Consider the following 132841-nt stretch of genomic DNA (forward strand, 5'->3'; position numbering starts at 1 on the left):
CTCCTGCGATCGCGCGTACCAATACAATACAACGAGACGAGAGAGAAGCACCCTCTGTTCTGGATGGAAAGGACACTTCGTACAAGGAAGATGCGAACCGGCTTGAGGCCTACATTAGGACTACAATACGCAAATGAGTGGATGTAGCGTTATTGTAGGCTTCACGGTGTCTAGGATTTCTCTTGATCGAGGTGAGTAGACTTTGCCGGAAACGCTATCATCCTACATGCATAGTAGGTGTGGGAAGCGCTGTGGATATCCGTCATGCTCATTCGCTGCGTCCACTGGTCATACTCCGCGAATATCAGGGTGCTGGATCGGCTCCAGGGTGGGAAGACAGAGGGCCAGGGCAATCGTCGCATACTCCTTGGAATTATTCTCGGAGCAAGGTCCACACATCCAAGGCTTGGATGCCACGCAACACACTAGACGGATTCCCATTTAGGGACCTATTCTGCGATTGTTAGACAGTACCAAGTCTCCGCAGCTTATAGACCAATGTATAACCTATGCTTCTACATCCCATTCCCTTGACACCCAAATAAGAAGACTTTCTCTCTCTACACATATAGTTATTCTGTTATCTTCTGAGCTCTAGAACTGTATAGTCATGGAGCCACTACCTGATGAGTTTATAGTACAGAACTCAAGCACTTTCTTCATCCATACGCTACCCTCGTCATGAATCTCCGCGACTGTGAGTGGCATAATACGGAAAGGATGTCTGCTGCCTTGTGCTATACATTGCGCCTTTTCCTCCCGAAAGGCGTTTCCATGAAGGGCTACCACACTCTCATCGACAGATATAACCAGTCAATGGATTGGCAGCAACAACTTCAGATCCTGTAGAGGTCGTGAAGACTCGCAACTCCTCTGTCTCGATGCCAGCATGATAGCAACACTTGATTCATCTCCGACCGCGTCAGCTATCATACTACGTTCAGAAACACGGGGATTAAGGTTTATGGGACCAATCATGCCTTTTACAATGGTCATTTGTTCTCTTGTCATTCATGCGTCAGACAAACAGTATCGAACAGCGGTAGCATTTGCGAAGCGGTCGTTGCGAGAGTCTTCGAAAGAACAATGTTTGGTTAGACATACGTTGGCGGACTTGGAAAAGCGATCCATTCGTCAAAAGACTTGAATTATCCAGTCGAAGATTTACCGAGGCAGCTAGTAGTGAGGCTGGACTCAACGTCGAGAGAGTTCGGTTACATTTTTACTACTTCGATCTCGCTTTCTAACACACGCTCATCATGAATGGCATGTAGCTGCCGCGTCTTGTGGTGTTGCAGGCTAGTGATCAAGTTTCATTGAAGCGTATGGCCTCGTGAGATATGTGGTAGACTTCATTTCATGATGTTGTTGGATGGTGTGAGAATATCGCGGTCTTCGCATCCTAAGTAGATTGGGTACATCATTTAGGTCCCAATAGTCATCTTATCACTGTGGCTAAGTGGGACACTCCGGCACCTACAACTAGTCCACCCACACGTCGTTCAAAAGCCACTGCTGTCCAGCCCATTGCTCTTTCACGACCGGCCAGATCAGATCTGGTGGCAGGACAAACCCGCCACCCGCCTGGTCTTGAGGACTCAGCTCCATCGTCCATGAGTGGTTTGCGCCATGCACAGCATAGTGGTGGTCTCTCGAGTTACCGGTTGAGAAGTAAAGGATCTGACATCCAGGACCGAACTCATACGTGCTGTTCTTCGTGCTAGCAGCCATGATAGCATTCGCCGTACCACCAGCAACCTCAAGCATGCGAGGAAGAGTTTCGGGCAGCGGGTCGCACGAGAAGCCATAAGGAGTGAGAATAAGCTGGCCGTACGAGTGGAAGTCGATGAATGACCGAATACCAGCGCCTGTCTGCGACAGTTGGGCTGAGAGACTGTCCATGGCTTGGTTCTCAGGCGTGTCACCTGGAGCTTCTCCGCGGTATGTTTGACCGCAAGGGTCAGGCGTCGACCCACCCTCTGGCGGCTCAGCGTCCCACTCGTATTTCCAGTTGCGGTTGCCGTCAGTACCAAGACAGGTAGTGTTGATATTTGGGCGTGGCTGGCGGTTCTTGCGCCATAGACGGTCGTTGGTTTGCGTGTACAAGAAGCCATCCGGGTTGTGGAAGGGAACTAGGTAGAAGTCGTAGTAGTCCAGGAAGGTGGTCACATTGGCATCGCCCTTCTTGTAACCGTCGATTAGTTGGTAGGCCAGGTACTCAATCACTATGACAGTCAGCTGTGTTTCACAGGAGTCGCGATGTACCTTCTTACCCATGGCCGATATCCACTCTCGGGCATGGACTGTCGCATGCCAAAGGATGACTGGCTTCTCTTCTTGCTTTCCATACCCTTTCTTCTCGTCTCCATAAAGATGGAATGCCCAGATGGTCCGGTTCTCGTAGCTCTTTCCGATTGAAAACTTTCCCGAGTTCTTGGGGAATGCCTTGACTAGATCGTCCCAGTATTGGAGATGGTCGGCATACGGATGATAGGTGTCAAACCAAGAGAGATCTGGCAACTCTCCACGCTTGTGCAGGCCCCTCTTGTATACGGCTTCCTTATCAGTCGCGCGTATGTAGTGGCCCAAGTCGGAATTGACGAGGCGAGCCTTCAGACTTAGCGCGTTGAAAGATTCGATTTCTTCTGGTGGAATAGCGATGGACAGGGTGTCGCGAATGGGATGAGTGTGGTATTGGGAGAAGCGCTTCCCGAGATCACGAGCCTCGTCAGCAGAAGACGGGGTGATGGAATAGACGTGGTAGCCATCGTAGCTGGCTTTAGCACTGCGCGTCACAGAGCTGTCGCGAGGCTGGAAGGGAGTCGCTGCAGCCAATTGAGCGGCGAGCAACACTTTCGTCCACTTCATGATGTACAAGATTCGAGTTCAGTGCTGACAAGAAGCCTCCGCGGTCAGTCCGAAGACATTATATACACATCCATCGATGCTGTCAGAACCTTATCGTGCGATGAAGGCCAAGCAAATGATGATGCAACGGTTCTAGTTCATCTCGTAGTCTGGCATAGAGATATCGCCATGACATCCGGCGCTTGGTTCCTAACGAGTATGCGGAGTGTCGTTCAACGGCAGCCAAGAAGACGCCGAGACGTTGAGGTACCTTGGATATCACCAGCTTCCTGATCTGGTCTCGCCGCCAAGGAGTGCGACATGGTACGTATCCGCCTTCCCCTCACTCCGGGTATACTGATTAAATTACGAACCATGCTCCGCGCGGTTCCTCAGTTTGCGGAGCGCTGCTATGGTACACAATTTGAAGGGACTGAGAGTAGACTCATGTTGTGCCTTGACAAACCAGTCTTACGAGGAGACTAAAAAAGATAAAGGGAGCACTTCTGGGCTTTGTGACGTCGCAGCTGCTTCGATATTGATTGATTTGAGGGTTTCGTTAAGATGCGCGTTCCTGGGTGGAGTAGCAGCAACGCTAAGCAAAAAGGACATCCGCCCACCACGTTCTTTCGTAGAAGCAACAGGCAGGCAGGTAAAAAGAAGCTGCCTATGCATCTCGTGCAAAAGCAAAAAAGAATGCTCTTGCGAGCTGCTGTGTGACCTAACCAGGGATCGCTTTTTTGGGCGTTAGCGACGGTATTCGAACGTGGGCTCTGGGAGCTACTTACAACCTGGAATCTCTTGATATCGAACGAATCGTAGTCAAGCGCCTTGCCATTGGGCCATTAGGCCAGTTGTACTGTTGATGGAGAGAAAGCCAAATTTTATATTCATAAACTCACGTTGACAGCCGGACTGTGCGATGAGCGCTAGAGCGCGGGGCTGCTCCCCATGTACAGCCAAACGTCACTAGCCCCACCATACCTCTCCTTCAATTCGACGCACGTATCTTAGGCACCTACCATGACAGCATCCATCATGGCCGTCACACACCAAAGAGGCCGCTCGCTGGCGCAAGGTAACAGCGCTATAACCTGAAAGCCGCCCTTCAAGCAGGAGCAACTTCCGCAATCCCCATGTGTGGCTTCCTTTCATCCAAGACATACATTCCTCAACCCCAACCACCAAGACCGACAATGTCTGCAAGCAACACTGAGATATACACCGCGCACTACGACAGTAACCAGTTTGTGGTCGGAGGCGGCGTCGCGATCTTTCACCTTGCGACGAGTCGTGTGGTGATATGCAGCTGCGTTCACCGAGGACGAAAGTATTACTTTCTACCCAAGGGACGACGCGACGCCGGTGAGGAGAGCGGCACAGGCGCAGAAAGAGAAGGATATGAAGAGGTACGCGACATGAACAGATGCTTGCAGCAGGATACCTACTAATCGCGCGACCAGTCGGGCTACCGTAACCGTCTTCTCCCTCTACCCACCGTGCATCGGCAACCACAAGCCCACCCACGCGTCCACGCCTCTCCACAGACCGCCGAACCAGTCTCTATGCAACTCATGCCTCTCGGTACGCGGCAATACATAATCTACTGGTATATCGCCGAGACGCTTCCTCCAAACCTCGAGACCCTGCTTGAGACGGAAGCCGGCGCAGTGTACAAACCGCCACCAGCATACCCTCAGAACCTCTCTTTACGCGACAGAATAAAACAAGAACCTGAGGGATACGAGCCAAGACACCATGAGAACACAGGGGTAGATGAACTGGAAGTCACATATGAGAGTCATCTCGTGAGTGTGGAGGAGGCAATGGAAACATTGGGGAAGGAAGGCAGTATGGGTCGCGTTATGGCGGAAGTGGTGAGGAAAGGCTGGGAGGGAATACAAAGGAGGTTCGAGATGGAGGACGCTGCTACGCACGAGAGCCCGGAGGCAGTTTGATGCGCACGAAAAGACGCGACGAAGGAATGAATCCAGGAAGATTCCTTCGGGTTGGAGAACTGCTATAGCGATAGTGTCACTCGTATCCACGGTCTTCGCCCGCAGTCAACTAGAGCTTAACAAGTGAAATGTCCAACACTACGAATTACGCGATCGAAAGTCCCTTCAGAATCATAAAATCACTCCCTATCACATCAACCCCATCCTCCAGCCACACCCACCACGTGTCTTCGCTACCGCAGCACCTCCCCCGTCCAACAAACCTCGCTTCAGCAGAGCAATCTACCTCACCCCACAACGTCATGCGCGTGTTATCAGCATTAAATGAAGCAACCCCGCCCCGCGCACGCGATAACCGTTTTCTCAAAGCGTGGTAGCGACGGAGCATTTTCTCGAGCCAGGTAGCAAGAAACCTGCTCGCGCCGGCTCTTCTTATATTGCATTGCCCCATCCGTGCGCGAGCACGGCGTATATTCGCATGCGGCGGGGACGCACAGATGGCGACGGGGTGTTTTCTTCATTTGCCGTGTGTCGCACATGAAGGATGTCTATGGGTTGTGATTTTAAGGACGATAATGGAGGGTCTACGTGATGTGCGGTGTGTAAGTAGGCAGAAACTCTGGGCCTCGACAGCATTCGTTGCGGGTGGAACTGGTCAAGCGACCAAGGCCCCTGCTATGTTCTTTCATCCTCGTGGGCAATCCTTCAATATTAGCCAAGCGTCATACGAACGTCAATGATCATGAGCATCTGACAAAGACGTTATAAATTTTCCGAGGCGCAGCAGTAGGGCTGTGGTTGAGTGGAAGCGTTATCTGCGCATGTGAAGGCTCGGGAGGTGCACGGATGGGGAATGCAGACGTTGGAGATGCAGGACGGCTCGTGTTGAAGGTCAGGTCTGGATCCTGAGGGAGCTGTGTGAGTCGATGGGGGTCTAGAGGCGGGGTTTGATGAAGAGCCGGTCGCTGAGGAGGTGTAGTGATAGAAGGGGTGTTATGATATTTTTCCAAGACGGGTAAGTCGGTTCTTCCAATCATACTTCTACCAGTTCTTTTGTGTACGAGATACGACTTTCGATTCTAGTACGGTATGACGAATTCCGGACGCATGCAGGAATCGTTTGCGATCGTTGGAAGTGTAGGAGTGGACAAGCCGCCGTTCGAGATGCATTTTTGGAAGACTGATTACGATTGGAATGTAGTGAATCTGGCTGCATGTCTATGAGGTCAATGCGAGGTGACAACATGAGGCGGGAGTAATTGCGAAAACGTCTACAGGGTCGATGCGTTGCTCCGGATCCTTCTGAGGAAGATGCAAAGGTACGTAACTGCCCGATACCGTGGTGATGTGCGTTGGTAGTAGGTTTTGGTGAAGTACCCGGTCACAGGTGGCTGCAGCTACACCAGCTCAAGATCGGGATCTATCACCCTTGCCAGCTGCAAGCTGGACTTGCTCGGATACCTCTCTGGCATTTTGGGCTACGTATCTCTGAGATGATGGCGTTTGTTGAGATCCAGTCAGTGGAGTTGACACTGCCCATACGTAAGCGACGCAGACGGACATACGTACCCCGTCAGCACGATGTACATCTACAAGCATCGCGACGCGGAAGTCTTGTCCAGACTTGAAGGACGATCGACATATCCGTCCGCTCAGCTGCAAGCCTTCCGTTCTTTTCATGCACGGTATTCAGCCGCGATCTGGTGTTCGCGCACCTTCGGATCTCCTCACACCGTCCGAATTGCAGTAGAGCTACAGCGACTGGAGGAGCGCTGTGCAGTGCAGCATGAAGGTGCGCCAGTATCGATGCCTATGGATGAACTACAGCGACTTGTTGAGTACAAATGAGGCGCTTTGAAACAACCGGGCCGTTGTATCTCCCAGCGCTCCCGTACACGGGAAGGCGCACTAGAAACGCATAGCGCGCGGGTCGCAAACGCCGAAGGCTTACGGTCGCTGAGGTATCATAAGAAGATACCGAATAAGAGTACGCGGAATTGATCCTATACGAGGGTTTCAGATAAGCGTTCGTGATGGGGGAGTTTGTTCGCTCGGCGGACGCGCGTCGTAGTCGTTGGGCTGCGGCGGGAGCAGGTTACTCACAGCCAGCCGTCGAGCGAAGGCGGATGGGAGATGTTGCTGATGCAGTATCGTCCCGTCGATATACGCATGTTGTGTGTAAGGGTGTGCGACAGGTGTCCAGATCGCAGCAAGGGGCATGAGATTCACGTTTTGACGAGAACGCTAATGTAAGCTGACCACCAGGACCAGGGTATGTCATGTCAGGAAAGAGCGATGAAAATCGAATCGTTGTTAACTTGTCATGAGTTCTGAGGTGGTAGAGATATGTACACCATCAGTCAAAATAGACGCCTTGAACACCAAACAAGCATCGCCGTGCTCGTGAAAGAACCGTTGTGGTGACGTGATAACATTGATAGTTAGCCCGAAGGCGCGCCCGACCACATGAATATTTTGTCTTCGTGCCTGCTCCACAGGATAAGATACAAGGAGTGTAAAAAGAGACCAGATCAAGCGACGATGCGGTAAAGAAAAGAAATGTAATGTATACAGCGAAGTAGTAGATGCAAGCATGTCCTCATTAGATCCAACATTGGTCCTTCCAAACATGATAGATTGCAAGGCTAGTGATCAATGGACGAAGGGTATACCCATGTGACGAGACCAGAGATGAATAGGGAGGATACGTTTACCACGAGAAAGACTCCTCGCGGAAGTCAACGTTCCACTGGGACTCGCGATTGCGGACGGAGCGACGGAGCTCATCCGCCAATCCACCAGTACCGCAGGTGCTGACACAGGCAGCACCAATACCCTCTTGCATCTCCTGGTCGACCAAGGCTTGGACGTTGGGACGTCCAGGGAACATTTGGACACTGGAAGAGGGCGAGTGGATCTCCTTGGTGCTGCGAGGGCGAGTGACGAAGAGCAGAATCTTCAGGATCTCGCGGCGGCGTGGCATGGACAAGATCTGTGTCATCCATGTACGGATCCATTCCAAGTGCTCAGGCGATTGGATGATCCAGACGAGTGTAAGTCGGCGGGTGGCAACAGTTCCGTTGGCGTAACCAGCGACGATATCACGAACGTGGGGGACTTGGTGAGTGATACCGATACCAGCAGCCCACAGCATGACAGTTCCATAAGAGCTTAGATCTTCACCGCCTGTCATATGATGTTAGCATGGGTTGTTTAGATTGGATTAATATAAGCGATAGTGAAAAGTCCGGGGAAAAACAAGCTTCGGTACTTACCATATGGGCCCTCGACATATGCCGAAGTGGAGAATCTGCCGGAAGCAGAGAGGTCGGCTTTCTTGAACAGCTTGTCGGTAAAACCAGTTCGTCGGCGAATAATGAAAGACATGCTAGTCTTGTGGTGCTCGAGGATGTCTTGGCGGTTCATGGGAAGACCCTTCTCATCGGCGACGGACGAGGCAATGGTGAGATCTTCCTCTTCCTCACTCCAAGCGACAGAGAAGGGATGGTTGGTCCAGAGTCCGACGGAAGGAATGTACAGGTAGGCGTGCTGGCCGGGGCGGAACCTCCATGGGCGAGCCATGCGGACGGTCACACGAAGGGCGTCTCCGGGGAGAACCTCAACATCGCAACCGGTACCACCGTTTCCAACGTTGCGCGTGACGAGGCGGACGAATCTCCAGGTTCGCTCCATGACCCAGAGTGCGAGTACGCCGTAGAGCATGAACTGCTGCGGGCGCTCCTTGAGATGGACCCATACGGCGCCGAGCGCGATGGCAGCACCGACAATGTGGCCGTGCAGGAAAACCTCGTAGAAGGAGTGACGCACTGGAGATGGAGACTGGATCAGGAGGAAGACGAATGCGACAGTTCCCTGTGGATGTTAGACGTTGTTGGTACTGGCTTGGTACACGACTTACGATGAAACCTGTCATGATGAACTCGCTTCCAGTGATGGAGGCTTGTACGGCACCCCAGCCCTCTGCAAATCTGTTAGCATCGTGACGTTATGTCTAACCGGGCAAACTTACTGGTGTGGACCTTGTTGGCGATCCAGCATACAGTGTGGGCAATAGCCTCGAGGATTACGATCCGTCCGAACCAACGGTGGATGAGGTTCATGGTGTCGAATGAGATACCGGTGAGCTTAATGATGGGGTTGTTGCGACCAGCAAGCAGGAACAAGGGGATCATGTTGATGACAGCCATGATACCGGAGCGGCTGAGAAGTTCACCGGCTCCGGCTGAGAAGCTGCTGTAGTCGATCTTCCATACACAGAAGCCAACGTTGACGGCGAAGTAGCCAACTAGGAAGAAGCTTTGCAGACGGCTGGGCAGGGTTCCAACACCAATGGCGGAAGAGAGCTTGAATTCGCGGTGGTGACGGGTGCGGAACAGAGGCGCATCGAGGCAGTGCTTCTTGAAAGCTGCGTAGGTCCTGTTGGGGATGGCGAAGTATCGTTGGGTTTCGTTGTTCAAGCACGTGACGGTGCGGATGTAACGGACAAAGAAGAGGATGACTTGGTACATGAAGAAGACGACAACAATGATCCACCAGATGTATCCGAGGTAGTGCTGGACGTCGAGGTTCTCAAGACCAGCGGTCGGGTCTTCCTCTTCATGACCCGCACGCTTGGAGAAACCACTCATAGTTTGGAGGAGAGACATTGTCGTTGATAGAGCGGTAGGTGACGGGTGGGAGTCCTAGGGGAGGGGGACGCGGTCTAGAAGGTGTGCTTTAAGGATCCAGGACGGTAGGGTTGAGAGAGTGGACTCTGTCTTGGCCAGCAAACGACAGACGGGGGTAGGTGGGAAGAAGCACAACGGCACTTGTTCCGAATCGGTGATGCGGGAGTAGGCTAGAGATTCACTCGGATCGTGGCGATGATGTGGTCGTGCGTCGTGACCGGCTTCACTATAGTAGATTGGGCGGGCTGGGTTCAGGCGCAGGAGGCCAGGGTGAACGGCAGGCGCAATGCAGGCTCAGTTGACGTCGCCGGCGGTATTGACAGAATCCAGATAATCCAGATTGGGCGAGTTAATCAACAGGGATAAAGCAAACAAGGCAGCTGATGGTATGTAGCCGTTATGCAGGAGGAATGGGCTGCGGTGATAGGGCCTCGAGGGAAAATCGCCAACCAGGGGATATATTGCAAAGAGCCGGCGGGGAGGCGACGACTAGCACGCGGAGCGACGAAGAGAAAGTAAGAGCCAAGGGGGACCGAGGCGATAAAAGAGTGACGTGTGGTGAGCGAGTGTGGAGGTAGAGGGAAGAAGAAGGCTACGCAAGAGCGGGCGTGTGGGTAGAAGGGGAGCAATGCGTGAGTTTGATTATCGCGGCCTCTGATGCAGGATTGGAGGGAGTGCCTGACGCCAGCGACCGGGGGGGTGCCTGTCGCGCTCCGCCTGGCCGCCGCAGCGCAGCCTGCTATTCGGGGACCGGGCGATGAAACGGGGGGTCCCACGCCACACGCGAGGCCCTAGGCGACAGGGCGTTTCATCGCTCCGAACAAATCCACGCACCCACCGCGACTTTCACCACACTTTGCGTCATCAGGCCTGGAAGCTTCAAAACAACACATGGCCGCGGGCTTGGTTTGCTGAACGACAAGCGGCACGCCAAACAGGGATCCACCACCCGCTGCTCCTGCAACACTCCCTTGGCACCCATTCACCCCGCTACGCCCCAGCCTGCAACGGCCCTTCATCATCTGTCCGCGACGACGAAGACCGTCTCCGCAACGCCTCGTCTTGGCCCACTTCGTCGCGCGGCACACCTCCCCGCTGGCTCGCCAATGCTGTAGTTCTATCAAGTGCCCTGACTTATGCCATTCCAGTGGAGACTGCTGCCATGGTCGGCCTCCGTCTCAGTACATACCAAGTACATGCCAACTAAACACACTGCAGTCAGCCAGCGTGCAGAATCGACCGCTGACTACCACTAGAACCGAGGCTCACTGGGGCGCTTGAGTGAGCATCACCTCAAACAATTCATGCCCGCTGGCATCATGCCGTGGCGCCCCATGCAATGCATGACTGGTTGTTTCATTTGTCCCGTCTTGCGGAAGCTCCAACCGTCTGTTTTGACCTCTGCCCGGTAGCCCAGTCCTTGGGAGCTGTCACTCCATATCGGGCCGCCCTGTCTCAGCAACCCTACACATGCTGAAGGACTCTAGATTCGCAGGCAATTTGACGCGAGCTCTGGGTTCGGGGAGTAATTGTTTCTCCACATGGTTTGGGGCAGCACCACGATCCACAAGTGCTGGGACTGCTCGTACTACGGATGCGATTCTAGATCCTTCACGCAATCACCGCCGTGTGCTACCTGGCTGTTGAGAATGAGTGCGCGTGCGGTAGCACCAGCCATATCAGCTGTTATCGCAACCTGCTGTCAACTACTTCTACAAATTACGCGTGCTCAACGCCCCCATCTTAGAGCGGCTGCTATGCTCCACGGCAAATTCACCGACGACGCCACAATGCGTTCAGAGTCCTCAACACGAACGGCTGGGACCTACGGACGTTCGTCCTGACACTTTAGCCTGTACCCGTCGTACGTCTTCGTACATCACCCAAGATGGCAAAAGCAAATCCCCTGCGTTTGATGGCTTCGAGGATGCCGTAGTTCGGAACACTCTATAGTACAGCCGCTGTAAAATACGAGTCAAAGACAGACGTGCATCCATACTCCGCTCGAGTCGCGGGACAGATCACATGTGACAGCTTCACGTTCCCTCTCGCCGCTGTCACCGCCAGGCAGACCCAGGCTTGTCACAGCGACCGCTGAGAAACTGTCAGATTGCCGTTGTTTCAAACAGATGACGAGGTCCATCTAGGCCCCACGATGTCGAAACGTCGTCAACGATCCCCAGGACGACGTTTCAAGGACAGGCACCTTTCATCTTCCTTCACTGAAAGGCAATCACTTCCTAACGTTACAATCACTCCGCAGCGTCTGACATGCGACACGACTACGCAAGCGCTGAGGTGGACCTAGCGTAAACGTTCGCAGCTATCGATAATCAGGCGATTCGGAGCAGGCGCTGTGTGTTTGGACTTCCGCACCCCTCATCGCGATCTGCCAGTCGTTGATGAATGAGCACAGCCTAGCAACCAGCTTGATGAGTTATTTCTTACCACTGCTAATGCAATGTTGAGCAGTGTTTTGACCACCCTAAGACTCAATGCGCAGTTCTTAATCTCCGCATTCGTTTTGCTCGCTGCTCACCATTTCGCTTACCGGCCAGTAGGATGACCTGCCCTGGTATGCACGAAATCCTTCCGATGCGGATCGGTTCCTGGATCGACGAGCACGCGAATCTGACTGACAGGAACCGCGCCGCATCTTTCGACGTCAGAAGCAAACATTGCCGCTAGAATACTCGGATAACGCTTATGCGGGTGTGGGCAGGTGTGGCTCCAGCGAGCGTCTGGTGTGGTGTTTACAGAGACAGAGGCATCCGCCACGTTGTAGGGGCAGGCTTATCGCGTCGGGGGCCAGCTGTCTCAGAACGCGAGTCTGACTGCACACCTGCTTCCGGCGCGTACTACATTCCTGGGCCTCTATATATGAGGCCCCGGAGACCCAACAGGATGACACGAAGATATAAGTAGTATACTCCGACCTGTGATTAGCATACAGTCAGGAGAATGAAGCTCGGATGCCTCACGCCCCGACGAAAGACAATCTACATGCGGGAGACATGTCTTCCACGCAGCCCCGAGGCTCGGAGACAAAGCATATCTTCAATTATGTTTTCGGCTCACCGGAGCTCTGCACGGGTGGCTACCTCCACTCCTTGTGACATCACATGTCTTCCACCCAGCTGTACAGCGAATTGTACGATGACAAGCATCTGTGATCCACGGTCGCCACTTTGCAAGGCTCGCTCACTAGGTGCGCGTATTGATGGGACACAGTGAGCATAGGAGTACATCGAGTCCGAACATCCGTTCTCCAGTGAATTCTCATCTGGAGTGCACAGCGCGCAGTCGCGTTGTGGTAGACGACCAGTTGCATGACTGTTGAACATGTGTGCGGAATTGGTGCTGCGCGAGTGAAAGCAGTGTTTGGACGCGGAGACAGCAGCGCGTCTGGGCCCTTAACGCCGACTGCCGATGTTGGTCAAACAAACAAACATCGACACGACAACATAGCATTGGCATAACGTATCACGATTATTCACCTGCGCGTATTGCTTCTATATGCATTAGACGACATATTTACTGTGATGTCGACCGACGACACGCTGCCTTGGACGACTTCACGATGCAACCGCCTGCTGCGCCCGCTCTCGTCCAAACTCGCGAAGCTGCGCAAAGAGCTTGAGCGACCGCGTACTGTCAGCGCCGAATCGCGCAATGCCTCCTCTGCTTTTGCGGTCAAAGGCTCTCCGCAAAAGACGACCAACTTCACCCGACCGGCGAACAAGCCCCGAGGCTTCGAGAAGGCTAGAGATCCAGACTGGCGGCCAGGCGCGAAGGTAGGGACGGGCAAGAAGACAACGTATGGTGGCCGTGGTCGAGGAAGAGCGCCGACATTGCAGAGAAATGGCTCTGGCACGGGCAGGGACAATGTCTCTCGGCCGGGCGAGATCGCGTTTACGCCTCTGATCTCGAGGATGGGCGGACAGTTGCACAGCAGCCCACAGATACCAATCTCGCCGCTGCGCAAATACTCCAAGATCAAAGGCCCCCTTCTGGCTCCGATGAATCCGCCCACGACACATGTACCTGGCGAGATCCGCAAGCTCACCCAGGGACTATCCGAAGCCTACGCGAACATCCTACAATCGACTACAACGGGCGGTGAAGCCAGATGGAAGGGCACAAGGTCGCTCATGGGTGCTTGCTTGAGAAGGCTGCCGGCCTACATCGAACTCGAAGAGCATTTCGCCAAACTGGACAAGCTGGAAGAAGACGGGGAGGAGGAGAGGGACATTGCGAATGAGATCTACGAACACCTCGAAACACAGTTCGAGCAAGAGCATGGCCAGGGTTGGCGGCCTTTCAAATGCGTTGTCCGGGCGCATGCCACGACATTGGTGTGTGATGCTGTGACAGATGAGGTACTTGGCTTGGACAACGTGCTGGTTCTCGTTACACATTGTCTGAACTCCTCCGCTTGGGATGAAGCTGAGAGGTTACTGTTAGCATATGCACCACTCCTGGAGTCTGTGTCTATACCCATCAACACTCGAGCGGACCTGTTTGACCCTCAAAAGTCGCCCTACCTGTATTCCGTGAAGAGCTTTGTCCACCACACAGGACGCTATCGCTTGCTCTACGATCTGCTAGAACACATGGTGGCGTTCGAACTTCTACCTCTCGAATGGCTCGCGACAGACTCCATGCGCCCGGTCTGGGACCGACTTGTTCGAACGATCACCGAGAACGACCGTCGGACGCTTGCAAGTGCTTCCCGGTTTTTCGAAACGGTCACCCTTGCAAGTATGGGATTACCGGATGCACGACTTCTAGAAGATGAAGTCACTGGATCTGTGTCGAGACGATTTGTGCCGTCATCTCGAGAGGAGCTTCGACGCGCGCTGGACACTACCTTTTCGAGTCTGCTAACTGTCTTGTGCAGCATTGCTTTGGTCAACAATAGTCGCGACGATCCCGCAGGGAAAGAGATCGTACGGAGAGTCGCATCGGTGTTAGATTCGGTTGTCTTCGCTTTGTCTGCCCGTGAAGACATCAGGGATGAGCTGAAGCTTCTTGCGCCGGAGTCGGATGATGTTCAGCTCATGGCTCAGCGCGCTCTCTGGATCATCTTCGCATCGTACCTGGTGCATCTTGGAGGCTCTGAGAATCCGGGCAAAGCTTCACTCGATTCCTCCACCTCTATTGGACTTGTCAATTGGGTGATCAACCAATATTCATCAAACATCATCAACCTTGCATCGATATTCGCAACTATTCCAGCCTTAATCTCTTCAACCGCACGCGGTACGGGGCGCATCTGGAAAGACGATGGTTTCGATCAACTACAACGGCTCGTCACAGCCCTGACATCGAGCTCTGGTTGCCGACTGCCCCATAAACTATGGACACTGAAGCGGCTCGCACTGGAATCAGCCAGAGACTTTGCCCATGGCACTGGCGATGCTGAGCACATGGCCTACGTACGCAACATCGAGAAGATGATGCACACGCAAGGCCGCCTAGTCATTATGCAATCACCACAGAAGAACGAGTCGCCCACGGTCGGTGGTGGCTTTAGATGGGAGGAGGGCATTGGTGAATGGGTTACTTGTACACCATTCGCAAAGCAGAACATCAAGCGCCAGACAAAAGAGCCAATTCGAGCATTGGAACTCTTGCCAACTCCAGCACAGTCTGAAGATGAGAAGACAGACGCATCTGATTTCGAGGATGGCCTTCCGAGTGGCATACCAGACACCCCAGTGTGGGAAGTCACGGCTCTCGACTACGACGACAACCAAATTCCACAGTCGTCACCTATAAAGAAGAGACCGCGGGTTTCCACATCGTCACTCGGAAAACGAACTCGCGCACCATCGCCAAAGGTCGTCATATCCATGAAGCGAATGCATATAACACCCCCCGATACCCCACCATTCAGGTACTACTCTGAGCTTCCTGAAGACAAGCACGTCGGTCCCAGGCGGTCTCGGCGTCCGAAACAGGAGTCCCATGCATCCGCTGCTCGACTGCGCACCCAACGTTCCAGAACATCACTTGAAAGCGGACTGCGCAATCTTAGAAGACCTGTCTATGCGGAGCCAGCACTTGAGGTCAGCGACACCGACACCCAGGCGTCCAGTTCCTCGCAGGACGATTCAGAGGACTCGTCGGTGTCGGTGGAGAGTATGCGTACCAAGACTGTTCAAACAAACACTCACCCATCTGAGCGCACTCGCGCACGTCATTCGCTTCCGACCGTTCTTGCCGTCCATGACGACGACGAAGAATCAGAGCGCGACGAGCTTGGCAGGACACCCGCTCGTCCTCGTCTCCCACTCCGCAAACGAACAAGCGCTCGCCAGTCCATTCAACCACGCACGCAGTGGATGAACTCATGCAAAAGCATAGTAGCAGACAGCGATGATGATAGTCAAGACGAGCTGAGTTTCTGTTAGGCACAGATCATGTACTCGTTGCACAGCTCAGACGCATGTCTACGTTCAGATGGAGTTTGTCAGGACCTTTTGCTTAGTCGGTGTTGAATTGCCTCTTTCTTGTATCGATACCCCTGGATCTTTATTTTGCGTTGTTTGGATAATAAGAAATATATATACATGCCATTATTGCGCTTCCCTTTGAATGTATGAAAAGGCGCGTTTGAAGTACTCACATATCGACGAATGCAGGAGACTGTGACGCACATGCGATGAGCACACAACTGAGATCTATGACCATCCCGTAGGGCTGCAGCAAGCCTATTGCTAGACTTACGGCTACGAAAACTGGCATGTTACGACATATATCAACGACTCGACAGTACACAGCCTGATTGACTACGCATGCTTCCTTCGTCTGCTCGCCGATTACAAGAGAAGACAGAAATATAATACTACTACTATTCCATACTCAGCTCCTCCACGAAGCTTGAGCATCCTTTACACAACGATATTTCTACCTACTGCCCACGTTGGCAGCGAATAGTGGGGCGAAGTTATGCACAAGAATGCGCTCAAACTTTCTCACCTTGGCGACATGCATGTTTCATATGTGAAAAACGGCGAGGGTCGAACAGCATAGGATGGGAAAGACAGGAAGAATGAAAAGGGCAGCAATACGTGAAAGGTTCAGGTCGTGCATGCGTGGGGGTGTGAAAGCATTGCTTTACCAAAGCGAGTACGTTTGATCCGTGGAGATGAACAGACACTCGCATGATGGCTTGCATGTCAAGCACTTGATCACAATATACATGCACGCACAAGTGGTCCCAGTTGATGTGCCTAAGCCATTTGTATTTTTTATTACTCATTGCTGCATCCCATATTCCAGTCCATGTATTGTGCTGTTCAAATGATGGTGTGGGTCGATGGCGTTTCAGTCGCTTGTCGTATGTGGATATGAAATCGTTACGTGTTAAGGACAGGTGTCGAATCGAAAATTGCCGTGCCACATGTCGATGGTGCTGGTGGTAGAGAGGGTGAGTTTCTATCATCTGTTAGTAAAGCGATCCAACGTGGGAGATGCAGCAGTCGCGCCACGCGGGCTGGCTGAGGGGCGAGGGCAAGGTGACGTACAGTTGCAGTTGCAAGCTCCGGGAGCGCAGCCGCAGTCGGCGCAGGTGCATCCAGAGTTTCCGCAGCCGCCCTTCATGTTGATGATTGTTTGGAGAGGTTGAAAGTGTTGGTTGTTTAGTTGAAAGAGTGGTGTCGTTCTGTTACTTTGATCGTTTGCTGGTGGGAGAGGAAGCAGGTGGAGGGGCAGAAGCGGGGCACGCCTTATATGTCCCTGACTTCCAAGGTTCGGTGACATACCATTTCCGGAAGGGTAAGATGCGACACCGATAGCCGCACTTACCAATAGATCATGCGCTACGGTTCGGGCTCTTTTCCAAGTTCGCTATTTAGGCGGGGCCGGCACGTTACTTGGCGAATCATGGGTAGAAAGTGCTGTAGGTAGTGACTGTGGTGGCGACTCGAGCGGTTGGATGAGGTATTGGCGCAGCACGTAACCTCATTTGAGCAAGTTACGTGGGGAGCTAGTGTGAGCTTGCCGGGTGGGGCGTGAGCGAGCACTTGTGCCACCGGATGCGAGCACGCTGTAGACACCCAGGGATGGATGATGTGACGTAGGAGGGTCATGAAGCAGAGGAATGTCGTTACGCTGTTGTTGCTTTTATGACAGAGCTCTTGTCCCGGCGCGGATGCTGAGTTCAGTCTTCGGTTCACCGGAGATCTGCAATGATGGGATAGCCGTACTGTGAGGATCCAACGTAAGCAGCCAGCAAGATCATTGATGACTGAATACACAGCCTTCAGGTCTGCCTACACGAGTGTAGCAGACAGACTGAGACCTTTGTCGATGTTCAGATCACCCCTCTTTTCCCTATGTTGGCAAGATCGATCACCTCCTCTTCTACTTCGCTCTCGGCAGCATGTTTTCCTTTGGCGTTCTTGTTGTTCTTCGTTCCACCTTTGCTGTTAGAGTTCCCTTTCTTCCCGTCCTTGATGCTACCCTCATCATCCGTATCATCTCCGAATAGGAAGCCTTTGCCCTTCATGCGTCTCTTCTCGTCAGATGAGAAGGTAGAATGGGCGGCACCGGAGGCGAAGTTGGAAGACGCTGAATCTTCACCAAGCATCCAAGAGAAATTGGAGGATGTAAGATGTGGCCGCGACGGTGGGGAGAGGGTCGAAGCAAGCTTGGACGGAGGTGATAATGTACGCACGGGTGGTGAGGTCGGACGGGAAACGGCAGGAGAAGGGTTCTTCGAAGCTGTTGTCGACGGGTTGTTCGACTGAGACGTCGTGCTCAAAGAGATGGGTGGTACGACTGGTGCCTGTTTCGGTGACACTGGGGATTGAGGAGGTGGAGAAGATAAGCTGATCGCAGCCTGTGCAGTAGATGCCTGTTCGGTTGCTTCGTCGATAGGAAGCGGTAGAGAAGAGTCTTCAAGATAAACTTGCACGAATTGCACTTTCGCGATAGCAAGGCTGAGTGCCTCCATAGCTTGTTTTCCTTTCTCGTCGCCTTCTCTCGCCTTTTGTGCTTCGTCGCGCTCTCTGTGGTACTCCCACAGGTCACCGACGGCAACTTCCAACATTTTAGCGAGACTCTTGTTCCTGCGATCCAGCTCTTCCATCTTCTTGAATGTGTTCACCGAGTGTACCCTTTCGAGACTTGGTCGTCCATTGGCGCCAGAGGTGCCTAGTTGGCCAGGCTTCCGAAACTCCCTCCCTCCGGAACGCGGTGTCGACTGGCCAGAGGTTGCTCCTGACTGATAAGCCTCAACGTTCTTCCTTACTTCACCCACTGCATCTCGCAGAGCCCTCCCCACACCCCACTGCGATCCGCGATCCAGTACATTCTTCGCCGCACCCTGTATCAAGGCCTCGAAACCAGCGCCCTGTTGTGTCACAAAGCTTCTTGGCGATCCGATGCTCTGTCGCGTTCGGCTCGAGACGAATGACGGAGACGGCGATGGTTCGCGGACAGGCGGTTTTGATACAGGCTCGATAATGGGCGCTTGCTTCCCATATCGTGTAATAATCTCTGCCCCGCCGAGTGGACTAAGGTGATCACGGAGATATAGCGCGTCTTTGATGAATGTGTACGGCGGTGCGGCGGGTTCAGGGTATCGCAAAAGGAGTGCAAAGGCTTCATTCGTATCAGCTGCCATCAGCTCCCACCGTATGCGCAGCAGCATGGCTAATGAGATCATATCGACAAGCTCTAGCGTGGAGTCTATGGCGAACAGGGCATCCCACACGTCGAAGACGGCGTCGAGTGAGAATTCCCGTCCGAAAAGAAGGCGTATCCAGCGTCTGGTACACATTAGGGAAGCTTGGCTCGAGTGCGCATAGTGACTTACAGGAGGAAAATCTGGGGCACAATCTCAAGCTTGACAAGATGGGTGTAGAGTTCTGGGTCCACCTTGGGTAGATTGCCCTCAAAGATCCTTGAGCTTCGCGCAAGCATTGGTGTGTCTTTGGTTATAGATCCAGTCTCGGCCGGCGCGTAGAAAGACTTGGCTGTCTGCATGATGATGGAGAAAAGCATATGCGTGTCGTGCTCAATGTATCCAGCGTCGAGCATCTCGGCCAGAGTGTGGTCCATTGCGCCAGTCTGCTGGCCGGCCACATCTATGGCATCTCTCTCAACGACCCACAGCAGCGGCGCAAGTATTTCGTGCATGCCTTGGCGATATCCTATGTCAGGATGCATCTTGCACCACACGAACAGTATGTCCAACATCATGGTCTGCGTCGCGGGCTGGCGAAAGTATACATTGTCGGGCATACATCGTTCGATATCCTGGAATATCTCGGCGCGAAGTTCTTCGTCGGCGCGGAGGGCTACCCATGGTGACTTTTAACGCTTAGTATTTGTCAATAAGCGACATGTCTCGATGGCGGCGGCCGGTCGTGGGTGCACACACCTCTGATAGTTCGCTCAATGGGTCTACGGAAGACTCGAATTCGTCGGGGTTATGTATGGCGCGGAGGTAGTGCGACCGCAGAGACTCGTATGTCTTGCGCGCATGGCTGAGATGGGTAGGCCATGACGAGCGGTCGAGCGTCTTGAAGACGAGGAATATCTGACTTTACTGTGAGCGATGGAGGGGAAGAGGGGTAGGTCGGACCGCACCTTCCAGCAGACGGAGCGGAGTCCTGCGGTGATCTGGGGTTCCTTGTGCGCAGATACGTGGATCTTGAGGTCAGTCAGGGAGTGGAAGTCGTCGAGCTGCCGCCAGTGCTTTCTATGCGATGTCAGCATTGGGACCATGGGCAAGGACAGGCATGACGCACTCGGCTTCAGATACGGATCGCATGGTGGAATATTACAAAGAGGGGTGTGAGTACTGTGTCGGCAACCCAAGCACCCTGTTGGTAGCTCGGCGCCGTGATGCAATCGCGCGCGGCGGGGCAACTCGAGCCGACGACGTCACGTGGCACATGAGACATCACCTGGGCACTTCCAACATTGGTTGCAACCATGGGAAACTCGGATGGAACGTCCCAAGCGCGTCAGCTAGGGTGCTGCTTGCAAACGCGTTGCTAGGTCGCGTCTATGGTCAGTGTCAGGGTCTGCTGCGAGTTTGGTCGGTTGCCAGAGGAAACAAGAATAGATCACGACGTCACAGTAAAACCATGATACGGATACGATAACGGTACAGTGTAGCATCGGACGATAGCGTCTAACACAGTCAATAGCTTCGTTCGTGGTAAGTTTCTGGATTTCTAAATGCATCGCACGCTACGTTCGCTAAGAACGGGATCGCATGTGGATAAGAGAACGATTTAGTTTACGATGCAGCATCTTCGGCTGAATGCCAATGGCGGCGCGGGAAGTCGCATACGCCGTGTGGCGTAGACTACTCGTACGAGGGATGCAACAGGAACGAGAACGAGCTCTGGCCTATCGAACCAAACTTGGCTCGTTGTTCTCAGCTGCCTCCGGGGCTGGGAATGTCGGCATCGACGGAGACCTTGGCAGCGACCAAGCGAACTCGCGATGATCGACAATGTTTTGACTTGGCACGGTTCACTCTTTCTTCGCTGGGGGTACAGCGTTCCGCTGGCCCTCAATGACGAGCCTGTCCATGAGGCCTGGGGCTAGAATGTCCTGGCGGAAGCGCTCCTGCTGCAGCAACTCCAGTGCACGCAGCGTGGGGCCGGGGTGACTGCGCCGACGGGGTCAGTAAGCAGGCGGTGTGAGGGGCGGCGAACATACTGCAAGAATCTTGTGTACTTTGGGTCTTTGAAGTACTGCAGGTAGCCGAGGTATGCGACGAACTCGGGCTTGTCGAGCGTCTTTTGCTGGGCCAGGTAGTTGAGATAGACGGGATTGGCAAGGCACTGGACAAACTAGGCGCGTGTTAATGAAGGTCAAACAGGGGCTAATGACGACGCAGTATAGGGGAATTGCGGACCTCGAGCTCGAGCTCAAAGCGCGAGTAGCCTCCCACGCCCGGGACATGTTGCGCCGTCTCGTGAGCCATGGCTGGAGTCTCGGACGTTTGACAGCTGACGGTGCAGAGTCGCGATGGGAGCGGCGCTTGCAGGTCACGCTGAGGCTGAAGAAAAGCAGTTCAGGGTCTTCCCCGCAATTGCCAGGTTGCGCAGAGTCGGCAGCTAATCCAGTTGGGTAGATGAGGCGGGCTAAGGATCACGCACTTGCACAAACAGGTGCAAGGACGGCAGGGTTGATGAGCTTGTCGTCGACGATGGCGGTGGGATGTATGCAGTGATGGAGATAGTTGTTGGCGCTGGCTACGGAGAGGCGGTGTTTTGGGATTCGTTGAGGCGGCCTCTACCAGACGTGTATCATGCTCTGCGTGCGCACTCTCTCTGCAGGCGGCCGACACAAACAGAGGGCGTCCAGCGCAGCCAAATGCAAAAGCGATGCACATCGAGGTCCAATGCCCCTGCGCTGCCGTGCACGTGCAGCTCGGGCCTTGACCCCACAGCATAGCGGATTGGCACCCTGAGTTGCCGTCTAGACAGTCTTTTCCGGGCCAAAGTGGCTGCCCAGGAGCGTTCTGGGAAGCTCGTGATCGGGCGCTCGAATCACAGACAGACGGCGCCACGGAACCACGCACCCACGGTTTTGCGGTTGCGGTAAACACGAGGCCCAGCCCAGCGCCCTCTAAAAGCCTAGCTAGGCCGCGCTTGCTCTCGACGGCCTACTGCTCCCTCTGCTCCCGCCTCCTGCCTCCTGTGCATTAATCACTGCCATTGCCATTGCCATTGCCATCACCTGCTTTTGCTTTCCTCCCTCACCGTCACCACTCCACCCACGCCCAGCCCCCGCGCATTGCTGTCCTGTATTCCATAGGCGTTGCATAGACTACTAACGGGCCTCAAACACCAGCCCATCAAACACGCGCCCCGCCCGCCTGTCGCCTGCCCGCCAACGGGGCCCGTCTATCCTCAGCGCGAAACACAGCAGCATCGGTACCGCCAGTCTTAGCAAATCCGCGCCCCTATTGCTGCTTCTGCCGTAGGCGAGGCGCGCAGGAACAGGATTGCCCGCCGTGCGTCACCAGCCAGCAGTTGCACAAAGCACGCCTGTCGTCTCCCGCGGCGCCAGTGTTTGATTGGGCCGCCCAGCAGGGTTGTGAGCAGCAGACGGCATCATGTTTGCAGAGCCGTCAATGCCAGGTAAGGCTGCTCCTGAATTTGCCTGTTTCACCGAGACTTGGGCTGTGACGAAATAGGACGCGCCGCTGATCATATTGCTTATCTACAGAAAGGCGACCCTCGCCAGGCCTGCAGCTCAACCTCTCCTCCAACAACCCCTTCCGCCGCGCTGCCTCTCCCGGTTTCCCCTCGCCCGCCAGTGCCAACCGCTCGAGCTCGGGCAGCAGACCAATGTCGCGCAATCCCTTTATATCTACCTTCGAGGCCGAGTTTAACAAGGAGGCATCCAGAGACCTCGTTGACATGTCGGCCACCATGAAGGACTCTCCCAAGAAATCAAACTTTGGCTTCGCCGCCGAAGAGCTCTTTGTACGTTCCTCCCCCTTGCAGGCCAATCGCCCGTGCCGTGACGGCTGCCAACGCCGTCACGTCGTGCAAGCCGCGCACGCTGCACGCTGTAGTAAAACGCGGTGCAGTCTCTAGCTACACCACCGCCATTGAGCCATCAACATGGACCGCTTCAGGCGCTTTGTGATGCAGTTCGCTGACTATCCTGCCCTCACCCAGGCCAACCTCACCATCGACGACACCGATAAGAAGCGAGCCCCCCCGCCACGACCTGCCCCTGCTCGCAGCGGCACCGATCCCCGTGCAGGTCACCGCCCCTCGCGCTCTGAAGAGGAGAGACAGCGCATGCGAGAAGCTTCTCGGGGAGGCTCTCGACCACGTGGACCTCCCAGCTCGTCTCGCCCTCCCCAGCTCAACAGCCCTGAACGCCGCGAGAACCGCCGTCCCCGACGCAACTCCGAATCCTCCATTATCGACCGAGGCTCGCTCGACCCGCGTGAAGAGCGCAGACGCAGGGAGCGCCGCAAGGAGCGCGAAGAGCGTGCTAGAGACGGCAAGGACAGCAAATCTGGCGGCAAGAAGGTCCGCAGGCCGCAGGGTCTTGATCTCATCGACAAACTCGATGTGACTGGCATCTACGGACCTAGCATGATCCACCACGATGGACCGTACGACGCTGTGCAACCCCACCGCAACCGTAAGAAGGACCAGCGCGCACCCATGCATGCTTTCCCCGTCGGTTCAGCCAACAACACTCTGGGTGGTTCTGGACCTCTGAACACAAAGATCGATCTGGACAGGATCCATGGCAGGGGTGCCGAGGGCTTCACCGACTTTGCCGGTGCCGAGACCGAGTGGAAGAAGCCAGCCCCAGTGGCCGCAGAGTTCAGCGCAAAGGGCCGAGAAGACATTGTACACGGCGAGCAGACCCATGGTCTTGGAACATCCACCTTCCTTGAGGGCGCCCCGGCTTCCCGCAAAGCGATCCAAGAAGAGTCCGATGCTCAGAGGCAGAAGCAACTAGCTGATGGCGGTCTCGGTCGCAAGAAGTCCATCGCCCAGCGATTCCGCGGTATCTCTCAGCCCCGTCGTTACGGTGACGGCCCACGCATCACTTCGCCCGAGGCACGCTACGGAGCTGCCACCAGCCCAAGCGGCCCTTACAGCGCCGGAGCCATCTCGCAGACCAAGGCCGCGGAGCAGAACCCTTTTTTCAGCGACGACTACGATAAGGCCTACGACGCCAAGGGCGCAGCCATCAAGACCAACGAGGGCGGAGCTTCACCACCTCGGGGCGCTGCGCTACAACGATCCATCACCACCGACAGCGTAGGATCCCCCACAGGCGAGGCCAAGCCCAGCAATGGGTTCCTCAACCGCGTCAAGTCTCTCAAGGGCGGACGTCGACGTCCCGCTTGAGAAGTCACAGGCATGGTTGAAATGATTCGACCACTTCACTCATCTCTCTCTGAGCGGCTTAAGTCCCTCTCGAAGGACATAAAGACACGATGTATATCGCGCCACGGCGACGACTGCAGCCAGCTTATTTCTCCTATCGTCACACACCTCCCTTCGGGACATACACTTTCCTTCCGTCTGGCGCTGGAGTCGTTGGGGCTTGAAAGCACGAGGTCTGGATACCACTCATGTGTAACAGAACTCAGGCACGCTTCAACAAGATCAAGAAGGCTCTCCCTTCTTCAAACCACCAGCTTCAATTTTTTCAATCGAGTCACTTTTTCCTTTCAATGCGCAGAAATTGGGCTACTTGCATAGCTCTTATAACACATCAAGTTTGCGATAGTTTGGGGATGCGAGGCGTAGAATCTGTAGCTAGGAATCAAAATTTGCAAACATCAAGAAACCATACCATTGGAACTCTACACATGTGATGCCGTTTATTTGCCCCCGTTGATCGCCATCTAGACCCGCTCGATGTTCAGGGGCATCCGACTGTTCCTGGCACCCGCTAGGATCGTCCTTGACGCGTTCCTGTCGCCCAAGAAACCCCCACTCGAGCTTACTGCCCAATCCTTGAGGAGCGGACCTCGACGCCGCAGCTGCGTTGCCCCTGGCACATGACCTGAGGATTTATCACCGATATCAATGCTCTCAGCCGCACGCCACGACGCCAGCACTAAGATCGGCGGCGCGGAAGTTTGGATCGCAAGCCACCACCGTATTTCTCCAGTAAGATCTTCGATGCCACGTTTCGGCGAGATATTTGCCTAGTGTCGGTTAGTCGATTGGATGGTGCGTTGTTGTGGAAGAGGTTAGCTGCGATACGTATCTGCGGGCTGATAGGCGTTGATTGATGCCTCAGGTTTGGGTTGAGCATGTAGTGCATACATAGGCTCAGGATTTTGTAGAGTTAGGACATGACGTGGATGCATCACTTAGTCATTTAGTACGTGAAGAAGGATGGAAGTGCAGGTGCTGCTCTTCTTTGATGAAGGCCTGGCGCGTCGAGACAGCGATGGGTCTAGTTCTAGGCAATGTTGAAGAGATTCCCGCATGCACGTGATCCTGGTAGTCACATTGTTTTCGTTGTCTGTCAACATGTCTCCAAGTTGATGAACAGTAGAATTGTACGTTTTCAACAAACGTTGCGCCTTCCTCTATTCCATCTCGCGCTAGCGCTTCCCTTTCCGAATGCGGTTTCGACAAGCCTGCACCATTACACTCACAGTACCGTGTCTCACCGTCGTACACTAAATGGCGATATGGCTGCCGCTCAACTAGCTATTGATAGGTTGAGTATATCAGCAAGACCCGCAGAGCCGTTGTTTGCATCCCAGTTGATTGGCGACCAAGACCTCGATGAGCTGCTCGAGAGCGTGTGCAATGTCAATCTCCAACACCAAAATGGGGTTGGAGGGAACGTACTACAAACTGAAGTTAAGAGCTTAGACGAATCTTTCGGTGGTGGCATACAGAGCGGAAGAGTTGTAGGAGTCAGTGGAGAAGCTGGGGCGGGTGGGAGTGAGGTGAGTATCCCAATTCTGGATATCGAGCAACAATACATCACGAAGGAGTTCTAAGACAAAAGAGCTACAAACTAACGCTTTTAGATGTGCTGCACCCTGCTTGCGAGCTCTCTTCTTCAATACGAGAACTCGACCGCTGCTGTTGTTGATACTACAGGCAACTTCGATGTACTGCGACTTTACACCATGATCGTCGCTCAACTGTCACGACGACCAGATATCCAAACGTCCTTACGTGTCTCACTAAACCAGGCGCTTGAAATTTCGACTGAGGATCTGGCAGCAAAGGTACTTGACCGTGTCAAGATTATGCGTGTTTTCGATTTCGTGGGTGTGAGAGAGGCCATTGGTGAGATCCGGGATGGGATCGAAAAGAAGAAGGATCTTGAACGTGCTTCAAGTCCTGAGGAGACGAAAGCGACTTTACCCATTGAGGAGTCTGCGCAGGAGAAGCCGCCCGTCGAGAAGGTGCCAGTGAAGCGAACTTATGTCGCGGATAGTGAAGACGAAGAAGACGACGAGGAGATGTTATTCGATTCAGACGTTACCGACACCACAGCAGCGCACCCTGTACAGAACCCAGAGCCAACGCGGATCGAGGCATCAGAAACTATAAATGCAGAGATTGTACCTGGACCAATGAAGATCATTTTGATCGACAACCTCGCTCAAGTCCTCAACCCTTTGTTGAAGAAAGACTATATGCAAGGTATCTACCATTAAACCCCAGCTCCAACATTGACTGACCACTCCCAGCAAACGCAGTAGCAGCCACCTTCCTCACAACGCTCTCAAATCTTACACAGGCCCACGCAATCCACACTCTTCTCGTGAACCCAGCTCTTCCTCCACGCGCTTCCTCACCAAAACGCCCTGTACCACAAAATCAGCTAGGCCCTCTGCCTCCGCAACAGCGACGAGAGCCCCCACTTCCATCTTCCATTTTTGCGAGTAACGATGTTGTACCGAATTTGGTGCATTTACTAGGACGGTACATGGATATGGAGGTGTTGGTGAGTCGGTTACCGAGACGGAAGATGGACGCGAAAGTGTACTACAGTGATTCTGGGGGGAAAGGGACGAAGCGAGGTATTGAGATGGTGAGCGTGCTGGAGATAGTGAGTGATCGGTGGGGAGGTAGGACTGGTGCGTGGGGTACTTTTCGTGAGAGCAAAGATGGCATCAAAGATATTTGAAGTGTGTTCAATTTCAAAATATGAATCTAGGTTGCTGACGCAGAGGCTTTTAGGGAGAAGTGGTCGTCACCAGTATTTCTTACCCATCCCTTCAGTGCTTTGCGTATGTCATCTTTGACTTTGATCCTCTCTTCCAGCCCTTCAGACTTTTTCAGGTCCGCATACGTCTTCATGCGAAGCGCCTCACTAGCCGCCACCGCTCCACCCAATACTCCTGCTAAACGAAGAGCTTCCATACATAGTCCCTTCCGACATATTTTACTTGCTCCCCGGGGGTCTAATTGTTTCCGACCCTGCAGGACACCGCCGATCAAAGTCTCCTGCCAGCCTGGCGTCCACACAGCGGAGAGATTACTAGGCACCGCTTTCTCGGCAGTAGATAATGCGCGGCGCGACCACGTGAACTCGCGGGTGGTTGGAAGGATATTGAACGGTTGGAAACGATAGCCGCCTTTCCACTCTGTGGTATGCTTAGGGCCGAGACTCTTGAGTCGACCTGAGGAGGAAAAGGCCCGCTCGCATGCTTGTGGTACGTATTGGGAGTCTGGCAGAACCAGAGTCTCCAAGTAAGCATTCCGAGGGCTGATTAGTAGAGATGATGTAGATGACAGCAAGGAGGTAGCTTGTTTGACTGCCAATTTGTCGGTGCAAGATTTGCTCAGCGTAGGCGGGGCATCAGGTCGCGAAGGCTTTGCACGGACAATGCCTAGAAGAGAGAAGTTCGACCGACCTCGAAGAGCCAAAGTGTCTACTTGGTCAACTGCATCAGATGCGGTAGATAGAGTTGGTGGTGCACTAGTCCACGGCGTTGCATCTTCCTGCGCAGCCATGGTGAGCTCCATACTGGCATCTCCACAGGGAGCTTCAGAGCAATACATGTGAATGGACACATCTTCTCGGATGGTGAACGGCTGGCGTAGACTTTCGGAATGTTCGTCAGGCGACAGCCTCCGAAGGAAGTCGGATGTTGGATAAGGCGGCGTCGAGATGAGCATGCATTCATCTAGAAGGTATCGGTTGAAGGCTCGGAGTGCTATGACTTCGGCGTGCCAGTCGTGGAGGATGTTGCCGTGTGCGAGGGGTAATTTGTTGGAGGGGAGACATTTCATGCCAGTTCTAAGAGAAGTTCAGCTGGTGTCATGACTTATTCACAGGTCGTATCGTAGTATGTTCGAGCATGCTGAGTTCAGAGCAATCCAGGAGCTCCGGTTCCTCAGTGGGGCGTTTTGCCCCTGCTGTCTGAAGTGTATGTGTGGTGTCACACCCGGTAGATAACTGGACTACACGATACCCGTTGAAGAGACAGTCTTCGGAGGTCGGCTGATGGAAATGGCTCACCCTAACGATACGCATGATAGAGCGCCACCTTGACTAGGTCATGAGCATAAGCAAGCATAGCTCCTTCCGGAAGCAAGTGAGCGATTACCTTTAGATAAGACGATTCCGGCGAGGGGTACCCATTCCCTTGCGCCATCGTGGCGGGGTCTCGGCTTCCGCTTTTCAGGTAGCTGAGCAAAGGCCCGGAGCACGCAGTCTGCGATGGCATCTGCGGCGGCGTCTGCAGCCATGGCAGTGAAGCGAGGTGGTGGGTGAAGGAGCGAGGGCGCGGTTGGGGCTCGGAGCATCCGGGGAGCCAGGCACGTCAGGGTCCATTGTTACCTTCGCAGTCGCAGAGCATCGCTCCTGCTACTCAGTCACAAAGAACCCTGTCACACGCTCAGCGCGAGTGAGACCCAGACTCCTTCACCTCCCCGTATCGCCTTGTTCCTCCTCTTCTCTTCTCAACATGCAAGCGTTTGGTGAGCAATGGCCGTGCGCCGCACCGTCGCATTCGCGACTCAGACACTCACAATCACAGTACCCAAGAACCGACGAGTAAGACTGAGCCAGCACCTCAAAGTTACACGGGCTGACATTTGCGCAGCCAAAATTTGATCTGCACCTACGAGTGAGCTATCCATACACAGGCATACGACCACACTCTGACGACAGCAGATAATCGACCTCAACAACGTACCACTCGTTTCTGGCACCTCATTCATAAAATGGCACCTCTCCCACTCGACGGCCGCCGAGCACCGCGGTCGCACAGATAGCTGCCAAGTCAAAGACCATAAAGTCGCCTACAACTACGACATCACCCTCCCCGTCCGTCTCACCGTCGACAAGAATGGCATGCTGCAGGAGTGTTATGTCGAGTTGGAAGTTGTGCAAGAATATGGCCGAGGCTCAGGAAGGGGCGAGCGCATCACGTTAGGAACGGTCAAGCTCAACCTGGCCGAGTACGTGGAGCAGAGCGAGATGGCGACCATCGCGGGCGAAGAGCCAGGCGTCACGAGGAGGTACCTCATGCAAGACAGCAAGATCAACAGCACGCTCAAGGTCGGAATTTATATGAAGCAGACGGAGGGCGACAAGAACTTTGTTGCGCCGGCCTTGAAGACTGCGCAGGTCTTCAGTGGCATCGCTGGTATCATGGCGGGAGAGCAGGCCGAACTTGAGGACCACGGAGGTAAGACACTCTGAACTATACACGGGACTCGTGCTAACGCCCACAGCTGCGCCCTCCCTGACGAGCAAATCCCGCGAAGCCGGCGAGCTCCAAGACATGTACAGACGCACCCTCGCCGCATACTGGTCCGCACAACCTGGCGAGCTCAAGGCAGACGAATGCATCGAAGACATATTCGCTGGCGGAGACGGATGGGGCGACCGCGAGAAACCATACTCCCAGCAGCCACGAGCTCAGCCCTTGCGATTCGCAGCAGGCGATAGCAGCAGCTCTGTGAGTGAGAGCGAGCACGGTCACATGCGCGGCGGCAGCAGCGCTCATCGTAAGTCGCATGAGACACTGCGCCCTGGAGATATGAAATCGAATCACTCGCCTAACGTGCGGGGCCGGGGAAGTTTGGAGCAGCAGGCATCGCAGATGAAGGCAGAGGCGTCGCGCAAGCGACATCGTCCACACCATGAGGTAGATGAGTTTGACCTGCGCGAAGATCTTTGCAGCTGGCGTCGTCCAACTTGAAGGTCAAAAGGTGCCACTGAAATGCAAATTCCTACATTTAATATTGAACTCTGAAGTAATGCTCGCGGGCGTCGCACTATGACGCGCCTCACACGTGAAAGCGCGATGGCAGAATTAGGGCGGTCACGAAAGTTGGAGCACGCATCGCACTTTCCGAGCCCGTCGCTGCCATCCTCATTGCACTTTTTCCCCGCTTCGTCCTCCTTCATGCTTGCGCCCCGGACCTCGAGTGCATTTGTATGCCTCCGATGTGAAGCGCAAATTGCCCGACGGCGACTGCCCGCTTTTCCTCGCCCACCATCCCGAGCCAGGTTTTCTGCGTCTGCACGCCGCCGCGGTGATGCTGAAGACGAGCAACCACCGCCTCTGAAGATCACAAAACAAGTGACGCCGATCAATCGCTTGAGGAAGAGGAAGGGAGAAAAGATCCTACGAGAAACTTCGCAAGATCTGGGCGTCAAGCGATTGGGCGACGATGCCGATATCTTGGTCCTGAGGGAAGTCGGGGAACCAGCACAAAGAGAAGCCACCACAACCACCGAAGCCTCCGAAGATGCCGAAGTAATCGAAATCTCCGAACCTCTCGAGGTCCCAGACATTCTTGCCTCAATCGAAGAAGAAGGGAAAGCGCTCGCGCCGGAAGAAATATACAAGCAGATCGAGACCTTGCGACCGAACAACGATGGCGACCCCAATGAGCCGCATCACGTCAAGCAGACTACATTTGTCAAGCTGAGAAAGACCCTCATGAAAGGCTTCACGCAACAGCAATTGATAATCTTCTACTCGGTCGCAAAGAATATACGGCAAGAGAAGGTCAATCAGGGAGTGATCGACAGCATCAAACGGAAGGACCAACTAGGAAACCAGAAGCAACCTGTGGAACGATCAGAATGGCAGCCAGGTACTACGCCGATAACTCAACGCCTGCCTGGCGTTGATCGTATTGTCAAGATCATGGGCTACCGCAAGAACGTCAGCAAGCAGCTGCTTGTTGATCGCATAATGAGGGATGTTTGGAATCTCGTACTCTTGGAAGAAATCGAATCCCCCGGAGAGCTAGAGCTTTCTCTGCAACCGTGGCAGGTGATGCTGCTTAAGGCTGGTGGTACGTACTATAGCATCCTTAATCGTGGATCTCGCTAACATGCCTGCAGACAAAGACACCCTTTTTGACAAGATTCGACGGACCCGACGAGTGAGGCTCGACATGTACAAACCGGATAACGCCCTCCGCATCACATCCGATAAGACGACAGCAGAGTACGCTGCCAATGATATCGAGGAAGCCTTCCAACACACTGAATTGAAGCGGATGAACCTGAACAACTATTTACGCCAGCTAGCAAATGGTCCTGTTGCGTTGGATTCAAAGTCCAATCTGGTAACTTTGTTTTATACACAGAAAGACTTTGATGTCGTCTCGGCTCTGACTCGCACGAGTATTGAGGCAGTCGGCAAGTCTATGGTATGCACAATCTCTGTAAATCGTTCATAACCGAGCTAATTCTTTTAGTTGGTAATCAGAGGCTTCGACGTGAGCTCCATAGAAGAGGCAAAAAGGACACTGGTCAGGTTTTTGCCTTTCAAGGATGCAGCTGAGCGTACCTTCGATACTCAGAAACTAGGAAGTGCCGAGAGTGCAGCGTTCTTGTCGCCGGTTCCTACCGAACACGATTCTTTCAAATACAAGTATCGCAAACGAGAGCTGGGACGTCTGTCAATGCCTATCATGCGGCTCACTGAGCCTGACACTGTCGAAGCTCAGGCTGCGAAACCCGCAAAAGCCCCCAAAACAACACTCCACGGTCTCGTGAACCGGACTCTAGGGACAATTCTGCGACCCGCTTCTGCTGTGCCATTGCCTAAACACGAGTTGAGCAATTGGATACCGAACCCAACATACGAGGTCTCCGCCGAATTTGGCCAGGCTCTATTCCCTCTCGAAGATGTGGACCCCAGCCGAGTAGTGGAAGCTGCTCTTTCTGATCCATCCAAGGCACCTTTTCTGTCAACATTCCCAGGACTGAATAGTGTTTTCACGTCGCCCAACTATTCTGTCGTTTCGCGCTTGCAAACACCATCTTTGCACTACGAATTCAGACCTGACCTGGAGCACGAGCCAGGACAAATATTGCCCAAACTCAGGATCCAAATGCGTACTGGTCGCAGTGGTGCCAGAGCCACTTTCCGCAAACTCGCACTGAGCTTCGATCATCGTATCCACGATGTTCTGCTCCCAGACAAGGCCGTAGATGTACGATTTCAACGCCGAGCAAACCTCAGCTTCAATAACAGGGACCACAATGACGAGAATGTACAGGCGTGGGTTGATGCCGTAACAGACAACATTGAGAGCGGTGGTCGCCTCACTGCGCCACCTCTCCGCATCCAGATCCCCAAGTGGACCATACCTGGATTCTCGAGCGAGGAAAAAGGCATGCGTACCGTCACGTATCACTTCTCTGGTATCCAGTTCCGGCAACCGGTGATTGGAGAACTATTCGGTGTAGCTGTTTCGTACAATACTGTACAGTCTGGCAAGCTCGGTGCCAAGGGCGGCGCGCTCACTGCGCATTACAGTGGCCATGGCGATACAGAGTTGCGCGACGAAAGTGCGATGAAAGCCTTTGTGGAGAGGTGTTTCAAGATGGCAGACTTGATCACTGATGCGAGTAAGCAGACACTTCCTCCGTCTCGCGTTGTCCGCCCACGCGATATGAACAGCGGACGGAAGGCGAAAAGAATGGGATTATCGGGCGATCGAGCTCAGGCTGTGGATGAGCAGAGCATTGAGTCGCCGAACGATCTTGTCGAGCGCGTTGGGGAATACCCGGATGTGAAGGACGATGTTGAGGCGAAAGAGAACGCGGTAGCTGTTGAGGATGTGGTGGAAGAGCAGCCAGTTGATGGAAACATGGAGTCACGATCTGACGACTTGGTTACCGAAAGCGAAGACAACGTTCGCACTTTGTAGTCACCAAATTCAACTCTTCAAAGCAACTCTCACCAAAAAACTGGCCATGTTCCTAACTTGTTAGCACTCATCTCATGGAGCGTCACGTCAAGAACATCACAGTGAGATATTTTCTTCGAGCAAATCATCAGTTCGTAAGAATTGATTAGGCCATAGTATGGCGATCTTAAGAAAACACGGATGCAACGAGTAATAATGTGTCCATGTTTCTACATGGGGTATCTACCGTGTATCTTGCATGAGTTGTAGCAGGCCTTCTGCGGCGTCGCTCTTAACACCGCCGACACTGCTAGCCAGACTGTAGTGTTGTTGCTTCATTCTTTGAAGCCTGTAGTGCGGGTTCTCTTCCTGCACGTTGATGCGCTCTGCATCGTGCTCACCCATTCGTGTTCTTGAGTCAGAGTGCGGAGGGTAGTAATTCCTGGGTCGCACAGGCGACGAGAGTTGATCGGGGGCTACTGAGTGGGGCAGTTGAGGCCCGGGTGGTGAAGACGTGAATGCATAGCCGGGCACCATGCGCGATGATGCGGGCATGTTGCCTTGGGGTATGGCGAATTGAACGGGTGCGGGACCGAGCTTGGAGATCGGGTGGAAGGGATCTAGGTTGGCCCTCACGAAGACTGGCCCTTGATCGCGTCGCGGAGAAGATACGGTGATGTTGGGTACGCGGGGATCGCCTAGAGATTCGCGCGAAGTTGTCATGGCGGTTGATCTTGACGCGTTGAGCGCGTCCGACGAGTAAGAGGCGCGAGCTTCGTAGGGTCCAATGATGTCCGCGTCGCGTTTGGTGACTTGATTTGTCTTGAGCTTATACAATCCAAACTTGAGACGCGTGCGCAACTGTTCGGCACGCGATTTCCTCTGTCCTTCCACGGGTGCTGGTGCGGGGGGAGCCGCCGGCATAGCTACACGTTCTCCATGTTCGCTCTTCTGGCTGGCACACAACTCATAGTTGAGAAGGTCGGAGAAGGACTGATTGCTCTTCTGAGACGCTTGGATCGGCTCTGGTTCGGGCGAGGGTGTTGGTGTAGCGCGCTCGGTGGGAGATCCAGGATCTGCGAGGCCAATGGGGTTATTCTCCTTCGATATGTCAGTGGTGTAAAGACGCGTCAGTATCGCGTGTGGCCTACCGTATGCTTCTGCACCGCATCAGTGGTTAGGCGCACGCCGGCGGTAGGAAGACTCTCATTGCGGGCGTGGGCCAGCATCTTCACACTATCAACGGCCTCAGCGCCGTCGACCTCTTCTATGCCCCTCTTCTTGCTGTTTGAGTTGGTCTGGGGAGTCATGAGGTTTTCCTTGCCGACAGGGTTGGTCGGGGTGTGCGTAGTAACCTGCTTCAGCGGGCTTTGGGCTCGAGCGACTTCAGACGGTCCATGAGGGGTAGAGGGCGTATTTATGGCCTTTGGGGTGAGATCCCCAAGCACGCGTCGCGAGGGTGTCTTGGAGGGGGTATACTGAGTGGCCATGTTTGGCCGCTGCGGTGTTGTGGCGCTCATGTTGTCTTTGCGACTTGAGGGATATTGCGACGCGTTGAGACGGGACGAATGACGCGCGTGGATGCGCTCTTGTGATGTGGGACGGAAGTGTAGCCACAAGATAGTACTGATTCTTTCTGTGTCGTGTTCAACGTTGGGAAAGACAAATCAAAACAGAATTGGAATGAGGGTGATGGTGTGGGAGCAGTCGCGTCGCGGTTGGGGAAGTCGCAGCAGAGGCGCTAGGCGACGCGATTGGGTGGCATGTCAGGGTCCAGCTTGGCGAGAAGGCGGGATGGCGCCTGAACTAGCACAGCACAAAGTTGGCATGACTGGGAGGTGTTCCAATTCTATTCCTCAATCATCTATCTACTATCGTTACACATTTGCGTTGAATTACGCGTCGAACGACACCTGTTGGGGCCCTCGAAGAACGCGTGGCGTGAAGGACATCCTCTCTGCACTTTCCCCGTTGCTGTTGCAGAGTCACCTCGACGAGTATTCTACGACAAGGACACGTGGATGATGGTTTGTTCACATCTTCTTAGCCATGGTTCTGTCACTTTGCCGTGAATAGACCACCACGACTCTAGTACGGCGCGTCTCAAGCTAGAGAACCCACGCGTTCGTCAAAGTTCCGAGGCACTTGCACAGATAAGATAGCACGATAAGATGCAGCCACAGTTTCTGTGCACGAACCTACGTGCATGCCGGCCGCACTTGCCTACGGGTCTCCATGCCTTGTCTTACGTCATCAAAATAGAAGCAAATGCACGGCTACGCGGCTCCATTGCTCCACCATGATGGCTCAGCCACACCTACTCACCAGCACAGCCAACCCTATATACACTCGACTTTCAATCCTCAAAACCCCTACAACAGAACTTGTTTAAGTCCAGAGACTCACCTGCACCTTGAAACTCGATCTGAGCATCTATCAACAATCTGTTCGTTACCCAACTGAGGCATCCGCTCACTAGTACTAACCCGATCAGCATATCCACGATGAAGGGCTTCCTTCAAAAAGCCAAAGCCGAACTCAAAGGCTTCACTCAACGCGACGAGCCTTGCAACTCAAAATTTGACGGAGCCGCTGAGGCACAACATCAACACCACTTTCCTCCAGCTCATCAGCAAGGGCAGCAACATGGAATCAGCGATCCGACAACTCTAGATATACTTCGCTACCGCTATCATCATGGCACTAACCTCGGCTCGGTCTACGTCATTGAACGATGGCTTCAAGGCTCTCGATTTCCTGACGGTTCTGAGGGATCAAGCGAGCTTGCAGCAGTACAGGCCTGGGTCGACAAGATTGGCATAGCTGAAACGAAACAAAAGTTCGAAGAGCATTGGGCCAACATCGTAACCGATAACGCCATCGGATGGCTCGCTAATGTAGCCAAATGCACTACCGTCCGCCTGCCCATCGGTTACTACGACCTCCCCGGAGCTGTTTTCACCCAGGGCACACCTTTCGAGCCGTACGCAGAAATATACACTGGAGCATGGAATAGTATCCGCACCCTGATCCAACGCCTGCGTGCACGCTCTATTGGTGTTCTCATCGATCTACATGCATTGCCAGGAGGTGGAAACGCGCAGGAACACTCCGGTACCAACAGTGGGCGTGCTGAACTCTGGACCAGCCATACCAACCGCGCGCTGGGCGTTCACTGCTGCCAATTCATTGCTGAGGACACAAAAGCTGGAGCTGAAATTGCCGGTCTCCAGCTCGTCAATGAGGCTGAGTGGGAATCAGAACGCATGTATGAGTGGTACGATGAATGCATAGCTGCTGTCTCTGCTATCGATCCCGGCATTCCTATCATCATCTCCGACGGTTGGCACCTAGAGAAAGCAGTCGACTGGACTTTGCAGAAGAACTCCATCTACTCGCACCCGCAGTGCCCAGTAGTGATCGATACGCACTACTACTGGGCTTTCACAGACGAAGATAAAGCAAAGACACCACAGCAAATCACGGAAGAGGCCGGCACCAAGCTTGGACAGCTTGACGGTAAAGAAGGCTCCGTCCATGACCGTGGTGCAGTACAAGTCATTGTTGGCGAGTACTCCTGCGTCATGACCGAAGACTCTTGGGCCAAGGGCGGCGGAGTCCCCAAGGAAGAGCTCGTGCAGCAGTTTGGTCAAGCGCAGAGTAGGCGGTACCAGCAACGAGCTGGCGGCAGTTTCTTCTGGACCTGGAAAATGGATTGGATGCCTGGTGGTGAGTGGGGCTTCAAAGCTAAAACGGAAGACGGGAGCATTGTGCCACCTCAGTACACAACAATGTCCGCTGATGATAGGCGTGGGGTGGTCGAGAAAGCCAGACACGAAAAAGACGGGCGGATGCATGAGGCTGTCCAACAGCACGTGTCTTACTGGAGTGGAGTGGATCCCAACGGTCACTATGAGCACGAAAAGTACGAACATGGTTGGCAAGTCGGGTATCAAGACGCTCTCGCCTTCTTTGGGTGCAGAGAAACAAAAGGCGACAAGATTGGCATGTTCGAATTGTGGGTCCTCAAGCGAATTAGAGAGAGTGGATACAGAGGTGGCTTCACTTGGCTTTTCGAACAAGGCCTGAGGAAAGGTGCGCACGACTGTTACTCTGCGCTCGGAATTTAAGAGTTTGTGCACGGACGATATGGCTCTCGATCACGACCGTTTGCTGTTGCTGCCTCAGTCACGAGGTACGTGCTCGGGGTGATGACGTTACGGTCAACAGGCGGATTCGGGACCTTCGTCGGTGGAACGTCTAGAAAAGCGACAGAGACAAACACTCAGGCAATGTATGTTGGGCGTACAGTATCACTTTCTCAATGAATCTACCACCTCCCCTCTTCCACTCCCCTAACTTAATCTCGCGCAATCTCTCAATTTCTAGAAATCTCCAAACCCATGGATCACACCCATTTTATACCCTCTGGAATACCTGAAGAAGGGCCTGGCGAGGCGCTGCTTTTACTAAATGACACACTCCCCAGGCGGCCTTATCAAGCTTATTGCGTCACCGAAGCCTCTTCACGACCGTCGAGTCCGGACAGCCTTATTCCAAAACCTCTTCGAACATCAACGACACCTGTATTGCAGGTTTTCATCGACACAGAACCTTTTGAGACTGAAGACTGCGATCAAAACAACAATTTCACCCAGACTGCGGCAGGCAGTCCTGCGCAGTATGTCGAATCAGCAACATTACGCAGAACGGGACAGTATAGCAAAAGACAAACATCACTTCCCAATCGAAAGCCGTTGCCAGAGCGTACAAGATCGGGAGATACACCAAATCACATTACACGGGCTGTCACTCCACGCGGAAGCCACTCGTTAGCTCCATCTGAGGTGACGGTGTGCGACCTGCCATCATCACATCCACGGATGCAACAATCGACTCCTTCCAACAACGAATCTGGTCGGACCGGCTCACACAAGCCAATTGAACAATGCGATGATCTTTTGGGTGCGTATCAGCGTCCGCTACCACCACTACCGCTCGGGACGGCTTCAGTGACAGGCGAACAACAAGAAATCGGCGCGCGGAGCGCAGACGTTTGCCGAAGTTCGGACGAGCCGGTTCATCCAGAATACTTTGAAGGAGCAAACGAGCTCAATACCCTCGATATTCAGGCGGGACCGCTGTCCAAGAGGGAGTGCTACCTCGTTCCACGTCGGCCGTTGCCAGATTTACCGATAGACATCAGCCCAGATCATTCGAGTCAAAGAACTGCAGCGCAGAGCGCGTCCTCATCACACGTGGCAGATGGAATCTCATATGATGCCCTCTTTGAGTCGAGCATTAGTGCGCGAGAGCATCGTGTCTCGGGCAGCAATACACAAGAGCCCACTGCTACTGACCCATACGAACCTCGCGGCCACTGGGATGACATTGACGATGACATACGAGCACTGCGGCGAACTCAACCCAAAGATGCAAATCTAAAATACCAGTTTGGACAGCTACCATCTTTCGGTTCAGCTTCACCGCCATTGATCTCGCCACTCCGCGGCAATTACTCGCACTCAGTCGGCAACTTCACTAACGCCGCGCCTTCTTTCCATTCGTCGACCGACATCCAAAATGGTCCCAGACCCCCTCCCTGGGGTTCATATGAAGATCTCGAGATACAACGTCGACAGCGCGGTGACGCTAGAGAGCGCGCAAAAGTTAGAGGTAGCCGTTTGACGGCAGACAGCTCTTCAGTGTACCAGAAGTCAATGTCGACGGACAGCCTGGGTAAAGATCCTTCAAGGGAGGTAGAAGAGTACAGGGAGCAGATACTCGGTGTGTACCCGGATATGGAGTTCAATGGGGATGCTGGGAGAGGTGATCGGAGATGGTGCTGCTGTGTGTTAATGTGATAGGTCCTCGATTCACGATCGCGCTCGGTGGCAATAGCGCCCAGCAGAGGTGTGCGGATTCCGGTCTTGAAGTGGTCGTGGGCAAGAGACTGCAGTTCATGCTGTCGAACCAGCTGGGCCATCCCTGGAATGACAGACGTCAATCACGAACGCACAGAATCACGCCGATCAATTCAACACATCACCAAAGCTGCAAATCCGCCGACTATATATACCTCGAATCTAGTACTTTCTATTTAGACAGCATGCATCATCATCCAACAACAACACCATACTGTACACGATTCCAAAGAAACACAGGTTCAGGTTTCTTCATCAGGTCCAACTCATCGACTTGAAATCAAACAACACTATTCTACCCCGATTTTCCGTGGCCATACACTCCAGTCTTCACGTATCACTAGCGTATCATACCCAATACGAGATTTGTCATCAACAATGCCTTATAGACTGATGAGTCACGAATGGATTAGGCAGAACAGAAACAAAGTTTTGCCAGCCGGTACTCGACGGCAAGTCGAAACAGGACTAATGAACCCGGACTACAAAAAGCTTACGAAGGATGAAAAAAAGAAGAGAGACGAGGAAAGGCTACGAAATGCAGAGAAGCAAAGGGTCGCAGCGGAGAAGTACAAGATGGAGAAGGCTACAGGGAAACCTGCTCATCTGCAGCATGGCCATACTACCAAGAAGTGAGGGTCTGACCATGGGGCATGTTATTTGCTGAGTTGGTTATGGCGAATGAGGACGGTTTTTGTTTTGAACACGTATGGATTCAGTGCTGGTTCGGTTTACTTGCCTGGTGCAAGTGGTTGGCTTTTCACAGGCGTATTTTGCAAGGGTTTAGGTCGGTTGTGCAGGCTTGCGCAACTGTCGCTTGTATATGGGTTGAGGTTATAGTAAAAATGAGATATATCTTTGAATTGAACCGTCTGGATCGTTGTAATGTGAAAAGCAGACTGTTCAATCAGGCACAACATTCAGCTCTCGTCAACCCGAGTCGAGAGAAAGCCCTAAACATCGTTCGTATGCTGGCGAGATGAAGTCATAAATCATGGTGGCTATTCTGAACTACTACCATACGTATTATGCCGCGCGTTTGGCAATCAAGCTCGAAAAAATGGGTGATGTTGTGTGCCGTCAATTGTTCGAAAGCGACAGGTGGTTGCCAAATAGTGAATGTGCTGCTCTTACATTCCAAGCCAAATATTGAAGGCAATCAAGTATCACAGTAGGGCAGCTTCAATGACAACGATATGAATGCTCAATGGGTGTTCCAGATCTGTCACGCAGCAAGGTATATATAGCTAGCAGTTCTCGCACATCGTCACGACTCAGCATAAGAGACAGCCTCGACTACACTAACAACAATCATTATCATTCTACTTTGCAGCCTGGCGCTTGCGACTTACAGCCCATCATATTTGTCCAAATCCTGGTAGCACAAACGCGATCAAGATGCATCTCCCATCACAGAAACTCCAGCTCCGCCCTAAACTTACTGCCGTTCTACAACACTCAAGCAAGAATTCCACTTCCAAGACCCCTGAAGCTTCAACACCGACGAAGCCAGCTAGCAGTATCAACATCAAAGACAAGCGCAACATCAAGATTGGCATTGCCGCACTTCGTACCGTCAGCAAATGGACCGATAAAGCTGCACTGACGCTCGAGAAGCTCGAGGGCCAAGAAGCGTCGAAACACTGCCAAGATCGCCAGGCGCGCTTGATCGCTCAAGATGACAGTAAATCATACGGAAAACTAGCCCAAGATACCGGGGTATGGAGAGAGACTGTGGTATACCCGGTACCTGCCCAGGTTGATAGTGCTAGGGGGATCGAAGCACACGAACAGCCAAGGGTGTACGGAGCACCAGCACCTGCCAGCCAGGGAGAAAGTCACATTACAAACAGCGTCGTGGGGGCACCGCTCGTCCAGACTCATCATGCGCATGTCTTGGCTTCCGTGGAGGAGTACTATGACGAAAGTAGTAATGACGAGGAGGGTAGCAGTACCTCTAAGCAGATCGGTCTCAACAGCTCCACAGACGTTGACGCAGATGAAGATACCGATGAGGAAGATACTTCTGATGATTCCAGCGATGATGAGAAGGAGGACGACAGCGATGACGACTCGGATAGCGAGGAGCACGATAGCTCTGATGATGCTGAGTCTTCGGACGAGGAGGAAGTGGATGTAAACCAGCCGATGATCATGAATGCTAGGAAGTGAGGAGATGGAGTACAGGGGGTAGATGTGGGTTAGGTGTTTTGGTTGTGAAGAAGACGCGTTATTGGACGATGTAGCCTTGGAGGCCACGAGGGACGATATCGACCTAGAGCAGGAGAGTCAAAGGTAAACATAGTGGCAGCTTACATGTACCTATACATCAAGTGTTGAAACATGGTTGTGCTAATTCTGCGAAAATTGCGACTTTCTAATACGCCAGGCCTTCACTAACCTCCAGCACTGAAGTAGGAGAAGCCAAACGGAGGGGTATATACTAGCTCAGATGTTCGAAATAGAGTCGAACGATTATGTTTGGCTATGTGGTCGAAATAATCCGAAGGGCCGAAGTGAACTGCACGTCAGGCAGCATTGGTTCGGCACATATGCCGTAAGGTTTGCACAATGACGTACCTGTGTAACTGCAACAAAAAGCCATCGCGAAAACCTCCAAACAACTTTCGTTTGTGAGATCCTTGATCGTCCCTTGGTATACCAATCATCAAGTATCAGCGAAGTGGTAGTAAAGGCAAAGTACAGTAGTCCGACGACAGGCAGTGAAGGTAGGCTACCTAACGGCTGTCAACGGCGCTTCGCAAACACCCGCAGCACGTCAGTCATCCCCCCTCACCTCACTTGCACGCCTTGAACGAGTTTTACGTTTGTGTTTTCATCCCACGTGCGCTCTAGCCCGAAAGTCGTTGATCGGCTTTGCCCTGCATTGTTCGTCCAGTTCGGTCCCACCCACATCCTCCTAGCAACGCCCGCATCCTCGCAGTCAACATCACGACTGTCAATTGCGAAAATGTCAACACACTTTCGCCCGCGCGCGACTACGCCTGGCCCGCCGAGCCCTACACGTCCATCAACGGCGCGCTCCACGATTCGCGCTATCTCGCCGTCGCCGCCACCGAGTTTGGATGAGGCTTCGCGACAGGATTCTGCGACTACTGGATCACCGAATGTCGATGTTCAGGGTACATCAGCGAGTGCAAAGGTGCGACCAAAGAGCGATGGCTACCCGCAAGCATACGTGCATGGTTCTGGTCATGAAGAGACGGACTTCGCCGACTACACCACAACAACAGGGAACGGTAACTTCGGAAGCTCTCCCGCAAACATCACTGCCAATGTCACCATCAAGAGAGGCGGCGGAATGATGACAAGGCGGTCGCCGGTAAAGCGCGGTTCGAGGTCAACAAGTCCGAAGAAACGCCCGTACAGTACGCCAACAGAGTTGTCTTCGCATCGCGAGTCGACATCGCATGACCAAGACGACTTGTCAGCCACCAACCCGCGAGATGCAGAGATCCAAGCTGGTGACTACATCGACAGCGACGCATACACCGACTGCCCAGACACACCCACCCCGATGACAAACTCCCAAAAACGCTCAGCCTATCTCCCGCTCGGAACTCCGACGCCCTTCCCAAAGTCCACCCGTTCTTCCAGGCCCAAATCCAAAGCAAGCGTTCATCGTGCCACCCCTACTACTACGCCCACAGCACCGACGCCAAAGCTCGAATTCTTTGAGTCCTTCGACGAGCAACCATCCTATGGCTCTGGGCTTTTCAACACGGACCATCCTCAGATGTACGTTGGGCCAGAAGACAAGCTCATGGCGTTCTACACCCAGACTGAGCGTCGGAAGATGCGCGAACGGGCGCTCGCAAGGGCTGCGCAACCGGAGAGGACGGTGCCTGGTACCCAGACGGGCTACGCGACAACGTCAGATCACCCAGCAAACGACGCCTTGGTTATGCAGCAGCCACTGCGAGAGGAGGATATTCGTGCGCGCATGCATCTCGCCCCTCCACAACAGACCACGGAATCACCGCCTCGGAAGTCTATGTCAGATGCGGCTGGCAACGTAGCGCGACACGTCTCGCCATCTGAGGGCTCATGTGTCTCCGGCGGAACGGTCACTAGCAAGCGCTCTGTCTTTAGCACGCCTGGCAGAGACGAGCTTGAGAGGAAGAAGGCGATTGTGGAGACTGACGATGGACCATTTGCTAAAGCAGTGAGCATGGCAGATCTGAATGAGAGACGTAGGGTGGTCAGTGAGGAGGGAGTACAAGGTGTTCGAAGAAGCGAGGATTTGGAAGCAGAGGGCATGCAGAAGAAAAAGAAGGAGGGTAGGACTTGTGGAATCGGGATTGGATGCAATGTGATGTAGAGATTGTCAAAAAGCTCGGAGGTGTTTGTTTAGACTTTGCATCGATGCGATGGAGGATGGTTCTGAACCGTAATATGAACGACAGCAATGAGTAACGATGAGGCTACTAGTTTGATGCTTAGCATAATATTGTAAAGTAACAATGAAACTGAAACTTCTCTGACGCGTGTGACAGAAGTATATCGCGAACAGACAGTGAATGCGACCACTAGCGAGCGCAACCGCAATACACTTTCGTTTGCCTCTTCGACGTCCAACTCTTCACTCGTACAACCCACTCTAAAGATCGCGACACATTAGCCGCAAAACATCACGCAATGGATGCCGCGCTCGATCGAGTACAAGCGCCGTACATGCTCGACAGCCTGACCGCCGACGCGCAGCGAATATCAGCGAGCCTGCCACCGGACGGCTGGGATTCAAGCTCCGCCCTCGTTGGCCTAAAGCGTGACGTCAGTGGGGTATCGGTCGTGGTGAGTAGCACAACCCCTAGACGGGTAACTTTGTCTGTATCAGCTGCTAACCAAAGGCTCCGTGAAGCCGTCAATAGCTGCGGCGGGCGATGCCAACGATGCTGAACATGCGCGCGGTGGGCTTTTCGCATGGCTCCGGCGATTAATCCGCACCGCTTGTCGTCGCTTCCGTAAACGCCACAAGAATGCGAAAGGCTCCTAACCAAAGGGCCGGTGGATGTTGAATACTCCTAGCGATCAAAGAATAAGACATTGGTATGTGTAGAATGCGTTTTCGAAAGTCGAGCTAATAGCGCTTCTTAGATGAAGAATCGGCCGCGATGTCGAGTGCCTGTAGGATATCGGTACCGAAGACGACAGTCATGTATGCGGGGAAGATGACCCAGAGACCACTGCGAAATCAGTTAGCTTTTATGTACATTCTACCACGAGGCGCAAACGTATGCAGGAGTCCGACTTACTTCATGACAAGGTAGAAGACCAAAAGCGTTGCCCAGTCGTTATGGCGAACGTTTGCGAAGCCAGAGAAATACTCATTAAAGTCTACCATCGTTAGCCTGTGTATTGCCCGCATGTCGGATGTATACGTACAGTAGAGTACCGTCTTGCTGACTGTCATGACTGCTGCGGCGAAGCCGATGAGGAGCGCGCGGTTGCCAGTCTTGCCGCGTACCTTCCTGCCGCCAGAGAGGAACTTGCCCACGCCCTCGCTGAGCTGCAGGCCAGTACCTCCAGATGTAGGGACACTGTGGTTGTATATGATCATAGCGTAGAGGCCGTATAGCACAAGCTCCACAGCGTTCAGCATGGCTTGCGCGCCGCCAAACCCATCATGGTTTTCCCATCCGGGCCATCCGTATACGTGATCGATCGAAGCGTAAATCTCATACGGCTTCCAGATGGGCCACTGAAGCGCGCCACCAGCCATGGTATGTGGGCGCAGAAGAACATATAGCGTGTCCCATAGCACAAGCGGGATCGAGATGGCAAGCCAAACTATCGTAAGATTGGATGCCGTGTGGCACCACGTCGGCTCGTCGATTTCGGATGGAGAGGGAGGGCTGATTTCGGCTTTGGCATTGGAGATTGCGCGCCTTGCAAGCGATTTTGGTGGCGGTGAGGTATTGAGGTCTGGTGAGGTGGGCGCTGGGGACGCGGTCGAAGTTCGTGATCTTGGCGTCTTTTTGACGGGTGATGGTTCCGTGGCAGGGAAGTCGCCTTGCGGATGCGAGCGCGTAGACACCATGGCGATGAAGAGTGATCAAGACGGCGTGAAGAATCTGGGGTTCAGCAGCAACTGCGAGGAGCGAAACGGAGGGGAGAATGTAACGTGTCGCAATGATGCAAAGGATGCTAGGGAACTAGTGGAGAACGGCTTCTGCTTTAGCCGGGCGGGGCTGTACCTGAGACGGAAGGAGCTTTGACTTGTCGGTTTGAGACCCAACTGTTTGTTGGGGTGATGAGCTCCACCACCCTCGCTATGTTGTGTTCCTCGATTGGATCGGTGTCTTGGGCGATGCGTTCGAGTGAGATCTTGCAGACTTTGGCCACTTTGCTAAGCGTGCGTGCGCTGCACTCTCCACAAGCTTTTGGTCTGACTTTGTGTGCACATCGACGGTGAGCAAATGCCCTAGACTGTTCAGCACATGTGCGACGAGGATACCCAAAGCCTTCTAGCGATGCAATGAGCGTTGCCCATAATGCTAGGTTAGTTAAAGCCTGTTGTTGGCAAGAAGAGGGATAATGATGAATGGAACCGCGACAATTGAAGTGGATCATCCAGCAAGATGACCGCCGAATGGCACTCACGTTGGAAAGATTCTGACCGATAGGACATACTGTAGTCTGCGCACAAGTGTTACTAGTCTTTGGTGCCGTCAATGATGAGCAACATGCAGCGATATATCAAATCTGAGTATATCGTTACCATCTGTCGTGCTTACGAAAGTCGCGACACGGAGCCGCTAGAGTTGATCATACGACCGATAGAGTTGCATGCACTCTAATCATGCATAGAGCCAGTCTTCAAGTGCTGTTTTCAATTATAGTATGCATCCTGTTAGAAAAGGAGCCGTGGTTTGCGCGTGTATTTCTCGCGCATGGTGAAATAGCCCTGGAGTCCACGGGTCGAGCAAGCCCGCCACGCCGCCCTCCTAGGTACATAGCGTGGAGCATGCCTCAACCGACAAAGTTATCTACGTGGTATGACAACCCGTCTATTGCGCAAATTGCTGGACATCCATCACGTCAGTCTCCTCTCTTACATGCAGCTCAACTAGGCCTCTAAGAGTGACTGCTAGCGGACTTCAATTGCCGCGCATGCATCCATGGATGATTGGCGTCAAACCTTGAAAGGGCGTTCACTGGCAAGAAACCAAACGGGTATTTCGGCATAAGTAACCAGCATCGGAAGCTTTTCCATAGTATCACAGCGAGAACGCTAGGTTTTCGAATGTGCAATGACATCGCGCAGACATGGGATGACTTCTGTGGTAGGACTGCGCGGCACGCGAGGCGCTGTTGCACGTGCGATCATCCCCAACCAACACCTCCGCATCCGACGATGTTGTTAATCCACTTGCGCGCTAGCAAACTACATGCAAAGCTTTGATTATTATTCATACAGATACACGGAATGTTTTACCAGTATTTAGCGAGCGTGGGAATGACTGCCATGGATACATCAACTCCAGCGTTCACGGGTACCTACCTCGGGGCAAAGTAACACCACTCCAAGACTACCTATGTAGGCGCATCCGACGGTATTAGATGAACATGTCCTTAGGTTCACGTCTGCCAATTTTGTGTCTTCGTAATGGCAAGCACGAGATCACCGCTCTGTACGTTTAGTAGGTGGGAAGGTAGCCTGTGTGTAGAGATCATTGCCGTCGGCGACGTGTGCACCTGGTGAAGGCCCCACCCGTATACCCAGCGCGTCCGATAGGTATAACATCAACAAGTCTTAGGCCCACGCCTTTGTTTTCTGGGTCATCGGAATCGCGAGCCCAAATTCTTCATTCTTTATGTTTGGCAAACCTGCATAAAGTTTGTACGTGCGGATCAACTCTATCGGTGACGAGGTGCGCGCACATACGGGCGCCTCGGCACGTGCAGACCCAAGACTTTCCATAGACATGCCCGACAGAATTGATAACCCATCATACGATTGCTATTGTGAAAAGTATTGTGCGTATAAGTCAAGCAACCTAAGACCACTCATTGCGAGCGGCCACATATTTCAAACCCCAGATCCGAATGAGAACAATACTAGCGGGTACCTAGCAAGCCCTGGAGGTATGCAATTGCCTCCGCTACTTCTATGCCCCTGGTCGTGTCATGACATCTATGAACGTGTGGCTCTCAGCTTTGATCACAGCATGAAGCAAACATAGCTCGCCTGATCCTAGTGTACCAGTGGCAATAGCTCACGTGTCAAGAAACTATGCCATAGGACACTATGGAGGCTCAAAGGGATATTGGATCCTTGCAAGTGTGTGCGCATCCGTCTGAATTGACCTCTACAGACATTCGGAGATACAATGATACAGCGAAGGTGTGGTACACGAGATGCAACAGCGGAGAAGATGCTGCAATTTGCACAGAGCTTATCGTGTTGGGGCGGGAGATCAATACGCGCGGGAGGTGGTGGTCTGGTGGGCGTACACCTGGGCACGCGGAAAGCGGGCGCTAGAGTTGTTCGGGTCCGAGACGCGCCCCAAGATTTGTTTGAACGTCGAACATAGATTTGGGTGACACAAGCTTCTTTCCTGCAGCGGAAAACTTCATGCGCTCTCACCAGTTGGCGCAGTATAACTTCGGCGGGCGTTGGAGCAGTGAGCGCCAAGCCGCGAGTTCCGCGGCCCCATCGAGACCCTGACAGCTGGCGCGTGCCTGGCAACCGCGAACTCCTCCACGCGACGCGACACGCCAGGGCCTACGAGGCACAGCAAGCTTCGATATCGCTTCAGTATAGCCAACTACATCAATGAACGAGTTCCGACCGCCATCAGCGGACAAGCACACGCTAGACTGATTTAGAGACGGCTTGGCCTCATTGCGACTCTGACGCGTTCTCACGATGGTGGGGAGCAGAGAGCCTTACTGGACATCCGATGATCTGCGGCGTCCAGAACAAGAGCAGTCGTTGGTACTACGGAGCTGAACCATGGACACGCACGCGCCGTCGCGACTCCTTCACATCGGCAACCTCTTGCCATCTCTAGTTGTCAGTTGTGCGCAATTCCTCACTCATACCACGGACATTTCACGATATGCTCTCCTTTCGGATTATACATGGCGCTTTGCTACGAGCCACATCCTTTCCTCCACGGCACCGCTTTCACAAACTCCAGCGACCCGTCTATACAATAGTTTACCCTTTGTATTCGAAGAGGAGCCATGATGGTTAAAGGACATGAGCACAACAGTAGCGCTGGCCCACCGTGAGTGCGCAATGAATTGCGATGTCTCGCTGGAGAATAGTGAATAGGAAAAGCCACGAGGGGTGCTTGCATGGGTACAAGTGATCCAATCTATATGACATCGGAATTCTTCGCCATCTTCCTGAGATGCGCTGTCTCAAACTAATCATCTCTTGTTCGACCCGACTCTCTCGTTCTTGTCCGCTGTGCGACCGTCCCACGCTCGGATCCCTGCATTATCACGTGCACTGACTCTCGTCCGTTTGCAAATACATAACACACACACCTCGAGCTCTACCTAGCACTATCACCTCCTGCACCAACTTTTCTCGTTTTCTGCATTTGTGCAAAGACGAGTCTCTCGATTTCCCTCACCCACGATCGCGATATCAAGTCAAGCCGCTCAGTCTTCGCCGCATCACTGTCTAAATTGCGATGGCAACCACTGAAACTGCCAGCCACCGCCCAGCTGATGACTCCTCGTAAGTCCATTCATCTTCGAGATAGCGCCATGCACTGACCATGAATCTAGTGAGCCTGCTCTGCCTGCTCCAGGCCAGGGAACGTCCAAGGCTGCACGCGCTCGTCACAACAAAGCTACCAAGAAGGCGATACTCCTCAACGAAGTAAACATTGCTGCTGTCTCAACTGAGTCGCCTGCTTCTACTGAGTCTGTCGATACCGCGAAGAAATCCACACCGACACAAGACGAAGACTTGATCACCGAGTCCCGCAGTATGGTCAATACTGACGCCATTATCCCCGTTTCTTTGCGCAAAGAGCCTGGTACTGTCAAGATCAACCTGCCGCCCGCTCCAGACCTAGAGACCAACGTCAAGCCAACCATATCGTCGTCCTCTTGCGCTTCCGGTGTTGCCGACATCCCGGCCCAGCGAAACACGTCGGTGAAGCAGACAGAACAAATGTCGCCTTCTCCTGTCGTCGAACAAGCTCTTGACAACCTGCTCGAAATGATACGAGCGCAGCGTCAAGCTCTTCTCCGAGGTCCTTGCGTCACTGTTCATGTTGGTAAAACATCCGTTGAGGGCATTTCGAAGCGCGCTGCAATGGCTGCCTCTTCTGTTCTGCACAAACACTTCTCCGCCAACCCTCACTCACTTGAATATCGGTTCTCACGTGGTCAAGTACACCCTGGCGCAGTTCGCCTTCTTCTCATTGGCTGGATGCAGGAAACGTGCGACGAGTTCGAGGCTTACGCTGTCCCAGCTCAGAAGACTTTCGGCGAAGACGTTGCTCTCCTCCGTGCTGCCCGCCTGTTGGGTATGGAGCGCTACTGCAGCCATATCCATGCCGGCTACGTCGAATACCTCAAGACACAGCTTCCGAGTTACGAGGAGATCGTTGCCGTCGAGCAGAACGCCATGTCTAACAAAGACCCACTCTGGACCGCGATGGTCAACCACCTTTGCCACGAACGCCATGACCGCTTTATACCCGACCCCGATGACTTCGCGGCGTTCTTGGATAAGCACACTCGTCTGAAGAAGGCTATGGAGTCTGCCGATACCTTCTTCCGTGGGTTGGCGAAGAGACAGGTCGATGACCGGGAGAAGGCGCGAGAGAAGGCGCGCCGTCAGCGTTGGGAGAAGAACCAGGTTGAGAAGCACGAGCGCATTGCGAAAGAACGACTTGCTGCTGAGTCGCTGAAGAAGAAGATGGATGAGAAGGGTCCCGGCCTGATGACCGTCACTGCGGAGGAGGCGGAGCTGCTTCGAGGACGCGCTCGTACCCGCTAGGACAACGCTTAACACAGCCTCTGGCTTTACCATGGTCTTACAGGTACAGTCTTTCCTCTGGCCGTATAATAGCGCGCAGAAGAGACTAACATAATCTTCCTAGGCGACCAGGACGTCTGAAGCGGTGAAAATAAGCGTGTTTGCGTTTACGGTTCACCCCGCTCCTTCTTCCCGCTCTCATTCAAGGTATCAAATCACCGGGTACATAAGAGCCGAAATAAAGGAACGTTGGACTACATGGCAAATAAAGATGCGTATCACTCGAATGAACTTCTCTTTCCTGTATCTGCTGATGTATTGAACGCGTTCATCGACCTGCCGTGCTATCGTTTCTACCATATCCCACCCATCGTACCTTCTCCGGCCCTCAGAACTCATCCGCCCAGTCACCTAGTTCCTCATTCCAATCATCACTGCCTTCATTGCTCTTCTCGTAACCCTCCCACCAGCTCGCTACGGTCACTGGCGGCTCACACTCCTTGCACCTAGCCTTGATATATATCGCACTGCCTCTGCCGACAAGCCCAGCATGGTCTCCATGTGGTACGACATCGAGCTTGTTGTTGCAGTCATCCTCCGCGCAGGTGATCGTGTGAACGTCCATCGAAGAAGATGAGCTTGAGTGAGATGATACGGCGCCGATCTCACCCGCAGTTCTGATGCCATGTTGGGGGTGGCGACGAACGACCTCCGGGCTATTTGGTGGGTAAGACATGGCGTTGTTGACCTTCGAAGTGCTTGTATCTCTCGAAGAAGCTGGTTGGTTGCGTTATGATAAGCGAAGACAAGATCTTAGGAAGGGAGGTATTTATGACGTTGCCGATTGCTAGGTAATGACGATTGTGATTGTGTGGAGGAGGAGAGCAAGCCCGAAGGGCGCTTTGTGGTGAGTGAAGTAAGCTATGGTACAGTAAAGTGTTATACATCCCTCATGACCCTATTGCAGTGTCATTCACAAAGTGTGAATGTCACTGCTATTCATAGTACGTCATCAGCCCAGCCTCATTCATCTCTCCACCATTCATCTTCCAACAGGTCCTTCGCACTCGGTCTATCCCTCCAGTCCATCTTCATTATCCTACGAACAAATTCGTTATCCTTCCTTGACAGCTCCAACTCTGAGATGACCTTGAACATTCCTTGCTGCGCTGGCATATTGTTCCTCTTCAAAGACGCTAGGGTCTTAGTAATCTCTTCATCAGCTATCTCGACGGTCTTGTTTGGAAACGGCCCGAACCAGTATAATTGTCGCAGAAGAACATGCAAGGGGAGATTTTCCCTATCCTCCTCAGCTTTTGGGCCCTGAGGGACGCATAGGCTGAAGTGAGAGCCGTAGTGCATGTGCACAAACTAATCACGGGAGTCGTCAGCCCAGTAACGTCGGATTTATTCGAGATGAGACCGAAAGGTATCATATGGAGTGTCTTACCAGCAGTCCAAACGCCCAGATATCTGCAGCTGTGTTCCACGGCAGTTGCAGAATGGTTTCAGGGCTTACCCATGTTGGTGCGCCACACGGAGTCCCAGAAGTAGGACCTGCACTGGTGACATGAGAGCAATTCCCCATGTCGCCAAGTTTGACCTCGCTGAATCGATTGTCGCCTTCCTGCATATTGACGTAGACGTTATCCGGTTTGAGATCTTCGAGTCTAATCAGCTGCAATGTTTGGTTCCTAGCGGCAGACAAGGAATACCCGCGTGTATATAACCGTCATCATGAAGGCTTTTTAGGGCCTCTAGGACGCTGCGCGAAACATACTTCAACTCTTTTCGATTCAAGGCCTTTTCCGCGGACGCCTCTGAAATGGTGCTGTCAAGATACTCCAACGCGATTGTGACGGGGAGATCTGGGCCTTGGATCTCTTCGATCATTGGTCTAATGTAGGTGCTGCGATGTTGACGTTTCTTGAGAATGTTTCGCTCGTTCGTAACCCCATGGTGACCCTGCTGGGCCTTGATCACCGCCAGCTTTTGCGCTTGGTTTCTGGCGGCCGTTAGAGGTTTATGTGTTTCTATTGTCACTATAGCACAGACTTAGCGAGCCAGACAGCTTCTTTGAGCTCTTGAGTGAGTGTATACGTCCCGATGCTACCCTTGAGAACTTGGCCGACCCGGAAAAGAGACGACATGGTGTATCTGACGCGAGAACCCTTAGTTAGCGGTACTAGTTTGTATATACGTACAGCTTTATTGTCTCATCTTGGGCGGTATGTTCGCGGATGAAGAAGACATGGCACATAAGGTTTTGTGCGGCGCAGTTCTTGGACTCCCGCCGTCATGTCGATCGCCAAGGCACTAACGACAAGTTGGGTGACTTGCAGGAACAACCGTAACAAAAGCAACATCGACATCATTCGTGTGTATATGTACTCGCGTGTTCAGCGTTATTGACAGCGGTGGAAAGAGTCGAGAAATAGAGAATGACCTGGGCATTTGGCATCAAATGACGCAAACCGTCATTTTTCGCAGCACTCGCTCAGGGTTTCCAAGGTACCTGCCTTCGTTCGCTCGAAATTAGGACCCGCTGAAGTACCTAATGCTGTGGCATAAGTATTGGCAGGTGGTTCGCGGTACATATAGAGCGTCTGTCGCAGTCTACCGTAGAGGGCTGCTATCGCACGTCAAAGCCCAACAGATGACAAGAGGAAATTAAGCGCCAGATGTATTGTGGCTATTTTTGTCATGAGAACGCAACCCATTCACACAATCTTGGCACCCAGTGCCGATGCATCTCTGTTTCCTCTACGCCATTTTCGACAAGACATCCCGGTCGCAGACAAAACACCGCTTGCCCCATAAACGAGACCCAGATCTTAGCCCAGAGCAGCCATTGTATCGCGCACGCTATCAAACCATCTCTTTCTCATCGTGTTTCAAGCGAATGGGCTGTCAGCCACCTTAAAGAACATGTGGCATCGGCTGAGCTTACCAGTGTTGCCACCGACGGCAGGAAACCATTCAAAGGCCCAAGAAAGTGACATGTAGACGGTCACTGTGGCGCACAGCAGTGTGTACTTGGTAACCCCCGAACCAATGACGCTTGCGACGAATACAGTCGTAGTGGGTTCCTTCGAAACAGTGCGCGTAGTGGCCGTCCTCTTGTTCATCCAGATGAGAGGTTATCAGTAGATTGTTGAAATCCATGTATTCGTGCATATATCCTTTGAAGATGACTTGGATGTGGACTGGGAGCGGAACGTCATACAAAGCGCGACGTGCGATCTGATCAAGGAAGCTGCGGAGGATCCGCTTGTTCTTTTTATGCATTATGCCCAAGGCCGTGACGTCGAGCTCGACGCGGATGAGCTCGTTCTGGTGAATTAGCTGGACTGCGCTGTTGTAGTAGGCTCGTATCGCTTCCTTTTGCCTGTTGGATGCGTGTGAGACGTCATTATTTGCAAGCCATTCATCAAGCGGCTGTTGTGTGACGAGATCCGCAGGCAGGATAGCTGGTAGAGTGGACTGTCGACGGTCGAGGTAGTGAGCTCTGGCTGTGACCACGGCGTGCTTGTGATGGGATAGATGATATTTGGACGGCTCGCCGATGTTTTGAGCGAGCACTGCATAGTAGCCGTTGAGGGGGGCCAATACAAGAGCAGCAAGGTTGCGGGTTGTTTTCAACAGGCTTCCAGGTGACAAGACCGCCGCAAGACCAGCAACACGCTGGAGCCCGTCAGTAGTCTGCAGCAAGGATGGTAGAGTACTTTCCACGTACGTTGATCGATTCGTGGTCAATACCAGTAGCGTTGTAAGTCACCAGAGCGTTGCCGTGATGCTGCCTGTAGCTGATATTGTTGTACATGCCGAGCGAAAGCGGAGCGAGGACATACGGTGCCTCTTGTTGAATCGTGTTGTAGGCCTCGTCCACGTACATGCTGTGATGGGGGGCTGCCATAGTGATCTAGTAGCCAGAGGGAGCTTCACGTTGGGTTGAGATAAAGTTATCGAAGAAAAGTTCGAAAGGATGGACTCGAGAGGATGAAAGAGGAAAGAACCAGCTTTAGTGACCGATATATCGCAACAATCTAGGATACGGCTAGCGCGGCGCTAGCGCAAACGCTCTCGACAAAGCTAGTAGCATTGGATTGAAGTGATGAGACACATGCTTCGCAGGGTACGTGATGCCATCGATGTCACTCCGGAAAATACACACCTGGGCATGAAGCAGGAAGTGGATGAGACTAAAGAAGAAGTTAGGGTACCTATAATACTGGAAAATACTGTGCATCCCTCGCACCGAAAACGCGCAGCCATCATATTATACAATTAGCGGGTATGTCCGTAGATTAGTTGCCCAAGCAGCAGAATCTGGTTGCATAACACGGACACTGTACATCGGGCGGCAGCTTTCAAGCTACAAGAGAAGTTCGGCTAGTTTGTCTCTAGAATATTATACCTTTGTGATACGATCAAGAGCCTTGCGACAACGCATGTCTTTTGTTCTTCACTTGCTGTTTGTGCAATTGACTGGTATGTGTGTTTGTATTGTGTTACGAACAGGCCAACTACCTTGACAACAACTTTTATACGCGGCCTCTTGTTGTGAAGGTAACAGCTGTTGCGTGAGAATAATGCTAGTAAAGAAATCTCCTTTCGTCCCGAATCCGTTCTACATATACTGGTATTAAGCCGCTCGTTGACAGGTACATGAACTATTCGTAATCGACATTTGTTAACTGAGTTCAGCCTTCAACATGGAACCTAGATGAGGCACGTATATGTTTTCTGTTGCATCCTGACAAAATCTCAAACGGCCACAATCGATCACAAACCCCAAACCAGTCCTATAGCCAGAAGCTCTCGCCATCCCACGTTGCGCCTTCCGGTCGGTCGTCATCGGAACGCGGATAAAAGACTAATATGGCATCGCTGTACGGGTCTGTGTCACGCCACTCCAGCTTCACGCAGGGGCGTCGTGCGCTGGAGCAAGAGTTGCAGGCGTGTACTTCCTTCTCTTCAGAAGTTGCCTTCGTCTTTCCGCTTTTCCCGTGGCTTATCAAATGATGGGCTACGCACCTCTCGCTTTCAACATAGGTTCTGTGGTTGCTCGGATCTGTTATCGTGCAGGCCTTGTTGAAATAAGCGGTGTTGTAGTTGAACACCGTGTCAAGTGCGGTGTTCAGGGACATCACGAGCTCCCGTGGTCCATCCCGAAGTGGTTTCAGCTCTCCTTGGGTATCGTGCGCGTGCTTAGCAACATATAGAAATTTGTCTAGTTGTGTTATCTTCTTCTCTTTCGGAACTGGACCTCGCTTCCTCTTCTTTCCCGCCTTCTTGACAGGAACTTCTCTGTCGCGCGTCTTCTTGGTGTTACTAGACGCCTGGGGTCGCCGCTCATGTCGTTTGATTGCAGCTATTGGTTGTTTCCGTGGCGGTGCTGGTGTAACAGAAGCTGCTTCGCTTTGACTATGCGACTCTTGGATGGCACTCTCACGCTCCTCGGGTACTGGCGGCGTGTCTTCCCTTGGTAGGATCCCGTCATCGGAGAATGGGTTCTCGTGTGGCTCAAAGCCTCCGCCTTCATTGTCGCTTGGATCTGACGCAATGAAATTCTTTGGGAACGGACTTCCGTCGCGGACAGACCACTCGTTAAGTCCATACTGCGCTGATGATCGACAACCTTCCACTTGCAGCGTTGGGGGTTTCACTTGTTCTGTTGGGGTACCCGTTTGCGGCGCTGAAGGCTTTGCTCGGAGCGTTGGAAGATCTGCTTGCTGTGTTGGAGGATCTGCTTGCTGTGTTGGATGATCTGCTTGCGGCGTTGGAGGTCTGGCTTGCTGCGTTGGAAGATCTCCTTGCGGCGCTGGAGGATCTGCTTGCGGCGTCGAGAGGTTTGCTGACAGTCTTGGAAGTTTTGTTGTCAGCATTGCAGCCTTTGTTGGCGACAACAAAGCTGATCCTGACGGAATTACAGCCTTGCCTGGTGGGGATGGCGTCCTCAAAAACGCGGTCGGGATTGCTTTTGGTGTTGGCTTCTTGCTTGATGGTGTTCTCGATACCTCTGGCGCGGTAGAACTCTGCCTTGGCGCAACGACAGTACGTTCTGGGACGGCCGTAGACTCTCTCAGGGCTTCGATGGCACCTATTGGCGCCATTGATGGTGCTACTGGTGCGGGGGTCGTACTGAGGAATACAAGCGGAGCCTTCTTCAGTGCGCCTGCATCGGATCTCGGTAACAATCGTGGTACTATCGGTCTTCTTGAAGGGGTAGACCACTCATATGGTAGGGTTGAGGAAATTTCAGCGACGGGTGCCCAAGGATTGGGACGATGCGGGGTCGCAGGCCTACGGAAACCTGGGGTGGACTCGGGTTGGGGCGGAGAGGCAAAGCCGAAAGGAGTGACGAGTTCACCAACGGTGTCCAAAGACTGGAAGCTGAAAATGTGGGAAGCGCGCAGGAAAGGGTCTGCTGTCGCTGTTGGCTCGACCTCGCTCCGGTCGTTGGGTGAACACTCCATTCCAAGGCTGCCTTGAGATGCTCCTTGGTCAACAAGCTTGCGTCGTTTCCTCGCCCCAGTGTGCCCAACAACGATAGTCTCTTGGCCCGGACCCGACGTCTGGGTGTCAAGCTGGTGTGTATTTCTGCCCGTTGGCTTGCTGTCAGATTGGGTACTGGCATTGACTAATAGACGTGGCATCTCTTTGGTGAGCTTGCTGGCCGTCAGGTCTGTCTCCCACTGGTTGATCAGGGCCTGGGTGCCGGTAAGCTTCGTCCCGAAGACACCCATCTCTTGCATGTTGAACGAGTAATCCGGTGTCACTAGTCCCATCACCAGTTCTTGCAACCCAAGGAGCTCTCTGCTTCTCTGACTATCTTTTGGTATACTCGCAAGGTCGGGTCGTTGGATGATCCTCGCTGCGGATGCCGCTGGGACCAACAGGGCATTTGCAGCATCTTCGAGTTGACGATCGCCTGTGTTGATGCTCTCGAATTTTGCTAGGACGCTCTCGTACGCCGATACGATTTCTGGACTTTCTATTCGCGAAGTTGTCTTGTCTTTTGTACGTCGAGGTTTCGACATCGTGGGGAAATGTTCGTTTAGGAAAGATGGAAGCAGCGTCTGTGAGATGGAAAGCACCCCCGCGCTTCTCCGGATCGTGGGAACATCCGGCCCTAGGACCGAAACGAGCCTCATCGTCTGATTGAGTAAGCTCAAATGATTGCAGCTTCCCCGGACTATGCGCTGGCCATAGACGCGAATTGTAGCCCCGCTTTTCGTCGATATCAGTGAAGTGCGCTACATTACGACTGGACGTACCTTCTGTAATGAGCAGTATTAGGCAATAATTCAGCAATGCATCGCGCGATACCTTTCATACCACATGATCTTGACTGAGACGAAAACGACTTCCGACAGCCTGGGGTGGGTTACGCTTCCGGTATGATCTTTATAAATGAATCAGCAAAACGTACGAGAAAAGAGCAGTGCCGCCATGACCGTACAGTACGCTGTCTAATGCCCCTGCTCAATTAATGATTATGTATACGGCGCCAGTTTGATCAAGTGACCGTTGTCTGAAAGCTAGCCACTTTGGTCCAAACGCGATCAACATCTACCGCCGCATCGCACCCTCGCCAGTCTGACTATGCTACCTCCTTGCCATGTCAATGCCGATCCTGTACGTCATATGATGGCTTGTGGCGTATGGGGAGCGTCATGAGGGGATGTCCGGCATTCACAGCTCTGGGGTCACCAGTAGTATTCCACGTCACATGCTCACTGGTTGTCGAGCCCATCACTGAACATGCCTATCGGATGAATCTCCTGTTCCGACCGTCATTTGAGCTGTCAATACAATTCAATTCGTACGGATATGAATGTCGGTCGGCTTGGGTCAACAAGGCTCATCGTTGTGCCGTCGTAGTCTTCTTGTACAACCACCAGTCTTGGGCTGCAGATCCCTTCTCTTGAACCCTCGCATTCATCGCGCTCAACCCTGTAGCATTGGCCAAGACATCCACTATTGGTCGGTACCCCTTCTTCAGCAGCCGAGTGGGACTCGATGCGCTGTGGCCAAAGTGTAAAATGGTGTAGCTCTGGCGAGACGGCTTGGGTCGCTTCGCTTCGCTGCCGACCGCTGGGCTTCCTTCTCTTGGTCACCGAATCGTAGGGCGTTGGAAGGCGTCTTCGTCTCGAGTCGTGCGAATGTTCCCTGTGTATGATGTCAGATTTGACGAGCCAACACCGTTTTGAGACTCACGTTGAATTCCCTCGGCGCTTCGTGCAACAGCAAGCTGTCAGGAGATAAATACGGCGATGATGGGCCCCGACCTGGGCGGACGAGGCTAGCCGCTAGTGATGAACGGCATCATGAGTATAGTGACAGGCGGGAGACATGGCCTGTAGAATGAGTGACAAAGTATGATGCTCCTGTGGAGACGAAAGGCGAGACGCGCGCCCTCCGCATAAGGCAGTCACGCAAACGCGCAGCTTCGCATGTCGCGTAATGATTGAGCACGTGCACTAGCGAAGAGGCGATTACATTGCAGTACTGGGAACGGCGAGAATTTGCACAGTGTAGCTGATAGCGATGACGATTGCTGTGACAGTCACGGCCTGTCGATAAATAAGATGATTGAGTGGGTGGGTCCGAGGATGGAAGTCGCCAGCGATGCCACGTGCCAGCCGAGGTAGTGCGACGTTTGTGACTAGCGCGCTTGGCCATTGGCGCTGCTTTGGCGTAATGCAACAAAGCGCCACAGTTTGCCGCGGCACGACCTCATACACGGCTATCACACAAGACGACAGCAGCACGTATTTGCGAAACGCTCCAATTTCTCGACGCCACACGCTGACCCCCAGTACTCACCGGAACTCCAAGAACCCGACGAACGCCCCTAGCTGTGAGCAACAAGACAAGCCCAGAATCCCGAAGACACATCTTGGAACGGCAAAGCGAACCGAATGTCGCAAACAATTATACCAGATACTGTTTGAAAGGGACAAGCGCAATTGGGCATCAGGGAAGAGAGCGCCGTCCAAGTGGCTCTCAACCCGTCCGAATTGCAGAAGCGTCAACGGCTACCTTTCGATTCGAGCAAGACAGAATATGCATTCGAGAAGGGCACATGATTAGCGTCGCAGGCGTTACCTCCGATGATGATGCCGAAGACGAGACGTCTGGTTGAGAGGCCAGTATTGTCGCCAGCGTGATAAACACAGAATTAACGCAGCTGGCAGAACACCACCACCCAAGGCATGCCCCCACTGGTTCCAGAGACGAGCCGAAAACTTCACATATACCCAGAACTGGCAATTTGAAAAGAACATCCTCACAGGCAACTCCAGACTTCCCAGACAAGGTCGAACACCATTCGGGTGACTGCAAGTCTTCAAGGATTCGTACCCAATGAGAAGACTACCCATTCATGCTGGACCGTGGACAATGTCACGTCCTTGCGAGACCTTGCTGACAATAGCACGCCTATCCGCGGGCACGAAATAACACAGCGTACCGGCATTAGTTAAAGGACTGTTCTGGCTCACGACATGCATGATGAGTCAGCTCCCGTACCAAGGTCCCAGCGTCTTCAGCTTCTCATTGATCGGGTGGCTCATAAGGCTTAGATTGACGATACTTGTGGAACTGTAGGCCAACATGCGGGGCATGTGCGGCTAGAATGGAAAGTTGATCCAAGTATATATTGTTCGTCATCGATTGGCCGTGGATCATGTGATAGAAAGGATGCGCGACTCCTTTTATGATGTCTTGCAGTATGCGGGCGTAAGCAGTCGCATGGTTTCCCAGGTGGTCTCGAACACCCTGTCGCGTGTTATATGAAGTGCGGGCGGCACCGGAACAAACGAGCCCTCCAACTAGGTAGCTATATGACCATACGTGGCTTTCGCCATTGAACGCGCGCAGATTTGACACATGCCGCAAAAATACGAGGCGTGCCACTGGTGTACAACCATGAGGGATAACGTGGCGGTATTGCCGTAGCCGCTCTTTCCTCCTTCCTCCTTCCTCTTTCCATTTTCCTCCTTCCTCCTTCCTTCCCGCTCAGATCCGCGCCGGCCAGATCAATCGACCTTACCGACACGTAGCAAAGACTTCCTCTATCCGACAATGTGCAACTCAACACAATGCGCAACCCAGCGATACGTCACATAAGCACCCGCAGCCAAGGCATGCAAGCAAGACAAGGCCTATCGCCAAGCAGTATGTGGGGTTCTAGGGCTTCGTCTCAATCACGAGACGATGAGCAGCACCTTGGGAGGGTGACGAGTTCAGAAGTCCGTGGCCTCATCGATGACGACAACGCCCAAATGATCCAGCGCAAGACGATCCGGCTTCCTGTTGCGGCCCAGCTCATTCTCGAAGTCGCCATAACAGCCACCCCACATGACTACTCTGAGCTTCTCAGCTATGGATATACGGCAGTCATCGATGCGGCGTATGACGATTCCAACAGATCCAATCACCCCTTCTTCAACGCCCCCAACAGATCCTTGGAGTCATTGGCTACATGGAGATCCATCGGGGCATTGATCCTGGCAGATATGCCATTCGAGATGTTGCAGTCCATCCTTGACGGCAGCCTGCCCCGAAGATTGCTAGGGAATGACGACGCTGACGCCGGGTTGCGATACCACTATGACGACAGTAGCCTCGAGGCCTACTACGTAGCCATGGCCACGAAGGCTGAACTGCCTGATGTGTCATCCTGGGTCTTACGCTCCAAGAGCACGCCTTGTCCATGTTTTTACGTTCGGTACATCACCAATGCGTCGGGCGAGTCTCTCACGCCTAGACAACTGAAGCAGGTGATACGCTGCATGAGAGACTATGTGTCAGGCGACCCAAAACACATTGACCTCTGCGTGTTGGTAGACAATGTATCTAGGGGTACTCGCTCCAGTAGGAACGACATAGCCGTAGGCGCTCACCACTTTCTACAAGGCAGTGCTGTTCGCATTGGCAGAGTCATAGCATTTTGCAACGCCCTCGACAATCTGCTCGAACAGAACAAGTCCGACCACCCGCAAGCGCAAGACTTGCCGTTCAAGCACTTGTTCAAGTACGTTGGCTACACCGAGAACGAAGCGGATCGGACCAAGAGACACAACACAGGCGATACGAACTTCCTTCAGGCTTTCTTCACGAACATTTGTCGCATACAGTTCAAGGGCGAGGACGGTGTACCGTTGTATAATTGGCGCACGTACATTGTCGCCTTTCCTATCAGTGTCGAGGAAAGCAAACTTGGGGAAGAGCTCTTCTGCCAGATGACACAGAGCTATTACCACACGGGTATAGGATTCAACATAGCTCCAGCAGGTATCAGCGTCGAATCGGCCGTGCAGATGCCGCAAGCCGAATGGCAACAGAAAAGCAAGGTTCGCAACAGCCACTTCCGGTATCAAAAGCAGCTCAATGAGGAAGTCCACGTCAACTTGAAACGCTACATGGATAACACGAATAACAAGTCCAAGAGCAAGGTGGATCACGCCGAGCAGCAACGAACGACCCTTATCCATCAACGCGGACAGCTCCGTGAGGAGAATATCGCTCTAGAAGCCGAAGCAATACCGATAAGGGAGATGGATGCCTCAATGCATTCTTTACGCGAGGAGCAGAAGAAGCTGGAAGAAGCCTGCCCCGAGGACATGCCAGAGTTGAAGAAGCTACTGGTTCGGACCCACAACGAGATAAAAGGGTTTATCAGGGAATACGCGGCGGGTCTCTACACTGACACTGTACGCGAGACCCAACTGTCCCCATTGAGTGGATCATCCGAGTCTGGATGAAACAAGCGCTGTTAAGATCGGTCTCTTCTTCGCGGCTGCGATGTTCGATCGAGGGCTCGCTCTAAGAGGATTGGGTTGGCGTTTACGATGGTCGAGAGAGATCATCATCATGCAGGTCTTCGCCGGGAGGTTGCGGAATGGAAGGGGTGTCATGGGTCGGCTGCATGTAATATGTCTCACTGATCGCAGAAGAACTTTCATCACTCCGTGCTTGGTTCTCTTCGGTCGTTCACTACATAGTACATACGTAGCACAGCAAGGTGTCCAGCGCTTTGACTGTATGGAAAGCACAAACTTATCGAACGTCTCACGTTGAACTCTCTTGATAAGTCATGCTAGTATTGATCTAATGTTGTAGCTATAACTGCATTCTCTTGATCTCAGGTCTTTCTCACGCGCGTCCTAGACTGCGACCCGTAAGAAGCTGATGAAACATCATGCAAACTGTTGGTACACTATCTCAGAGCTCCTGTCTTGACCTTGTCGTCCACAAACTGTTTGATCATGTTGTAGGCGCCGCTGACAGTCGTGAGCTCGTTGTGTAGCAGCTCGATGTCTCTGAGCATCGATTTAGTGGTGGCTTGATACCTTCCAACCGCCCGTCTAGTTTGCTCAATGGAGTCGCCAAGTTTCTTCTCTAAATCCCTGACGCGGTTGCCCAAATCCGAGATGGTGCTCGCACATCCACATTGAACAGGCGCTTCCATTAGGTCGGAGAGTGTCTTGTTCTGAGCTAACAGTCGTGCCACGACACGACCGAGAGACGCTACCTTTTCGTGGCACGCATCCTGCAGCTTCTCTTCCAATTCCATGAACTGAAGACATAGTTTGACCCGTAAATCCATGGCTACTTCCAAGTCGTCGTAATCCTTCTGAAACTCAGCTTTGCTGTTGTAAGGTGCAGCGATACCGATATGATTGTATATCAGGCCTAGCAACCTGCAGCGCTGATGTTTCAGTCTGAAGTTGTAGGCGAGAACTTCCGTGTGACGTGTCCGAATCTCCGATATCTTTTGTTGAACATCGACCAACAGCTGATGTTCGTCAACAGTGAGAAGCTCATCAGGCTCTTGCAGCTTCTTCTCATGTGCAACATCCTGGAGCCTTTTACCCAGCGCTGCCCGCTTCTTCTCAACTCCAGCCTTGAACTGCTCAAGGGCCTGCTGCTGCTTGCTAGCCTCCCTTTTTGATGTCTCAAGGGAAGCGTTGAATCCTGTGGTATCCGCTTTGGATGCCTCCTTGACCTTGGCAAGTTGTTCTGTCACCTGGGTAAGTTCCGACGAGGTCTTGCTGTTAGCGGCCAAGGTCGCATCTTCAGTTGTTTTGACTCTGGCCTCCATTTCTGTGATAGACTGACGAGTTTTTGCAAGCTTGGCTTCGCCGGTTGCGACCATCTCTCGTGATAGGCGAAGAGTCTCTGTAAGTCTGCGAACCTCCTCTTGCGCGTCGTCGCGAGCTCGACCGGTCTCAGCAGTATCACCTTCAGCGCTGGCCAAGGCAGTCTTGATCTCCTCGTAAAGCTTCTCAGCGACCTCAAGATCCATTTCGAGCCTATGTTGGGTCTTCTGGAACTCGCTAGCAGCACAGTCAAGTTTCTCAATCGCTTCCCGCTGCCGCCGAAGTTGCGCGCCTGTTGTATCCATTATGGCCTGCTTTTGGCCCCATATCGTGTACAACGCGGCGAATGAGATCTTCATCCATCGTAAAGCATGTTTGCGGCCTTCTTCCGCTGAGGCATATCGCCGGTACAACTGGCGTAGGTTCGATTGAGTTTGGTTCTCCTTGGTTTCCTGTTGCTCTTTCTTTTCGGCTTGCCACTGCTTGCGCTCGGTGATCAAAGCGACATGCGCATCGACTCTTAACTGTTCAAGTTCAGTGTCTCTTGATTGTAAGAGCCCGGATAGTTCTTGTTCTTTATTCATCTGATATAGAACGTCGTTCGTCAGCTTTCTGATGGTATCGTCTCGAACTCCAAGTGTGTGATCATTGGATGCTTTCGCATCTCGCAACTTGTCTTGCAACGCGGTCTTAGCCTCTTCTCCGCGGGTCTCAAGTTCTCTTATCTCTATCTGGAATTTTTCGTTCTTCTTGTCCGTATCAACTCTGTTCGCTTCTTTGGCGTCCTCGAACTGTTCCTTCCAATGGTCTCTATCCTGTCGGCAGAGAGTCAAGGAGTTCTCCAAGGGCTGCTTAGCTCCCCTGACGGAAGATTCGAGGTGTTGTTGTGTTGGACGCTCTTCAAGACGAGATATGGATAGTTGCGCTTCAGTAAGCTGATGTCCCATAGCTTGTCGGACGGAAGCAATCTCGCTCTCCAGCTTCTCTTGAGTTGGCCGCTTCTCTAGACCTGAGATCTCATCGACCTTTTTCTGTAACTCTTCTTGGAGTCCTGCCTTGGAGTTTGCGACAGCATTCTCCAAATCCGTAGCGCTTGGGCGTTGTCTCAGCGAGACAACTTCCTCTTCCAGCGGCCTAGTCGCGTTGGCCATGGCATTATCCACGTCTTCTTGAGTGGGACGCTTCTTGAGCTCAGTAATCTGGTTATTGAGATGTTCGGATGCTTGTGCTACAGCGTCTTGTAGGTTCTGCTCTGTAGGACGTTGTCGGAGGTTCGTCAGCTGCGTGTTCAGCGGACCAGTGGCTGTTGCAACAGCCGCGTTAAGCATCGCTTGGGTGGGACGTTGTCGGAGGCGCGTCAGCTCCGTGTTTATAGGACCAGTGGCTGTTGCAACAGCTGCGGCAAGCATCGCTTGGGTAGGACGTTGTCGGAGGTGCGTCAGCTGCGTGTTCAGCGGACCAGTGGCTGTTGCAACAGCCGCGTTAAGCATCGCTTGGGTGGGACGTTGTCGGAGGTGCGTCAGCTGCGTGTTCAGCGGACCAGTGGCCGTTGCAACAGCTGCGGCAAGCATCGTTTGAGTAGGGCGCTGCTCGAGGGTGGCGATCTTGGTGTTCAACGGGTCAGTCGCGTCTGTGACGGCGTCTTGTAGGGCCTTCTGAGTGGGACGCTGCTCGAGGGTGGCGATCTTGGTGTTCAACGGGTTAATCGCGATTGTGACGGCGTCTTGTAGGGCCTGTTGAGTGGGCCGCTGCTTGAGGGTAGCGATATTGATTGCAAGGGGACTGGTCTTTTTCTCGACCGCATCCTCCAGCATCTGTTGTGTTGGCCTCTTCTCTAGCTCAAAGATCTGCTCCTTCAGCGGGCGAACAGCGTTCGTGATAGCATCGTCCAAGTGCTGCTGTGTCGGACGCTGTTCAAGTTCGTTAAGCAGCAACCTGGTAGCACTCTTGACGGCTTCCTCTAGTCGCTGTTGTGTTGGTCTCTTTTCCAGTTCAGAGATACGAGTCTCCAGTACGTTGTTGGCTCCAATGGCATCGTCATACTGCTTTCTTGAGGGCCTCAATTGGTATCCTGCTGTGATTCTCCGGTGGAAGTCCAGATCTTCTTGCATGAAAGCTTTTGCCTGGATGGCAGCGTCGAGATCCTCCTCTGTAGGGCGCATCCGAAGAGCTAAAGTCTCGGCTTCAAGCTCTTTTAGACGGAGGTTCTTCTGATCGAGCTCTTCTAGACGGCGGCTCTTCTGACCGAGCTCGTGGTTGAGGCTCTTGGTCCATTCTAACTGTCTGACCGTCAAATCACGGAATTCAGTCCTGCGGTTGTTGAGCTTCCGCATCTCCTCATTCTGTGTCTTGTACTCCGCGATATCCGTCGCAATCTGCTCATTTGTATCATGTTCTGGTGTCGACTGAGCCTGTGCGGATTCGTTCTCGTCGAGATCGTGTAGATTCTTCGCGTACGGGTTCGGTAGGGCAACGGTGTTGGTTTGTGTGAGAAGCGAGAGGACTAGGACGTTGAGCTCGTGGTGTGAAGCCATGTTTCGGTGGGGCGCGAGGCTGTGGAACTCAGCCTCTGGACAGGATGGGCGAGGTTTACGTGGGATGCATTCTTTTTTTCCCAGGCGCGGCAGGAGCAGACCTGGCCACTCACCACAGGAAGCAACGTCGCCACGTCATCCCAGTCAGACTGGATGTCCATGGGTGAGCCCGCACCTCTTCTGTTGCGCAAAACGAGATGTGCTCTGCAAATGAAATCAGCATTATTTGCATTTTCTCAGAATCGTTTACAAATCACGGTAAGATACATGGAAGTACTGGCCTACTCGAGGGAGCCAGGCTATGGATATGGCCTAGCGCGTCACGTTATCACGTGCCTACGTGCGCAGACGTCGCCAAGACTAAGGTTGTACGCTAACCATACATATACCCTTCTCCATCTTCCCTCCTCTCCAACTTCTCTACTCTCCACTTCTTCTACCCCAATTCTCCAAGCTCAAACGCAACATCGACCATGGCCAACTCAACAGATGCATCAAAATCATCTGACCCCGACGCAGTTCCTCTATACTTCTACGGAGCAGACAACGAGAACGGTTATCTGTCGCAGATGCACAAGAGCAGCTTCGAGGAAGACGGGGTGGTGTACACTTCATGCGAGCACTACTTTCAAGCCGCCAAGGCAAAGAAGTTCTGTGATGATGTATAGTCAGCAACATGTTATGATCGATATCAGCTGCTAACGAGCGTTCAGGAGTCACTGCGCGCCATTCTCCACACCAAGAACCCAAAGACGGCCAAGAGACTGGGCAGGAAAGTGAAAAACTTCGATGCGGAGACATGGAACGAGAGTAGGTGCTCCCGATGTCTTGTGTTGAACCCAAACTAACATGGCGCGCAGTGTCGCGCGAGGTTGTGTTCGAAGCCAACATCCTCAAGTTCACCCGCTCCAACGAAGCTCGTACTCTCCGCCTGCGTCTGGTAGCAACAAAGGGTCGCCCGTTGTGTGAAGCCTCGCCTAAGGACAAGATATGGGGAATCGGGTGTACGCAGGCCAAGGCAGAGAAGAACGGCGAGTTCCCAGGCAAGAACTATTTGGGTAAGGCTTTGGAAAAGGTTCGCGCCACACTTCTCGAAGGGGCCGCTGGCGACAAGACAGGTGATGGCATGGAGCAGGACGAGGGGCGTGACGATGCAGAGGCTCTTGACACTGTCTAGTGTCTTGCTCGAATGCGTCGTGGTAAAAGCCGTCCGGAATAGAGGCATTGTCTTGTCTTCTTTGCGAGTATAGCCTGCTCTCCATGGATGTACTCACAAACATCTTTCTCATGAGCTCAATGGATCTCCACTTGATGAGCCTTGCAAATGTCACCTGAACTGCCCTGTGTAATGCGCCTCAGTAGTTTGAACCCAATAAGCATAACACTCTCAACCTGTCTGAACGCTTTGTGACCGACAATCCACTGCTACCCGTTCTTCTCTAGACTCCTAGCGTAGGACAATCTGTCCGCCCAACAGGTTACCCGCCTTGAACAGTTCTTTTGCTTCGTGTTATCTTGGCGCATTGGTAGTCAGCACCATCATGCATGGAGGATGAGCTTCCAGGATCAAACTTGGGGTTGTACACGTAGCTTCTGTTGCTTCCAACGCCGTCCGCACATGTCCACGTGTGAAGTATACGTTGTGTTGCAACAGCCACTCGATAAAATCAGGAACCTTGACGGCCTCCACTTTTGTTGGCTTGTTAGTACGAGTACAAGCCAGCATTGATACCAATATGGAAATCTTAGCTTTACCAGAACTATACATGCATAAAGGCTCTATCTGTGCCACCTAATTCCATCACATCTATGCATTTGACGGCGCTCGACTCGTCTCGAACGTGCTCAGCCTGCGCGATCTATAGCACTGTTGTAACGCCGCAAATTCATCACCTCGATAAGACACGTGGTTTTGCCACCTCATGGCATTGGCGGCAAAATCTACGCGGTTTTCGTCGTCATTATGTTAAAGCCGCAAATTATCACCTGAACAAGACACGTGGTTTCCAAGATTTGCCACTTCACAGCGAACTTGATACCGCCTTTTTACGAGCTTGGCGTGTACCTAGGTACGCTAGCGATACGCTACTACTAGCGCTCATTGAGGATATCTACCAGCCTGGCCGACCTACTTCCTGTCCATCTACTTCTTTACTTCCACCCTCCACACCGGAAAGATCGAACTCTAGCGGCACAACTAGTTATCCTCGCGACCCAAGCCACTCAAGTACCGACAACACAACACAGCATTCCGCCTTCAATACCGAACACCGCACTACAATGGCCGATACCCAAGAACGATCCCGAATCCACACCCTCATCAGGGAATTTGGAACCGGCATACCAGGCGAGGTTGCTGACCAAGTCATCGACACCCTCATCCCTCAAACATCAACCGACATCGCTTTCCTGGGCGACCATGCTGTGGCCTTCAAGAACCAAGCTGTCATCCAGTTCGTCGACCTGCCCTTTGAATTCATCGACACCACTTTACAAGCACGTTTTGCGGCTCGCTTGCGACACCGACTTCGCAACCGACCTCTTGTGATTAGAACCAGCCTGGACTACAACATCGCGCGATACAACTACACCCACATCCAGGTGGACGCCAACCTTGAAGACCTGGCTAAGCTGTCGCCCCACCTGCCTGTGCGACCGATCGAACCTGTTTTCCAGCTCACCCGAACCTGGATTGGAACCTTGGTTGGTTTCCTTGTTGAGATCAACAAAGTTCTCAACCCAACCGCCGATCAGCCCTTCCGTCACTCAGGTATGAACAAGCTCAAGAACGATTTCATTCAATGGCTCCAAGCCGTCATGGTCGTACATGCTCGAGGTCTTCATGTCCCGCCTGTTTGGTATGAACACTACGCCACGAGGATGGACGACATGATTCGCCAGGTATCTACCCGGTTCGCGGTCAACCAAGGCCTTCTGCTCCAGTTAGAGTTACCACATATGGATGACGTTCCTTGCAACGTGCTAGCCGACCTCACCAAGGACATCCAGATCATCAACCACTACACAACACTTGATATGACAGTTGCGATTCGCGTACCCAAGAGCTCCTACTATTCCTATCGAAATTGGTTGGATGCAGCGGAAATGATTCCTCGTGTCAACTGGGATTTGAAGGCTGCCGATGGTTCGGTACCGGTTGGCGGTGAGAGTGAGTACGATTATTACTTCGAAACCGGAAAATATTCCTGGGAGAGGATCACCTGGGAGAGGGACAACAACATGGAGGCAGAATCAGATGATGAAGAGGATGGCATGGAGGAGGATGAGAGTGAAGAGGAGGAGGAAGAGGGTGAAGAGGAGGACGGTGAAGAGGATGAGGATGAGGAGGACGAGGGGGATGAAGAGGATGAGGAGTAGAACGATGGTGCGTTGGGGGACGGTGAATGGTCAACAGATGGTGATGGTGTGATTGAATTTGGCTTTTGTTTTGGTGCGGCAGCTGGATAGTGATGGCTGGTTTTGCTATCCTCAAAAGTAGTGCTTGGGCAACGGCTCAGCACATGAGATTCACGAAGGTTTGGTTGCAGACAAGGCTTGAAGATATGGATCTTAAACACATGGTATTAAGATCGAACGGTAGATATTGAATTCACCCATCAGCCCAAGTTTGATCAACAGTCAGTGAATTTGACCAGAACTACCAAGTCTATTCTTTGACCTCTTCAGTTGGTACATTTCTGTCTCATGAAAAGTCACAGTCTGCCAGCGCGTTGGACGATTTCCGTTCGAGGTGCATACGCGGTACTACTCGGCTTGAATGAATGCGCAAGGCTTACACGTGTTATGGAACTTGATGAGCTCTGCAAGAGGGACTCATGTAGAATGCTCTAGTTTGATGCAGCGGCTGCAGCCAATGATGATGAGCCTTGCGGATCCAAGACAGCACCTAAGTCTCATTGCGCTGGCTTTCGTGTAGACCCCGAACAATGCTGCCTTGTTGACTCCATTGGATATTAAACTCGTCGTGTCCCGAGGCGCTTCCTTGGGTTGTCCTGCGTTGTCAACAAGAGGTGGGTAGACTGGCGGGTATGACGTGGGACGTGAAGAGCCCAAGCCCACCCGGGCAAGCACGTGGAATCGCGCCGCACTAGTTTCCGCATCCGGTTTACCGGTTGCATCAACACCACACCACGCCGGCGACGAACAGCGTCTGGCAACGGCAACGAAGACAAACAAGCAGTATCCAAACGAACGCTGCAGCAGAGGTTTCGACATTGGACAGGCTTCGCTACTAAGAGCTTCACCCGGCAAACCGAAGAACACGTCTCTGTAACTTTCCTATCTGAATCGCAATCTTCTCGTTCGCAACAAGTCAGTGCTTGGACTGGTATCTGGATGAACGTGTGCGCTACTTCAATCCACAGACTGCCGTCGATATTCTCCACCTTGCGCTGCGAAGATACTGGAAAGACAACGGATTGTTACTCCGCCGGTGGTAAGAGCCTTTGACGTCCCGACGAAGAGCTGTCCGAAGCGACACATCTTGATCTCATGAGGAGCCCCGGTAGTCACATGCTGCTTCCTTCATCTGCCAACAGCGATATGAGAAGCAATCTGTCACGGAGCGAGCGCGGGTGGGTTCAGAAGAGGTGCAGAGCACACAAAGATGGCAGTCTTGGGGTGGCGGCAAGCCAGGCAATCGTCGGGTTTTTAGGGGACAGGGTCCGCCAGTCCGGTGCATTGGCCCTGCCAAATCGACTTTGCTCCTCCCACACTCGCAATGGCACCAGGCAGTTGATCGGCGACGTTAATTATACGGTAGCAGCCACACCGAGCGGCGTAAAGTCACAGACAGCCAAGGGGAGTTCTCAAAGCGGTAGAACAACACATAACGACCGAGCAAGTTACACACATGTACACTAGCACCAGCGCAGGACATGAAGAGAAGATTGGCGAGCCAGAGCTACGGTAGGGGCGAGCAATAAGTCTTGACTCGAAGGCTATGGTGCTGAGGAATTGCACGAAGATTATGGACTATGTGAAGCAGTACAATAGTACAACAGATTACGTTGCGCGCCACAACTTCTTCGACGGTCTCGTGAGCAAGAATCCCACAACGACACGCAAACTCTACGCACCATGCCATCAACCGCGTGTGAGGTTTATCTTCAGAGTTGTTGAGGCTATGGAACATGCCATCATCACCCCAAGAATAAGGGAGAACTCACATGGTGACTTGCACGCAGTACAAGCAGGGTGTAGTTCTCAAGAGAGATGTTTACCAGTAAGCTAAATCTTAGAGTTCACCACTACTAATTATACACAATCGAAGCTGACTGCACGAGTATGCTGAATGTTCGAGACAACCTTGGAACTCCACATCAGACTAACGTGATCACAACCTCGGAAATATCTAAGCACCCTCCTTCCTGTGGAAACAGACAGCATACAAATAACAGGAGACTCCCGTGATGTCTCACGCTATGAGGAAGAGCGTATCTAGGGTCGGAAATCTTCGATATGCTCCAAGTGCTCAATCCAGATGAGAGCATCCTCCAATCCTCACGTCATCCTTGGGATGGGTCAGAACTCTATATCGCTACCATGTCGTGGTTGTGGCTGGAATTCTCTCCCGTGGCGTGGCCCTCGTCTCCGTACGTATCGAAGATCCGTATTTAATGACGTAAACGGGCGCATTGAATTAGCCTTACGTCGTTACTCCTAGCAAACCTAGGTGAAGGCGACTCGCGGGCATAAGCGAATGCTAGACATGGTCTGTGCGGACATGAGTATAAACTCCTCGCCCACGAACGAACTCTCCGCATCCTTCGTCAAGATTCTCCAAGATGGAGGTGCTTCTGGACTATGCGCCCGAGAACGAGAAAACGCAAGACAAGCGACTCCAAAAGGAAGCAAACACCCAGGAATTTGCTGCACAGTACGCCAACACACTACTACACAGAGAACAGGCGTTCTCTGCCTATTGCAGCGACGACACAGACGATGGCCGCCGCATGGACACATGGATAAACGTGTTCCCCGGAACGGAGGCCTACCCGACCGCTATTGAGATACGACGGCTGACACATGGTCTCGTGGAACGCAACGTTGACGAATACGGCAGATACTTAGGAGGTGAGAGGTCAACAGATGGGTTGACTTCAAAGACTATGGCCGATTACTCAAAGCTGTTGGATTTTACAAAAGAGCATGGAAGCGTAATCCGAGAGTCCTGGTCGAAATTGAGGGTGTCTGAGCGCCAACAAGTTCTGAGAGACGTTGATCCTGACATACCGATCGTCCATCGCCCAGATCTGGCGTTCGCAGCGAGACATGTGGAAGGACTTTACGCGTCAGACCTAAGCCGACATCGATTCTTTGCGTCTGACCTTGTACGAATGCCGTACATCAACCTTCAAGACCTCACGAGTAGACCAGAAGCGATGCTTCTGCTTTTGCACTACCGCACCTGCCAGCTCCCAGCAGCATTTGCTCATGCCGAGCTCCTACATGCTGCCTGCTACCAGACGAGCGAGGAAGAGCACTTCGCTTGCCTTCAAGGGTGGGCGACAAGCTTCACCGGCCAAGACGAACATGATTACGGCAAGATGATTCCGTACATCAATCTGAACGAAGCTAGAGCTCGGATTGAAGATGGCCTTGCGGTCCACCCGGGAGTAGCTGTGACGGTCCTACGTACACAGCTGTATCTCTATCGCTTGCTCCATCGAATTTGCAAGCGCATTTTGGCGAGATCTCTTGGACTCCAGCCACCCCCACGAAGTCTAAGCAGTTGTATATTCTTCAATCTTCAAGCCTTCGACACTTCACCACGTGGCATGGCCATGATTGCTATGGCGCCGTTCCTTGGAGCTCAAGATCTTAACATAGATCGCATGAGGCTCTTGATGTCCACAAAGATCGACGAGTGCGCAGATCATCTGGGTTCGCTCAGGGAAGATCCAGCGTATTTCGCCGAACAATTCGAGAGTCAACGAAAGCACTGCCTTGCTTTGATCAAAGACGACATGGGCAGGACAGCGCCACCAGAGCTAGACTTGCCGGATAGCGACTCTTTGGTCGTCCAAAAGTTAATGGTATCCGCCTACGAAGCACTCATGTGCTGGACCAGCGCATTGGTGTTAGCGGACAAGGTCAAGGATGCCAAGGCGAATCTGCCAACAACGGAACCAGGTGATGAGATTCCTTTGGCATATAGGGAAGCGATCAAGGATCTTTGGGCGTTTCTCCACGACATGCTCGACCACAGAATGATATTCTTCAACGCCGGTATTCAGGCGGCTCCGTCCCTTCGAGCCTACCAGCACGCCAAGTACGAGGTTGAGAATGGGGAGGCTCTCATGCGCCTAAGACCAAAGACCGAAGTCTATCTAGAGCCTCAAAATCCCGTTCACCGCTTCGTAGCGGGCTCGTATCGTCTAACGCATCACGTCAACGTCCCAATAGAAGGGTACGCCCACATACTGGAGTATTTCGATCATCTGGCCAACACCCACCAAGAGGTCCGAAACGTTATCACACCCTTCATCGCATACCAACTATCAGAAGTCTCGCTCATGTCTGCATGTATTCACCATCTACATTTGTATGCACCATGGTCAAGAGCGATCCTGCGTGATCTGGATGCAGGGCTGAAGTCGGGAACGATCTCTATTCCCCATCCCTGGAAGCAGTTGAACAAAGTAGAGTGGGGCGTAAAGCTCACGAAAGCTGCCAATCCATCAGATGGCAAGTTTTATTACCCATCGGACGAGCCGACCTCGCAAGCAACTGTCACCGCCATGCAGGCAGCTGAAGGCAAGCTTCGGAGGTTCTGGAGCATGTTCTTGACCGAAACGAAAAGGAGGTGCAACGGCCGCGACATCGACTCCTTTGTTGATCACCCAATCATCAAGGCACCCATCTACAAAACCGGTGACCTGCCATCGGAAAGCAAATCCGGTAACGACTCTCAACAGCACATGAGTCATCTGTACCTTCCGCTTAACCATACGTCTCATGACCCGAAGACCGAAATAACGGGAACATTTCCCAGCTCCAAGATCATGCAAACGACCTCGAAGAAGCAGCGTAAGAAGGCCAAGAGAAGCGGCAACGTCGAACCCGAGCCACTCGCTATCGTGCCAGTCCCGATAGAAGAGCCAATCTTACCCAAGATCGCGGTCAACAGGCGCAGCTGGAAGACACTCGATGCCATGTTCCGCGTGTCGCAAGAAGTGCCATGGTCCGATTTCCTACATACCATGACCGACATCGGCTTTGCTTCCCAGAAGCTCCTGGGCTCAGCGTGGATGTTCAGGAACGAACGGAACCAAAAGGCTCAAGTCCATGAGCCCCATCCAGATAGTAGGCTAACGCCTAAGCAGGCCAGACGAATCGGAAGAAGATTTGGCCGCAACTGGAAATGGTCGATGGAGAGTTTTGAGATTCGTGGCGTGAATGGCAATGGATAGGACGGAAGTCAGTGCAGTATTTCTTTCGTCAGCTTGGATTCATCTGAGATTCCCTGTGTTTCGTGTCATTTTTGGCTGGGCGCCTACATGGCCGGTTTGATCAACGATGCAAGACCCCTTAGACGCGTCTTGCATGCTTGTGCATACCGAGGGATTTGCTTCAGCGCCTTGGACACAACAGTTTGTACGTAATGGAAGACGGGGAAGAGCGATATATAGGATGACATAAAGGCAACGAAAAGTGCTGGTTCTCGGGTGGCATCCTGGGCCAGCGTTTGTCGCAAATCATGGCCGTGCTACTATCCGTCCTGTCAGATCCCTGCGTGGAGGTCCTTCTCGGCAATGCAACACTGTGAACAACATAAACAAAAAGTGTATAGAAAACCGATCTCATTGTGATGTAAGAGTAGAAGGTCTACCGAGATGTCATAACTAGATATACATGAGAGCCATGAGGGGTAGGTGCTGCGCTGAAAGCCATAAGACACAGTGGCACCCAGTGCCGGTCATGTCTGCGTCTGTCGCGCTGCCGTCCACACAAATAGATATGCGATTCCTTGCTCTACTCCGAGAGGATATCTCCGTCTTGTGTCTCTCCCTCTTCTTGGTCTTCAAGGGCTTGTCGGAGGCTGTGAGATATCCTTACCTGCAAGGGGTCGGCTTGGTCCGCGAGAGGTATGGCAGCGACGAGCAGGGCAAGGTAAGGTGCACGGCTGTTGGGCTTGGGAACGACCTGGTCATCTTGTGTTGGTCAGCGACGGTGTTGAAGAGATTCGTCAAGGGTTTGCTTACCTTGCTCGCGCTTGACCCTCTTCCGACCCGTCGATGGGCTGAGCGGGTCTTCATGCCTTGCCATCATCTCACGGGGCCGCCGCAACTGCCATGAAGTGGGGGAACTCTGTTTCTCTTCCTTGATGTTGCTGCCCTTTCGCTTCTGGGGTAGTTGGAAGGGGTTTGGCTGTTGATTCGCCAACACAAAAGCCGGTTTCCAAGGCTGAGCTTGGTTTCCCGGAGGCGCCTCCATTTCAGAAGAGTTTCGTTGTACTGTTGTCGCGGTCTCGGGATGCTCGGGCCACTGCATAGCCTCCAGTGGGGCGTTGAACCAGTCCATGGCATGGTCGTATTGGCCGGATGAACACGTCCCAGGCTCTTTTTCGTCGTCGGTCGCACCGTAGGCGAGGCTCAAATTCTGGAGCCATGGGCGCTGTGTGGGCTTCGGAGAGCCGTTGAAGGTCGACTGGAACATGCCCTTGTGCAAGTTGTAGCCGTCTCGGGTTGGCTGCAAGAGCACACCTGGAACCGCTGGGGCTTTTGCCACATTGGGTTCGTCTATGAAGTTAGCGTCGGCAGGGCCAGTTGCGGATGCAAGGTCAGCGACTTGACTCACGTATGTGATCCTCGGCACCGCTGAGCTTCTTGGCGTCGGAGCGGACTGCGTTGAGAAGCGGAGTGGCTTGTATGCGTCAGACATGCTTTTCTGTCGCCATGTGTACTCTGTCACCTTCAAGACGAGCCTTCAGGTCTGGAGGGTTGACATTTTCTTTGTCTTGGTGGGCTGTTTGACCAAGTCCCGCCTTGACGTTGGACTGTTGGCTTGGGTGGGCCATGGCTTGTATGACCTACTGTTGCGGTGAGCTCCGCGAGATCGGTACCGCAGTTCGAGATGGTGAGTGTGCCGGTGCTGGAAGTTTGTTGGGTGATGACGATCGCGTCATAAGGTGGGGCACACTAGCGCAGCGCGTGTTCACGTGACTGCTGCAGTGCGTGAACCAGGGAGTGCATCTCCAGTAACAGCGCTTGTATGCATCGATATCAGAGTGGGCCCTATCTGGAATCCTCTTGCGCCTCCAGAAGCTGACCAGCGATGGATATATCTCAAGTACTCGCCGTATGGTAGCTGCTAGATCGAGGCGCTCACGACGCGACCTCGTCTCGAAACGCCAGCCGAACATCAGATAAATGGCAATTTTGTCACTTGTCGCACTAGGCCCGCGCAGGCTCGTGCAGGCAGCTGCGATCCGTCCCAAGGTCCACTTCGGTTACTGGGCATTTGCAAAGTGTGGTAAACTCTGTGAATTCCGTATCCCGTATTCATGTCGCAAGATGCAAGTCTCATTAAAGCACGGCAAGATGCAAAAATCTTGTCACTCTTCACTCTCGCAACCGGTGGTATCATTCTTTTTCGTATGACCAGATTCGCTTCTCGTCTTTCGCTAAAGCAGCGTTCGTCTCCGTGACGGTGAGTGCGCGCGAGATACTTTCATTCATCATCAATCGATGTGAGATACTCCGCCTCCAAGACTCCGCCTCATGTTTACACGTGGTGACGGTCACGGGGCGCGCAGCTCACCTGGAAGACTATTTAATCTCTCCTCCGACCTCCATTCATGTAGCATCCTCCGTCCTTCTCACTCCGACTACTACCTGGACATAATTGCAACTCCACATCTCATCACAACGCAACAAAACCTCAAGCCAAACGAACTTACATCCAACACATTCTACTACAAGATGTCTGCACCCCGCGAATTCAATGTACCCATCGGAACATTGACCAACATCAAATTTCGATACGTGAGAGCCGAAGCAGTACGTTCATTGCTTTGGGGCAACAGAAGCTTTTTCTAACATATCTACAGGCCATACCCACCATTATCGGAAGCCTCGTCATGGACAACATGGCGCCCTCGCTGTCCGCCATCATCACCCTCGTCATGGCTATCGCCATGGGTTACCACGGTCATTTGGCATTGTTCGCACCGAACGTCGCCACCATCCCTCAACGCGTCAAGTTTGCATACGTCTCCAACGGGGTGACCTGGACCTTCCTCCCCCCATACCTGGACAAGAGACATTTCGTTATCCCAACTGCACTAGACCTTCAATCTATCGCGACAAAGTTCTTCGACTATATCTACGAAGTTGGCCAAACAGATGACATTGTTGGGAAAGCTACTGCAGCTCAACGTGCAATGCTTGTGTCCTTGTACCGTAGGGCCATTGCGCAGGTTCACGAGGTGGAGGTGCTGAAGATTGTGCTCGACGTTCGCCCCTTGGTGCTGACCAACAGCCGCGTGAAACAGTTACTGCAAGAGTTTCTGGGACGCATCGGCTTGCATGCAGAGCGATCCATCCCCTCAGCAATGCACACATTGGTCGTCCTCCGTGGATCCCTCGCCCAACACGCAAGCGCCAAGGCTCTACTAGACAGCCATGACGCCCCGATCCCTGCATTCTGGGCGGGAAAGTTTCAGTGGCAAGACACCGATGTAATACAGCACGTACGCATTGCCTTTGACGACCCAGCCATCCCGGACGCCGTCAGGGCCAGGGATCGTCTGCACCTGACCTTTGAGTCGGCTTGAGGAGAAGAGGCCCTGGAGAGCTAGAGGCACGTACAGACGACCCAAGGGTACAGCTCATAACTGGGGGAGCTAGTGACATTGGCATTAGTGCAACAGCAGTGATTGGGTACATAGGTTCAAATACAGGTGGTCAATGATACATTCTTCCATCAAGGCATGGCTGTGACGTTCGTTCAAAGGTGTGATTTGTTATTCGCCAAAGAGAGAAGCATCTTCTTCCTAACAGGCGCAGGGTTTATCTTGACAAGCTTCTTTCGGTCTTACTGGAGCCGAGACAACATCAATATCTTGTGGTAGCAAGATCACGGGCTTTACCGCAAGTTCATTGCATGTAGCTCTGTTGTCTCCAAGACCAAAGAGATTTCGCATCCTATTTCGCCCCTTCCGCAGTAGTCGTAGGGCTCTTGAACCCATAACAACCTCTTGAAAGCCAACGGAGCCCCAAGACTACTTGAGATCAAGAGGGTAGTTGTTCGGCACGACCAGGTTGTCTTCAAGTCCCAAATGATTGCAATGTTCATGTCCGATGTGCGTTGCATGGCCCTTGAAGCCAACACAGCCTTGTCTTTGCCTGAGGTCAAGAGGATAGCTGTTGTGTACAATCCCGATGTCTTCAAGCCTTGTTGATTGCAACGCCCATGCATAAATGGTCGTTACAGGGCCCTTGACGCCAACACTTCCTCTTGACACCAACACGTCCCACTGACGCCAACACTTCCTCTTGACGCCAACACGCCCCACTGACGCCAACATGACCCACTGACGCCAACACAGCATCTTGACGCCAACGCGTCTTCTTGATGCCAACACGGCATCTTGATGCCAACGCGTCTCCTTGACGCCAACACTTCTCCTTGACTGCTTGAAGCAAAGGGCACAGCTCTTGGACATAGTTATGGTGTCTGAAAATCTCAATACATGCGATTTCCATTATTCCATTGCATTCGTGGAGTCCTTGAAGTCAATACAACACAGATTAGCGCCTACAAGGCAACAATCACAGACCTCAGAGCAACATGATTGGGCATATGTGTTACGTCTAACAAGTCAAGCAAGGTCTCTTGGAGGCAATGGTAGATCGCAACGGAAAGAGTTTGATACGCTAAGCTAAGGTTGGAAAGACTATATATTCCGAAAAGTTCATGTGATGATAAATGGAAAAATGACACGCTTTTCTGGCTTCCCCTCATATGCAAGTTCGGCCAACGTCCTGTTGGACCCTAGATAGGTATAAATGCAAGATAGATCATCGTCTCCAAGAGCGCGCCGTGGCCCCATGTTCCGTTTGTCCTGTTGCCCTCAAGCACGAGCTGCAAGTTGTTTCGCTCTCATATCAAAATATGCTGTCACCTTTTCGATGGCAGCGATCATGTCATCGGGCATGGGGTCCAGGAGCCTTAGTCGAAAGTTGCTCGGCATATCGGCAATGGAATCGGCAATGGAAACTGGATCCATGGGCTCACCTGCCTTGTCTTCTTCCTTGTTCGCTGTATTGGCATCAACAGCAACCGGCTCGGGAAGCTCTTGTCGCGTATCCTCCAGCCACTGACCCCAAGAAGGCGCATAGCAGACACTGAATCCGGTGTCCCTCGCAAAGTCCCTCATCTCTGAGAGCACACGTGTTGGCGGTGTCGATTTCAAGTTGAGTGTTTCGGCCATCTGGGCTCCGATGAGTTTGTACTCGCTTGCGGACAAGATCCTTTCGAGGTCGAAGAACATCCTTTGCGTGTCGATGGTCTTGACTTCACTATTTTGTCTCTTGGAAGGCTGTCCCTCCGTTGTCTTGCGTCTCTTGGCAGGCTGTCCGTCGGCTCCCTTGGATTTCTTGATGCTGTTGGGGTCCTTGGGCTGCGCAGTAGTGGTTTTGGCTGGCAAGGCCTTCTTTGCGTCCAGACTCTTCTTCTTCTTCTTCTCTACGAGCTCTTTCCGGAGCCAGTCACGATAATGGCGCTTGTAGAAGTTCAGGGCACTCGCTTGCCACCATTCAGCGCGCGGAATACCGGTGATCAAATCCTTTATGTCGACTTCAACCATCTCGATCGGTGCGGAGTCAGGGCCCGGGGTCCCGGAGCTGAACAAGGACGGCTTGAGCTTGAAGTCATTTGTGTGTGGCAGCCTGTTGATGAAGACACCCATCCAGACCTCGTTGCCTGTGACGGAGTTCTTGGCGACAAGCATCCGCCTGGACGTATCACAAAAGGTGTAACCGCTTGGATCTTCACCCGCCTGTTTCCTTTAGTGTCGATCCCATGCGTAATGTGTTGAGTGTGACTTACGTGGTAGTCCTCTGGTTTCTTCCAGCACTCAGCCAGCGCCTTGTCGATGTTTGGCGTGGGATATGCCATCTTCTGTTGTCTTGGGGAGGATTTGAAGAGTAGTAATTCAATAAATGGAATAAATGAATACCTATTGCGGTGGTGTAGGAACAATGGAGGTGGAAAGACGACGAGTTTAGGTTTGTCACGATCCAAGGGTGGGTCCAAGGTGAGAGAAATGAGATAAATTGCGCAGGCTTCCCACGTGGGTAGGTAATAGAGTCCTTCGTCTGGCGTAAGAGTCGCGGTAACTACATGTGCTCTCCGTCACTTGCAGCCTTCGTTTCAGCGCAGGTTGTGACGGACACGAGCTTCTTCAATTCCGCGATGGTGGTGCCCAACGCTTGCATACCCTCACCGAGATCCCTGTATAGCCCATGCATTACCAAGGTGCGGGTTTTGCGCATATCAGCGGTGTAGGTATGCCTGTTGAGATGTTCCTTATCCATTTTCATGGCGGTCTCGAAAAGCTCCACCGCCACCAAGTCCTTCTCCCTTGTTCCACCGTTTTCGTATCTTTCCATCTTTTCCGGTGATTCCATTTGAACACTCAGATACTCCTCACTATGATCCGAAACGTGTGTGTTGATCTGTACCTGGGCCCGCTCCAGACGCGGAATCAGTAAGGTCCTGATGAAGCTCTGGATATCGGCAACATCCTTCCAGGCGGCAAGCTCTCTTCTCCTCTCTTTAGACGTTCTTGCTCTCTCATCGGACTCGCTTGGCTCTCTCTCAGCTTTCGGCTGCGTGGGTAGCTTCGGCTCGGTTGGTGGTTTCTTCGCCCTGCGATCTAGTAGCACGATGGCCCTACCTATCTCCTTCCTTGTAGTGAAGACCGGTCCCAGAAACGTGTAGATTCCTTCGAACTCGCAAAGTCGGTAGGCTACAGATATCTCTTTCCATTGAAGCGTGGCGATCAGGTCATCGAATCTCTCGGGGGGGACAAAGTCTTCGTAGCGTTCGCACGGCTATGTGGGGAGTTAGCAATCTGTTCTTTTGGTGCCGTCTTGATGTTTTCTAACCACGTCATAGCAGGCCGTCAACGTGACAACACCGCCGTCGGTCAAGCGCTCCAAGAAATTATAGATAGGCTCCAAGGTATACCTAGCCTCCCGGAGTCCGTCGATCAGCACTTCGTTGCGGTGAAGAAGTCTCTCCGTGAGGGCATCCAAAGCTGGGTCTTCGGGTCTCCTGTTGTCTTGGTTAGAACAGAGCGCACTATAGTCCAGAACGTTGTTGTTGGCGCACCAGACGTGCTGTTTATAATATTCACAATCTTCTGTTGCCATAAGCTTGAGCATTTCGTTTCTCCTCCTCTTGATATGTTCGCTCTTTTCTTGGTCGTCCCCGTCACTTTCGCTGGCGACAATGAGGGTTAAGGGATCGAAGTCGGAGTCGATTTCTTCTGGCTTCACTTCCTGGTCTGTCGCCATAGTGAGGATGTCGTAGAGTTGTTGGACGGCGCAGGTCTTCGATGTCTTGTGTTGGCACAAATCGCTGAAGGACGCGGCTCGGTGCGCGCACGAGAGGAGGTGACTTATGGATTTTCTGCTTCCTCGAAAGCTGGAGATAACGGCGAAGCGCTAGCTCTAGCGAGATGCCGACTCTCAAGTGTGCCCACGTGCAGGTGCCTAGGTGCAGGCCCGGGGTGGAGTATGCCCAAGTGGACTAGCTTCCGTGCACGTGACAACCAACTAGCGCATGTATATCTGCGTCTTTCGAGCTTCGCATTCGTATACAGCTCCCACTACTTCCATCTTCCATCATCACCCACTACTTCCATCTTCCATCACCACCCACATTCGAAATATTCGTCAAGACAAGAGCATGGCAGGACCGATGAGCAAAGAAGAGCGAGTGAGTGCACGCCAAGCCCAGAGCGTGGAATGTCCTCCCTGCCAACAGGACCTGTGCTAACAAAGCCTAGGTAGCCCAACGCGCACGGCTCAAGATCCTGGACGCACCGTCTGTATGCTACCTTGGGTGACTTGTTCATGTGCAGACACTGACAACAACAACAAAAGCCACAACCTGATCCACCAGCCAAGAGGCAAAAGACCACTCCTGATGACGACAAGAACGATCCCAGCCTTGCCGACCAGATTGCCGCGGTCAGCCAGCAGTTGGTGGCAGCAAAGTCCGACCTCGCCATGCGCAAGAAGGTTTTGGAAGAAGAGCAAGAGAAGGGAGCGGCTCTTAAACACTTCGACATGGCCTTCACCTACGGCCCCAAGGAGCGGGAGGATCTGTTGGAGAGTAGCAAGGTTCTCACCAAGCACCTGAACTTTCACAGAGACCAGACCGTGGCTAAGTGATTGGTTTGTGGAGTGACCTGGTTGGCACTGACAAGGATGGAGAGGACAAGGATGCAGAGGACAAGGATGGAGAGGACAAGAGATACCAAACATTGATGCTCTAGAAATGAATTTCATCACCGGTGAACCAATACTGTGCCACATTTCGCATTTTGTGTTGATTCGTTACATATGTGCATGAACACCTTGATCTTTATATGTGTGAGATGGCAGACTTATCGTCCACCTTCACGGCACATGACATATTCCTCCATGACCCTGCGCGCACACAGCGTTGGGATGTTCATCGGCTCCGGCTCAAGAGTCTAAGAGTCCTCAGGAAGAGTAGAGTGCGCCTCATAGTCGTCCAGTTCTCCCTTCAACTGCAGAAATACTTCAATATTGCCGTCGAAGTCTTTGCTCAGTTTCTTGTAGTCTGCGGACAGCTTGTTAAGAAGTGCCTGGAACCTGTCCTGGGTTGTGTCAATTCATTGAGCAACAAGAGTAGGTCAGAAACACGACTAACCTGTAGCACCTGGAATAACTGCAGATCGCTTTTGAACTCGAGGAAGGCATTGGTGTCGTCGGCAAAGCGCTTCTGTTCGGCTTGGATTGCCTCGTTGGTTTCTTCGAGCTCTTTGTTGACACGTCCGAGCTCCTCTTGTACCGCTGAGAGGTGGGCTTGAGTGTGCGAGTTGGCTGAGGTCATCTATAAGATGTCAGTACTGCTGTTGGCGCATTTGGCGCGGATAAGTCTCTTACCTTGTCTGATCGATCCTGGACGTCGGTGTAAGTTTCAGTAAGAAGGTGTGTGGAGGGAGAAGGGTCCCGATGTCTATGTATCCGCGGTGACGCACAGACCCTCCCACCCACGTGGTGGTCACGTACTTCAAAAAGCTGCGCCCGGGCGTCTGCTTTCACCGTGACGCACGGACGCTGCCATAATATCCAATCCTTGCGCATGTGAATTCTTCCAAGTTACCTACATTCCATTCTGTTTACCGAATCTCTGACCAAATTTTCGATCCATTACGCAACACAACACACCCGCGCAACACAATACCTAGGTACAAGATGACAGGTCGACGCCCCCCAGCCCCCCGAAACGCCGGCCAATGGCCTCCCAAGAGACTTTGCTGGAGCGCCAACAGGCTGATGGCACAAGAGTCAGCAGAAGAAAAACAGCAACGCCTTGAAAGGCAGGAGGTCAAGAGCAACAGCTTGAGGGATCTGTCGTGGAATGGAGTTGTTACGGAAACCGGATGGATGGACCCAACAGCAGCTGCAGAGCATGAGAGTATCGAGATCGATGACGAAGAAGCTCTCAGGCAAGCGTTTGAGCTTGTCGGCAGGGGCGCAGCAAGGGCTCCCGACACCGCCAGGCAGAACGGCCTCGACTTCCCCGCAGACCCCAAGAACATGCAATGCAAGGTGGACGGACAAGAGGGCAAGCAGGCGCTTATATTGAAGGACTATCAGCGTCAAACATGCCAGACCATCGTCGACGACTACAAGAGAGAAGGAAGTGGGATGATTCTAGGGCTCGAGATGGGCCTCGGCAAGACCGTAGTCACCCTCGGTAAGTGACAGCTTGTCGGACGACGATCTGAGTTCTTGCCTCTAACAGCTACAGCTATCTTAGACCATATCAAGAAGATAGACGGGGTCCCGCACCTCATGATCGTTCCAGCCAGTCTGATGGCCACGTGGGAAGACGAGATCAACGACAAGATGGTCGAACCTCTCAAGTACTGCATGTACCGTAAGTCTATGCGATTGACAACAGCTCCTGACATGGTAAAGCGGCTAACAAACCCATCAGATGAGGACCCCAGCCGCGGCCATACCAACAAGCATAGCCCGGCCGAGCTCCGCAAGTTTGACGTTGTCTTCGCCTCATACGAGAAGCTGCTGTTGGACGCAAAGGCCCTTCAAGAGACGGAGGCAGCCTTCAATGCCCGAGTAGAAGACGCGGTCCGATGCAACAGCACGTTGGCCGTCATCCATTGGCACGTCATTGGTCTCGAGGAAGGACATCGGATCGCAAACGCATTATCCAAGACGACAAACGCCGCATATAACCTCCAAGGCCTCTATCGGATGCCTATAACGGGTACACCGTTCCAGAACGAATACTCGGATTTGCAAAGCCTGTTCTGCTTCATGGGTACAGTTCCATGGAACTCACCTTCTGTCTTCGCCCGCGTAAGTTCCAAGGGCGCATGTGTCCAAGCAACAACTTCACGGCTAACTCACAACAGTTCTTTTCCTTTAAAGAAAGCCAGAAAAACCAGAACCACGTTCTGCACAGGGAGAGCAACGCGATTCTGGCGCTCGCGATCAAGGCGTGCACAATCCGAATCCGAACGACCGACAACTTTGGCGGCTTACCCGTAGCCGATTACAAACCGGCAATCACAGAATTTAGGAGGCACAAGTTGACATTCGAAGAGACACAAGAGCAGGAGAGCACTAGGACGATATGGGATGAGGCCTACAAGAAAGATCGCGACGCTGACCGCAGGGCTGGCGTAGTAGGCTCTGGCAGCGACATGGAAGAGTCAGTATTCGCTAGCATCACAACCGCACGCTTGGCCATGGCACATCCGGCATGCACAAAATACCGCTACGGGTCATCAGAAGACTTCCGCCAAGCATCTATCAAGAAAGACCACGAGGTGCTTGTGGCAGACATCGGAAATGAGATGCTAGCAAGAGACGCCAAGGGCAACGAATTATCCAAAGGGGAGAATTTGAGTCGCACAAGACTCTGCGCAGAGACCAAGAAGACCTGGGCTGAGTCGTCAAGGATGGAAGAGCTGATAAAGGTCTGCAAGGAACACAGAAGCGAACGCCCAGGACCCGTACTGGTATTTGCGGAGTTCCTTTCTGCTTTAGATGTCGCCAAGAACGCCCTCGAAGAGACCTTCGGCACGAACACGAAGATCGCCCGAATCGACGGGACGGTGAAGAAGGCGGAACGACAGGCTGTCGTAGATAAATTCAAGAACACACCAGAAGCCTACGACTTCATCCTGATCACCGCGAGGTGTGGCGGCCTCGGATTGACCCTCATTGGGGCAAACTGCGTCATACACTTGACACCGCTCTGGAATCCTCATTTACAGGAGCAGTGTACCGCTCGCGCTGTCCGGATAGGGCAGACGAAGCAGGTATATGTCTATGTCCTTCATGCCAAGAACAGCATAGAGAATCATGTACTAGATGCGCAAAGGACCAAGAAGAGGAAGGCTGTAAGGACATTGGATCCCGACGACGCTATGAGAACGGCGATGGATACAGTTGCCGGTTGGAGCCAAGAGGAATTCACTAAATCCGTGAGTGCTCTCCTGGACTATTTGTTGTTGTCCTCGCTAACGTATTGCAGATGACGAAAGCGAAGACAGCCTCCAAAGCCTACGCCGACAAGTTGGCGAAACGGAAAGAGAAGAAGCAGAGAAGGCTCAACGGCAAGCAGGAAGCAAAGGACGTCGTAATGCGTGACGCGCAACGAAGTCCTCAACCCAAGCAATCGCTTTCGGACGACGTTGTTGGGAACGACAGCGATGATAGCGTTGATGATACGCAGGTAGATCAGCTCGCACGGGCTTTAGAGAACGATGATAGCGAGGAGGAGTAGGAAATCAGTTGAGGAGAGTGAGCGGGGCTTGGTACATGGAAGCGGTTGCATTATGAGATTGCCGTGAGGAGATGCGACACAAGTTTTCGCCGGTCATTGTCATCTAGTATGAAAAGGAACACTCATGTGTAGATAATGCGAATGCGTTGACAACACAGTCTCCTTGTGCCTCTTGAGTGTGAATCACCCTATGTAGTCTCGTTGCTGCTCAAGAGACAGTACTGCACAGCAAGTTGCGATAGGGCGAGCCTGGCCAGAAAGATTTCTTTTGCCAAACAACATCTCAGTCAATGATTCGTGCCATGTGCTGCATTATCGATGAACGGCCTGTAGCACGTCACTTGTAAGTTCTTCTTTGCCATATTCCCATCTTGAGAGCAATGTGGTAGTCGCGATGTTGGTGTTGACAGAGAGCATGGCAAGGTCACGATCTGCAGGGTAGGAAAGAAAGGCATGCGACACCTAGCTGCATAGCTTCCTCATGTCGCCGCAACACCGACAGTAACGAGTGTAAGCCCTCAATTGGAATTACTCTGGAGTAGAAGTGGCCGTGAGCGATCGGCGCCAGGCCCCTTTTTAGCCGGATGCCATGCCCAAGTGTGCGGGAGGTGTCAGCGCTAACCAGTGCTTATCCCGACGCCTCAACACCGCTTTGCCAATGACCTCAGCTTCCACAACACAGCCTTCTCTATCATCTCCACATAGTCAGGAGAACATGCTGTCGCATGCTTCGTCTAAGCCACTATTGCGAACGGTTCTACGCGAGTTCGGGAGCTTGGCATGTCCCTGGGCTACCTAGGCACACGGCACCCACGGCAGCACAATACGAACCATCACAACAACAAAAGATTAGGCTATGAGTCCCGCATTTCGAGGTATCAAAATATGGTAGCTGATTCAGAATATGGCTACACAGACACCACATGTGGTCCCACATTCCTCGAAGCTGACTCGCAAACAAGTATGGCAATGCCACCATCACACTGGATACGTTAATGATGTACAATCATGTCGCTTGGCATACTCCAGCACGTACCTGCATATCTTCGGGAAAGCCTTAATCGCGAAAACGGCGACGGCATGTATGCCGCGGATGCTGCGTCTGCAGATCTTTTCGCAACGTCGATGATGCCGAACATTGTGTGGCTTAGCTCATCTCCTTCACCCGCCTCGGTGTACGAACGACGCCAAGGGGAACACGGGTTGGGCTCAAAAGTAACGCTGAGCTCTCATGATCTACTCGCTATACTGCTTGCCTGATCCACGAATGGAAGCCTTACAGCGCATTGCTTCTTGCGCCTCGCCTCGCCTCGCCTCGCCTCGGGTGTCTCGACCATATTCAGATTCATGGCCCATACTTTTTCCCGCCACATAGCTCGCTTCATCGTATTCTCAAGCCCCACGGCCAAACATAGAACGTCGGGTATTTGGCATACTGTCATAGAATCCCATATAACATGGCCTTCAGCATACCTTCAGATGCAGTGTCTTGCTTCTCAACACGGTCGTTCCTTCTTTGCGCAGTCAAGCCTGTTGCGGTCGCTCGTGAACAATCATACGGCCAACTTTTGTTGCTACAACCATGGTAGCCTACGCTCCTTACTTCGCCGCTACGGTTTCATTGTCGTCTGTCCTCCACGCAGTCACCCCTTCTGAGTTCAGCATCGCGCCCATCTGCCAGGTCGTCACAGCTACAGTCACTGAATACGCCGCAGCACGACCCACGACCAACTCTCATGGGCATGGTGGTCCATACTACAATCCCTACAACGACGTCCCTCTCCCTTTCGAGTGGCCGGGTAAACCATCACATGGAGAAGCGTACGCTCCTCCTCGGCCTTCGACACCCTACGAATACGGCGGGCCCGCCAAACATGACTACAAAGAACCGTGCTGGGTTCCCAAGGGCACCGACCATCTGAAGAGCTCACTTCCAAATGTCGAACAGTGTGGTAACTCACAATGGGGTTTGATCGACTCTCCCCATCTCCCGGCGAATGGTCTTCCGAGTAGTAATCCCGATGGCGCATATACGTCCGAGTCAACGAGGCCATCATCTACACGTTCTCTTCACCCTACAGTATCTGGTCATCCATACGGCTATGCAAACGCCACAGGGTCTACTTCTTCCGGACCGACTGCCACTGGGGCGCTCGAGCCTATCGCTACTGCGGCCTCCCAACCGAAGGCTGATCTTCTTTGCCCGTTCATGCCTGACACCGGCGTGACAAGAACATACGACCTCCACGTGGCTTATCAAACGATCGCTCCAGATGGTGTTACCAGGAATGGACTCACAGTCAATGGTCAATTCCCCGGTCCTCTGATCGAGGCCAACTGGTAAGAATCATCTTCCAACACTGTAATGCTTCTACTGACCGTGACAGGGGTGATTGGATCCTTTGGAGAGTTACAAATGATTTGACTGACGAGGGTACTACCCTTCATGCTCATGGCCTTTTCCAGACAGAAAGTACCTGGTATGACGGTGTACCGGCGGTCAGTCAATGCCCGATCACTCCAAACGGCGGTTACTATGAGATGCTTTTCCGGGCCGACCGCTACGGGACGTCTTGGTATCACAGTAAGTTCCTCAGTACTACACTGAGATACGCAAAAGCTAATTTTTAAGGCCATTACAGCGCGCAATACTCCGGTGGCGCCCACGGCCCCATGGTCATACATGGGCCGAAACACGAGGATTACGACATCGACATCGGCCCCATCATTCTCGAAGATTGGTTCCATGCTGACTACTATACCCTTGTTGAGGGCACCATGAACGGCCAATTCCCGCCCTCCAACAACAATCTCATCAACGGAAGAATGAATTACCCATGTGCCAATACAACCTTGCCTTGCACGCCTAATGCAGGTATCTCTAAGTTTAGATTCCAGTCTGGAAAGAAGCATCTACTACGCCTCATCAACACAGGCGCTGAAGGCAACCAGAAGTTCAGCATCGATAGGCACAAACTGAAAGTCATCGCCGTAGACTACATCCCGGTCGAGCCGTACACGACTAACGTCGTCACGCTTGCCGTCGGTCAGCGCACTGATGTTATAGTCGAAGCTATCGGCAAGCCTAGCGATACCTTCTGGATGCGCTCTCAACTTGCTCAAGGCTTTCGCTGTACACTCACCGACGGCATCTCACCTAACGCTCTTGCGGCAGTATACTACGAGGATGCCAGTACCGACGCTATCCCCAAGTCTACCTCTGATGTCACGAAAGAACAACTTGAGCAATGCAAGAACGACCCCATCACCCAGGGTATCCCGCTGTGTAAGGTCCCATTGGAAGAGCCTGACCATGTCGAACGTGTGGACTTTGACTTCCGCTCCAATGGCACCAACTTCATCTGGTATCTCAACAACAGCACCTACCACGGCAACTACAACAAGCCAACGCTACTGAAAGCAAAGCGTAACGAGTCGGACTTCGACCCCGAATGGAACGTGTACCAATTCCCCGGTGCGAAGCATGTCCGCATCCACATGGTCAACCACGGTCTCATTGGCGGCCATCCCATGCATTTGCACGGCCATGACTACCACATCCTGGCTGAAGGCTTCGGAGAGTGGGACGGCGTTGTGACAAACCCAGAGAACACGCTGCGTCGCGATGTCCATCAGATGCAGAATGCACGAAACACCACCGGCACTGTTGAGCCTTCGTACTTGGTACTGCAATTCGTGCAAGATAATCCAGGCGCCTGGCCGCTGCATTGCCATCTCGCTTGGCACGTTAGTGGAGGGCTCTTCATGCAGATCTTGGAGAGACCAGAGGATATCCAGAAGCAGGCATTTGGGGATGAGCAGTTTCAACTTTGCGATGATTGGGATGCTTATACTTCTGAAGTGGTACTGAATCAGATCGATTCGGGGTTGTAAGTAAACTTTCATGTATATAGGGCCCTAGAGTGCGAGCATAGTAAATACCCATGACTTTCCCCAATGGTTGTATCACGTGATTTCACACCTCGCAATTCGATGAAGGGCGCGTGATAGGGTGTTCATAAGTCGAATGACGGCAATCTCATTGCCTGAACATCAGGTATTTTACATTGCTTTCGCGTCTTGTGTAGGTCAAGCTCTCGAGAGGACGCATCCGTGGACCTGGGCAGTTATTGGACACCCCGGGAAGACGCGTTCAAAGGCGGCCGATATGCTGAGCTCCACAATATCGCCGAAGAGACGATCTTGCATCCCGCCGGGCTTTTCGAAAATATACAATTTTCCCTCTCTTGCCGATGGTCAATTTCCGAGGATAAATTTGCAGTAGCAACGGGCTGTAGGCGCCAGGAGAGATGAGATCGGAATATTCGCGCGGGAAGATTTGGTCATGACGTCATGGCTCCGCGAACCCACGGCAGCCCATTAATAAAAGTAAATTAAAGACACCGACGATTAGCAAGAGTTCCGTGCTCACAACATCTACCCTTCATCCTAATCTGCCATTATTGGCCAATGATAATGAGCGCAGGTCCTCAACATCTCAAAGTCCTGTTGACAGGTGGTGCCAGGGGTATCGGGCGCGGGTTGTTCAGACAGCTGCTGACATCTGGACATGACGTCGTCATTCTGGATTCCAACAAAGAAGAGCTAGAGCATGTCCGCACGCGAGCTGAAGAATGGTCAAATGGTCGAAAGCAAAGCTGGTCTGCGCTTGAGTGTGACCTCAGCAAGCGAACGGAGTTGAAGACTGCTGTGGAAGAAGTCAAGCGGAAATTTGATGGCAAGCTCGACGTCTTGATCAACAATGCTTTCCCGACAGACCTATCAATATCGGAGGATCGCAGCATGGAAGCTGAGGGAGAAGACATGGAAAAAGAATGGGATTTAAAGGTTGCGATCGGTCTCACTGCACCGTTCATCCTCAGTCGGCTATGCGTTCCGCTTCTCGCTGCAGGAAGTTCTACTCCGAATTCGCCTGGTACCATCATCAACATGTCATCAACGCGCGCATATCAATCCGAACCTGACCACGAAGCCTACTCATCTGTCAAAGCTGGACTGTTGGGGTTGACGCAGTCCATGTCAGTATCGCTAGGCCATCGTCACAAGATCAGGGTGAATGCGATCATTCCCGGATGGATTCACGTCGCCAACGAAAGCAAAGCTGGCGATGAAGGTCAAACCGAGTGGGAGGAGGGTCTCTCAAAGGCTGATGTCGACTGGCATCCTGCTGGCAGAGTAGGTAAAGTGGAGGATATTGCGAAGGCGGTGGAGTACCTCATAGGCAACGAGTTTGTCACTGGTCAGGAGGCCGTTGTAGACGGCGGTGTCGGGAGAAAGATGGTTTACCCTGAGTAGGCACATGAGAACGTGTAATACCCAACCTTTTCATCAGCTCAAAATTGCGCGCCGTGCGTACGGTTTGCGTGTTGCTGTGAGAGCCCGGTATTTCCAGCCATCCACAGGCGGGCGTCAATCCCCGCCTATGTACAGTACCGCTCTCGGACAACGAAGCTTCTTTGACCGGGCACAAGCCCACGGCTCTTAGACAGTCTCAGTGGCGCAGGGTAGACAAGCGCATGTGATAGCAGATTACACTTATGTATTCAAGACCGTTGGGTAGTGTAGTCTAGCAATACAGCATGGCCGCCTGCGAAGAAAGGGATTACAATGCTTGTTTAGGGTATGCAAGAAGCGACACATCGTCGATCACTACTGAGCTTAACCATACATTACATGCCCGTTAACCAGGCCCAGCAGTCGCTTATGATAGTTCTAGAAGCTCTACTCCAGTAACTTTGAGTCTCGTCGTTTGATCTTGTCCGGTTCCATGTCGTCTTCGGCCTCTTCCTCAACACAAACCCCATCCACATCCTCGCCCCACAGACGTAGCACAGCATCCTTCGTCCAGTCGCACTTTCTCCGAGTGACTGGTTGCCTTGTCATCTTATGTACTTTGTCGCATGCCGCCATAGCCTTTTTAAGTCCTTCCTTGCCCTTTCCATTGAGCCAATTCTCGAATTCAAGAATGTCGGGTATCTGCTTCTTGAACCTTCTGCGGCAGAGTTCCTGAGCGATATGCTTGATTAAAGGGTTTGTGGGAGGGAAGCGACGTACCAACATCTCGAGCTCGCTAATACTGAGAAGTCGAGATGATACGAGCGCGCAAAGGGTGCCGAGGAGAGGTGCAGAGTGAGTGTAGTGGATGCCGAGAACTAAACACGCTTGGTATGTTAGTACATCGTTACGAAGATTACCGGACACAAGGTCAACGCGATCAAGGCCAAGAAGCTTGGATGTAGTGAATACGTCAAGCAAGCGTTTGATACTTCTTTCATCGGCGTGACTATGCATACGAAATCGTGTGATTTGGGGCGTGATCTGAACGACATCATTGGCCTTTTCGCATGAAGCTATCAACGCACGAAGAGCTACGTCTTTCCGGATGACGATACCGCGGGCAATGACATCCACGGTTGGTCCCTCGAGGAGTACCTTGCGGTCTTTGGCATCCAAATCAAGGACGTGATCTCGGCCAATGATTGGCTTAGCACGGACATTTGGTGTGTCGCGCCGTATCACAGGCGACCAAGTTGGCGCAGTCCGGGAATTGGTAGGGAGAGGGTCTGACATATTGGATGAGCCACAACACCGCGGATCGGTATTTATTTGATTGGTTGATGGGTGAGCATAATACAGAATCAGCTCAAGCGAAAAGGCGGAAGTGAGATATAGATGTGATACACAATGCACAATGTGCTACCACAGTCATCCGAGAAACCTTGTCAATGTCTACTTTGACATCAATGTAGCATCTCGAAAGTGTGTTCAGGTTGGACCACATTGTACCAGCGTTGTATTCCTCCTGCTGGACGACATCGGTGAACAAGCACGCATCAGATGTGACGTGCTGAAAGGCACTACGACTGAAAAGATCAGCAAGCAGCTTTGTGGTCATGCACCAGTCCTTTAAGGTGTCGGTCCTCCAGAAGATCGAATAAGAGCTAGCGGCGTAACTTCTCCGTGTTGTGGGCTATAGCGTCATGGTGGCGCACTGCGACCATGTTCCTCTCGACCACGAACGGCACCACCGCCATCCGAGCAGCTTTAGCCCTACTCGAACTCATATGCGATTGTGTGGCCGGATGGGTCCTTGTACCAGCTCAATTGGAAAGAGGCGTACATCTGCCATTGTATCGGTATTCGCGTCGGTTCGATGGTAGTCATGTCGTACTCGTTGACGTTTGCGACATTCGTCCCAGTTGGAGAAGATAGCAAGCTCGCAGGTTCGGAGACGGCAAGGGCTGTTTGTATAAGCGATCAGGGTGCGGCGTAAAGCGAACATGGCGGTTGTGTCATCTGGCGAGACACGGCAGCGTTGAGGAGGATACCTCCCGTCGCATCGGTGCGCGTGCTATGAAATGGAAGGGGGCTCAACCCGGGAGTTTGCTGACCTGCGCACGCGGCCGTGTAGCTCCGGGGAAAGCGAGCGGCCGAAGGACATGCGCATGTCTGTCGCGTCGTGGAGGATTCGAAATAGTCGTAGACAGAAGCCAGGGGGAGACATGCAAGCACCGTGGGTGTGTCGGAGATGCGCACAGAAGGGCTATGATGGCGCATGCGACTCCGAGCGCACGAGAAGCAGCAATGTGAAGGGGTGTGTAAATAAAAGCCGACAGTAATCGTTGTCAGTGTGGAAGGCAGGCCACGGTGCTACGGTTGTGAAGATTCCAAGGTTGCGATGACGTCATCACTAGCGCCTGACACGTGAAAGTTGGCTCAATGTTGAGCTGGACCGCCGAGGTATAATGGAAGAGCCTTCAGACGTATTGCCATGAATTCAGCGGCGGATGCAGTAAGAGCATGAAGCGGACCAAGATCTTGCAGCAATCCCATGTAGGTCGTACGCCATGTATAGTACAATTCCGTCGGGCATCACAAGCTGCGCCTAGCCAGGATTTGGGCCTTGACAGCCTATGTAGGCAACATCAGCGCAACAGGCGTGTAGTGGCAAATACGACATGGCTCTTTGTATGCGCGATCGACAGCTGTAAGTATTGGGTCAATGGAGACGTTGGTTGTGGGCGTAGTGGAGTGAAAGGGCTCAGTATCTTTGGGGGCGTACGCCTTACAATCTATGCTCACCTCACCGCCGGTATTAATCTCGACTACACTATGACGGTGAGACCAGAATCAGAGACAAATACTACTATCGAACGCTCTAAAGCGTAGAATTATGTTTGCGACGTCTTTGGGTGTGCATGCGACGTGTGTAACTCCATCGGTTGGCTGCTATACCGTGGAGGTGCCCAATCGGCGATCAGAGACGTCCGCTAGTATACCCGCTAATGCACCTACGATGTATCTTCTCACAAACGCAAGAGCTGCATTTTGCTACTTCGTCGCAATCTTGACTCTAGGTCCTAGTCGTATATTCACAGGCTGGCTGTGTGCACAATGTCCTCGGCGCCGATTCACTAGAACTTACCCATGTACTACAGACAAGTTGATTGAAAAACACAAGTACAATACGTATAAGTACAACAGTCTATGAAAGCATCCTCGTATTCCACGCGCCAATTTTAACTTTCCAACGTTATTATCTTGTGCGCACCTCTAGCTATACTCGCGGCTACTTTCCCAAGACTGATCCATCCGCCTGCATTAAAACCAACGGCTAGGCGTGCAAATATCTAAACTGCTGCAGCCATAAAGTTCTCGCGCGTGTCGAATTGTTCACACAATCGACTTGGCGTCGTAGACCCCGTGATGATGGATTACTTCTAAGTCGGATGCTGGTGGGACTGTCGATGCTGGCGCCGAAGTGAGGGCCGCCTATCCAATCCTGGCTTAGCCAAGCCCAGCTGCCCGTCTGAAATGTTGTGGTCCATCGCATACCTAGGTAGACATGGCATACATAATTTGAGTAGACCTACTAGCTGACGAGATCTTGATGCTATCTCTAGGCCGCTCGCACTGTCTGGTTGTCTTGTTCAATTTTGGCGGACATCGACAACGTCACCGGTCGCGTCGCTGCACAGGTGCAGGTAGTTACCGACCCCCAGGTCTGCGAATCAACCAACCCTATGCAACCCAAAGTCGCAGTCCCCAATCGCACGCAATGCCTTTGTTGCAACCACCCTCAACTGTTACGACTCATTTGATCTCCGCCCGTTCCCCAACGACCTAGATACCGGTCAGTCCCCACCGACTAAGATGATGGCCTTGTTTCGGCACACACCACCGAGCGAGATGTCTACATGAACATGCAGTTGCTCCACAACGCTACCGCCACCACAAAAGCTTGATCTCACATCGATCTGCGTCGCTTCAACCATTCCGACATCTAGCGAGAACCTGCATGCATCGGAGGTCTAATGAGTGGGTAGTGGGGTAGCGCTGACCGGAACACCAAGGTTTTGCCGGCAGGACACCTCGCATTCGCCTGCGTCTGCGCAGGTAGCACAGTACCGAATACTTGGGAATAGATCACTCTACTGTGGGGTCTGGCTGAATCTGTGTATGAAGCAGCAGGGCCTGCGTAAGATGGAATCGGGATGGAATCGCTGGTAGAACCCAATCTAATTATGGAACCGTGTAGTAGCGCGCTGCGGGCGAGCCCTGACGTCTTGTCAAACTATCGCGAAATGCCTCGCCGTGTCAGCAACGACCCTCAGACCTGACAGTACGCACCCAGAATCTCATCGTGCCCAAACGAGACGACGAAAAAACGAATTCGGCTCTCCATGCTGAGGTCCGAGCAGACTGTGCGACGAATGCACTGCTTCTGGAAACATTCTGTGGATCACCCTTGTGCCGATGCTGTCGATCTCACGTCGGGGATTTTGCGCACCGACAACAACACAGCAACGCGCCAAGATCAACATTCCACAACCGCGAAAACCTTGAAGCCACTTGTCAGCGCCAGCGCTGAAGATACGTCTATCACACCTGTCAGGGTCCGGGCCTTGCTGTAGCTCGACATTAGTAATTGGGAACGTGTTCCGGTGCGCGATACTAGGCAGGAAGTCGCATGTAGCGCGAGGCCGCCAACGGCTTACACGACCCCCATCCACCAATGCCATGGACCGGAATCGTCAGATCTTAGAAGTGGTTACGGCTCGAATCGGTCAGAATGGAGACAAGAGATGCAGAGGGTGAGGAACTGTAGATTGCCGGTGGGTAAGATCGCTGTTTAGTGTTTATCGAATTTCCTACAGTTTGCGCGGATGCGTCGGTACGGCTGTCATCACCATCGGTCTAATTTTGATCGCGACCCATCTCACGGTCAGCCGTTGAGAGCGGCGAACGTTGGTGTTTGGGTATATATTTCTTTGGAGTTTCTCGAGTTTGGTTTCGTCAGGCTCAACAGTCCAGCACGGTTTCGTCTTTCTTTCTTCTTCCAAATTTCCATATACTGGTATCATTGCGATCGTTGAAGTCGAATCTTTGAGCAACACAACCTATCTCCAAGGACCTTCGCTACTTCTCCAACATGCGTTACTCTGCCATCACCCTCGTTGCCCTTACGGCGACATCGTCTTCAGCCTTCTCCCTATGGCCTCGCCAAAGCTCTAGCTGTCCTTCCGTCTGGTCTGATGTCGCCACCGAGCTTCAAGCCGACTTTGCTGGCTGTGGCGCGGATGCTCACCAAGCACTCCGTGCTCCCTTCCACGACTGCATCAACAATGGCTGTGACGGCAGTCTCGTTCTCACAGACGAGTGTGGAAGATCAGAGAATGCCGGTCTTTCCGCTATCTGCACGAAGCTCAAGGACTGGAGCGACAAGTACCAGGTCAGCGCAGCAGACATGATCCAATTCGCCGGCGCACAAGCAATCGCAGCGTGCCCGCTCGGCCCCAGAGTGCAAGCACTAGTTGGCCGTAAGGACAGCTCAAACGCCGCGCCTGTCGGAAGTGTACCCAGCAGCCGTGGTACTCTCGAAAGCATCTTGGGAGCCTTTGCTGCGAAGGGCTTCTCGTCCGACGATGTCGTTGCCCTCATGGGTGCACACAGTGTAGCAGTCCAGTTCCACGACGACCCATCGCAAGCCGGAAAGGGTCTTGACTCGACACCTTTCAGATACGATAACACCTTCTACCAAGAGACCAAGGACCGCAAGGCCCCATACAGTCTCCAGAGCGATCTACTCATGTCAAACTCTTCACAGGTATGTGTTCGCCGTCTTGACCTTCTCACCTGATCTATCACTAACAGCCTTTGCAGACAGCCAGCACATGGTCTAACTTCGCCGAAGACGCGAACAGCTGGTCTACCGCTTTCACTAGTGCATGGGACCGATTTGCTGTTATTGGAAGCGACGCCAGCAAGCTCCAAGATTGCTCGAGCCTGGTCCCTAATGGCTTTGTGACCACGAAGAGGCAGGCGTTCAACATGGCGTTCACCAAGAAGATGAGCGCAAAGTTCAGGTTGTAGGAGAGATAACAGCATATGTTGCTCAGTCTGGGTACTAATAGCGATGGCATGGCGTTTGGTGATAGACCATGGTGGTTCTGGGGCGGCTTTACTATGCTTTCAAGATACTCCGCAATACGTTGCACGTTAATGTTTACTTTCATTAATGTATTACATCAATCTCATCTTATTCATACATCTTCCATTACTAGTTTGTACGCGCTCTTTACCAGAGATCTTCCCTCACCTTTACTATCACCTTTACCCTCATCCTGGCACGTGTTGTGCGAGCTGGCAATGAGCATGCAAGCGCGAAGATGCCGATTACATAAAGTCACCACGTCTGCAACCTCCACCACGATACCCTTCAGCTTGCCTGAATCAGATCTTGCAACCCAAGAAACATGGCGTAAGTGTCCACTACCCATGCAAAAGCTTCAACACTAACCGTCTAGTGGACGAAAGCGCGCAAGCGACATCAGTCAAGACAACGCAACGTCTGCTACCGCAAGCACGCGTGGGAAGCGGGCTCGTAAAGAGATCGTTAACGACAAGTCCCCTCTCCTCAATCTCCCTGGAGGTAGGACACAACTTTCGATCTATTCCAATGCAAGTCGCTAACTGACAACGTAGAACTGAGGAATCGTATCTACAAATACATCATAGCCGACACAAAAGAGTACAAGAGAGGCAAAACACGCGACAAGTCTTATAATACAACATCCAACGCCAGACCCATCGGCCTGAAGTACACTTCTATCATGGCAGCAAAGCGCTACAAGACGGCAAAACAATGGCTCAACGCTCATAAGCGACGCCATTACTTTGGTCTTACCCAGACCTGTCGCTTGTTCCGCCACGAGTTCCGTCCGCTCTACCTCGAAGAACTGTCTTTTGGGATCAAGTCAGGTCTTGGTCATTTCCTTGTAATCTTTGGACACAACGACGAAATTCAGGCCATGGGTCATCACATCATCAACATCATGAGCGATTCTCTGCCGCACGATGGTATAGACTTACTAGCTGTCTTGAAGAAGATGTCTGATCTCAAGATGCCAAGTCTTCTATTTCGCTACAGGAAGTACTCGAGTCTGGAGCCTTGGAACATCAACGACCTGTTTCTTACGTTGGCATCACGCATGGATTCTCTTATAAAACCTATTGTCGAGGGTTTCGATCTCACCAGTATTACAATCTTCAAGGACCCAAAGCGGCATGGCTCTAAACAGCGCAGTCAGCCAGCGGTACGAATGAACCTGGACAACAAATGCTTTTCCACATGGAGCCAAGAGAGGAAAGAGAGCCACATGAAGTCTCTGATCAGTTATGTTGGTCTGGAAAAAATTGATGGCAATCACACAACAATTTGCTGTGACGGTCGAAGCTATCTGTGGTATGTTCCCGGCATGATATACGATGACTGGAATGCCTCAGAAATGCGATTGCTTTCGGAGGAGACTGACTAGAGATTCGCGTTTTGTCAGCGCCATGAAGGAACAACATGCATGGTTTTGGATAATGCGAGAACGATGGGTACTGCAGTATCATGCTAAAAGTTATGGTTGCGGAAAAGTTGAGCTCATGGAATTGTTCAGCAGTTCCACACAGGAGCTATGAGTCGCAGGAGATGGTCCTTGAGGCTTGCTTTTTTTGCCTTTCTATCCTTCTATATGCAAGTAAAAGTCTGTTATCGGTTTTGCATGCTGAATCAAAAACAAAATTGTCTCCGTGTGGGTTCCCAAACTGCTAAGAATATACGCTGTCGTGTGACCTGTCACACATCGATAATTAGTGCAGCAAATAGCCAAACGGTATCTTATGTCGATTGTAACAGTCCATCCCAAGAATTCCGCAATGGCTGTTGACGGTGTGATAGTCTTGACAAGTAAGGATGGGAAGTAGCTTCCGTATTGACTCCAATGACGTCATGCGCGCAAGCCTGGTCGAAAAGGTCCGCGGCTGACAATCTCAGAGGGAAGATGCGAACTTCATCTACCCTTGTAACAACAGTGCCACGCCTACCCTCCAAAGAAACAAGCTCTACCTACACACCAACACCATGACCGCACCTTCGTCCTTGACATCTCCACCCGATACTCGCAGATCGCGCGAAATCGACCTCATTCACGAAAACGACACGTCGTTCTCAACTATCGCGTTCTTGCCTACAAACACTTCTCTGGTCTCTCCAGGAATACCAAGGTCCACTGCTGGAGATGACAACCGTGTTACAGTCTACGTTCGCACTCATCACATACATGGTATGGTGGTACAAACCGCTCAACATCTAAATACCCATCATCATCGTCAGGGAAACAGGCGCGCATGCTATGGCAGCACTTCTTGCTGTATTCTCCACGCAAGATTATGCTCAAACAAACAGGGTTAGTAATCGTAATCCGAATACACCGGTGGTAAATACGAACCCTCCGGGAGATATGGGAATAGATATACGAAAGGAGGGCTTGTGTAAAGGCCGGCTTGTGGGGCTGGAAGTATTAAAACTTAGCTACGTCACTGGGAGTACCGCACGCTTACCGCCCAAAAGATGAGCCCGGTGTCGCATCGGGTAATCGGTTCATCAGGCCGGTTTGTAGAGCGACACTGGCAGGCTAGAAAGAGCGGATGCATCTCCGCCATAGTAATGTGCCACTGCCTGTATTGTTGTCGAGAATGTATATGGCACAGGGACAGAGGGACGAAACTGTAGTTCCGGGCGCGTGTGAAACTGCATCTTTTCGAGCTGGTTGCGGTACACATAAGTCTGGCGGCAGCTTGAGAAGGGTAGCGAGGTCCCATACGAGGCAGCCTCTGCCCGCTAGGATACTACTATGTGACTACATCAAGTGATGCAGGGCGCATAGCATGGAAAGAAAGGTAGAGGGCAACATACTTCAATGCATGCGGGAAGACAGCTTTGCGACACTGTGGTGGTCCGCATAACTCGGGCTGAGACTCCCGAAGTTGGGGCAGCTATGACTTCAGGACGCCTGCCGCTTCGGTACCCGTGGTTACTAGCCGTCTTCGTGTCCGACAGAATACTACACTACCAACTGCTTATACAATATAGTGCGCATAGTATAGAAATAAAGCTGCGATACCGCACATTTCCGTGCTCGCGCGTAAGCAACTATGTGTTAAGATCGAGGTACACATAACCTCAGCGGGGACCTAAGATAGTCCCGGGGCTATGACGTTTGCCGTTCTAGGTAGCTGAGTAGCCGACGGAGTACTATGCACTTATGTACATCGTATTTACATGTGCGCATACTACGACATAATAATGAGATACTGCGAATGCCTCTTCAGCTATGTGCATGCCTTAGCAATGCTTTCGTAGCTCACGTTACTCTAACGGTAGTAGGTAGTCGATGGGGTAGGTTTGCCTTGGCACTGTAGATGGTTGCACGCCCGCCAGGATACTGCGCCTCCAAGCGGGTCACTATTGCGAATATAGGTAGTGTTAGAATAAAGCTACAGCTCAGTGCTACTATATTTAAATGCTCAGACGTCTACCTGGGACTAGCCCAGTGCATATAATCCGGGCGCGATAGCGAAAGACGCCTTCGCACAGCGCACGCAGGCCAACAAGCGCTGCAACGGACAAGCGCGTGGAATACAATCACCCGTCAATCAATTTCAGAGAGAAGACCTAGACCATTCGAGGCCTACATCGACGCGACTGATTTGCGATCTGCTTCGTTTATTGTGATGTGTGCTGCATAGCCTTTTCATCTCCGCGTTATGCCAGGTAATCACGCCGACTTAGTCACCATAGTATGGAATGCCACGCAGCGCGGAGAGCGCGCATGGGTTCAGGTCCCGGCGTAGAGCGCGCCCAAATCGCGTGCTGCACGATGGCGTCATCAAGCTCTAGTCTAGGGTTCCTTCCACCGAAGCCACTGCGAACGGCGCCCAAATGCCCTTCAACTTTCCAGACCCTGCGCATCAAGGAACATACATACGCAGAATATACCGCGACCTGTAATTCATGTCATGCGCATTCGCATCGGGAAGAGAGATCTATCCGAAGTTCTGGAGCGTTGCATCCCAAGGTCATTCGGGTACTCGCATTAGCTTGTTCAAATACCATTAATGCGGGACGCCGTTTATACTGATAGACACAGCACACAAGACAGAAGTACACGGAAAAGAGTTATCCACAACTACGCTCGATTTGGGTAACTGCCTGTTGTGCTAATCGCCTATGCCCAGTTCATTGCTCGTTTGAAGACATGCGACAGGACGTTAGACAATTTCCAACTTAAATCTAGCCGACGACAATGCGAATCTGACTCTTCTATGGACCTCTATACTGCACCCTAAAGACATACAGTGTGTTTCGTACTTTTAGAACCTCGAGCAAGAATTTAATGTATACCTCAAAAGCTGTTTTATGTGCGCTCTTTGTCCGGCAAGAATTTAATGTATATCTTAAGGGTTCTTTTATGTAGGCTCTTTGTCTGGCAATAGTTTAACATATACTTTAAGGGTTCTTAGAAATCTGAGGATTGCTATCTTCTTGTTAAAGTCTAGCATCTTGTTGGCTGTTTCTTGTCGTGGATTGGATCACTGCCTAGGTCGCTTCGGATGAGAACAGCGAAATTTATAGCCAAATGCGCATAATGCACTAGGTAGTACAAAAGATAAGAGCACGTGATTGAACCCAGAGGCGCTCGAACTCTACGTCTCTTGTTGCAACATAAGGTATATTGCACTTGTTTCTACATGGACGGATGATAGAAACCTTTGTCTAAAGTAAGAGTACAGATAGCTAGACGAACTCTCTGTTGCCTGCAGTTAATAATGCGGTGCGGGCTGCGACGGATGCAAGCTTGTTACATTCTGCGATGGTCGTCAATGCTTCGGCGATGCTTGCGCCTAGAAAGATATGAGAGACGCATTCGGAAAGTTGGGAACTGTGATGTGTTATGAGGAGGATAAAGCCACTGGGTGGCGACTGGAATACCTAAATCGCCGGTTATCGGTTCCAAGTGACGTGAGACGACCCCAGAACGCTTACCGCGCGATTGGGGAAGCTGTGGCCGCACCTAGTGGCATTGATCTTTTGAAGGCGACTAGTATCGAGTGGACGTGTTATCAGGACGTGAATCAGCTTCAAATTGACCGCGGCAACCTGCAGATGAGAATACACACAGCACGAGAGCATCAATGGATTGCATCGGTATGCACATGATCAAATAGATAGACAGATCAGCATGCAATGGAAAGAATAGCAAAGTCTGCAGAGCAGCGTAATGATCATGAAGAAGTAGAAGTATCATTCCAAAAACATCGCTACAAGAATCGAAGTTACCCATCTAGGGTAAGTATATATACAAGATGAATATCGCAAAAGATGCGAGATTGTCTACTGAAGGGCCTCGATCATGCGGCGGATCTTAGCAGCAGACTCGCTACCAGCCTCCTGCTCAAGGAAAGCAATGAAGGTCTCGAGGGTGTAGGTCTTCTCACCAGCACCGGCTGAGGGTGCGGGTGCGGATGAAGCAGCAGGCTTGGTGGGCTCAACGGCCTCAGGTGCGACGGAGGTGGGCTCAGCCTCGATCGGGGCGGCAGGGGTGGGCTTAGCAGCTGAGGGCTTGGGAGCCTCAGGGGTAGGCTTGGGGGCAGCGCCGGTGGGCTTAGGGGCAACGGCAGTGGGCTTAGGGGCAGGAGCGGAGGGCATAGGACCCTTGGAAGGACCAGGCTTGTTGGCCTCAGGCTTGACGCACTGGGAGTAGTATGGGTTCCACTCCTTGCACTCAAGACCCTCAGCGCACTTGTTGTCACCCTTGAAGCCCTGGCCACCGCACTGGTAGTACTCCTTGATGGGACCAGATGGCTCAGCGGTAGGAGTGGGGCGGACAGCGGTGAGCATGGTGCTAGGAGCAACGATAGCGCTGGAGACAGTGCCAGGAAGCATCGAAGAGGTGCTGTTGGCTACGGGGTAGGGAGCAACAACGCTGGAGACCTCAGGAGCAGCGGCAGAAGAAGCGGCGGCCGAGGTAGCGGCAGCAGAGGTGGCGGCAGCGGAGCTCTCAACGGCAGAAGAGACCTCAACTGGGGCAACCGAAGAAGGCTCAGCCTCGGCAGCGGCGCTGGTGGAAGCGGGAGCAGCAGTGGAAGAGGCGACAGCGGAGGCCGGGGTGGAGGCAGCAGGAGTCTCAGCACCGCCGGTAGCGGTAGCAGCAGGGGCACCAGCGAGCTCGCCGAATGTGAGAAGCTCGGGGGTAGCCTCAGTACCACCCGCGATGAGAGCAGGGCCAGGGGCGGGGTATGAGTCGAGATCGGCGTGGATGGAGAAACCAAGACCAGGACCAGTCTTGGAGTAGGCCTCTGGGAAAGTGACACCCTTGGGCTCGAGGGTTCCGCTACCGGTGACGGTAAGCTGGTAGCAGGTCATGTAGTGCTGAGCACCACCAGCGGGGCCTGCAGCGTGAAGGGCGATAGCCTCAGCACGGAGGAGGTAGTCACCAGGGGCGATGTTCTTGGGGATGGTGAAGTCAAGCTTTCCGCCTATTGGGTTGTTAGCAGTAGTTTCCAGAGGACATGATGCCGTACGTACAGTTGTAGTTGAGGTCCTTGGTGCCCCAGAAGTCGTTGTCGCCCTGAGTGGCATCTGGGTTCTTCGCCCAGGTGTTCTGGTAAACCTTGAAGAACTCGCTGGAACCATCGGCAGTGGCAGCATCCTCAACCTTGGACATGTATGCGAGGACGGGACCCCAGTGAGCACCACCAAGACCCTCCTCCTTGCAGTCACGGGTGTTGTGCTGGTGCATCTCGATAGTGACTGTGTCACCAGCCTCAAAGTCGCACTTTCCCTCAGCGGGAGCAGGGCTAACGTTGCCTAGATTGCTGTCAGCACAGATCCAAAGTGGGAACTCGAGGGGTACTGACATTGCAGCGCAGTGCTTGTGTAGTCCTCAACGGGGCTGTTGGAAGGTGGCAGCCTGGCACAGGTGCTCTCAAGATCCTTTCCGTTCTTCCAGAGTTGTTGGAAAGTGGCGTGGGCGTTGGCCAGCGCCAGGATGGCGGGGAGGACAGCTACGGACTTCATAGTGTATATATTGATGCGAGTAGTGATGTTTGGAATGAGTGACTAGTCAAAAGTTGACAAAAGAGTGACTGAAAAGGCAAAAGAACGAATGAATGACGAAGTCCTGTAGTGAAAGAATGTCCAGCGCAGCTGCGTTACTGTTACAAGTCTGGCGAGCTCGAAGACTTATATCCTCCAGCGCAGGAGATGAGTCCAGCCGTGAAGCCGAGGAATATGTGGCACGCTGCATAGCTAGCCGTTTCGTTTACCACCGGTCCAATCTCGAACCTGACGCCGGGGCGCTATGTGTCTGCAGCCACACTCGGATAGATGAACGAAGGATGGATACCTAGGCCAAGAACAGAACTCTTGGGAACCAGAACCAGGTCCATGGGTCAAACGACGACTGACAGGTTTGACATGTGGAGCGCTGATTGGTGGAGATGCACTGTGCCTGGAGTTCGAGCCGAGTAGAGCTTAGTGCAGTTTTGACATTGGACGAGGCGAGAATCCTTCACATTGCAGGGGCTCTGAGGCATCCTCTGTAAAGTGTTGGCGTTACTGTCCCGCGCAGCAAACTGCACGTTGGTGTGGCTGTTAACGCATTGCAACTGTTTATTGCGATGGCTGGAGCAGAGCTTGCAGAAGATGGATCGCAACAACTTCTTGATCGCACTTGCTTTGGCACCTGCCTTGCCTCGGAGATGATGGTGCGATAGGGTATGGCTGCAGAATCTAATGATGGCATCCTCTGCAATCTCAAGAATCTGCAGCTTAAGATACAATGCGGGTCTGCCAACCCAGGGTCGAGGTATCAACACCGGCTCGAGTGTGGATATGAACATGTTCGTCGGAGAATGACAAGACGGCTAAATAGCCACAGGATAATACCCTGAGTCGACTTTTACGCCGTATGCGGATGGAGTCATGGAGAAATGCGCGCTCATGCTCATGTGCTTTGTGCGCGGCACGTTGAAACGTTGAGGTGGGGCGAGACGAAACACCAACTGCATGATCGCTGCTGGGGTTGCAAGTGGACGCCGTGAAGGATCGCGGTAAAGTGACTGATTCTGAAGGATGAAGTACCCAACATTGGTGAGATGAAGGCGCGTATGTACGAGCGGTGTTGGGTTGTGTCGCCAGGAGAGAGAGGCCGCCAGGCTGGTACGCACCTGATAGTGGTGATGATGTCATCGCCAGCGCGCCGCATCGGCCAAAACTCACGACGCAACTCGTCCTTCGCCGTGTCATGTCACGAAAAATTTGTCGCACAATACGTGCAGGCAAGGATCAAGCCTACAACAAGAGCCGGTCTCCGTTTCGACATGTGACCAGCATGGTCATTGTTCCCAGTAGCGACACTTCAAGAGACCTTCGATCAACGCCCATGGCTAGGTATCACCGCGTCCGCAAGACGTTGCTTGTTCGCTCACCCAGAGCCCGGCATATCCATCTCACGTTCCGAGTTTATCACTATCTCCCATGTCTAGGATGAGATACGGGCTTGTGAGTACTTCAGCTAAAGGCGTTGATCGTGCATGAGAAGGTTTACTATAGCGACTGAGACAAGCGATACCGAAGAAGAAGGGACTGACTACGACTCAGAACCTACCACAGAAGAGCCCCTCACTCTGTGCGGGATGTGTCTCGATGATATACCGACCATAGACACCCTGACACTCGAATGCAAGCCTGTGGCTCATGGCTGTTGTCGAAACTGTCTCCATAACTTCTTCGTCGGGACCCTCGAAGACGTCTCGACCTTTCCTTCTAAATGCTGCAACATACCAATTCCGCTGGAAGTATGTCGTACCATGCTTCCACAAGGATACGTCAAGAAGTTCGACCTCAAGGCGGAGGAGCTCGCGACACCCAATCCGACATATTGCGCAAACATCGACTGCACCGCTTTTATTTGGGTCAAAGATATTAGCGCCGATATAGGCACCTGCATCGACTGCAACGAGATGATCTGCGTACAGTGTAAGCACCGCGCACCTTTCTGCGCGCTCTGCACGAGACATGTGCGAATCATATGGCGTGACTGTGGAAGCCTGGAACCAGTGCATGGCTATTCACTCATCAACTTGGTAGCCGGTGACGCTCGTCAGGCTACCGATTCTATCAGAACTCTTAGTTATGATGAACCCGAGTCCTGGTCAATTACGTATGCTGTTCGTCACTGGCATCACAGAAGCGACGTGAGATGGACAGTGAAGATGAGCGAGTGACAATTTCATGATTCATGTCGAGCTGGTGCTGCCGAAGATCTCCGACGCGTTGAGATGGAGCTAATGAATGCATCTCCAAATTCGAGTGCCCAGAGACGGATCAAACGGCAGGGGCAGCAGCGCCAACGACCGTCTTGCCAGACATGGTCTCGAGACGCTTGAATCCGCCATGCTGCTTCACACCCTCCTGCAGCTCGACCATTCTCTTCTGATCGCCAGTAGGATCATCAGCTTCCTCCTCCAGACCCCAAGCCAAGTACTCGTTCGTGTAGTTGGGCTTGAAACTGTCGTCCAACACACCGAGCCTCTTTCCGTAGCGAGTAACCTTCTCCCAGTCACGTTGGACGTTCTGAAGGTCGGGACTGAAGTAAGCAAAGCTACGCTCGAAGATCTTGCGGTTGGTGGGCGTGTTCATAGCCGACTTGAAGTTGCAGAACTCGTCCCAGGCTTGGTCGGGAGACGCGAGGACGAAGTCAGTCGCGCGCTTGCATGCGCGAAGGAAGGCGCGGACTTTCTCGGGGTTCTGCTCGATGAAAGCGTTGTTGCCGATGTAGAGGATGCTGCAGAAGCAGCAGCAGCCGAGTTGAGCGAGCTCATCGATGCGCAGCATCTTCACTTCGTCGCGCGAGCGGTTCTGGCTCACGAGCCACTCTTCAAGCTCGACCATCTGGACGTTCTCGAGACCGATGCCGGCGTCGATTTCGCCAGTGATGATGGAACGGGTCACGTTCATGCCAACACGGACGGCCTGGTAGTCGTCGGGCGACATGCCGTAGTGTGCCGTGAGCTCGTCGAGCTGGATCTTGCCAAACTCGCCGACGTAGCCGATCTTCTTGCCCTTGAGCGTGGTGAAGTCGGGAGTGATGCCGGACGATGTCAAGTACACGACACCAGTGAAGGGCTCATTGAGGAGTGAGCCAACTGACTGGACCGGAAAGCCACGAGCGGCGGCGGCGAGCGTATGAATCATCGCCTTGAAGCCAAGATCAACCTTGCCAGATCCGATGATCTCGGTGACATCCTGGGATGGTAAGCTGATGAAGTACGAAAGCTAGTGATGACCATACACTAGGATCATTGGGCTCAAGAAGAGCGACCTTGATGCCTTCATCCTTGAAGTATCCCTTGCTCTGAGCAAGGTAGAGGGGAGCGTGGTATGGCGTAGCGTGCCTGTTCACCGTCAGCATACACCTCGCTCGGTCAAGATGCAAAGCGCACCAGTTGGTCAAGAAGGTGATCTTATCAGTCGACATCTTGACTTGGGTGCAGAAGCTGAGCTAGTCAGTACGCCAACATAGTGGGGAAGGGGTCATCATGAAGCAGCAATAGTCCTTCGCGCTGGAATTATCCAGATCAAGTTTGAACGGTATGATCTCAGAACAAGCCATCGACGATCAGATCCCGAGAAGATTTCTGAGTCGCTGATGACTTGAACACCCGCCATGCTTTGCTTCTGATGGTTGAGATGGGTACCTGATGATGCCATGCTGGGCACCTGTTACTTGACCGAGATACAATTCTGGTGTGCGAAGAGCGAGGCCGAATAGGCTTCGCTTTGCTGGTTCAATGATAGCATCGTACCAAAGTGGGTTGTATTGGGTTGGTGAAAGCTGGATATGTGCGATTGGAAAACGTTGAGGAGCAATTGAAGACGCAGCTTGAGGCCACGGCTAGAGCCGGATACTTATACTTTACCTGTCATACTATCGACTGAGGTCATGTATGGATAAATTGCTCACTGTAGGTGCATGTGTTGGGACATGGTGGGGCAATGAGGGGTACACTTCCCGCGTGGGTCAAAACACATCACTGAACCACAACACGCGTCTCGTCTCATCATGCAGACGGGATGTCTTTCAGCAATCATCATTCGTTTAGATTCAAGTACGGATTGTCCGTAAGCCGTGGCTCTAATTTGAGTGGGCGATCTAGGTTTGCTGAACCACGTCCTTGGGAACTCACACGATGATCTTGTCTGTTTTCAGCGAACGGATTACTTCATTGAGACAGCTGCGTCGCGCCAAAGCCAAACAAGTAAGAAGAGTTAGTTGTCTACTGCTGCAATTCCGTGGGCTGATGCTTTACGTGTCATCGAAGCAACTGCCAATGACACACACTATGACCAAAACGTCCACTCCGAATGTCGGTAATATGAATAATCGAGAGTATCTCGCAGATGCAAAGATCCGTGGGATGCCATCGAGATTACATCGCTACCATCCTTTCTTGCAGCCACCCGTCCAAGCCCTGCCACATCGAACTATCCATGTTTTTATCTCCCAACCTCTTGCAGAAGTGCCTCAAAGCCTCGCACCTCTGCTTGATCCAATCTCTTTTCTCGTCTTCGCGGCCACCGTGCAGCTCTCCAGCAATGGCATGTGCTACCTTTGCTTCGCATGCTGGACACAGATATGGCGGTTGTCTTACATCTTCCTTCATGCTACCTGTACCCTGCATATTACATGCATAGTATACACAATGATCAAGCGCGAAACAATGCCCTAGCTCATGTGACACTGTACGTGCGAGACGTGAGAACCAAAGCGCCTGTACTTCTTGCCCCGATGATGGAGGCTTATATGTTGTCGCGGCCTGGGTAGCCGCTTTCATCGCCCCACTCTTGCTTAGTTCTTTCTGTTTCTTCGTCGCAGGCTTTGCCTTTACATCCTCTACAGCACATAGTTCATCGACAAAGGTTTTGCAATGACTCCACGGCCACGTGTGGTTTCTGTCAATCTCCTCTCCTTCTCGTTCGTCTAGAATCGGATTGTATCGTGCAGTCTGCACAACTGCCACTCTGCTGCCTCCATAAGCCCTGCCACAACAGAAGTCGTCATCGTCAGACTCGTAGATGTCGTGGTCGACTAGAATCACCATTGCATAAGCGTCATCAGGCAGAATTGAGATTGCTGTGTCGAGGATGTCGTCTAGATTCAGTTGAGCAGGGAAAGCATTGTCTGGCGCAGGGCGGACGCGGATTCTGGTACACCGATCTCCATGCGATAGGCCAACATACTTCGGCAGAGCGGCGCTGCGACAGCCCTTGGCGGATTTGGTATTGGAGCCCCATGATGTCCAGGTCAATGGCGTGGGGAAGAGGCGAACTGGCATGTCGTGATAAAATGCGGTAAGATAGTCGACGAAGTGATCTGTAGATGGAGGAGAGGATACAGCTTCGGCCTCGCCTTTGACTTCATCGTAATTGGTTGGTACTACCCAGTGCCTCAAAAAATCCACTTTGAAACTGATCCCAGGCACTTGCACCACATACAACTTGTTCCTTCTTGGCGCCGATGAAAGCTTGTTCCTACACTCCTCGTTCAGCCATTTCTTCATACTCTGCGGCGAAGAATCTGGATCATAGTTGAGCTCGTCGTGAGGTAGGACTAGAGGAGCGGGAAATGTTCCGATCGGATGATCCTTGACACTCTTCGGCGCTCTTCCAGATGTCGTTTCTGCTCCTGCGCGTGCTGCGGCATCTGGCTGTTCATATCCAGCTAATTCTGCGAAGGGCGAGGGGTTTAGTTGTAGAATGTTGTGCTCACATGCCATGGCGGGAGTCAGTACAAAAGGAGGCAAGAAGAATGAAAGGGAGAAGGGAGAAGGATAATGACTGCTGCCTAAACGATGGCTGCTTGTCTTGGACGCTAGGCAAACCCCCGCGATTCATGTCTACACCTCGCTTCATGCCGCCGGGTCATCGTGCCTGATTCTCTCTTCCCATCCCCTGTGCACCTTCGACCGCACTTTCACCACAGCGGGTCGTTCCTTCCCCAGTATAGCAAACTCCCCCCAATCGCCAAGCTGTTGAAGATGCCAACGTAGTGACCCGCGATCTTGTCCTTCGCTCCATACGCGCTGACAATCACCGTGTCCGCGACGGTTGCGACTAAGCCCGCCATAACCGCAACTCCCAAGCTCCTCCTGTCTCGCAGTACCAGACCGAAGACAGCTAAGAGAACACCGTTCTGAACGTTGCGCGCTGCTATCGCTGCAACCAGGGCTTTCTTGGTCTTCTGATCCTCGTCGTAGGTGCTTTCGGTATTGCTGGATCGTTTCGCAGTTGCGGGTGATGTGTCGGACTCGGCCGAGATGGGCAGACCGTAGCCATCAGCGAAGAAGGATGGGTTTCGTAGACCTATTATTCCGAAAGGGACGATCTCGAGGGTTGCGATGAAGAGCGCGAGGCATTCCGCTGGCGGAGGTAGGTGGTGGAAGAGGTTGCGGGCTTGAGTCGTCATGGTGGCGGACTGGTTTGACCTTCAGGATGGCCTCGGAGAGAGTTGCAGCGGTGCAAGGCTTGAGAAACGAGACGAGACATGGTGTAATCTTATAGAAACAGTTGCCATCGATGCAGGAGCGATGTAGGTGTATGTAGACTTCCTTGAGCTCCCATTGGCTGACGAGTTCGGACTTCGGCTGCGGGGATCGCAGGGCTGTCGCGTCGACGCGTCTTCCGCCCCATCGCTTCGCGCCTCATAGCTTCTACAATGAGTGAACACCATCATGAAGAGACTTTAAGATTACTACTTCGATTCCCCTGATAACATCTCGCGAGGAACACTTTCTGGCACGCGTTACAGTGAAGACTCGTCTTCTGTGGACCACGCCCCGAGCGATACCGGCTTTTCCACCACACCCACCCAGTGAGCGCGCTACAATGCCGAATGAAAGGGAAGATGATTCCACAGAAACAGGAACGTGAATGGAAACAATGAGTGCTCTGAAAAGAGATGGATAGTGAAGATCAACTTCCGTCAACTCTAGACTTGGAGTGCAAGGGAAACAGTGTCGTTTAGGCATCATGGCTGAGTGCATACCGGGAGGCGTGAATGTGCCATCGCTCATTCACTCTGTGAGTATGAGTGAGCATATTGGCTCGCAGTAGCGATTATCTTGGGATTGAATGAGGGTTACTTCCTTGGAGCGGATAGGCACATGGCAGACTCGTCTATCCGTGGTCTCGTCCTATCAGAGGTTGGTCATCTCAAATATCAGCGCACGTAAACGCATCGCTACCATGCTTTGGAAGCGGTACAATGCTTGTCTGCATGTGCGGTGAAACTTAGTTCAGCTTTTGACAGCTCGACTGCGCCTGCTTTCTGTCGAATTTTGCCTCGTGTGGCGCTCTTTCCTTCCAAGGTTGTCTTCACTCGACCCTCAACACCACGGAAAGCTTTGACTCGCTTCGCACACCTCCGCCTTCACACGCACCTCTCAATTTTGCTAGCCGCTTCCTCCCCAGTACATAATCCGCCCGCCCTCACCTTTCTTCTCACTCTCTCCACACTCGCTCCTCAACTGCGCAGCTACAGCTCTTGTGTTCCGAAGCTCCGACCGCCAAAATCTTCTGTCGACCTTGCGCTACTTGAGCCTTCCTTAGGCGATCTGTGTCTATCAAGCGAGCTTCGCCCTCACCTCCACCTCCCACACCTCACGAACAGCGACCCAACTCCCGACTCCTACCCCACTCGTCAAGCGATCTCATAAGATGGCGACTGCTCCTTCCTTCTGGGCTGCTGGCGGCAGCAAGATCAAGTCCGCCGACTCCCCGAACCCCAAGATCGCAGAGGCGCCGCCCAAGTCGAAACCGGATTCCCAACAGAAGAAGGGTCTGGTACTGAAGGGAATGACGAACGGCCAGACTACCAACGGCGCATCGAACGGTCTTTACCCAAAGGCTGCCATTGGCAAGAAGACCAACTGGGCCGACGAGGACGATGATGATAACACCTTCATCGCCGAGTTCATGAGCCAGGATCCGAAGATTGCTACCCTCGAGACCACCGTTGCCCTGAAAGAGGAGCGTGTCAAAGAGTTGGACGCACTGGTCGAAACGAAGACGCTTCGTATCGCTGAGCTGGAAGGTGCGGTCCAAGACAAGGACGTACACATTAGCGATCTTGAGACGGAGGTCCAAAAGAAGGATGTGGAAATCGAGAAGCTTAAGAAGGTGAATAGCGACCAGCTCGCTCACAACCAGGAGCTTCTGCGCGAGGCAGAAGAGAAGGACAGCCAGATGAAGGATCTGAGGGCTAAGCTTGAAGAGAAGGCTTCGGCCATCAACAACCTTGAGCGAGCAAAGAAGGCTGCCGCCATTAGCAGCCTCGAGCAGGAGTCGGCCTCACTGGTTCCGGTGCCCACAAATGACGAGGTGACCACCGAGGATGCACCTAAGAACGGAGTCTCTGAGTCCACAAAGTCTAATGGCACTGATGTCGTTGCCGAGACCGTGACCAAAGCCGAGAAGACCGCATCTGTGGCTTCTGATTCGGATAGTTTTGAAATCGTCGATGCTCCCATGATTGAGGAGGTCAAGAAAGAGAAGCCTGCGACCGTCGACACTAAGCAGTCCGAGGGGACCGAAACGGCAAAGAACACCAGCGGCCCGCCGCTCGTCACATCCTCATTCCCCAACTTCGTGACGAAAGACACGCTGAAGGTCGTTCCTCCGGCTCCGAAGCCCAAGACCCTGACCTTTGGCATCGACATGTCCAAGTACGGGAAGAAGCCAGCCGCGTCTGCTGCTGCAAAGATTGTACCCACATCGTCGCCCGTTGCCGAGCTGAACGGACATACCACACCCTGGGGCCACTCGTCTAGGCAGGCGCGTGACAAGACCGGTCCTATGCCAGAACTCAATCCTGCGGCTGACATCCGTCACATGTCGCACGGGCAGCGCGTCGTCTTCGGTAACGGCCCTGAAGTCATCGTCAAGCTTGGAGAGGTTAAGCTGGCCAGTATTCCCAAGTACGTCCTGATGCAGTGCTCAGGCAAGGCTTACAAGTACTTTACCGCGAACCCTGACGCGACTTCTTGGGTTTTGCCCGCCGGTTCGATGGACGCTGATGCTGCGACCGCACATCTGAAGTGGATGGACGAGATGACCTATCAGAGCAGGGTCTACTCTGTCCGCCTCCAGACTGAGACGGTATATGACAAGAAGAACTTGCACATCTGCCGCGCTGCTCGTGTCCTGGGCTTGAACAACACCTACGTCGCCCAGTTCACCAAGCAGTTCTGCGACCGGATCCGTGCCCAGGACGTGTCCTTCGAGTTCATGGACCTTCTCTGCCAGTTGGCGTACCCGGAGAACGACCCGGTGTTTGACTGCATGGTCCACAACCTTGTCAACCAGAAGAAGGTTGGCAACGCCAAGGGAGCGGCTGACCTGGAGAAGCTGATGGCCAAACACCAGTCCCTGAAGGAGAAGGTGGAGAAGATCGAGAAGCGAATTGGAGGTCGTCCACGCAAGACCTGGAACTCGCCCGAGGGTAGCGCTCGAGGTGGAAGCAACGATCGCAGCGGCGGCAAGGGTGGGAACCGTGGACAGCGCGCACCGAGCAACAAGCCTGTTTCGCCAGCGCCTGGCAACAAGCCCGCTGTACCAGCTCCTGGTGACGCACTGTTCACCACTCTTCACTAGGTCCGCCTAGTGACATGACGCGGTGTACGGGAGGGAGGGATGGAGTACACCGTGGAAAAAGATCGATGATTGACGACTTCAACGACGCGAGCGCATTCCAATGCGTTCAAGCGAGCGAGAGTAATGCCTGATGTGTAGTGCTTTGCATCACAACGAAAAAGGAGTATATAGAGCGAGAGCTTGATTGATTGATAAGACAGTATAAGATGTCTGGGTGTATTTTCAGCGCCATCAACGAATGTCAGGTAGTTATAGTTGGTAATGTCATCGATGGACACAAACACATCTTTATATGTGATGCACATTCTGCAGCAAACTCGTGCGGATATCTCATCGGAAGTTCTTTGTCTCTTTGATTCCATCGTCGTAGCCGAGTGTATGTTCTAACATCTACATTCTACACCCTTCCGACTGACACAAAGATACTTAACGCCCTTGTACGGCGTGACACCACTGCCCAAACCCTTGCTCTTCTTTTGATCTACATTTAGACTCTCCACCTTGATTCCACTCGGCAGCCAGCCCTTTACGGAGAAGCTGATGGTTGCGCAGCTCGGCATGAGGACTTTGTTTGCCTGCTTAATCTTCGCGTCGCTGTCCGGCTTGGGCACGCTGGACGATGAAGCTGCAGGTAAGGAGACCTGTGTGCCTTGATCATCATCGTAATCGTATGTCGACGTTGCGAACGATACAGGTCCACCAGCGTCCAACGCGTCCTCCGCAGATGGATCATCCTGGCCGATAACAGTCCCACGCAGTGTAGCCGTCGCACCGACCCCTCCTCCGCGGTCTTGTGACATGAGGTTGCTTATCTCACGACTGCTGATCCGCCATTCTATTGCCCTGTCGCCAGGCGCGTAGCCTGCATCTCCTGTTCCACGCGCGACGCGTAGATCCGCGACGTTTCTGACAGACGCCGGAAGCGGGATGTGGATAGTCATCTCTTCGATCGCGGGGGCGGATGTGGTTCCTGTGGAGGAGGATACGCGTCCCAGGCTAGCTTTCGCAGCGCTGGGTTGGGAGGGCTTGTTTCCGCTGAAGCGTGGGTTGAGTTGGAGTTTGACTTCGAAGTCTGTGCCGGTCGGGCCGAGGGAGGGGTGGACGGACACTGTAGCTGGTATGTTTAGCTTTGGGCTTGAAGTCTTTGCGTTCTTCTCTGTGGAGAAGGCATCTAGTGCTGCAGAGCCCAGCAAGTCGACTTCGTACCCAGCGAGCACGAAGCGACCATCTGGCGGTACGAAGGAAAGTTCACCTAGCCTCGCTTTCCACTGGTTGAGTCTGACACAAGGATGAAAGACAGGTAACGAGACCGCGTTCTGTATGCCACCTGCGCATCCCAAGTGTAGTATGAGATCTGGGATTCCAGAGACCTTGGCTGTGAAGGCGATGGTGCCATTCGCCATGGCGGCTAGAGGGCGCCCAGATGGTGACAAGGTGACCTCTAGTGTTTCCACGATATCCACATACATCTCGTTGCTCGTATGTCTAACGTTCGCTCTTCTCCACGGCACCGGTGAGCCTGTCTGACTTGAGGTTGGTGATGGTCCCAGTCGTGGGCTTGCTCTTCCACCACCTAGACCAAATGCTCCGGTAGCAGAAGGTGCGAGCGAGCTCGGTGTCGAAGAAGGCAGTCCCACTCCTCCCAGTAGGCTCTTGAGTAGATTCGGCGCTTCGACGACATCTCTTAGCGCGTTCGGTTCTGTGTTCGCGATGATTCCGCCATCCACCATCTCGCTGAGTAGTTGCGCGACGACATCGTAGTTTCCCTCGATCTTGCTCGCTAGCAGTGGTGACCCTAGGAAGTCCTCGAGTACGTCGGTCAGGCGGTGGAGGAAGGTGAGGACGGCGAGGGGATCGGTGTCTGCCGATGCCGGGCACAGGAACAGAAGCTGGTCTTGTATTATGCTGTATAGCAGTGTCGGCGGGTTGGTGTTGGGCAGATATATCAGCGGCGGCCGGGGGGCGGGATGCGCGAGATAGAGAGGCAGGAGGACGGAGGATGGAGGCGGGCGGTTGAGGTATGTGTGCTCGAGCAGTGGAGTGCTGTACATGTTAGAGACGGATGACGTAATCGCTGGAATAGACGCGTCTTACTTGTGCTCATCAAAGATGTAGAGAGCTTCGATTGCGCTCATGGTGGGAAATGTCAGCTGCGAGCCATGCGCGTGGGAAGACGTGAGGTCCGCGTCGTGGGGCAGTTTGGGCGGGGAGCTGCCGGAGCTAGAAACATCCCTGCATGCCTAGCATGTGATGCAGACTTCTGGTCGCAAGATCTTTGCACGATAGAGCCAGCGTGTTGCATCTGAGTTAGTCGCGGTGCTGTCTGTCTAGCGTCGCGATAATGGCACTGCCACCTCCTTCCGCGCCGACCTTCAAAGAGGCTCTCAAGAATGACAGAGCGGAATTTGAAGATTGCACTCCATGTCGCGTAGTCGGTATTGTACTCTAGAACACACTGTATCTACCTCAGTACTGACATGGTTGTTAGGGAGCGCTACATTCCTGGGCCTCGGCGCCTTCACGTACGTCTCGGGCCATTCACAGATCAAAGCCAACGAAGCCGCGATACGAGCCAGCAAAAGCATGTTCGGAATGCGAAGTAGGGGAATGGCAATAACAGGAACAAGCGCCGTCATGGTGGGCCTGGGGTTATATCGGTGGTTTGCATAATGGGAGGGATACAAGGAGACGCTTGAAGGTCACAAGCCTGGAACGTATACCTAGGTATTGTAGGCGGAAAGACTTGAGTAAAAACTTGGGCATGCATCGGCGTTTGGGAGTCACATCTTCACGAACGAGATGAGTCACTGCATATGGCATACAACAGTTGAGGACATGTAATGATGGTATTAACACCCTCCAAAAAAAAACGCTATCTACTTCCACCCCCGAATGATGTCCCACCCCGTAGAAAATGCGAAAAGGTATATAGCCTCCGAAATCAATAACACCACAGAATGCGTCTAGTAAGCCTCCCCCAATGCGTATGAAATATGATCCACTAGCCCTGTGCGCCGTCTGGGTATGATGCAAGTAGTCGTGATTCGTCGAACAGTCGTTCGTGTCATTGCCTGGAGTTCGATGACATGTCCTCAGGCTTGGAGCTGCGGTGCTATGACATGCGTCCGCGCTTGGATCCTCCGCCTGATGAGCCGTCTCGCCGGTCGTTGAAGCCATCGACATTGAAGAAGTCGTTCATGAGTCGTCTCTTCTGCCCTGCACCGTTGCCTAGTTGGAAGAGATTCTGGGCGGCGGATCGCTGGAGGTTTCGGGTAGACGAGCGGTTCGTGGGGCGGCGAGAAGCAGGGAAAGCGCGGCGGGCAGCAGCTGACATGTCGGCGGCGGCGGTGTCGTTTGGTGAATCAGAGGGTAGAGCTTGTGCGGCAGAGAACTCGAAGATGTGATGCAGCGGCGACATGTCCGCCTCGGTCGTAGAAGCTTCCATCTGGAGGGGTGGCGCAGAGTCAGAGCGTGTTTCCGTGACCGTCGTGGGTACCAACGTGCGTGAGTCATCCATGCCGTGGGTTCGGTCCATGATGGGTGATGAGCTTCTGGCGCGGTTGTTGTCGAGGTATTCGTCGTCGCTGTCGCTGCTTGTCTGTTTGGGCAAGCTTCCGTCTAGTCGTTCTGTGGCCCACTGCCGTATTCGCCAGCCCTCCCCGTCGCCCACACCAATGTTCTCCTTGTCGAGGAAGGTGAGCAGCTCATCGAGAGCCTCCTGGTAGCCGTCGGTACGGGCTCTGTCGATGTCGGCAAGCGCGGACTTGTACAGATGCGTCACGTTGAGGGCAGCGGTGCGGAAGGACTGGTGCACGTCGTGCTGCCCTCTTGTCTTGGGCAGTGACTTGTTGAGGCTGCGCATCGAGTCCATGGTGGTTGTCTGAGCTGTTGGCGGCAGGTGCGGTCGTGTCAAATCTTTGTCGGGCTCCACTGCGTTGTGGCCGGTGTTCGGCACCGGCGGGCGATGCAACCGTGATGGGGAGCGTGGTGGAAGAAAAAAGTTAGATGATGCCGATAAGGTGAACGACAGTGCTGTTCACTCGGAAGAAGCGTGGCTTCTCGTCGCTCGCTGGGTTGAGGTCGTGCGCTGCTCCTGGACTCGCGGGGTTGACGCTATCACGGGCTCTTAGCTCCGGGCTAGGTCCTGACAGCATGTGCCACCCTTCACCCGTCCCCGTCAACATCCTTGATTCACAGCCCAGCTTCCAGTCAGCATGCCATCATGACTTCGCACCTAGAACGCCTTCCTGTCGAGCTGTTCGAGCTCGTTGCTGCCACTCTTCATCTCTCGTCTCACAAAAGCCTTCGTCTTGCATCCAAGAGATGTCGCTTCCTCACCCATTCTGTATTTATAGAACGCGCTTTCTCCCGGCTAAAGACTACTCTTGGACCACCCTCTCTCAACCGTCTCGTCAACGTAGCGCAGTCGCCTCATTTCCGTGGTTCTGTCAAAGTCCTACAGATCCAGCTCCTGACATCAGCGGAGTATAGTGTCCTCACTGCCATTAGCCGTGTCGGCAGGTTTCCGCCACCCAAACGATTTCCCAGGGTACCTGGAATCCAAGACAAAGATATCAAGGACGAAGCACCCACATTCACATATGTCGTGGAAAGCGAGTATCCAACCCGCTTGTACGATGGCCTTGTTCGAGCATTGCGAGGCTTCACCAACTTGACGGCCATTCACTTCCATCCGAGGGGATCCCAGCTCGCGGAATCCAGCAGTCTTCTTTCCGCAGCCGATTGCCTATTTCGTAGTAAATGCTTTCAGGTCGTCATAGACGCCATATCTGACAGCGAGGTCCGTCTGAGCGAGTTTCGTATGGCCAAATGCAAGCGTGGGACTGCATTACACAGGGAGGCCATCCTACCATTCTCGGCACTCCAAATACCTACGCAATCTCTGAGGACACTACACTATCGCTTTTCGCACCTCAAAGTTCTCACTCTCTCTGCTTTGTCTAGAAACGATGACCTCTCTCGCACACCTGGTTGGCAGAATGGGGTCGGAAATATCGTTGCCACTGCACCAAAGTTGAAAAGCTTCACGATGAGTCTAGATCGGACTAACTATGCCGCAGCCATCGTTCACCACATGGTTGCTTCTTGCACTTGCCTTAAGCTAGAAGTACTCCAGCTCATGTTCTGCGCATTGCATGGAAACGACCTAGTCGCTATTATTAGGAGTCAGTCTACGACATTGCGACGAGCTGTATTCTCCGACCTTCGCCTTGTGACTGGCACTTGGTCGTCAGTATTACACGCTCTAAAGGAGTGTGGGAATCTCGAACATCTGCGCTTCAGCTCGCACTCGGGGGCAGAGCATCCAGTTCGACGTCTGGACGTGGCCCGAGGACATCGTACAATGGTCGATATGGTGGATGAGTTCATCGCCGTCTTCGATACTACAGCAGGTGCTTCTAACTCACAAGAAAGTGGCTTCGTTGACCCTCATCATCACGCTGGTCTGTCATTGGCCAGTGGCGATATCACGGTACTCGGTGAATGAGAGACTCACCTACGGTCACCGAATGCACCACCGCTACTTTCGCGTTCACATTCATCAACGCCTACTCAACTCAATACCATCGCAGCGCAGCTGGGTGCGATTTTCTATTTCATCAATTCGAAAGTAACATGACTAGATACATTTCTCAACCGTACCGGTTACGCTGAAGATGGCACCGGTATCTCAACTCTCGAAGGCACATATCCGCCTGTCTTTGGAACGGCTCCAGGCCAGTCCAGTCGATATAACCAAGTGGGGACCGATGACCGGGTATCCATTTCGACAAACATCTTTCTGAAAATCATAGCATGTGAAGCTTCTCTCACTTGTAACATTGCCTGCATTGTCGCTTCTACCTTTACCCTCGTTATCGACACGTGCTTACCGGACTAGCAATTAGCGTCCTGGCGTGGAGAAGTCGAGGTATATAAAGCCGCGATTGCTTCATCATCCATCACCATACCTCCAACATTCCCAAACCCCTAGAACAAATGGCGTAAATATCCACCACTCATGCAAGTACTTCAACACTAACTACGCAACAGGCCCAAACGTAAGAGAGACAGCAACGAACACCTCACCGCCCCGTCACGCACACATCTCGCTCGGGCATGCAAGGTCAAAGTGGGCGTTGGGCTGCTAGACGTACCCGGGGGTATGTTGGAGTTCTAAGAAGCGCAAGACAGTTACTGATGCCTCAACAGAGATCCGCAACAAGATCTACGACTACGTGATCGCCGACGCCATCCAACACCGCCGCGGACAAGAGCTCAAGCTCAAGTACCGCTCCATCAAGTCCCGCAAGCGCTTCAAGACGAATGACCAGTGGAGAAATGCCCATCGTTTACGTCCCTATTGGGGCTTGACCCAAGTCTGTCATCAGCTGCGCTTCGAGTTCCGCCCAATGCACACAACGGCCATCAAAGTCAACATACCAGCAGAGCTTCTGCCGCACTATCTTGCCCACCTTAGCGGAACAGATGAAGTCAAGGCGCTCGGTAACAGGATGGTAGCCATCATCAACCAGCCATGGCCAGCTGCGGGCTTAGACGTCCTGCCGGTCTTGAAAGACCTCAGCATGCACCACGACGCTGACGCAATTCCTTACCTCCGCGTCCCCCCCAATTCACACGGCACCATTTCCTTCAGAGACACCAACAAAGTTGTTCCGATCATGACTCGACGTTGGCTGGGGAGTGATCATGAACATATCCAGCACGACATGGTTTCGGCTGCGTTGACCACGGATAGGGATGTTAGCAGCCTTTTCCCTCCAGGACATTCCATTATCATCACACTCAAGGACGACACCTTCAACGGGCTCAACGACGATGAAAGACAGGATTACATGATCAACATGATTCGTGCATGTGGCTTAGATCGCATGCACGACTTTTATATCGACTTCAGATGCAAGGGAAACCTCTACATGTGGGGATCATTGTACTACTCGGTATGGGCGCCTAATACGCCGCGATTTCTCTACACAGCGGGAGACAAGGAGTTTGTCAACGAGTAGCCATGGAAGGAGAGGCGAGTGCTTGCGAACCAAAGGGCCTGAGGGCAACAAAAGTGGCTATTGTGTACAGCGGGCGTTTCCCAAGCTGCAATCCGAATCACCATTTGATTCCTGGCGGCTGGGTATTGCGTACTTCATTGATTTTTTTTCGCCTGCTTGATCCCGGCAATTGCTGGCCACGAAAAGTTTGATTCATTCGCGACTGGTACAGCACAAGAGGCCAACAGACTACGATGATCGTCAGGCTCCAACGAGCTCTTGACGACGAGAAAATATCTTTCATTCATACCTAGGTTGAGTCCAACAGGACGTCAGCGGAACTTGCATAGTAAGGGAGGCAAGAAAAGCGTGTCATTTCTTTCTACTTATTATCATTTCTTTACCAGACTCAGCATGAAGCTTTTTGGAGAATTTAGTCGAATTGATGTCACCTTGACGCGACCATGACACAACTTCCTCTCCATTGTGATTTGCTCTTGATTCCAAGAGGCTCCGCTTGACTTATTGGTCGCGACAGATATACCTGACTACTATGCTTTTGAATTTGTGATCGTGATCACAGCCCAAGCGACCGCGTCCCGCGCTACGCATACGTGCACTTTGTTCGTTGGTGTCACACATCTTGCCCGACAGCATATTAGCTAAGCTAGGTTGATTAGCTGTCGGGTGTATAGGCCACCGATCAGGCTCTGTGCGTAAATGTAGGCAAGATCAGAAAGTCCGATGTAAGGGCATTGCAATTTTATAAAAATGTCATTATCACAGTGAATCAGATCAGACTGGGACATAGTTTACACTCATTATATTATACTACATACACAGTGCTCAGCACCAGACCAAGAGGAAAGAGGACATCGAAAGCCAACCATACCGGCTCCGATCCATGGGAAACCAATCCTCAAACGCCAAAGTATGCAGTTGAACCGTAAGCGGCCGTTGAAACCCACGCCTTGATAAACACCAGTCAGGCCCTACACGGGCCTTGACATGCGACCGTACTCCAATCCTCTGCCATTACTCTTCCATTTTGTCGTTGTCCTTGTTTGCCTCCTTCGCAGGCTCCTTCAAGAACTGTGCGCGGAAGTCTGCGTTGCTCTTCGGCTCGCCGTTCGTCGTTGTAGCACCTTTCGGTATAGCTGGGCGACCAAGACCGGGCTTTCCTCGTCCTCGTCCACCGCGAGCAGCAGTAGGTCGGTTGACACGGTTTGGCTGGATGAAGCTGTTGCTCGCCTTCCACTCTCCCTTCTGCTTGTTGAGGTCCTGGACTGTACCGATGCGCAGTTTCCTTCCCTCGAAATCTTTGCCCTCAAGCGCAAACTGAGCCTTGCCAGCACCTTCCACGGTTGTGAACTCAATGATCGCACCACCATGATGGGGTTCGAGCTTGATCCTCTTGAAGCCGTACTGTTCGACAAGCGGTTTGATGCGCACGTCAGGCACAGTGTCAGGCAGGTTGAGGATTGCAATGGATCGGTCCATAAAGGATGCGGGCTTGATAGCGGTTTCAGGGGCAGCGTTGCTCTGTCCAGGAGTACCTTCGCGAACGGCTGGGTTATCCGTGTTATCGAGGGTTGATTGCACCTTTGGCTTCGTGTCAGGTCGCTCTTTTGCAATCTCGACATTAATCTTCATGCCGGCAAACTCTTTGTCATGCATTTCTGCCACTGCAGCTTCAGCGCTATCCTTGTTATCGTAAACGACATAACAGTAACCGCGGTTGTTGCCAGTCGACCTGATAGTTGGGCACTTGGTGCTCTCAATCTTGCCGAACTTGGAGAAGACGTCCCTAACTTCTCGTTCTTTAACCTTGAAGTTGAGATGCCAGATGTAGACTTCGCGACCCTCGGAGGTAGCGCCATCGCGTTTCTTCTTGGCCTTGGGGTCGGAGATCTTTGAGATTAGCTTCAACCCTTCAATGTCAGTGTCGTTCAGCTGTGTCGCAGCGACCGCTTGTTCAGCTGAAGCAAACTGAACGTAGCAGAATCGGCGATGCGCATCGTACTTGAGTGAAGGGAAGCGAATGCCGATAATTTCTCCGAATGGGCTATAGAGGTCCCGGATCCAGGCTTCGTCGGCATGCGCAGGGTAGTTTGCGACGTATAGTGTCGTGCCTTGGCCTCGCTCGATCGATATGTTGTGACCTTCGAATCCTTTCGCCTCTTTGCTCAGAGCATATTGGGCTTCTTCGGGTGACTCAAACTCCACCACAGCCGTGAGACTTTCCTTCTCCTCTTTCAGTACTAGATTGCGGACTGTGCCTGCGTCGGTAAAGAACTGGCGTATTCGAGTCTGTGTAGTGTTGAGTGGTAGCTTCTTCACGATGACTGTAGTGTGCTCGCGATCTCGTTTCGGTCCTGTAGAGCGAGCTTCCGAGGGTGCTTCGCTCGCGACTCTGGCTTGACCGTTGACCCCGTCAAGAGCCTCTGAGATCTCTACATGCTTGCTCTTCTTCAATACTGCATCCTCGTCACCGTCCTCTCGTTTCCGCTTCGTCGAGCTGTCTCCGACTTGGCTATCTGGCGTGTCTTGTGGCGGAGCTGCAGCGGCCGCAAGTGCTCGCTCTTTCTCCCTCCGGACGGACACGATGCGCTCAGCTCGTCGTCGCTCAATCGTCGCGCTGCGTACCTTTAACGCCGATTCGTGCTGCTCGCAATGGCTAATGTACATGTCGATGAGCAGCTCTGGTTGATCAATTGTTTGTAAGCGCTTCATGCCACGTTCCAAAATGGCAGTGGCCTGAGTAGGCGGCAATAACGGTTGACCTGCATTTTGCTTGCCCCTCGTTGCGTGTGGCGCCCACAGGAGCATCTCGAATATGTAGCAGCGATACCAGAAGTCGTAAGAGTCCTCCTGGTACTTGGTGATAGAGTCCTGAATCTGCCGGGCTTGATCGATGTCACCGCGTTGGAGCCAGAACTTGATGTGGGCGCGCTCAAGACGGTACTTCCGGTCCGTCCATTCTCGGCCATGCTTCTTCATGCCGACCTCTCGGACAAACTCCAAAGCCGATCGAATTCCGACCTCGGCAACATCAACATCATCCTCCGTTGCTCTGGGGTCATCGAAAGCCCTTCGCCGAAGATATCCACACCAGGCGAGCTGAACCTTGATGAGTTCATCCAAATCAGTGTGCTCCAGAAGTCCAGACCCAGTGGCTGTGTGCTTGACAAGTTCAAGGTCTTCGAATGGCTTGTTTTCCGCTTCGAGTGTCAATAACCGGTGGGACCAGAGTGACCCGGACCATGGGCAATGGCGTGTCGCGCGCTCGAGAACGTTGAGTAAATCTACCGACCGGTTATCTTGCCAAACGAGAAACTCAACGTGGTCTTCCCATATGGAAGGATCAACGGGAAATCGGAGCGTGGCTCGCTCATAAAGTGCGTTGACGAGATGGAAGCTGTAGACACCCATAGTCCTCTTCTCCCATTTCAGGTAACGTGTCATGGCGGTGTACTCTGCAGCCTGGTCGCCTGCTTGGATAGCCTGCAGGAGTTTGAACTCGTACTCTTCGCGGTTGGCGTATTGCTGCTTGATGTGTGTATTCTTTTGCACCACTTCATCCATAACCTGCTCGTAGTGGCTTTGATTGTAGCGAGAATTGAAAGAAGAGTATCTGCTAAGGGTGTTCGCCCATGTTGCATGTGGTTGGCCGAGGCGGTCGTTGTAGATGGCGGCTACCCTCTTCGCCTTCTCTTGGCTGAAGCCTCCTCGCTCGAGGTCTTCTTCCAAAACCTGCAGGTAGCGGTCCCAGACGAGATTGCTCTCTTGAAGGTTGTACTTGACTCTCTCAGCACCTTCTTGCAGTGCGTCCAGTAGCAGTTGGGGTTGGAAGAGCTCTCGACCAATAAGCCTCTCCTCTTCAGACCACTCCTCTGGGGGTACTTGCTCCCAAGAGCAGGCGACCAGGTAGCTCACATATTCGCCGTATGCAGCCCAAAGCTTTGCGCTGTAAGGTTCCTCTTGTGTTGCCTGCTTGTGCAGTTCGAGCACACCCATGCGCTGCTCCACATCCTTGGCCAGAGTCTTCTCGTCGTTCAGCCGGTAATGCCACAAGAGCTCGCCAAGCGGGTACTTGTCTGACATGGTTTTGTAGGCATCGCGCAGAGTCTGGACCAATTCGTACGCGTTTGGGTCGTACGCATTTGGGTCAAGGTCGAAAGAAGCGAGGTGTTTTTGGAGCCCTTGGTGTAGAATGGTGACGAGCGAAACATGGCTGTAGTAGTCGAATGGGTTTTCCAGCAGCGTTTTATCGAGTTGGTTGAGCCAGTCGATGTGCTGTTGGTCGAGAGAGCGAGTGATGAAATTGCGCGGTCGCGGTGAGGCCTCTGACATTATGCTAGCTACGGACTCGCCGGAGAGGTTTTGTCCGAGGTGTTGCAGTCTGGCAAGTGGTCAGTGTTTGGTGGTGGAGTTTGCGCGACAAAACTAGGCTGCCGGAACAGGCTACAGCAACCCGTGATCACGGGCAAGCGCGACACCCGGACGTCACTGCCTGCCCCACAAAACACAAAGCGCGCTACTTGTGGAGATGCAGGTGCAGTCGTCGGCTCAGAAATGGGGCGGACGAGAAAAATCAGCAAAGATGAAGAACTTACGTGACAGGCCGTTGGTGGACTACAGAGTTCTGGCGCGCAGCTTGTTGTTGCTGCATGCTGGCAAGGTCTGAAAATTGTTAGCAGATTCCCTGCGAGCTAGCGACCCATCGTCGTTTGTCGTAGCTCTTTCCTCCCTGCATCTGAGCTGCGGCTCCCTCATATGGGGGCCGTCTACAACACTGTGCCACTACCCAAAGAAAGCGGGCACGTACCTGCAAGAGTGTCCATGCCCGGTGTGGATGTTTGGCGGTACATGGGGTTTGGGGTCGTCATGCGCGCGTCATGCGGCGATGCTATTTGTTGTGGCGTTCCCATTGCGCTGTGTACTCCTCTTGCGCCGTTCGCGATGTGGGCGTATCCCGGGGACGGCACACGCTGTTGGAGCGTCTGGGGCGGCTGCGGGGAGGACCTGATCTGTTGGCTTAGACCCGAAGGTGTTCGCGATGGCATCTGGCGTCTTGTGCGCTTGCCCGGGGATCGGAGTAGTGACGGCGACGGGATGGTAGGGGCGGCTTGTGGTGTTGGGGTGCCCGCAGGCGAGTCCGACGGCGATAATAGCGAGTTGATATCCATGGTGTACAGCGTTCACGACCCTATGCTCTCGTTTGGCACGCACTGCGATCCGGCAGCTGTCTTGAATGCTATACGCGCGCCAGACGTCTGTCGATGCTCTCTCTTCCTATGGTCGCGAGCTGCAGAAACTACTAGGCATCGAGTCCCTCGTAACGAGCGGCATGGGACGACGGCGGGCGTTTGGCGCGAAAAGGACCGTTGGAGGCGCGAGGCGATGGGGATAGCGAGTGTGATGGGCGATGACCTCGTCGGCGTCGTGGGTGAGAAGGCCTACACCCGGTCTAGAAGAAAAGGTGGTTAGGTGCACCAGGCAAGCTTGGGCCTGCGACTAATCGAGTAATGATGGAGCGAGCACGTCGCGACTCGGAGCAGCTGGATGCGGACTCCCGGAGTGAGTTGGCGGCGGTACAGCACGATGTTTGGCGCGTCACAGAATGCGCGTCAGGCAACGGGGTCAAGAGTCTAGGGTCGACGGTGGTCTGGACAGGAGCGGGACGACACGACTCCTGCACATTTCTTCTGCGTTCTGATCGCTCTGGTTCAATGATGATCCCGCTGCCAAGCCAGCCCCCTGCAAGCGCCCTGCGCCAGCGCGGAGCCTTTCGCCGTGCCACAGAATTTCCCGCGACACTTCACAGCATTGGCATCATCAACGCCGCAGCGCCGTGGTGTCGAGCATCGCTATGAGCGCCCGGATACCCTCACGGCGGCTGGGGCAGTCAGGTAAGCTATCACTGGGAACATCGATCCCCTGCACCATTTTCTCCGCACCTATCGGAGCGCTAGTCGTTCTTCCGGGCGGTACAACACCATGACGACTAACATTGAATAGCCCTCGCCGCGCGCCCACACACCCAATGGATACCCTTAACCTCGATCCTTTCAATCTCACAGCGCAATATCTCGTTCGGGCGCAAAAAAAAAGACAACGATGACCTCTTCAATACCGTCTATTCAGGCGCTCATCGCACTGACGAGTTCAGAGGGGTCAAGAATACCAACGATGACCTCACCAACCCGATCCTCGAAGACTACCTATCGAAGAGGGCAAAACGAACAGGTGCGAAAGGAAAAGACGCATCAGCAGGGCCCGTACGCCCTACTCCTCGTGAAGGAGACTTCGCCGTAACCCCAACTTCCCTCTTCCCACCCGAAAGCGACATCCCCGGCTGGCGGCCAGACCTGAGCCCACAGGAGAAACTCGAACTCAAGGCGAAATACCGCAAGGGAGAGCAACAAGAGGGGCTTAAGGAGGACAAGAAGCTCATGGATATGTCACTCGATCCCGACCAGAAAGCCCGCAGGCGTCTCGAGCGCAAACTCGTCATTTCCGGCGTGAAGCGCCACGGCCGCATGACAAAGGCGCAGAAGTTACTCCGTACCGAACGCCAGTCACTCTACAGGTCACAACTCCTTCCTACGTCTACCAAGAAGCTGCAGAAGGTCGTAAACCAGATCGCCGGAAAGACTGTCTCGGAAGCCCTCGTCCAACTCCGCTTTTCCCCGAAACGTGTGGCCCGCGACGTCATCAAGGGCCTCGAAATTGCGCAGAACGAAGCCATTGCGGCCCGCGGCATGGGTCTCGCTGGCGAAGACGCTGCGGTGTCGCGTTGGAAAAAGCAAAGAGCAGCTACGGATGCGGGGAGACCGAAGGACACTTGGGACTACAAGACGTCGAAAACGAATGGCAGTCTGGAGGCGAAGTCGGTTAAGGTGCCTTTCTTCAAGGACACGACGATCCAGTTGAAGGATGGGAGTAAGAAGGTGGTCCGCGACCCCAGCGAGATCTACATTGACCAGGCGTGGGTGGGACCCGGGCAGAGCTGGAAGACCCCTGAGTTCAGGGCGCGGGGTGCTATCAACATGCTGAAGCACCGGACGACGAGTGAGTTTGTCGCACACTTTAATTTGGAGAATTGGGCGCTAACATTGCATGACAGGTTTCTCCGTTCTTCTCAAGGAAGAGAAGACGCGCTTGCGCATCTCAGACGAGATTCAGAAGAAGCGCGACAACCGCAAGCTGTGGACCGCACTTCCCGACCGACCCGTCACATCACAACGGCAATACTGCCTGTGGTAAACGATTGTACGAATTCAGTGTATAGCATATATTGCCGGTGGAACAAAACTGGCTTGTACAATATACCATTCAAGATCAACCGTTCCCCATCATCCAAAGCAATACCAATCGCTTTATCCGGGTATCTCTCTATCACCCATCCAAGGTGCATAACGTACATGGCTGCTGCTGCCTTTTCAACTTTTTGAACATGTGACAAGATCCTGAACGCCTTCGCTATGCAAACAAAAGATCCCTTTACCATTCTCATGCTTCCACGCCGTCTACTGCGCCGACGCTGCTGACGAGCATATCTAGCATGCCACGTACCTTCCATGCGTCTTGGCTTGCTTCGACGGTCACCTTGACTCGCTGCATCAGCGCCATGATTAGATCGTCGACCTCCTCGCTTCTGCCCAGTTGATCGGCGTATAGGTCCAGGACCACGAGCGCGACGTCGGTCGTCAGACGTGTGATGCGGTAGTCGGAAACATTCTTTATGCACCAGCGGAGGATGGGTTGGAGTGTTACGGAGTCGCGATTGCTGAGAGCAGTTCGGAGAGCAGAGCGGTGGCGTAGAGCGGTCAGGAGGGTAAGGGACTGGCTCCGGGCATTTGCGTCCTTGAGAGATGTTAGTCTTAGTCTCAGGGGTGTACAGGAGAATGGAAAACATACCTTTGATTCGAGCACCATGTCCAGCGCCTGCGCGTACATGCCCTTTCGCAGCGCATGCGCCCACGGTTGTCCGGCCGTGATCTTTCCCCGCGCATTGCCCTCGATCACGATGTCTGCGCTCTCGCCGGTGAAGTCTTTGCCTCGGATGCGCTTTTCCCAGCCCTTTCCACGCTTCCGCTTCTTGCTCCTGTCGTACTCTTCGATCTTGCCTTCCATGAGCGCTTTCATCTCCTTCTCTCGCTCACGAGCCTGAACCTTCTGCTCGCCGGAAAGATGTGTCTTGATCGATAGAAGACCGGATTGCATACCCACCGCAATGTGTCTGTCCTCCTTTTGGTTCGGGATGACGCTGAGCGACAGGATAGGCGAAGGGTACTTCATCCCACCGACGACGTTCCAGCCTGTTGTTTCGAAGACCTTGACGTGGCCATCGAGAGCACCGGAGAGGAGGCGTTCGCCATTGTTCGCTAGTGAGAGCGCGGTCACAGTTTTCTGGTGGTTGCGCAGCATGTGGATCGGCTTTGCGGCCACGATGTCGAGAACGCTGATGACATTGTCGGCTGCCGCGAGGACGGCCGTTCCAGACGGCATAGGGAGGACAGTCTCGACGGGCGCAGCGTGTTTGAACACCATCACCGCCTTTCCGCCTACTCGCGAATCCCAGAGTCGCACCGTCTGATCGTAACTTCCAGATACGAGCAGCCCACTTTGCGCAGGCATGAAGGTGCCGCTGCGCACGTAATCTTGATGCCCGTCAAACTTCATGACGCTCTTCTCACTCGGCAGGTCCCATAATCGCACGGTTCTGTCGTCGGAACAACTCATCAGGCCAGTAAGATCTGTGGGATTCCACTGTGTGACCCAGACGGGCTGCTTGTGTTCCTTCCATGTCTTCAATATGGCCCTGCTCTTGACATCGAACGCTTGTATGACACCAGTATCTCCTCCTGCAACCAGAATCCTGCCATCGCGTCGTATGTTCCCGGAATGCGCAACGTCGTCGACGCCGAAGCGCGATATCGTCTTGACGACCTTTCGGCTCTTGGAGGAGAAAATCTGGACGCGCGATCCCGTGGTGACTGCGAAGAGGTCCTGGGTGGCCGAAAGCGTATTGGCGGGCTGAGGGGGCGGTATCGAGATGTGAGTTACGGGCGAGGAATGTTGCGAAGGGTCGAGTTTGAGCTCCGAGGCGAATGAGTTCCAGTACTTCTGCTCAGACGTAAGGGTGGAAGGCCCCTTTGGCAGCTTCAAGGGCTGCAGGAGTTGTACTTCGGCCGCCATTGTGAAAGTTGGATGCGATCAATGCGCGTGAAGTTGCGAATGTCGTGAGCTTTTCGGGTGGAGGAACTTTTCGGTGGGTCAGGAAGTCACGCTAACGACATCGGATGGTGGCGCCTTCCCGGCCTGAACGCGGACAGATGCCGACCGTGATTAATATCAGCATCAAAGTCGCGAGTGAGCAGATCCTGATAATCCGTGCCGTGAGGTTTACTTGTCAAGATCGCCTTGATGAATTGCTATCATGCTAGGAAAACGCCGGTCTCTTCGTCACACAGCATGAGCTGACTAGTGTTGGCTGCCTGGAGGATCGCCCGGGCGCACCCAGTTCATCAATAGACGACGGACGGCGCAGCACCTTCAACCTCATCAGCGTCAAGCCGGCTTCCACGTTCTGTCATGCGACCCCCAAACATCAGATGTCTCTCTTTTCGATTCGGACCTATTGACCTGCCAATGACAAATTGCCTGGCTCCAGGATAAACCACTCTCAGCGCGTCCACCAGGGCCGCACTAGACGCGTCACGATGGATCCCGACGCGCTCGACAGGATGAACGATTTCTTCGATTTCGCCGCTCTTGAACAGAACAACGAAGTCGAACACACCCATGCCTCAAGTGAGCAAACGGTGCCATACTTTCAACCAGACAATGTCACGGCTATTGACTTCGCTTTGGAACCAGCGGCCCAAAATACCCTCCAATTGTACGACGTGCCCATGTACGACGTGGCACACGATCTCTCCTCTGCCGATATAAACCAGCAATGGCCAACATCTCACCCAACTACATATGCAGCGACGTCTATGATTGAAACGAGTGTAGACCCAGGAGCAGACGTCGATTGGCAAACGGTTGATATGGAACATGCGAAGGACCACAGGATCCGCGACGCGACGGATCTCGCTCTCCCGCCTTCATTGTCATCACTTGCGCTAATGCAATGCGATGATGAAGGCAGCTTAATTGATGCGCCGCACTCTCAGCTTGGGCTACGTCCTTCAGCTCTCGATCATTCAATGATTCCGGCCGATGCCTCCCTTGCACTGGAGCAGCTACCAGTCAGATCGGCCGCATCCCAGCAACAACCTTCAATTGCCACTTGGAAACCAGCATCAGCCAAACGTAAGGGTCCTCAGTGCCGTATTCCACTTGAGGCAAGGCAGGTGTTGGAGGACGAATTTGCGGCCAATCCGTACCCCTGCGCGTGGGAATTGGACATCATCGCACATCAAGCCAATCTCGACGTGAAGAAAGTCCGCAACTGGTTCAATAACACCCGAGCCAGGAAGAAGTGTGGAGGTGAGTCGTATCCCATTCCATGAGATCATGCTTTGACTTACCTGTTCAGATTCCCATCCTGCTGTAAAGGATGGTTCAGGCCAGAGCAATCGCACTCTGAAGACAAAGCTGTCAAAGGATAGTCTGGAAAGCCTCCAAAAGCAAGCAGATGACGCCAATCAACTGCCGCAGCCGCCTCTGGCGGTATACCTTGCACAGTCGTACCAAGAGGAAGCTGTTGAACTGTCTGCAGTACAGGCTGCCGTTGATGTTGAGTCTCTCAACGAAAGCATCCCAAATAGTGGATGGTCTGAGTCCAGACAAGGTCGCAGAGGTTCCGTCATCACCTCGATTGCTTCTTCTGAAGGCACTGCCCCCACAACATACACAGTGTCTTCCAGCGGTAGCCGCAGTAAAACCTCGTCCTTTGGTCGTGATCGCCGCCGAGGTAGACGTCGGATGGCGTGGAAAGAATCTCCTCGCCAAGCCATTAACGGTGTGAACAGTGCAGGTGAACCCCAGAAAGATCTGCCTTTTTTCTGTACTTTCTGTCCGCGGGCATTCAAGACGAAGTATGAATGGATACGCCACGAAGACTCTGTCCACGCGCTTCGAACCACTTGGATTTGCTGTGACACAAAGTCATCCGAAAATCTTGAAGCATGTCCATTCTGCGGCCAGGCCCATCCCGACGATGCTCACCTGGCTGGCCACAAGTACCAACAATGCCGAAGCAAGCCCGAATCCCAACGAACTTTCTATCGCCGCGATCACTTCATCCAGCATCTGCACCATGTTCACTTCGCCAACACCAAACATCCGTCCGTACGTACCGGCTGTCAAGCTCGATTATTAGCCGCTGAAGGCCACAACTTTGGTTGCAAGGACCTCGCCATGAAGTGGCGTCGCTTCGGTGCTCCAATGAAGCTTGACGATCCTATGCTTCATTGTGGCTTCTGCGGAAAGAAGTCAAAAGACTGGTCCGAACGATGTGAGCATGTTGCTGAGCACCTCGTCGCGCGTGAGCTTGACCGTGCTGTGTGGTGGAGCGAGCGCAAGGAAAACCATTTGGAGAACCTCTACTCGACTACACCATACGAATCCTTCCGATGCCGATACTGCCAAAAGGTCTTTACGGATGTCAAAGATATGAACGAACACTCTCACTGTCGTGTGTGGAGCTGTCGATTTCTCCGGAGCTTCGACGACGTTGCTGCAGACAATGCAGGTCCGCCCCTGTGTCCAGACTTTCCTTCGGCCAAAGCTCACCATTGTCACCTTTGCGGCTCCGGCTATCGAACGTTCCACGTCGAACATGCGCAGAACTACCATCGGTATCGCTCGTGCAATCAAGAGTTTTACACATCTGAAGACGCTTTCCTCCAGCATTTGCACAACTTTCATGGCGCTTCACAGCCAACATTATTGCGAGGCTCTGGTGTCATCGAGCAGAGCTATATGCGCAATAAAGGCGCATCGTTCGAGCCCGTGGAGTTCAATGAGAGCTGGCAGCCTTGCGTTATGGATCTAGACGTAGCCTCTGTCAGTCCATTTGTTGCCGACAACACTGTTTCAACCCTACCTGTCGAC

At 52.9% G+C, this 132841-nt stretch overlaps 47 protein-coding genes across 47 annotated transcripts in view; 24 read left to right on the forward strand and 23 right to left on the reverse strand.

Annotated features, from left to right (window-relative positions):
* Nucleotides 1-1482: 1482 nt before the first annotated feature.
* J4E79_008106 (uncharacterized protein) lies at nt 1483-2868 on the reverse strand (the record flags this gene model as incomplete). Its single annotated transcript, XM_049356965.1, has 2 exons — nt 1483-2225; nt 2274-2868. 2 exons carry the CDS (start codon nt 2866-2868, stop codon nt 1483-1485), a joined length of 1338 nt encoding a protein of 445 aa, XP_049208329.1.
* A 1175-nt stretch (nt 2869-4043) lies between these two features.
* Nucleotides 4044-4805, forward strand: J4E79_008107 (uncharacterized protein; the record flags this gene model as incomplete). Its single annotated transcript, XM_049356966.1, has 2 exons — nt 4044-4256; nt 4311-4805. The coding sequence occupies 2 exons, from the start codon at nt 4044-4046 to the stop codon at nt 4803-4805; spliced, it is 708 nt and encodes a 235-aa protein (XP_049208330.1).
* A 2710-nt stretch (nt 4806-7515) lies between these two features.
* J4E79_008108 (uncharacterized protein) lies at nt 7516-9472 on the reverse strand (the record flags this gene model as incomplete). Its single annotated transcript, XM_049356967.1, has 4 exons — nt 7516-7991; nt 8081-8678; nt 8725-8786; nt 8836-9472. 4 exons carry the CDS (start codon nt 9470-9472, stop codon nt 7516-7518), a joined length of 1773 nt encoding a protein of 590 aa, XP_049208331.1.
* A 3563-nt stretch (nt 9473-13035) lies between these two features.
* On the forward strand, nt 13036-15909 carry J4E79_008109 (uncharacterized protein; the record flags this gene model as incomplete). Its single annotated transcript, XM_049356968.1, has 1 exon — nt 13036-15909. The coding sequence occupies one exon, from the start codon at nt 13036-13038 to the stop codon at nt 15907-15909; it is 2874 nt and encodes a 957-aa protein (XP_049208332.1).
* A 1904-nt stretch (nt 15910-17813) lies between these two features.
* On the reverse strand, nt 17814-20279 carry J4E79_008110 (uncharacterized protein; the record flags this gene model as incomplete). Its single annotated transcript, XM_049356969.1, has 5 exons — nt 17814-19272; nt 19320-19816; nt 19887-20045; nt 20096-20207; nt 20257-20279. The coding sequence occupies 5 exons, from the start codon at nt 20277-20279 to the stop codon at nt 17814-17816; spliced, it is 2250 nt and encodes a 749-aa protein (XP_049208333.1).
* A 713-nt stretch (nt 20280-20992) lies between these two features.
* SOH1 (suppressor of hpr1) lies at nt 20993-21449 on the reverse strand (the record flags this gene model as incomplete). The annotated part of the gene is made up of 3 exons (XM_049356970.1): nt 20993-21131; nt 21182-21315; nt 21381-21449. 3 exons carry the CDS (start codon nt 21447-21449, stop codon nt 20993-20995), a joined length of 342 nt encoding a protein of 113 aa, XP_049208334.1.
* Nucleotides 21450-22586: 1137 nt separating this feature from the next.
* Nucleotides 22587-24357, forward strand: J4E79_008112 (uncharacterized protein; the record flags this gene model as incomplete). Its single annotated transcript, XM_049356971.1, has 3 exons — nt 22587-22611; nt 22700-22959; nt 23131-24357. 3 exons carry the CDS (start codon nt 22587-22589, stop codon nt 24355-24357), a joined length of 1512 nt encoding a protein of 503 aa, XP_049208335.1.
* A 1304-nt stretch (nt 24358-25661) lies between these two features.
* J4E79_008113 (uncharacterized protein) lies at nt 25662-26648 on the forward strand (the record flags this gene model as incomplete). The annotated part of the gene is made up of 2 exons (XM_049356972.1): nt 25662-25925; nt 26010-26648. The coding sequence occupies 2 exons, from the start codon at nt 25662-25664 to the stop codon at nt 26646-26648; spliced, it is 903 nt and encodes a 300-aa protein (XP_049208336.1).
* A 2279-nt stretch (nt 26649-28927) lies between these two features.
* On the forward strand, nt 28928-33126 carry J4E79_008114 (uncharacterized protein; the record flags this gene model as incomplete). The annotated part of the gene is made up of 7 exons (XM_049356973.1): nt 28928-28996; nt 29046-29069; nt 29117-29633; nt 29680-30095; nt 30522-31257; nt 31307-31617; nt 31666-33126. The coding sequence occupies 7 exons, from the start codon at nt 28928-28930 to the stop codon at nt 33124-33126; spliced, it is 3534 nt and encodes a 1177-aa protein (XP_049208337.1).
* A 222-nt stretch (nt 33127-33348) lies between these two features.
* J4E79_008115 (uncharacterized protein) lies at nt 33349-34595 on the reverse strand (the record flags this gene model as incomplete). Its single annotated transcript, XM_049356974.1, has 2 exons — nt 33349-34206; nt 34257-34595. 2 exons carry the CDS (start codon nt 34593-34595, stop codon nt 33349-33351), a joined length of 1197 nt encoding a protein of 398 aa, XP_049208338.1.
* A 1014-nt stretch (nt 34596-35609) lies between these two features.
* J4E79_008116 (uncharacterized protein) lies at nt 35610-37235 on the forward strand (the record flags this gene model as incomplete). The annotated part of the gene is made up of 1 exon (XM_049356975.1): nt 35610-37235. One exon carries the CDS (start codon nt 35610-35612, stop codon nt 37233-37235), a length of 1626 nt encoding a protein of 541 aa, XP_049208339.1.
* Nucleotides 37236-40427: 3192 nt separating this feature from the next.
* Nucleotides 40428-41201, forward strand: J4E79_008117 (uncharacterized protein; the record flags this gene model as incomplete). The annotated part of the gene is made up of 1 exon (XM_049356976.1): nt 40428-41201. One exon carries the CDS (start codon nt 40428-40430, stop codon nt 41199-41201), a length of 774 nt encoding a protein of 257 aa, XP_049208340.1.
* A 799-nt stretch (nt 41202-42000) lies between these two features.
* J4E79_008118 (uncharacterized protein) lies at nt 42001-43371 on the forward strand (the record flags this gene model as incomplete). The annotated part of the gene is made up of 1 exon (XM_049356977.1): nt 42001-43371. One exon carries the CDS (start codon nt 42001-42003, stop codon nt 43369-43371), a length of 1371 nt encoding a protein of 456 aa, XP_049208341.1.
* A 759-nt stretch (nt 43372-44130) lies between these two features.
* On the reverse strand, nt 44131-45090 carry J4E79_008119 (uncharacterized protein; the record flags this gene model as incomplete). Its single annotated transcript, XM_049356978.1, has 3 exons — nt 44131-44236; nt 44306-44387; nt 44436-45090. The coding sequence occupies 3 exons, from the start codon at nt 45088-45090 to the stop codon at nt 44131-44133; spliced, it is 843 nt and encodes a 280-aa protein (XP_049208342.1).
* A 3647-nt stretch (nt 45091-48737) lies between these two features.
* J4E79_008120 (uncharacterized protein) lies at nt 48738-50022 on the forward strand (the record flags this gene model as incomplete). The annotated part of the gene is made up of 2 exons (XM_049356979.1): nt 48738-48747; nt 48821-50022. The coding sequence occupies 2 exons, from the start codon at nt 48738-48740 to the stop codon at nt 50020-50022; spliced, it is 1212 nt and encodes a 403-aa protein (XP_049208343.1).
* Nucleotides 50023-51024: 1002 nt separating this feature from the next.
* On the reverse strand, nt 51025-52151 carry J4E79_008121 (uncharacterized protein; the record flags this gene model as incomplete). Its single annotated transcript, XM_049356980.1, has 4 exons — nt 51025-51372; nt 51521-51671; nt 51782-52006; nt 52057-52151. 4 exons carry the CDS (start codon nt 52149-52151, stop codon nt 51025-51027), a joined length of 819 nt encoding a protein of 272 aa, XP_049208344.1.
* Nucleotides 52152-52980: 829 nt separating this feature from the next.
* On the reverse strand, nt 52981-53896 carry J4E79_008122 (uncharacterized protein; the record flags this gene model as incomplete). The annotated part of the gene is made up of 2 exons (XM_049356981.1): nt 52981-53685; nt 53738-53896. 2 exons carry the CDS (start codon nt 53894-53896, stop codon nt 52981-52983), a joined length of 864 nt encoding a protein of 287 aa, XP_049208345.1.
* A 910-nt stretch (nt 53897-54806) lies between these two features.
* On the reverse strand, nt 54807-57044 carry J4E79_008123 (uncharacterized protein; the record flags this gene model as incomplete). Its single annotated transcript, XM_049356982.1, has 1 exon — nt 54807-57044. One exon carries the CDS (start codon nt 57042-57044, stop codon nt 54807-54809), a length of 2238 nt encoding a protein of 745 aa, XP_049208346.1.
* Nucleotides 57045-60110: 3066 nt separating this feature from the next.
* On the forward strand, nt 60111-61775 carry J4E79_008124 (uncharacterized protein; the record flags this gene model as incomplete). The annotated part of the gene is made up of 1 exon (XM_049356983.1): nt 60111-61775. The coding sequence occupies one exon, from the start codon at nt 60111-60113 to the stop codon at nt 61773-61775; it is 1665 nt and encodes a 554-aa protein (XP_049208347.1).
* A 455-nt stretch (nt 61776-62230) lies between these two features.
* Nucleotides 62231-65647, reverse strand: J4E79_008125 (uncharacterized protein; the record flags this gene model as incomplete). The annotated part of the gene is made up of 1 exon (XM_049356984.1): nt 62231-65647. One exon carries the CDS (start codon nt 65645-65647, stop codon nt 62231-62233), a length of 3417 nt encoding a protein of 1138 aa, XP_049208348.1.
* A 473-nt stretch (nt 65648-66120) lies between these two features.
* J4E79_008126 (uncharacterized protein) lies at nt 66121-66824 on the forward strand (the record flags this gene model as incomplete). Its single annotated transcript, XM_049356985.1, has 3 exons — nt 66121-66309; nt 66361-66457; nt 66508-66824. 3 exons carry the CDS (start codon nt 66121-66123, stop codon nt 66822-66824), a joined length of 603 nt encoding a protein of 200 aa, XP_049208349.1.
* A 1103-nt stretch (nt 66825-67927) lies between these two features.
* J4E79_008127 (uncharacterized protein) lies at nt 67928-69025 on the forward strand (the record flags this gene model as incomplete). Its single annotated transcript, XM_049356986.1, has 1 exon — nt 67928-69025. The coding sequence occupies one exon, from the start codon at nt 67928-67930 to the stop codon at nt 69023-69025; it is 1098 nt and encodes a 365-aa protein (XP_049208350.1).
* A 2429-nt stretch (nt 69026-71454) lies between these two features.
* On the forward strand, nt 71455-74082 carry J4E79_008128 (uncharacterized protein; the record flags this gene model as incomplete). The annotated part of the gene is made up of 1 exon (XM_049356987.1): nt 71455-74082. One exon carries the CDS (start codon nt 71455-71457, stop codon nt 74080-74082), a length of 2628 nt encoding a protein of 875 aa, XP_049208351.1.
* A 562-nt stretch (nt 74083-74644) lies between these two features.
* J4E79_008129 (uncharacterized protein) lies at nt 74645-75689 on the reverse strand (the record flags this gene model as incomplete). Its single annotated transcript, XM_049356988.1, has 4 exons — nt 74645-74823; nt 74875-75411; nt 75470-75535; nt 75584-75689. The coding sequence occupies 4 exons, from the start codon at nt 75687-75689 to the stop codon at nt 74645-74647; spliced, it is 888 nt and encodes a 295-aa protein (XP_049208352.1).
* A 904-nt stretch (nt 75690-76593) lies between these two features.
* Nucleotides 76594-77447, forward strand: J4E79_008130 (uncharacterized protein; the record flags this gene model as incomplete). Its single annotated transcript, XM_049356989.1, has 2 exons — nt 76594-76671; nt 76722-77447. 2 exons carry the CDS (start codon nt 76594-76596, stop codon nt 77445-77447), a joined length of 804 nt encoding a protein of 267 aa, XP_049208353.1.
* A 1299-nt stretch (nt 77448-78746) lies between these two features.
* Nucleotides 78747-79792, reverse strand: J4E79_008131 (uncharacterized protein; the record flags this gene model as incomplete). The annotated part of the gene is made up of 2 exons (XM_049356990.1): nt 78747-79673; nt 79724-79792. 2 exons carry the CDS (start codon nt 79790-79792, stop codon nt 78747-78749), a joined length of 996 nt encoding a protein of 331 aa, XP_049208354.1.
* Nucleotides 79793-80013: 221 nt separating this feature from the next.
* J4E79_008132 (uncharacterized protein) lies at nt 80014-81195 on the reverse strand (the record flags this gene model as incomplete). Its single annotated transcript, XM_049356991.1, has 2 exons — nt 80014-80730; nt 80785-81195. The coding sequence occupies 2 exons, from the start codon at nt 81193-81195 to the stop codon at nt 80014-80016; spliced, it is 1128 nt and encodes a 375-aa protein (XP_049208355.1).
* A 394-nt stretch (nt 81196-81589) lies between these two features.
* J4E79_008133 (uncharacterized protein) lies at nt 81590-82077 on the forward strand (the record flags this gene model as incomplete). The annotated part of the gene is made up of 3 exons (XM_049356992.1): nt 81590-81619; nt 81690-81731; nt 81787-82077. 3 exons carry the CDS (start codon nt 81590-81592, stop codon nt 82075-82077), a joined length of 363 nt encoding a protein of 120 aa, XP_049208356.1.
* A 305-nt stretch (nt 82078-82382) lies between these two features.
* J4E79_008134 (uncharacterized protein) lies at nt 82383-82999 on the reverse strand (the record flags this gene model as incomplete). The annotated part of the gene is made up of 4 exons (XM_049356993.1): nt 82383-82529; nt 82583-82765; nt 82819-82833; nt 82988-82999. 4 exons carry the CDS (start codon nt 82997-82999, stop codon nt 82383-82385), a joined length of 357 nt encoding a protein of 118 aa, XP_049208357.1.
* A 131-nt stretch (nt 83000-83130) lies between these two features.
* On the forward strand, nt 83131-85696 carry J4E79_008135 (uncharacterized protein; the record flags this gene model as incomplete). The annotated part of the gene is made up of 5 exons (XM_049356994.1): nt 83131-83635; nt 83690-83818; nt 83879-84261; nt 84318-85394; nt 85445-85696. 5 exons carry the CDS (start codon nt 83131-83133, stop codon nt 85694-85696), a joined length of 2346 nt encoding a protein of 781 aa, XP_049208358.1.
* Nucleotides 85697-87278: 1582 nt separating this feature from the next.
* On the forward strand, nt 87279-89590 carry J4E79_008136 (uncharacterized protein; the record flags this gene model as incomplete). Its single annotated transcript, XM_049356995.1, has 2 exons — nt 87279-88036; nt 88339-89590. 2 exons carry the CDS (start codon nt 87279-87281, stop codon nt 89588-89590), a joined length of 2010 nt encoding a protein of 669 aa, XP_049208359.1.
* Nucleotides 89591-90166: 576 nt separating this feature from the next.
* J4E79_008137 (uncharacterized protein) lies at nt 90167-91012 on the forward strand (the record flags this gene model as incomplete). The annotated part of the gene is made up of 1 exon (XM_049356996.1): nt 90167-91012. One exon carries the CDS (start codon nt 90167-90169, stop codon nt 91010-91012), a length of 846 nt encoding a protein of 281 aa, XP_049208360.1.
* Nucleotides 91013-91438: 426 nt separating this feature from the next.
* Nucleotides 91439-92287, reverse strand: J4E79_008138 (uncharacterized protein; the record flags this gene model as incomplete). Its single annotated transcript, XM_049356997.1, has 3 exons — nt 91439-91723; nt 91772-91869; nt 91912-92287. The coding sequence occupies 3 exons, from the start codon at nt 92285-92287 to the stop codon at nt 91439-91441; spliced, it is 759 nt and encodes a 252-aa protein (XP_049208361.1).
* Nucleotides 92288-96149: 3862 nt separating this feature from the next.
* Nucleotides 96150-97090, forward strand: J4E79_008139 (uncharacterized protein; the record flags this gene model as incomplete). Its single annotated transcript, XM_049356998.1, has 2 exons — nt 96150-96824; nt 96881-97090. The coding sequence occupies 2 exons, from the start codon at nt 96150-96152 to the stop codon at nt 97088-97090; spliced, it is 885 nt and encodes a 294-aa protein (XP_049208362.1).
* Nucleotides 97091-97473: 383 nt separating this feature from the next.
* J4E79_008140 (uncharacterized protein) lies at nt 97474-98535 on the forward strand (the record flags this gene model as incomplete). Its single annotated transcript, XM_049356999.1, has 3 exons — nt 97474-97478; nt 97525-97649; nt 97703-98535. 3 exons carry the CDS (start codon nt 97474-97476, stop codon nt 98533-98535), a joined length of 963 nt encoding a protein of 320 aa, XP_049208363.1.
* A 3905-nt stretch (nt 98536-102440) lies between these two features.
* Nucleotides 102441-104126, reverse strand: J4E79_008141 (uncharacterized protein; the record flags this gene model as incomplete). The annotated part of the gene is made up of 3 exons (XM_049357000.1): nt 102441-103585; nt 103635-103916; nt 103967-104126. The coding sequence occupies 3 exons, from the start codon at nt 104124-104126 to the stop codon at nt 102441-102443; spliced, it is 1587 nt and encodes a 528-aa protein (XP_049208364.1).
* A 2310-nt stretch (nt 104127-106436) lies between these two features.
* NMT1 (glycylpeptide N-tetradecanoyltransferase) lies at nt 106437-107589 on the reverse strand (the record flags this gene model as incomplete). Its single annotated transcript, XM_049357001.1, has 3 exons — nt 106437-107357; nt 107404-107506; nt 107555-107589. 3 exons carry the CDS (start codon nt 107587-107589, stop codon nt 106437-106439), a joined length of 1059 nt encoding a protein of 352 aa, XP_049208365.1.
* A 952-nt stretch (nt 107590-108541) lies between these two features.
* J4E79_008143 (uncharacterized protein) lies at nt 108542-109888 on the reverse strand (the record flags this gene model as incomplete). Its single annotated transcript, XM_049357002.1, has 2 exons — nt 108542-108735; nt 108859-109888. 2 exons carry the CDS (start codon nt 109886-109888, stop codon nt 108542-108544), a joined length of 1224 nt encoding a protein of 407 aa, XP_049208366.1.
* Nucleotides 109889-110085: 197 nt separating this feature from the next.
* On the reverse strand, nt 110086-110577 carry J4E79_008144 (uncharacterized protein; the record flags this gene model as incomplete). The annotated part of the gene is made up of 1 exon (XM_049357003.1): nt 110086-110577. One exon carries the CDS (start codon nt 110575-110577, stop codon nt 110086-110088), a length of 492 nt encoding a protein of 163 aa, XP_049208367.1.
* A 1250-nt stretch (nt 110578-111827) lies between these two features.
* J4E79_008145 (uncharacterized protein) lies at nt 111828-113762 on the forward strand (the record flags this gene model as incomplete). Its single annotated transcript, XM_049357004.1, has 1 exon — nt 111828-113762. One exon carries the CDS (start codon nt 111828-111830, stop codon nt 113760-113762), a length of 1935 nt encoding a protein of 644 aa, XP_049208368.1.
* A 383-nt stretch (nt 113763-114145) lies between these two features.
* On the reverse strand, nt 114146-115897 carry J4E79_008146 (uncharacterized protein; the record flags this gene model as incomplete). The annotated part of the gene is made up of 2 exons (XM_049357005.1): nt 114146-115805; nt 115857-115897. 2 exons carry the CDS (start codon nt 115895-115897, stop codon nt 114146-114148), a joined length of 1701 nt encoding a protein of 566 aa, XP_049208369.1.
* Nucleotides 115898-116874: 977 nt separating this feature from the next.
* Nucleotides 116875-117633, reverse strand: J4E79_008147 (uncharacterized protein; the record flags this gene model as incomplete). Its single annotated transcript, XM_049357006.1, has 1 exon — nt 116875-117633. One exon carries the CDS (start codon nt 117631-117633, stop codon nt 116875-116877), a length of 759 nt encoding a protein of 252 aa, XP_049208370.1.
* A 2129-nt stretch (nt 117634-119762) lies between these two features.
* On the forward strand, nt 119763-120790 carry J4E79_008148 (uncharacterized protein; the record flags this gene model as incomplete). The annotated part of the gene is made up of 3 exons (XM_049357007.1): nt 119763-119767; nt 119817-119926; nt 119976-120790. 3 exons carry the CDS (start codon nt 119763-119765, stop codon nt 120788-120790), a joined length of 930 nt encoding a protein of 309 aa, XP_049208371.1.
* Nucleotides 120791-121804: 1014 nt separating this feature from the next.
* Nucleotides 121805-125958, reverse strand: J4E79_008149 (uncharacterized protein; the record flags this gene model as incomplete). Its single annotated transcript, XM_049357008.1, has 3 exons — nt 121805-125171; nt 125386-125452; nt 125598-125958. 3 exons carry the CDS (start codon nt 125956-125958, stop codon nt 121805-121807), a joined length of 3795 nt encoding a protein of 1264 aa, XP_049208372.1.
* Nucleotides 125959-126300: 342 nt separating this feature from the next.
* On the forward strand, nt 126301-128038 carry J4E79_008150 (uncharacterized protein; the record flags this gene model as incomplete). Its single annotated transcript, XM_049357009.1, has 3 exons — nt 126301-126349; nt 126791-127843; nt 127899-128038. 3 exons carry the CDS (start codon nt 126301-126303, stop codon nt 128036-128038), a joined length of 1242 nt encoding a protein of 413 aa, XP_049208373.1.
* A 246-nt stretch (nt 128039-128284) lies between these two features.
* Nucleotides 128285-129973, reverse strand: J4E79_008151 (uncharacterized protein; the record flags this gene model as incomplete). Its single annotated transcript, XM_049357010.1, has 2 exons — nt 128285-128638; nt 128693-129973. The coding sequence occupies 2 exons, from the start codon at nt 129971-129973 to the stop codon at nt 128285-128287; spliced, it is 1635 nt and encodes a 544-aa protein (XP_049208374.1).
* A 524-nt stretch (nt 129974-130497) lies between these two features.
* Nucleotides 130498-132841, forward strand: part of J4E79_008152 (uncharacterized protein) — a gene marked incomplete at both ends in the record, with an annotated part of 2746 nt that continues 402 nt past the window's right edge. The window contains 3 exons of the mRNA XM_049357011.1: nt 130498-131272; nt 131322-131521; nt 131894-132841. The exon at nt 131894-132841 is cut by the window's right edge and continues 402 nt beyond it. Coding sequence (XP_049208375.1) covers nt 130498-131272; nt 131322-131521; nt 131894-132841 — 1923 coding nt within the window. The remainder of the gene's footprint in view (nt 131273-131321; nt 131522-131893) is intronic.

Source organism: Alternaria viburni (genome assembly GCF_023758015.1).
Source record: "Alternaria viburni strain BMP 2772 chromosome Unknown scaffold_19, whole genome shotgun sequence".
Classification (NCBI taxonomy): Eukaryota; Fungi; Ascomycota; class Dothideomycetes; order Pleosporales; family Pleosporaceae; genus Alternaria; species Alternaria viburni.